This window comes from Culex quinquefasciatus, chromosome 3 (assembly GCF_015732765.1).
Source record: "Culex quinquefasciatus strain JHB chromosome 3, VPISU_Cqui_1.0_pri_paternal, whole genome shotgun sequence".
Classification (NCBI taxonomy): domain Eukaryota; kingdom Metazoa; phylum Arthropoda; class Insecta; order Diptera; family Culicidae; genus Culex; species Culex quinquefasciatus.
Genome location: NC_051863.1, coordinates 164,398,796 through 164,520,691, shown reverse-complemented (window position 1 = coordinate 164,520,691; position 121,896 = coordinate 164,398,796). Strand labels below are relative to the sequence as shown.

General features: G+C 36.0%; 11 protein-coding genes, 1 long non-coding RNA gene and 1 other non-coding gene across 15 annotated transcripts; 8 read left to right on the top strand and 5 right to left on the bottom strand.

Annotated features, from left to right (window-relative positions):
* The first annotated feature begins 2,873 nt into the window (after positions 1–2,873).
* LOC6048140 (chymotrypsin inhibitor) lies at positions 2,874–3,395 on the top strand. The gene is made up of 2 exons (XM_001865068.2): positions 2,874–2,962; positions 3,046–3,395. Exons 1-2 carry the CDS (start codon positions 2,893–2,895, stop codon positions 3,234–3,236), a joined length of 261 nt encoding a protein of 86 aa, XP_001865103.1. The 5' UTR covers positions 2,874–2,892; the 3' UTR covers positions 3,237–3,395.
* Positions 3,396–13,090: 9,695 nt separating this feature from the next.
* On the bottom strand, positions 13,091–14,589 carry LOC6048141. The gene is made up of 3 exons (XM_001865069.2): positions 14,310–14,589; positions 13,680–14,242; positions 13,091–13,614 (listed from the first exon to the last, which is right to left on the bottom strand). Exons 1-3 carry the CDS (start codon positions 14,467–14,469, stop codon positions 13,474–13,476), a joined length of 864 nt encoding a protein of 287 aa, XP_001865104.2. The 5' UTR covers positions 14,470–14,589; the 3' UTR covers positions 13,091–13,473.
* A 2,727-nt stretch (positions 14,590–17,316) lies between these two features.
* LOC6048142 (isovaleryl-CoA dehydrogenase, mitochondrial) lies at positions 17,317–19,194 on the top strand. Its single transcript, XM_001865070.2, has 3 exons — positions 17,317–17,738; positions 17,810–17,889; positions 17,952–19,194. The coding sequence occupies exons 1-3, from the start codon at positions 17,592–17,594 to the stop codon at positions 18,994–18,996; spliced, it is 1,272 nt and encodes a 423-aa protein (XP_001865105.1). The 5' UTR covers positions 17,317–17,591; the 3' UTR covers positions 18,997–19,194.
* A 4,137-nt stretch (positions 19,195–23,331) lies between these two features.
* LOC6048143 (exocyst complex component 7) lies at positions 23,332–26,458 on the bottom strand. The gene is made up of 6 exons (XM_001865071.2): positions 26,215–26,458; positions 25,990–26,155; positions 25,565–25,933; positions 25,282–25,504; positions 23,598–24,821; positions 23,332–23,537 (listed from the first exon to the last, which is right to left on the bottom strand). Exons 1-6 carry the CDS (start codon positions 26,260–26,262, stop codon positions 23,435–23,437), a joined length of 2,133 nt encoding a protein of 710 aa, XP_001865106.1. The 5' UTR covers positions 26,263–26,458; the 3' UTR covers positions 23,332–23,434.
* Trnam-cau lies at positions 24,881–24,953 on the bottom strand. The gene has a single exon. It is a non-coding gene; the product is annotated as a tRNA-Met (tRNA).
* A 7-nt stretch (positions 26,459–26,465) lies between the features above and the next one.
* LOC6048144 (39S ribosomal protein L46, mitochondrial) lies at positions 26,466–35,917 on the top strand. The gene is made up of 2 exons (XM_001865072.2): positions 26,466–26,766; positions 35,246–35,917. The coding sequence occupies exons 1-2, from the start codon at positions 26,569–26,571 to the stop codon at positions 35,864–35,866; spliced, it is 819 nt and encodes a 272-aa protein (XP_001865107.2). The 5' UTR covers positions 26,466–26,568; the 3' UTR covers positions 35,867–35,917.
* On the bottom strand, positions 35,906–36,746 carry LOC6048146 (ragulator complex protein LAMTOR4 homolog). Its single transcript, XM_001865073.2, has 2 exons — positions 36,188–36,746; positions 35,906–36,130 (listed from the first exon to the last, which is right to left on the bottom strand). The coding sequence occupies exons 1-2, from the start codon at positions 36,334–36,336 to the stop codon at positions 35,965–35,967; spliced, it is 315 nt and encodes a 104-aa protein (XP_001865108.1). The 5' UTR covers positions 36,337–36,746; the 3' UTR covers positions 35,906–35,964.
* A 6,864-nt stretch (positions 36,747–43,610) lies between these two features.
* On the top strand, positions 43,611–52,917 carry LOC6048148 (protein sarah). The gene is made up of 2 exons (XM_038263751.1): positions 43,611–43,736; positions 51,721–52,917. The coding sequence occupies exon 2, from the start codon at positions 51,741–51,743 to the stop codon at positions 52,557–52,559; it is 819 nt and encodes a 272-aa protein (XP_038119679.1). The 5' UTR covers positions 43,611–43,736; positions 51,721–51,740; the 3' UTR covers positions 52,560–52,917.
* On the top strand, positions 43,614–68,703 carry LOC6048150 (spectrin alpha chain). Of its 2 annotated transcripts, XM_038263750.1 has the most exons (9): positions 43,614–43,736; positions 56,726–56,846; positions 56,914–60,939; positions 61,183–61,224; positions 64,386–66,309; positions 66,370–66,973; positions 67,088–67,117; positions 67,315–67,915; positions 67,984–68,703. In XM_038263750.1, the coding sequence occupies exons 3-9, from the start codon at positions 56,953–56,955 to the stop codon at positions 68,110–68,112; spliced, it is 7,317 nt and encodes a 2,438-aa protein (XP_038119678.1). In that variant the 5' UTR covers positions 43,614–43,736; positions 56,726–56,846; positions 56,914–56,952; the 3' UTR covers positions 68,113–68,703. The 2 variants fall into 2 exon arrangements, with proteins under 2 accessions (XP_038119678.1, XP_038119677.1); XM_038263749.1 differs by lacking the exons at positions 61,183–61,224; positions 67,088–67,117.
* A 5,209-nt stretch (positions 68,704–73,912) lies between these two features.
* LOC6048151 (protein argonaute-2) lies at positions 73,913–77,787 on the bottom strand. 2 transcript variants are annotated; one of them, XM_038263063.1, is made up of 8 exons: positions 77,533–77,786; positions 77,415–77,472; positions 76,920–77,353; positions 76,216–76,303; positions 75,984–76,156; positions 74,981–75,776; positions 74,162–74,925; positions 73,913–74,103 (listed from the first exon to the last, which is right to left on the bottom strand). In XM_038263063.1, the coding sequence occupies exons 1-8, from the start codon at positions 77,691–77,693 to the stop codon at positions 74,010–74,012; spliced, it is 2,568 nt and encodes an 855-aa protein (XP_038118991.1). In that variant the 5' UTR covers positions 77,694–77,786; the 3' UTR covers positions 73,913–74,009. The 2 variants fall into 2 exon arrangements, with proteins under 2 accessions (XP_038118991.1, XP_038118990.1); XM_038263062.1 differs by having other exon boundaries at positions 74,981–76,156; positions 77,533–77,787.
* A 3,540-nt stretch (positions 77,788–81,327) lies between these two features.
* Positions 81,328–83,049, top strand: LOC6048152 (vacuolar fusion protein CCZ1 homolog). The gene is made up of 3 exons (XM_001865079.2): positions 81,328–81,527; positions 81,593–81,690; positions 81,751–83,049. Exons 1-3 carry the CDS (start codon positions 81,444–81,446, stop codon positions 82,889–82,891), a joined length of 1,323 nt encoding a protein of 440 aa, XP_001865114.2. The 5' UTR covers positions 81,328–81,443; the 3' UTR covers positions 82,892–83,049.
* A 3,282-nt stretch (positions 83,050–86,331) lies between these two features.
* Positions 86,332–87,816, top strand: LOC6048153 (signal recognition particle receptor subunit beta). Its single transcript, XM_038265541.1, has 4 exons — positions 86,332–86,639; positions 86,751–87,057; positions 87,116–87,241; positions 87,310–87,816. Exons 1-4 carry the CDS (start codon positions 86,516–86,518, stop codon positions 87,497–87,499), a joined length of 747 nt encoding a protein of 248 aa, XP_038121469.1. The 5' UTR covers positions 86,332–86,515; the 3' UTR covers positions 87,500–87,816.
* Positions 87,817–92,406: 4,590 nt separating this feature from the next.
* On the top strand, positions 92,407–93,470 carry LOC119769894. Its single transcript, XR_005278564.1, has 3 exons — positions 92,407–92,571; positions 92,625–93,328; positions 93,382–93,470. It is a non-coding gene; the product is annotated as an uncharacterized LOC119769894 (long non-coding RNA).
* The last annotated feature ends 28,426 nt before the right edge of the window (positions 93,471–121,896 follow it).

Sequence of the window (121,896 nt, the reverse complement as noted above, 5' to 3'; positions counted from 1 at the left end):
TCTAAAAATATATATTTTCGCACTACAACTACATTATTTTATTTTTTGAAAAAATAAACCAACACGTTTCACTTCAACTCGTTCAACCGACGACCCCCAGCCCGAGCAGTCCTTCCTCAGTTTTGCAATCGGCCAACAGAACACACTTTCCGGTGCGCGCCTTCAGAAATCCACCCTTGCAAACGCAGACAGGAGTCCGCAGGCAAATGGTCGGACAACGACCGCTCAACAGTCCTGACCCCACCAACCCACGACCCTGGTCGGGAGTTTCCGGCTTCGGGCAGCGTGCGATACAAACGGAATGGCACTGGGACTCTTCTTCGTTCTCGCCGCAAGTAACTAGAGTGAGGAAATTAGAGACATTTAGTTGAAAAAAAAAACTAATAAAATGTTAAGCTTTGACTTACTGCCAAGGATGGCCTCGACATTGAATAAAACTACAAAAACGGCCACAACAAGTGCAAACTTCATGGTGGTAGCGGTAATCTGATGAAGAAGCGGAGTAATTGCAAGCTTTAAATACTAGCTTGCAACAAAAGACTAGCCACGATGAGACTCTCTGCATGGCTTGATGTAGATCACGCACATTTCAGGGCGTACAAGAATGTAATACCTGCGTTTTAATGAAGATGTTGATAACGAGATCGTTGAGAAAGAAACGCTTTGTATTATACATAGAATCCATTTTTTTTATTTTCTTATGTTAAACAGCAAAATTAAATTCAACATTAAAATTATATTATGATTCCAATATTAGTCAAATTTAAGTAATTGAGCAATTCTCTGATATTTCGGTCATGCGATTTGTTTTATTTTTTTATCCGCCTGAAACTATGTTGGTGCCTTCGGTATGCCCAAAGAAGCTATTTTGCATCATTAGTTTGTCCATATAATTTTCCATACAAATTTGGCAGCTGTCCATACAAAAATGATATGTGAAAATTCTAAAATATGTATATTTTGAAGGAATTTTTTGATCGATTTGGTGTCCTCGGCAAAGTTGTAGGTATGGATATGGACAACACTGAAAAAAAATGATACACGGTAAAAAAATGTGGTGATTTTTTATTTAACTTTTTGTCACTAAAATTTGATTTGCAAAAAAACACTATTTTTAATTTTTTAGTGAAATTTTCCGATCTTTTCGAAAAAAATATTTTCAAAACATTTAAATCAAGACTAACATATCAAAAGGGCGTAATATTGAATGTTTGGTCTTTTTAGAATGTTAGTATTGATTAAACATTTTTGAAAATATTTTTTTCGAAAAGATCGAAAAATTTCACGAATGTTTCATATTTTAAGATTGTAAATCGGACCATTTGTTGCTGAGATATCGACATTAGAAAATGTTGGGTTGTTTGGGTGAGACTTAGAAAACATCAATTTTCTTATTTTTTAACCTTTGCCGAAAAAGCAAAATATAGAGAATTTTCTCAGCTTTTCAAAAATATTTTTTTCAAAAGTGGGCAAACATGGGCACTATTTTAAAAAAATCAATAACTACGATTATTTTGAAAAAAGTCACATCAAAATGGCTATAACTTGAAAACGGTGCCTTTTATCAAAATTTCACAAAAGTACTTTTTGATTGCAAACTCAATTTTACATCAAAAAATGAAATTGAAAAATTTTTGCGACCATTATTTCGATTTTTTGAAAAAAGTTGCATTGATTAAAAAAATCATAACTCGGTCAAAGATTTTTTGCCCATTCTGGAAATTTCTGAAAAGTTTGCATTTGATGTCCTCTAAAACATATCAAAAAATAAAAAAAATAAAAATAGTGTTTTTTTGAAAATCAAGTTTTAGTGACAAAAGTTAAATAAAAAATCACCAAACATTTTTTTACCGTGTATCATTTTTTTCAGTGTAGTCCATATCCATACCTACAACTTTGCCGAAGACATCAAATCGATCAAAAAATTCCTTCAAAAGATACAGATTTTTGAATTTTCACATATTATTTTTGTATGGACAGCTGCCAAATTTATATGGAAAATTATATGGACAAACTAATGATGCAAAATGGCTTCTTTGGGCATACCGAAGGCACCAAAAAAGTTTCGGCCGGATTAAATTTACAAAAATTAAAATTAAAGAAAAAAGACCGATTCCGTAGAGAACTGCTCATGTAAAAATTTAAAAATCTGTATCTTTTGAAGGAATTTTTTGATCGATTTGGTGTCTTCGGCAAAGTTGTAGATATAAATAAGGACTACACTGAAAAAAAAAAACGATACAAGGTAAAATTTCTTGATGACTAAAACTTGACTTTTTGTCACTAAAACATAATTTGCAAAAAAAAAACTCTATTTTTCTGATATGATTTAGGCGACATCAAATACCAGCTTTTCAGAAATTTCCAGAATAGGCAAAAATCTTTGACTGAGTTATAAATATTTGTATCAATACTGATTTAAAAAAATCGAAATATTGGTAGCAAAAATTTTTCAACTTCATTTTTCGATGTTAAATTGAATTTTCAATCAAAAAGTTCTTTAGTTAAATTTTGATAAAATGCACCGTTTTCAAGTTAAAACAATTTTAGGTAACTTTTTAAAAAATAGTCGCAGTTATTAATTTCTTTTAAATTAGTTCCCATATTTGAAAAAAAATATTGAAATTCTGGGAAATTACAATTTGTCATTCCAGAAAGTAAACACTATTACGAGAGCTATTTTGTCAGAAAATTGTCCTGCTTGAATTAAACATTATTTGCCATTAGTTTGTCTGACAGCTGCTAATAATTAATGAGACTTACCTACTTACCTAAGATCTGAAAACTATTTCAACAGTTGTATAACAAAATTTAATCCACTAATAGTGTGCAGCGACTATATATATAAGACTTACAGTTCCAAAGAAGATTCGGAGACGGTTTGCTCAAAAAATGAAGAAGCTCATCATATTGTTCGTGGCAGCCTCGATCATCTGCATCGAATCAATCCCGTATGAGCACTGTGAGTTTTGCTTTAGAATAAAACGATTTTTTTCAATGAAAAACTTTTACTAAAGATAGCTCCTAAATCATATGTTTTTAAAGCTTGCGGAGAAAACGCGAATTATCACGGATGCGCCAGTGCATGCTCGATAGCAACCTGTACCAACCCAAATCCGGCACGTTCTCTGCACAGTCCGTGCATTATGGTCTGCGTCCCCTGCGTCTGTAAATCGGGATTCCTAAGGAACCACCAAGGAAAGTGTGTACAACCAACGGACTGCGAGAAAGTTTAATGTTTATTTAAGCAAAAACAATTGAAATTCAATGGACAAACAAAAATGTCGTCTGAATATCTGAAACATGTTTAAAATTGTTAATAGTTGCTAGTCAGTTCTAAGTAATCAATAAAGCGCAACACACAAGAAGATGCCGTGGAGAATTTCCCTTACTCTGTTGAAAAAGTCGAACATCATGGTGTGCGGTGGAAATGGGAGCGGCCGGCTATGAACGGTTGTCATGGTGTATGAATTTAATTCAGGTGGAGTAATCTAATCAACTGATTCAGTGGAGTTAGTTCTACTCCCAACCTATAATTTCTAGGCAACTTCAACCTGGATGATCATCGCATAAACATGACGAAGTCTAGCATAAAATTTGCTAATTTCACCGTCTCTTAACGTAGCGTAGTTTTAAGTTTTTCATTTTAGAAAAATATTTATTTTTTACAATTCCATTTAAACCATATAAAACAGAGTGGAAGACAGAGTTAGAAGTTTATCAGTGTTGAGAACAAATGATAAAGAATGCATAAATGTCGAACAATGATCCTCATCACATTCAAGACATTATCGTGACAAAATGATATATTGTTACTTTCAGTCTAGTTTGTGCCCGTTGCTTCTACTGCCAAGACCATTTACGATGAATTGCTTTGGTTGGATTCTTTGTCTAGTTTTGCTCGTGAGTTCAACTCTCTGCGAGGATACCAGCTCAGGTTTGCGTTCCACGTTAGATTAAGGGTTTGAATTTAACTAAAAAACAAAACTTTCAATAGTTTTCTGTCACCGCCCAAACGAACAGTGGAAAAACTGCGCCTCGTCGTGTCAACCAACGTGCAGCACCAATCCCAAAACGGACCAGCTTTTTCGACAGTGCTTCCGGCTTTGTATTCCCCGGTGTGTCTGCAGGGAGGGCTATGTACGCAACCTGGCCTACAACTGTGTCCTTCCGAAGGATTGTATCGTCCGTCAACTGTCCGTAGATAAAAGTTTGAAATGATTCCAAAATCTTAAAGGGTGATTATGACATAACCAGCAATAAATAACTTGTAAAATAGAAGTCGAAAATCCTCGTTAACACTGGAACGCCCAACGCATGTCAAACTTACACGGACGCCCAAGCCCCCCAAAAAAGGTGGAACGGTAACTTCAACTCGCTGGTTCTCGGGCATTACTCAACCAATCGGAACGATTCTTGTTTCCAGTGATTTGTAAGAATGTCTAGATCAGGGGTGCCCAAAGTGTTTGAATGGCGGGCCAAATTTGAAGCTCACATGAGCCTTCGGGCCAAACATGAAAATTTATTTATTTGAATAAAATAAACGATCTTTAGGGAACATTCATCTGACAATTGAAGTTTTTAAAATTTCATGTATTTTTTTACGTTTTCTTCATTTCAATATCATAGAACAAAAATTGTAATTTTTTCTACAGTTTTGTTCAAAAAAGCTTTCAATCATGGTTCAAATTTATTGAAATCAATAAATTATTATTTAATTGCTTTTCCTTGCTTTTTTAGTAAAGTGTAACTTTAATTATATCGTTTCAAATGGATTTCTAAACAATTATTCATCATATTTCAATATACTTCAGCATAAATAAACTTGAATGAATTCTGGTCTGTCTGAATCAGATGTTAGTCACCTAAATTCGTAATTCACAGTTACAGTTTCCTACTTCAATCAAGTTCCAGAAATTTAGAAGAAATTACAATTGCTACAGATCGACGTCGTCGTGCTATCTTGTCGCACCCGCCATTTTGACGTTCCGAGAAAAACGCGTTTTAATGTTTGACCTTGAATATTCAAAAACGAAAGCACGCAATGTAAACAATAACAAACACGTTTTGTTTGGCTCACCATTCTGTGCATTGTCCCAAAGTTTGGTTGAAGTTGGTTGCTGGAGTCCCGAGTTATAATTACAAATGTTTACGGTAGTCTAGCTTGTACGTGCGACAAACGCATCCTGACTTTTCTGGCCTGAAATCCCTTTGGCCTTTTGTCGCACTTACATCAATTTTCATGGAATGACAAGATAGCACGACAAGATTGAAACTACTTTCATATGTAAAGTGACAAAAATGCACGGAGTTTTTTCGGTTTTTGTTGAATATCTCAGGATTGAAATCGAATTTTGGGGATCTGTGAAGGTCAAAAGGTGAGGCGTTGTGAGCTGCACAAAATGGCGTCCTTAACTCAATTTGGCCCAAAATGCACGTACGACAAGTTAGCACGATGGCGACGAGATTCAAACTCTTATTAAGATAGATTTTTCTACAAGATATTAATTTCGTATCATTGGGACTTAAGAATATATACCGTCATCTGGGGCGAATCGGGACTACAGTCTGAATAGGGGCAGCATTTTTCAGAGCATTTAACGCTTTTACAGATGTACACATTTTGTTGGTCTGAGTCTGTTCTAGAGGTGGGCAAAAAAGAGCGAACCGCTCAAAGAGCCGGTTCACTGAAAAGAGCGAACGAACCGTGGCTCACAAAAAAAGAACCGCGGTTCTTTTTTAAACTCCGGTCTTTTGAAAGAACCGTTTCAATATGGCATGATTTTTGTTATGAATTTAATTTATTGAATTTCCAAAAAATGTAGTATTAAATTTGTTTTTGGGAATTGAAAATTCAATACCGGAATACAAATTATAGCATTTCAAATAGCATAATTTGTCAAATATTACCAAAAATCTACTGAATATTTGTGAGATTTTGGAAAAAAAAATTATTCATTTTGTCCGATTAAACTTTAGCGTTTATAAAATTTATCTATTAAATTAGAATGTAGAGAAGAGTTCACAGAATATTTTCTCCAAATAAAATCGCACGATTCTTGAAAAAATCTTTTTCATCCAAATTTTGAAAATGAACGAAAGAGCCGTTCAAAAGAGCGGCTCTTTTTAATGAGCGAACGAAAAAGAGCGGCTCCTAAAAAAGAGCGGTTTTGCCCACCTCTAGTCTGTTCTAATCGAAACCAATCAGAAAAATCCAAATATTGTGCTCCAACATGGTTAAAACTGCTGTCTCAATTCGCCCCATGTGTTCCGATGGTAAATAATTAGTTTTGTTACCAAAAAATAAAATTTTCACAAAAAAGCTTAAACTAAACCCTGATTGTAGGAATTATAAAATCACTTATCAAATTGGTCAAAGGACCATTTTCTATGATCACTCAAAATGGGTCCGCGGGCCACAAAAAATCACCTCGCGGGCCACATTTGGCCCGCGGGCCATACTTTGAAGTGGCTTCGTGGGCGTCCAGAACCATTTCCAGGAACGAAGTATCCGCATTCGGGCAGTAAAATCTGCTCGATGGAACGCCCTGATCTGGGGGACCCGGATGCTCCGGGCGGGGATGACTTCATGGGCGTCCAGGACCGAGGTGTCCGCATCCGGATGGATGGGAGCGGCATTTCTTCTTCTGCTGGTCGGAATCGCTTCTTCAGCGAAAGTGGGTTCCGAGGAGGTGCTTTCCTTGGTCGTGGCTGGTCGCAGGTGCTAAAGTGCCTAATAGAAAGTGGGGACACGAGAAACTGAGAAACCAGCGATTTTCTGTCAAAAAATTGAGCACCTCCAAGATCTTACACACGAGGTGTTTACAATCTCCTCTTTGTCCATAGGATTTGTCAAAAAATGAACACCTTCCATTTAAACGCTTGGTAGAATTTGAGTGACCAACTGTGAGTGGCATTGCATTTTGAGTGCCTTGTCCCCACTTTCTATTAGGCACTTCAAAAATCGCTGGGTTCTCAGTATCTCGTGTCCCCACTTCTATTAGGCACTTCAGGCGAGACTATTGATCTTTCTTTCGGCGGCATTTATCCGTTCGTTGATGCCTTTTAAACTCAGAATCCCGAACAAATGTTTGATTGCAAGTTTCACATTTAAAATTATGTGGCTCGTGAGTTTTGACGTGCTTCGTGTATTCATCTCTGTCTTTGAAATTCATGCCACATTTTTCGCACTTGTTAATAGTAACAATCCCCATGTGTTTCACTTTGCAGTGAGACAACACACAAAGTTTTGTCGTGTACTTCGCTGAACATAGTTTGCAGTGAAACATTCTTTTATCGTTTTCATATTTTACTTCAAACATCGCTGCTGACTCCGCATTGGCGAGTCGTCGAACCTTTGAGACGAGAGCCAGCGGTTCTTCTTCGAAGGGTTTTTCTTCCAGCAGTTCTTCTTCCAGCGCTGCCGTTCCATCTCCCAGATCTTCTTCCTTGGTTCCATCTTCTTGCGGTTGGGCCGGAACTTTAACCAGAGTCCTGCGAGAGACGGTGCTGCCACCGCCGACTGGTCGACGAACTCCTTGACGAGCGGCGCGACGGTTTACTTCTTCTTGTCGTTGAAGTCGAGCGCTGCCGTTCCATCTCCCAGATCTTCTTCCTCCGTTCCACCGGCGGCTGGTCGACGAACTCCTTGACGAGCGGCGCGGTGAGCAGTAACTATAAAGAGCGGTTCCTCCGGTTGGTCCGGATCTCCTCCCGATGGCTTCACAAACGGTTCTTCTTCCAGCGCTGCCGTTCCATCTCCCAGATCTTGTCCCTCCGTTCCACCGGCGGCTGGTCGACGAACTCCTTGACGAGCGGCGCGGTGAGCAGTAACCATAACGAGCGGTTCCTCCGGTTGGTCCGGATCTCCTCCCGATGGCTTCACAACCGGTTCTTCTTCCAGCGCTGCCGTTCCATCTCCCAGATCTTCTTCCTCCGTTCCACCGGCGGCTGGTCGACGAACTCCTTGACGAGCGGCGCGATGAGCAGTTACCATAAAGAGCGGTTCCTCCGGTTGGTCCGGATCTCCTCCCGATGGCTTCACAACCGGTTCTTCTTCCAGCGCTGCCGTTCCATCTCCCAGATCTTCTTCCTCCGTTCCATCTTCTTGCGGATCTATAATCGGTTCCAGTGGTTCCTCCGGTTGGGCCGAATCTCCTTCCAAGAAAATGATTTCGTCGGAACCCATCTCTTCAGATTTTGGTGTAAGTGTATTCTCGACAATTCTCATGTCCGTGAAGATTCTTTTAATTTGCGATTCCATCGGTACTGTGAACGTTGATATCACCTTCGTGGCTGTAACATCCTCATCTTTTATGTTTAGTTGTATGCTTTGCAATTTTCCTTCAACGTAGGTTAGCTCGCAATCTACAAGCTCTCGTTCCTGACGTCCCTTTCTGTGGTTTGACACGTGCTTTGCCATAGCTCTGTAGTTATTTATTAAGCCGGTTTTACCACAACACGTACATTGAAGGCAGTTGGCAGCTTTGTTCAGGATAACCCTGGTGCAATCTCTGTTCTTTTTATTATGAATTTTCAAGGCTGTTGAATTCCCAAACGGAATCCCGCAAATCTTGCAGATGTACATCTCACACTCTTCGATGTTGTGCTTGCTCATATCCTCGATATCACCCGTAAACATGCATTTCCTGCATTGAATGAATTCATTTCCAACCGTAATGAAAGCGTTCAGGTTCAATTTTCTTCTGTCAACCCGGCCAACATCACCTTTCTTGTTCTTAACGACCTGCCATGACGAGTTGTTGTCGGTATGATTGCTCAACAGCTCTACCACTTCCCCGCAATTTACAGACAACTCTTTTGGATATTTTGCGCAGTTTGGTGCATTCATGATGCCAAATTCCTGTGAATTTGTAGTATAAATTAGTTTACTGTTTTATAATGAGCAATTCTCTACGGAATCGGTCTTTTTTCTTCAATTTTAATTTTTGTATTTTTAATCCGACTGAAACTTTTTTGGTGCCTTCGGTACGCCCAAAGAAGCCATTTTGCATCATTAGTTTGTCCATATAATTTTCCATACAATTTTGGCGGCTGTCCATACAAAAATGATGTATGAAAATTCAAAAATCTGTATCTTTTGAAGGAATTTTTGGATCGATTTGGTGTCTTCGGCAAAGTTGTAGGTATGGATACGGTACGAACTACCCTGGAAAAAATTAATACACGGTAAAAAAAATTTGGTGAGCCTTGGTTGTTAGGCCGTTAAGTCATTCTAGGTGTAGGAGTCGTCTCCATTCCATAAATACAAATATGTAACACACCAAACCAAGCCTACTCCGGTGGAATCGCTGGCGGCGGTTGGACTCGAAATATGAAGGTCGTCAGTTCAAACACTGGGGTGGAAGGTTCCTTGGAGTAGAGGTTTGGGTGCTCTCCTCATTCAAGCCTTCGGACTCGTAGGTTCGAGCAGAAACTTGCAATAGAGACCACAAAAGACCCGGGGTCGTTAATGTGGATGGTTTGATTTTTTTTTTTGACGTCATGAAAAGAGGCATTCAAAATATTTTTGCGATAAGTAAAATACTTTCACAGTTAAAAACATGGTAGTAGAGCAATTCTCTACGAAATCGTTCTTATTTTTAGAATTTTGTATTTTTTGAATTTTTGATTTTTTTAATTCGTCTGAAACTTTTTTGGTGCCTTCAGTATGCCCAAACAAGCCATTTTGCATCATTAGTTTGTCCATTTAGTTTTTGGCAGCAAATGAAATATGGAAATTCAAAAATCTTTATCATTTGAAGACATTTTTTGATCGATTTTGCGTCTTCGGCAAAGTTGTAGGTATAGGGACGTGGCGTTACATCGTGCTGCCACCTGGTTTTTTAAGCGCAAGAGTGGAAAAGTGCTGAGTCATCGTCTAAAAATAGACGGCGTCCTATCTCGCCCAGCAAAATGAAGTCGATAAAGTAGTCGGTTTCGAAGAGAAAAAGTGGAAAATGTGGTCTAAAAATAGCGACGCCATCCCCCTATGGATAAGTAACACACTGAAAAAAAATGATAAATGGTTTTTTTTTTTTGCTGATTCTTAATTTCACTTTTTGTCACTGAAACATGATTTTCTTTTTTTTTATTTTTTGATGTTTTAGGGGACATCAAATGAAAACTTTTCAGAAATTTCCAGAAAAAAAATCTTTGTTTGAGTTATGAATTTTTGAATCAATACTAATTTCAAAAAATATCAAAATATTGATCGCAAAAATTATTTAACTTCATTTTTCGATGTTAAATTGAGTTTGCAATCAAAAAGTACATTAGTGAAATTTTCATAAAGTGCACCGTTTTTAAGTTAAAGAAATTTTTAGGGTAACTTTTTAAAAATATTTGCAGTTATTAATTTTTCAAAATTAGTTTGCCCACCATTGAAAATTTTTTTTTGAAAAGCTGAGAAAATTCTCTATATTTTGCTTTATTGAACTTTGTTAATGCGACCCATAGTTGCTGAGATATTGCTATGCAAAGGCTAAAAAGCAGGAAAATTGATGTTTTCTAAGTCTCACCCAAACAACCCACCATTTTCTAATGTCGATATCTCAGCAACTATAGGTCCGATTAACAATGTTAAAACATGAAACATTCGTGAAATTTTCCGATCTTTTCGAAAACAATACCTTATTTTAAATCAAGACTAACATTTCAAAAGGGCGTAATATTGAATGTTTGTCCCTGTCTCTGATTCTTGTATGGAGAAATAAATCACACAACTCGATTTTGTTTGGACACACTGAATCATTGGAATCAATCATGCTTAATTAAAAAGAAAAGTTGCTTTAGAATAAAATTAATATTAACTAGGAGCTTTCATAACTCGATATTTTCCTTAAAATAAAATAAAGATATTTTTTCCCTGAAACAAAACTTTTTACTTTTTTATTAAATAATTTTGATTTTATTTATATTTAAAGGCGCTTCAATCCTTCAAGCATATTTATTCTGGATGCAATTAATTGCACTGCAATTCCATAATGTAGAATACATATGTTTTACTAAGTTTCATTTTTTTTGAGAGTTTTTTTTTTACTTTCTGTACCATTTCAATAAATTGTTATACTCTTAGACATTAAACATTTTTCCGTGTATTTATTTTTTCTCAATAGTCTTCAAGAATACCTACAGCTTTGCCGAAGACACTAAATTGATCAGAAAATTCACTCAAAAGTTACAACTGTTTGAATATTTACGTACCATTTTGTATGGGTGAACCAATGACACAAAATAGCTTCATTGGTCAGAGGGAAGGCCCCCACAAAGTTTGAGCCAAATCAAAAAATACAAATAAAATCCATTTCCGGTTTGGGTAGAGAATTTCTCACTTAAAAAAAATAAATGGCCTTTTTATGTTTATTTATTTTTTATCTCAATCTTTCTAAATTATTTGAATTTAAATATGGAATTTTAGAATTTTCGATTTTCTTACTTTCACCAATCCTTAAATTTATTTTATTTTTTTATTGCAAGCATTTGAAAATTAGAAAAAAAATATATTCTTGAATTTTAATTTCAAATTCTTCGAATATTTTATTATTGAATTTTGTAACAGTTTTTTTCATTACATTTTTTTCATTCCTGAAGATTTAAATTAGTTATGACTAACTACTTGAAAATTTATTTTAAAATTTTATTTTAAAATTTTAGATACATAAAAATTAAATACAGTGCCATCCAATTTTTAGCAACACGACTTTTTTTTTATTTTTGAATTTGTAGATTCAAATTGAGATTGAATACTTAAATTTTTGAGCCTAAAAAATTTAGTATTTTCAATATTTTTTTCAGAAATTAAGGTCGTACAGGGAGTCTTACACCTTTGGGACAATGACGTCAATGATGGTTCTAAATTCAAAGTACAGAAATAATAAATTGTGATGAAAAAATTGTCACTACAAGTAATACGCTCCTACAAACAACACAAAGAAACCCGTTTTTTGATTGATACATTCTGAATCAAGATTTGAATATTTTCTAAAACAAAGATGGCCGCCAAATGGCCGATCGAGAATGATGCCTTTCAGAGCTTTAAGAAATTTAAAAATGCATTTTTTTATTTCTATATTTATAATAGGATTTATTCTAGGACGATTCCCAACCCGTGCACGACTTTTAAAAAGATTTCTGAGTACAGTCCAGACTCGATTATCCGATGTTTCAATTATCCGATGTTTCGATTATCCGAAGTTCGATTATCCTAAACCTGATACTTCGGATAATCGAATCATGAGCAAAACTAAATTCTATCGCATTACTATTTAACTTTTACACGCAGAAAAATAAGGCATTTTTGAATCAACAAAACGTTTTGTTGATTTGAAAATCATTATTTTTGTTGAATCAACGCTAAACGTCAAAGCAGCTTTTTCGAAACAACAAAAGACTTTTGTGGAATTGAGAAAATCAAGGTTTGTTTCAACGCAAAATCTGCGTTGATTATATTCGACAAACATTTTGTTGATTCAAACCTCGTACAGGCTGATTCTAGAAAACATTTTTCTGCGTGTGTTTGATTTCGGCGACCCCATTTTAGTCAAATTTGAATGGTTGAATGCCTATTTAATTACAACATGCACCTTTTCAATATTTCATCACCGCCATATTGGCCGCCATCTTGGATTTAAAATTTCTTAATCACCTTAGAGTAGTTTAGGGGTCATACTTAAGCTCAACAATCAAACATAAGACAGCGAAAAAAATTTTTTTTTCTTGATTCGATTATCCGAAGTGAATTTTTTGGGAGGCCTTCGGATAATCGAGTCTGGACTGTATCCAGGTTTTTAAGCGAAGATGGCGTTCGAATGTTGAACGTCCGATATGTCAAAATCGCGCAGTAGCACCAACATTAGACAAAAAATGTGGCTGTCATGCCATGGCACACTTTTTCGCAATGTTGGTACCACTGCGCGATTTTGACATTTCGGGCGTTCAACATTCGAACGCCATCTTCACTTAAAAAGCTGGATAGCGTTTTTCGTTCTTTTGTAAGAAAGGCAAAATAAAAATAATGCACTGAATTGCAAAATATCAGATCATTTGCAAATCAGAGATCATTTGCAACAGTGATTTTTCTCAGATTTTTGAAAAGAAATTTATTTACTCTTATGTCCATCAACCAGTGAAACAGAATCCATTTCAAATGCACGTTAAAACAATATATTTTCTTTAATAAAACTCACACTGCTGCGCTGCGCCGGGTTGAAACATAAAACCTGATAAATCTATTTCTCTACCTAATACAAATGGTTTTAAAAACTGAGCACACAAACACACATTGCACAAAAAAAACTCGAGCCTCTCTTGCCAGTAAACGTAATGCACGCCCCTGACTAACCTTACACAGTAAGTAACAAAATATGCTTTCGTGAACAACGGCGACAACGATTACGACGACGACAACCACTGACTGACTATTACGACGACTATATTACATTACACCTTTTGCGAGGAGGTTGGACACCGTTCCTACGTTAGAAAGGGCGACGACGATGCCATGCCACTGCCGATGGCGAGTGCCTTCTTGCTAATCTTCTGGTTGATGAACCGCGAGTACAGTGATCCACCCGGGTTGCGGCGCGTCGGTCCGCGTGGAATGTGGTAGGTTGTCTAAAAATGACGAAGGTTTGAATGATTTTCTTTTGGGTGGGTTTTTTTTTTTTTTTTTGGTTTACCTTGTTCTCGTGCGGAAACAGCATCGTGATGCACCGCGAATAGTTCTCCAGCTGCATCGCGGTGATCTTGGCGTCGTGAGCCATGTGGTAATCTATGATGATGGCCGTCAGCTGACTCTGGAAGGACTTTTCCAGGGTGGCCAACTCGGCGGAATGTAGAATCATGCGACCAACGCTACAGCTGGCTAGAATGTCCCGCAGAACTTCGGTAGTCATTGGCCAGCTGAACTGCTTGTAGTCGATGTTTGGTGGCACTTTGTTTGGTTTGACGACCAGCTCGGGCGTCGTGGCCGGTGTCACAACTCCCAGCTGGTCCACCGGACCGTGGAACTGACCCCGGGAACACTTGGGACCGGTTCCATTGCACCCGTTGCCATCGTGTTCACCGGAACGCTTCCTGAACGCCATCACTCGGAGACTCCTCATCGGCAGACCCAGCTCGATTCGCCACAGCATCAACGCTTCCCGGAAGTGAACCTTTGGCCCCAGTGGGCGATTCTCGAACAGCACGTCCACGTCCTCGAAGCGCATCTTCTTCAGACATTCAACGTCGATCTGTTGAGCTAAAAAATCCAAAAATCAAAACTTAAAGTCCACCCCAAAAAAGCAAAATCCTTCCAAAAAAAATACCTTCCAGCAGTGTCACCGTGTCCTCGGACAACCCCAGCCGGTTCAAGCACAGTCCCCTCAAGTCACCATCCTGGCCGGTGATTCCGTTCAGCAGCTCGGCGTCCTCGACGGCGTAGAACGGTTCGCTTTTGATGATCAAATGGTCCAGCTTTTCGACCATGATATCAAAAACAAAGATTTCACCCTCCACAAGAATTGGGCGACCGAATGACTACAACAGTTACGCGCCTATGTATCTGCTACTGAATGAAACACTGTTGTGGCACTGACACATAAAGGCTGGGCTGACCTCTGAGCTGGGAGTATAAACCAGAGAGAGAGGGAGAGAGCGCGCGCAATCGCCAGAGAGAGAGCGTGTAAAACTGCCGTAGCAACCACCTGGTCAGCATTAGAAGGCTGGAGAGGGTCGCGCGAATGAACAGTTATTGGTGGAGGGTTAAAGAGGAAACGAATATAAACAAGACTTGCCTATCAATGTGATGGTGGCAAGCTTGAATGAGCATTGAGAACAGCGAGGTAGGATCGATTTCGTCAATGGTTACGGTGTATTGGAGTTTTAATGATAGAAGTTTTAAATTTCATTTTAAATTTGAAATCTAAGCACCAAGTTTGAATGAATGAAAAAAATCATTTGAAAAGTTTCAATTGTTACATTATTTATCTCGTGTTTAGAAGTCATTGAACAACTTTTGTTCTACTAAAACCTATACTTCTATTGTTTCATGGTTTTCGTCAATCTTTTATAGTATCCTTAAAGTATGCCGATTTTACAACCCCCATCCACCTTTTCTTTTTTTTTTTTTGCATTTGTCATATAAACTTTAGTCAAAACAAAATGTGTCAAAACTCAATCTTGAACACTTACGGTAAATTGTTTTACCAGACGTACTCTTTTAAGAGTACTCTTCTTTTTTCAAAAACTAGCCTTGTGAAGTCGTTTTTTAGTCAACTTCTTTTTTTTTATTCGATCTACTATTCTTATCCCAATCCCAAAAAAAAAGTAAAACAATATGATTTATGTTTATTTATTTTTTTATCAAAAAGAAAAAAAAGAATCAATTCCCAAAATCCTTAATTAATTTCATGAATTCGAGAACGAAGAAAATTATTATTGCTTTTTAACTATAAACTAAAATAAACATTTGAGCAACTCTCTACGAAATCGGCCGATTTCGACCATTTTTTTGTATTTTTTTATTTGGCTCAAACTTTGTGGGGGCCTTCCCTATGACCAAATAAGCTATTTTGTGTCATTGGTTCACCCATACAAGTCTCCATACAATTTTGGCTGCTGTCCGTACAAAAATGGTATGTAAATATTCAAACAACTGTAACTTTTGAGTGAATTTTTTGATCAATTTGGTGTCTTCGGCAAAGTTGTAGATATTGTTGAGGATTTTTGAGAAAAAATTGGTACACGGAAAAAAAAATTTGCAAATTTTTAATCAACTTTTTTTTCACTAAAACTCAATTTTCCAAAATAAGTATTTTTTGATTTTCGAGATTTTTTAATATGTTTTAGGGGACAAAAATCTGCAACTTTTGAGCAATAGAGAAAAATGGTCAAAAAATCTGCCGCCGAGTTATGAATTTTTAAAAAAATAGTGATTTTTGGAAAAAAAATCGAAGTTTTTAATGTTTTAATGCAAAATTGAATTTGCAATCGAAAAGGACTTTACAGATTTTTTGATAAAGGGCTCCGTTTTCAAGATATAGCCACCGAAAGTTTAATTTTAGCGAAATTTTTGCAGTTTTTCAATTTTTAAAAATAGTGACCATGAGTGACCATTTCTAAAAATATTTTTTAGGAAGTTCAGAAAATTTGCTATAAAATTGTCAAAGAGACATTGAAGATTGGACCTCGGGTTGTTGAGATAGAGCCGCTTTTAGAAAAAAAAAAAAAACACGAAAATTGAAGTTTCCTAAGTCTCACCAAAACAACCCACCATTTTCTAATAACGATATATCAGCAACCAATGGTTCGATTTTCAATGTTAATACATGAAACATTCGTGAAATTTTTCGATCTTTTCGAAAAAAATGTTTTGAAAATTTTAAAATCAAGACTAACATTTTAAAAGGGCCAAACATTGAATATTACGCCAATTTAAAATGCTAGTCTTGATTTTTTTTTGAATTTAGGTTTTTCTAAAGAAATTATAAATTTCAGAAATTGAATGAAAGATTTCATTCATATTTTGATTTAAAATTGAGGAAATATTCATGAAATAAAATTAAAATCATAAGCAATCTCAATTTTGAACAAATCTAACTACCAAACCCCTAAATTTTTATAATTTTCTTATTATTTCTGTTCCATGCATTCTTCTATTTAAAAAAATGATTTAAGGTCGTTTTCCTAAATTGACCGAGCCACGTAGCCCAGTGCTAACGCTTCCGCCTCGTAAGCGGTAGATCGGGGTTCAAATCCCGGCTCGGACCAACACAACTGGTGATCTTTTCTCTTCTGGAATCGATTGCTTAGTAAAGGGAAGGTAGTGTATCGTCACAAACTGGACCTTATCACGACACCTTAGGGAGGCGACCTATGGAATATTAGCATTAACCTTAACATGTTAACATTTTGTTGAGAATGCAACTGCCACTGAATCCGCTTTGTAAATGCCGGCCCCGATACTCTTCAAGGGTGTTCCCCTCAGGAACTGGGAAAGATTTACTTTTACTTTTACTTTCCTAAATAATAAAACTACTTTGAAAAAATATAAAATATTGCAAAATACGGCATATCAGTTACATTACACATTTTGACATAATCAAAGATCTCAGATCTAGAATTACATATCTAATCAAGCACATTGAGATTTGACCAAATTGTCAACAACTTTGCCCAACCAATCATCGCCAAGCCTCCAAAATTCCACTACATCCACACGTGGTGCTAAAATTAAGTCCGTTATCATCGTCATATAGACAACGCTGAACCGAAGCGAAACCACTACATCAGAACCCGATGTCCGCAAACACAAACCGGCTGAGCCAACTCAACGACCGAGTGGTCGTCGTCGTGGGACGTTCTACGCACACTGCGCTGTCTTGTAGCCACATGCGAAATATATTCATAACTTGTTATTCAAGCGTAGACCGACCTCCGAGGGACTTTGCCTTCAAGCTCTATAGTTATCACCAACTCGCGGACTTATTTTTCAGTTCAGCACTTTATCGGTGTGCTTATCAATCAAACCCTCCCTCGGGGATCGCCGATTGACGACCGCCAGAGTGTGCGTAAACCAGAGCTCCACAGTCCAGAACAGCACAGCAGAGATGTCGATTCGCAACCTGACGACCGCGGCCCGCTTCCTGGCCAAGGGACTGCTGCGGCCAAAGCTGATCGGTGGAGTCGGCGCGCGATCGCTGTCCCACTACCCGATCGATGAGACGATTTTCGGGCTGACCGAGGAACAGCAGCAGGTAAGAAGTTCTGGGTAGCGAATTGCAAGCAACAAGAGTTTCACTTTCGTTTCCAACCTCCGCTAAACCAGTTACGTCAGACGGTGTTCAATTTTGCGCAGAAGGAGCTGGCGCCGTTCGCTCAGGAGATCGACAAGCAGAATGAGTTCAAGTGAGTTCGGGTGGCCTTGAATTGAGGGGGTTCTTGAACTTGATGTATGTATGACTTTGTAGGGACCTGCGTAACTTCTGGAAGAAGATGGGTGACCTGGGGCTGTTGGGACCGACCGTCAAGCCGGAGTACGGTGGCCTCGGGGGATCGTACCTGGACCACTGCATCATCAACGAGGAACTGTCCCGTGCCAGCGGTTCGATCGCGTTGTCCTACGGTGCCCACTCGAATCTGTGCGTGAATCAGATCCACCGTAACGGAACCGAAGAGCAAAAAACCACGTACCTGCCGAAGCTGATCAGCGGTGAGCACATCGGTGCGCTGGCCATGTCCGAGCCTGGTTCCGGCAGCGATGTCGTTTCCATGAAGACCCGTGCCGACAAGAAGGGCGATTACTACGTTCTGAACGGCAGCAAGTTCTGGATCACCAACGGCCCAGACGCCGACACGTACATCATCTACGCCAAGACCGACCTGAGTGCCAAGCCCCAGCACGGCATCACGGCCTTCATCGTTGAACGGGACACACCCGGCTTCTCGCAAGGTCCCAAACTGGACAAGCTGGGCATCCGTGGCAGCGGAACCTGCGAACTGATCTTCGAGGACGCCAAAGTCCCCGCCAAAAACATCCTCGGCCAACTCAACAAGGGCGTGTACGTGCTCATGTCCGGTCTCGACTACGAGCGTCTCGTCCTGGCCGCCGGCCCCGTCGGTCTCATGCAAGCCGCTTGCGACGTTGCCTTCGAGTACGCCCACAGCCGCAAACAGTTCAACACCCGCATCGGCGAGTTCCAGCTGCTGCAAGGCAAAATGGCCGACATGTACACCACGATGAACGCCTGCCGGGCGTATCTCTACTCGGTGGCCCGGTCCTGTGACCTCGGCAAGGCCAACCCCAAAGATTGTGCCGGTGTGATCCTATACTGCGCGGAGAAGGCGACCCAGGTTGCGCTGGAAGCGATCCAGATTCTCGGTGGAAACGGGTACATCAACGACTATCCAACCGGAAGGATCATGCGCGATGCCAAGCTGTATGAAATTGGTGCTGGAACGTCCGAGATTAGACGGATGATCATCGGGCGGGCGCTGAACGCCGAGTACAAGTAGGGAGATCGTCGTGGCAGAGGACCAGTGAATCGTGATTACTCAGAAATCCGCGCAACGCGGAATCGGAACTAATGTGCATTTATTAATTGTGCCTTTCTAACGTAACTATTAAGCATGTGAATGGTAAAAGAAGCAACTTCTTTGGATTATTTTGTTTTGTAGGAATAAAGGTAACCTTTTGGTATTACAGCAAAGTAATTAAAGTGTGTGTTTTGAGTTTCATAAACCATACTAGAGGTGGGCAAAAAAAGAGCGAGTCGCTCAAAGAGCCGATTCATTAAAAAGAGCGAACGAACCATGACTCACAAATAAGAACCGCGGTTCTTTTTTAAACTCCGGTCTCGGCTCACTATGGAATATTTTTTTAACTTGTTATAAATAAAATTTATTGAATTTTCAACAAGTTGTAGTGTTAAATTTGAACTTATGAAATACTACCAAAACTCTACTAAATAGCTTAGAGATTTTGGAAAAAAAATTAAATCCTCTTGCCCTAATAAACTTCAGCGTTTATAGAACTTATCGATCAAATCAGAATAAAGAATAGAGTTAACAGAATATTTTCACTAAATAAAATATCAGCACTAGTTCAATTTTGGCGGAAATTAACACAATTTTAAAGTTAGCAGAAATTTCTCCAAAATCCTAGATTTAAGTTTGGATACCATTCAATTATTCGAACGTTTAGGTTCGAGTACAAATGTTGACATAGAGACCGCCAAGACCTATGGTTTTCAAAGGCATCTTCTCGCTTTTAGTTTTTTTTTCTAGCTAATTCCAATGTGAAATAGCTTTAAAAATCATACCATTCTTAAAAAATATCCTTTTCATCCATATTCTGAAAAAGAGCGAAAGAACCGTTCAAAAGAGCGGCTCTTTTTAATGAGCGAACGAAAATGAGCGGCTCCTAAAAAAGAGCGGTTTTGCCCACCTCTAAACCATACCATATGGATATCCATAAAATTTCATTATTCATTGAGCTCAAATAATCCATTTGGAAACATGTAATCAAAAATGGCGACCACAATGGCGGTGGAATTGGAAAACATTTTAAATACTACTGTACTGTACTTGTTCGGTAACTGGGCGTTGTTTACTGGGCTGTTTTTTGACTGGGCGCTCCATAACTGGGCTATAAGGCTTTCTAGTCAGAAATTTACCAACACATTCAAAGTATGTTTACATGACAGCTGGACGTTTGTTTGCATCAGGTTTCCTATCTCTTTCTAGCAAAAGTTTTTTGTCAGGCGACTTCTAGCTGGTTTTTTTGACTGACTGCCCGATATGTCAGCCAACATACTTCGCAGGGCTGTGACAGCTACAGCTCGATCATTGTTTGCATCAGGACACTGTGACGAGGAGTTCGTCATTTTTGAGTTAAATTATATTTTTTTCACTGGGCCTAGAAAGCCTTATAGCCCTGCAGGTAAAAAGTAGACAAATGTCAAAAAACCAAAACAAACCGAAATGACCGAGGGGTTAATGCAAAAATCATGTTCAATAAATAAAAAAAAACTTTTTTGCAATTCCGTCGTGAAACTACTTACTTTTCCTGTCATTCTTGAACGACGAAATAGCCTACTTTTCTGTACCAAAAATAACAGAATCGAATAGCAACACTTTTCAAAATAAATGCTGAAAAGTTCTACTTTTCAGCACTGAAATAGGTGAATTAATCGATTTATTGACAAAAAACATGAAAATTTGACTTAAAATTTCACTCAAAGGGTGTTTATCGGAATTGCCAAAAATGTTGTATGGAACTCGTCGCAAAACTTGATTTTTTCAGCACTCTTCGTATTTATCCAACTCGGTGAACCTCGTTGGATAAATGTACGACTCATGCTGAAAAAATCCTCTTTTTGCAACTTGTTGCATAAACTACTATTATTTAACTTCATGTAACAATTACAGAAATATGAAAAGTAATCATTGTAAATAAATTTGAGTAACTTTTATTTTTAAATTTAACCAGGAAAATATTATGCATCGGTGGTCCCCTCGTTATTTTTCGTTCAGCCCAGTTGGCGAGCAGCATTCGGTGACTGTGCTACGTTCTCAGCCCAGTTACCCAACCAGCACTGTAGATACAATAAAAGGCACGAATTTTACAGATAAAGGACCGCTTGACTCGAATTTAATATGATGATAATATTAAAAAACAAAAAAAGGCTTGAAAAACTTTAAAAACATAAAACAACGGACAATTTAAAAAACTTGAAAACCTTAAAGGCATAAAAGTATAAAATGTTGAAAGACCTGAAAAAAAATTAAAAAATCGAAAAATTTAAAAAAAACTTGAAAATCTTGAAAAACCTGAAAACCTTTAACAACTTACAAAATTAAAAACAAAACTTGAAAAAATTTAAAAACCTTAACATAAATGTAAAATATTAAAAATCCTGAAAATTTGAAAAACTTAAAACACTTGAATAACTTGAAAATCTAAACAAACTCAAAAAATAAAAAATAAACTTTCGACAACCTGAAAACTTGAAATTTAGAAAAAAAATTTGAAAACATGTTTTTTGAAGGAAATTAAAATTTAGAAAACTTCTAAACATCAAAACAAAATAAAAACTAAAAAAACAAGAAAAAAATAAAAAGCTTGAACGACTTTAAAAACTTAAAACACTTGGTTAACATGAAAATCTGAAAAAATCCTAAACTTAGAACAAAAAATAAAAAACTTCAAAAACCTGAAAACCCTGAAAACATTTAAAAACATTTAAAACCTCAAACACTTGAACAAAAAACCTTGAAAACATGAAAACTTACATAACTTTAAATTACCTGCAAAACTTGATTAAAAAAAAAACACTTGAAAACCTGAAAAACCTAAAAAAAATAAAATTCGAAAAACTTCTAAACTAAAAAAAACTAGAATTACTTGAATAACTTTAAAATAAAATAAACATAAAAACATAAAAATCTTTGAGTAACCAGAAAAAAACTTGAAAAAAATAAAAGCCTGAAATTAAAAAAAAACGTGGAAAACTTTTAAACATGATTTTTTTTAAAGTGAAAAACTTAAAAAAAAAAACCAGTTTTTTTTAAAGCTTGAAAAACTCTAAAAACTTAAAACAATCGGACAAAACCCCTTGAAAGCTTGAAAATACAAAACTTTAAATAATTTAAAAACTTGATTTTTTTTTTAAACTTGATAAACTTAAGAAAAAAATAAACTTCGAAAACTTTTAAACTAAAGAACTTGAACAAAAATTAAAACACTTAATAAACTTGAAAATTAAAAAAAACTAGAAAACTTGGAAAAGATAAAAAAAAAACTTTAAATAACCTTAAAAACTTAAAAAATAAAACATGAGAACCCGAAATTTGAAAAAAATAAAATTAAAAAACTTGATAAACTTAAGAAAAAAATAAACTTCGAAAACTTTTAAACTAAAGAACTTTAACAAAACTTAAAAAACTTAATTAACTTGAAAATTAAAAAAAAAACTAAAAACTTGGAAAAGATAAAAAACTTTAAATAATCTTAAAAACTTGAAAACAACATGAAAACCCGAAATTTGAGAAAAAAATAAAATTAAAAAACTTTTAAACTTGAAAAAATAAAAAAAAACTTGGAAAACTTGAAACACTTGAATAACTTAGGAATCCATAAAACAAATTAGAAAAAAAAACTTAGAGCAAAAAAAAAATAAAAACTTTAAGAACTTGAAAAACCTGAAAATTTTTGGAAAGCTTGAACAACTTTTGAAACTTAAAACACTTTTTTAACTTGAAAACTTCATAAAATTTAGAAAAAAATATAACTTGAAAAACTAAATTAACTTTAAAATCTAAAATAACTAGAAAACTTGGCAAACTTGAAATAGGTTACCTAAAAAACTTGAAAAAAAAACTGGAAACCCGAAATTTAAAAAAAAAACTGAAGCTTGAAAAACTCCTAAACTTGAACAAATTTAAAAAAAAAACTTGAAAAATCTGAAAATTAATTAAAAAGCTTAAACTAGTGTAAACCTGAAAAAAACTTGAAAATATAACTTGGAAAACATCAGAACCTTGAACAAAAAAAAATACTTTAAAAACTTGATTTAAAAAAAAACCTGAAAAATTTTAAAAGCTTGAAAAACGAAAAAACTTTAACCATTAAAAAATAACAAAACTATTTATAACCGGAAAAACTTAAGAAAACATGAAACCTGGAAAATTTCTTAACTTGAAAAACTTAAAAAAGATATGATTATGAAATCGTCCAATTTCGGATATAACTAATCGCTCTAGTTTCAAACCCATTTTTATCTGGTCATTTATGGAAACTGTTAAATCTGAAGTTAACCAAAGCTTTAGAAGAGAAAAAAAACGACTCGTTTTATGCTTTTAATGTTTATTATGTGCTTGATACAGATAACTTAGCTAGGCGTACAACTTAATATCTTTAAATATTTTGGAATATAGTGAAGCAGTAAACATCTTAAATAGTATCGTCAAAGAAGCTGTTCAGCATTGCCGTCACATCCGTTGGCCGATATTTGACGTACTTTTCCGGATTCTTGCTAAACTGCACCTCGGAATATCTGCAAATGAGTTAATTTGTTTTAATTATAAAGTCATTTCCATCATTCAATCACACTCACATCTCAAAGAACGCATTGTACTGCGGCACGATATGCTCCGTATTGTCCCGCTTGATCCCCTCCCTCAGCAGCACATCCGGCACGGAGACGGCCCTCTGCGTTCGCACCACCTCGTCCAGCTCCTTGTTGAACGACGAAAAGCGCTCCTTGATGATTGCGCGCTCCTTATCCTTGACGCGTCCACTCACCGGCCGTGGGAGATCCTCCAGCGGACCAATGTTCGCGAGCAGTTTGGACCAGGAGCTGAGGTAGGCTTTCTTGAGGTCCTGGATCATTCGCTGGTAGCGTTTCTCGCAGTCGTGCTCTGTGAGGGCAACGATGTCGATCTGGTTGGAGCGTTGGAGGGATTTGAGGATGTAGTGCGTGTTGTTCAGCTTGAAGAGCTGCTTGGTGGCGACGTCGTTGTACTGTTCGGATTTGGTGGCGATGGTGTAGTTGAGTTCGCCGAGCACCTTGCGCACGTAGATTCCGAGCAGGGCTTTGTTCTTCTGCTCGACGGAGACCGTTTTGTGGGACGCGATGCGGTCCAGATCGTTGGTGTAGGTTTGCTCGAGCTGGAGAATGCTGCCGATCGTGTCGCAGTGTTCTTGGAGTTGTTCGAGGAACCAGATGGTGTTGGAGGTGAGTTCGTAGACGGTGGCGTCTTTCGGGACGTTGGAGCCTCCGCCGTAGCTGATGGTGCTCGAGCTCATGCTGACCATGCCGCCACCGCCGGCGTCGTTCTTGACACCGTCGATGAACTGTTCGAGCGCTTTTGATCCGGTTTGCTGGAGTTTGCTCAGCACTCCGCTCAGTTGTTGACGCTGGGCTGAGTCGCAGATTTTGTCGATATCCGGCTGAAGGATCTGCACGTGTTTGAGCGCGGAGAAGATGCCCAACGCCGCGGACCATTCCTTGCGGCTGATGCTTCTCAGCACCCGGCCGGTGATCGCTTCCGCGTCTTTGACCACCATCTCTATCGAAGCTTGCGAGAGTCGCGAGAACACTTCGTTGTGACGCGTACTCGGAATGATATCGTTCAACAGTTGGCGCTCCCAAACGAGCAACTTCTGAAGTCCCAACAGCAGCACCAGGTACTTTTCCAACTCCTGATCGTTGTCGCTGCCGTACTCTTCCGCCGCCAGGATGTCCCCGAAGGAGGAGTTTTTGCGCATGGCCAGGCCGGCCGATTGTCCGAGCGTCTGGGACGCCTTCATGAACATTTTGTTGGCTTTGCGCTCGAAGCTGCGAAAGAAAGTGCAAAATTAGACTCGGGAGGTGGTAAATAGCGACAAAAAAACTTTTGCCCCGAGTGAGGCTCGAACTCACGACCTTAAGATTATGAGACTTACGCGCTGCCAACTGCGCCATCGAGGCTTGTGAAAGAAGTTCACGCTAAATGCGGTCGGGTGAACTTTGGCGACCAACATTTGAAAAGGTCTGATTTAATTTTACTTCAGCTAATTGGATCTTTTAGCTGCCAATTAATTTATATTTTCCGTGTTCATGACGAAATTTTGACCCGATTTTGTTAATGCAAATCTGGACTATTTTTAGATTGTGGTTTTCTTCGCTAATTTTCAGATTTTCAATTTAATTTTCCATATTTTTTTACAAAATCACATGAAACTTGTCAAAATATAACTTTTAAGATTTTTAAAATTTCTCGCGTACAAGCTTAAAAAAATCTCAAAAAACTACTCACATTTGCTGCAACCGCGCAGAGGTGCTCTTCTTCACGCCCGCATCCGACGCCCTCCCGTAATACCGCGCCGACTTCAACGGTTCGTTGCCCCAGCTGCCACTCTTCTGGTGGTCCTTCAGGTTTTGCAGCGATCGCATAATCACCTCCGACCGTTCGTCCCCGTAGATCTGCACGTACTCCCGCCTCAGATTGTTGTCCAACCACTGCGCAATCACGTTCAACTCTGCGAAACAAACTCCACAGTTGAAACAAGAAGGCGTTAAACACAACGGTCAATACGAACCGTCCCGGGTGCTCGTCGGCAGCTGCTTGATCGAGGGGCAGTCCTCGTTCGACGAGTCCTCCTCGATGTAAATCAAATCCAGCAGATCTACCGGACGCATCGGAACGCTGTGCTTCTTCAGCAGCGACTTCAGATGGTTGTTAAGTGTTTCGCACCCGTTGTTGAACAGGCTGGTCACGTTCTCCAGCTCCACGCTCTGCGGATTGTTGTTCAGGAAGTAATCCTTTGCCTTCTTCAGCTTGTTCAGTCCGTCCAGGAAACCGGAAATGTTTCCCTCGGACGGTCCTTGATGGATCAGATTGCAAACATCCTGCGATGCGTCATAGTGCGATAGAACCTGCTCCATGCAGTTTAGGGTGGAGTCCAGGTCTGGAAGTAGAAAGTACCGTTAATTATTCCGAACGCAGAAATTAAACCGAACTTACTTTGCTGCTGCTTTTGCAAATTCTTGGTGACATTGTACACGGGCAGAATGGTCTGCTCCAGCTTTCCCAGACGTTGCTCGAAGGAATTTAGAATTTTAGACATGGACTGCGTCAGCTCGGAATACTTTTCCATCCGGTCCTTCAAAAGGGCTTGGTTTGTTTTCTCCTAAAAAATCATTCAAATGTCGTAAATTTGAAAAATTGATTGCGTAAACAAAGCCTTACCTTTTCTAATTTTGTCTCAATTTGTAAAGTATTTTCCAAAGTCCCCATTTTGACCGTCTTTTCACGTAAAAATTAGTGTTTTGAAAAATCAATCAGAAATTTTGATGACGAATTCCAAGCTGTCAGAAGCCGCGATCACAACAAAACGTAAACCACCCACTTTCTCCACCTTCGGAATCAAAATCATGAATGAAGTGGGCGCGAAACCTTACAACAGTCGGCTTCTTACAAAACATCTGTCAATCGTCGGAATCAAAACAAACGTGACGCAAAAGTCAAACCCGACAAGAAATCCATCGCGTAACTTTTATTTCTCGCATTTTCACGCAAATTTTACTCAAATTACAGAAAATTATGAGTTTTCTCGCGTCCAGGGTGTTGTTCCGGTCGGGGAGTGTCCTGCTGAGCCGGCAAGCTTCGAGCAAGGGTGCAGCGGGAGCGGGAGCAGTGACAGGAAAGACGAAAGAAAAATGGGACCTCCTTGCCGGTGTGCTCGTGGAACGGCTTCCCGTGGTCACCAAAACGATGGAACCGATCGAGGCGAAGTTTAAGGTAAAGCTGCGTAAATGATTTTTAAGTTTTAATAAAGCCCTAAACGGTTTATTTTTGCATAAAATTTTGCCAAAGCTTTATGGTAATTTTTATGTAAACCGGTGAAAACGCGCTTGAAACCATTTTAAATCACTTTTTTAAATGCAAAAAAACTCAATTCACAAAATAACTTTTTTACGATGGATCAACGAGCTGTGAAGAAAGGCTACAAAGTATTTTTTTAATTGATCAAAAATCAAAGTTGAACCTTTCCTAGTCGTACATCGTGCTGTTGAAACTGACCTTTATAATTGTATCACCAAATTAAGCTTAATTTCAGAATCTTTAAATGCCGAAAATTGAAGAAAATATTTTGTTTTTTTGCTCAGAATGAAGTAAAAATTAGGGAAAACCCATAACAATGTAAAGAATCATAAATATTGGGAATTATAATTGAAAAAAATAAAAAAGGACAAACAAATACTGAAACTTGAAAATACAAAAATTCAAATATTCCAAAAATTCATCTAAAAAAATATTCAAAAATTCTGTAATTAAAAAATTGAAATGTTCCAAGGCTAGTACAAATTTTATTTAAAGTTTTTGTCTCCCCTTCCCCCTACAAAGTTGGTTCGAAAAATCAGGGGCAAAAAAAAATATTTTTTTTTGCAATTCCATCGTGAAACTACTTAGTTTTCCTGTCATTCTTGAACGACAAAATAGCCTACTTTTCTGTACCAAAAATAACAGAATCGAATAGCATCACTTTTCAAAATAAATGCTGAAAAGTTCTACTTTTCAGCACTGAAATGGGTGCTGAAAAGTTGAACTTTTCAGCACTTGTTTCGAAAAGCAACACTATTCAACATTTTTTTTTATTTAAACGATTTATTGACAAAATACATGAAAATTCGACATAAAATTTCACTCAATGGGTGTTTTTCGAAATTGCAAAAAATGTTGTATGGAACTCGTTGCAAAACTTGATTTTTTCAGCACTCGTCGTATTTATCCAACTCGGTGAACCTCGTTGGATAAATGTTCGACTCGTGCTGAAAAAATCCTCTTTTTGCAACTTGTTGCATAAACTACTATTTCAAAAAACTTCAAAATTTAAATGGAATTTGAACAGCGATCAGCCGAAATAAATTTAAAATGCATTCCCCTGCGTTTAGAATCATTATTAGCATGTTTGGTTTGATTTAAAAAATTTATTAATTTTTGAAAATTGTCTCAAATCTTACTTTTTTCTTTGAAAACTAATTATTGCAAAACAACTGAACTAGAGTAAAATACATTTAAAAACACTTTTTCCATGCAAATGTTGAAACTATGACTGGTTATTTCAATATTTATATTTTTTTAGTTTTTTTGACTCCGGTCAGAGCTGAGGGACAAAAACTTTGAAAAATATTTGCATCGGCCTAAAATTTCAAAATACCCAAAATTCTGTTTTTAATTTAAAAAAAAAAAAGTTCTAAAATTTCAAAATATAGAAATAAAAAAAAATCAAGTTCAGAAACTCAAATACCTTAAAACAATAAAATCAAAATATTCTAAAAAAACTCAAAGTATAAAAAATCTAATAAGAAAATTTCAAAACTTTAAAATTCGGAATCTAGTTCGTAATTGATTGACCATAATTTTCCAAAAAAATTGGGTCGTCAACCGAAAATATTTCTAAAAAAATGCCCCAAAATTACTGGATTTTCTGTATTTTAAAATGGAATTTAAGAATATTAGATTAGGCTGGTACAAATATTTTTAAAAGTTTTTGTCACCCCCTTCCGAAAATCAGGGGCAAAAAAATTTTACAATAAACTTCAAAATTTCAATGAAAATTCAAGTGCAACCAGCTGAAATCAAATTAAAATACATTCTTCGTTTAAAATCATTTTAAGCATGTTTGGCTTTATTAAAAAATCTTAAGATTTTTTGAAAATTTTCGATGCAAAATCTTTTTTTTCGATACAATTTTTGTTTTTGTCAGATCTTAGATTTTTTGAAAACTAATGATTGCAAAACAACTGAACTAGTGTAGAATGCATTTTAAAACACTTTTTTCATTTCAATGTGAAGACTATGGCTTGTTATTTAAATTTTTATATTTTTTTATTTTTTAAGAATTCGAGTACTTAAGGATTTAAGAATTTAATGATTTAAGAATTTAAGAATTTAAGAATTTAAGAATTTAAGAATTTAAGAATTTAAGAATTTAAGAATTTAAGAATTTAAGAATTTAAGAATTTAAAAATTTAAGAATTTAAGAATTTAAGAATTTAAGAATTTAAGAATTTAAGAATTTAAGAATTTAAGAATTTAAGAATTTAAGAATTTAAGAATTTAAGAATTTAAGAATTTAAGAATTTAAGAATTTAAGAATTTAAGAATTTAAGAATTTAAGAATTTAAGAATTTAAGAATTTAAGAATTTAAGAATTTAAGAATTTAAGAATTTAAGAATTTAAGAATTTAAGAATTTAAGAATTTAAGAATTTAAGAATTTAAGAATTTAAGAATTTAAGAATTTAAGAATTTAAGAATTTAAGAATTAAAGAATTTAAGAATTAAAGAATTTAGGAATTTAGGAATTTAAGAATTTAAGAATTCAAGAATTCAAGAATTTAAGAATTTAAGAGTTTAAGAATTTTAGAATTTAAGAACTTAAGAATTTAAGAATTTAAGAATTTAAGAATTTAAGAATTTAAGAATTTAAGAATTTAAGAATTTAAGAATTTAAGAATTTAAGAATTTAAGAATTTAAGAATTTAAGAATTTAAGAATTTAAGAATTTAAGAATTTAAGAATTTAAGAATTTAAGAATTTAAGAATTTAAGAATTTAAGAATTTAAGAATTTAAGAATTTAAGAATTTAAGAATTTAATTTAAGAATTTAAGAATTTAAGAATTTAAGAATTTAAGAATTTAAGAATTTAAGAATTTAAGAATTTAAGAATTTAAGAATTTAAGAATTTAAGAATTTAAGAATTTAAGAATTTAAGAATTTAAGAATTTAAGAATTTAAGAATTTAAGAATTTAAGAATTTAAGAATTTAAGAATTTAAGAATTTAAGAATTTAAGAATTTAAGAATTTAAGAATTTAAGAATTTAAGAATTTAAGAATTTAAGAATTTAAGAATTTAAGAATTTAAGAATTTAAGAATTTAAGAATTTAAGAATTTAAGAATTTAAGAATTTAAGAATTTAAGAATTTAAGAATTTAAGAATTTAAGAATTTAAGAATTTAAGAATTTAAGAATTTAAGAATTTAAGAATTTAAGAATTTAAGAATTTAAGAATTTAAGAATTTAAGAATTTAAGAATTTAAGAATTTAAGAATTTAAGAATTTAAGAATTTAAGAATTTAAGAATTTAAGAATTTAAGAATTTAAGAATTTAAGAATTTAAGAATTTAAGAATTTAAGAATTTAAGAATTTAAGAATTTAAGAATTTAAGAATTTAAGAATTTAAGAATTTAAGAATTTAAGAATTTAAGAATTTAAGAATTTAAGAATTTAAGAATTTAAGAATTTAAGAATTTAAGAATTTAAGAATTTAAGAATTTAAGAATTTAAGAATTTAAGAATTTAAGAATTTAAGAATTTAAGAATTTAAGAATTTAAGAATTTAAGAATTTAAGAATTTAAGAATTTAAGAATTTAAGAATTTAAGAATTTAAGAATTTAAGAATTTAAGAATTTAAGAATTTAAGAATTTAAGAATTTAAGAATTTAAGAATTTAAGAATTTAAGAATTTAAGAATTTAAGAATTTAAGAATTTAAGAATTTAAGAATTTAAGAATTTAAGAATTTAAGAATTTAAGAATTTAAGAATTTAAGAATTTAAGAATTTAAATTTAAGAATTTAAGAATTTAAGAATTTAAGAATTTAAGAATTTAAGAATTTAAGAATTTAAGAATTTAAGAATTTAAGAATTTAAGAATTTAAGAATTTAAGAATTTAAGAATTTAAGAATTTAAGAATTTAAGAATTTAAGAATTTAAGAATTTAAGAATTTAAGAATTTAAGAATTTAAGAATTTAAGAATTTAAATTTAAGAATTTAAGAATTTAAGAATTTAAGAATTTAAGAATTTAAGAATTTAAGAATTTAAGAATTTAAGAATTTAAGAATTTAAGAATTTAAAATTTAAGAATTTAAGAATTTAAGAATTTAAGAATTTAAGAATTTAAGAATTTAAGATTTAAGAATTTAAGAATTTAAGAATTTAAGAATTTAAGAATTTAAGAATTTAAGAATTTAAGAATTTAAGAATTTAAGAATTTAAGAATTTAAGAATTTAAGAATTTAAGAATTTAAGAATTTAAGAATTTAAGAATTTAAGAATTTAAGAATTTAAGAATTTAAGAATTTAAGAATTTAAGAATTTAAGAATTTAAGAATTTAAGAATTTAAGAATTTAAGAATTTAAGAATTTAAGAATTTAAGAATTTAAGAATTTAAGAATTTAAGAATTTAAGAATTTAAGAATTTAAGAATTTAAGAATTTAAGAATTTAAGAATTTAAGAATTTAAGAATTTAAGAATTTAAGAATTTAAGAATTTAAGAATTTAAGAATTTAAGAATTTAAGAATTTAAGAATTTAAGAATTTAAGAATTTAAGAATTTAAGAATTTAAGAATTTAAGAATTTCAGAATTTCAGAATTTCAGAATTTCAGAATTTCAGAATTTCAGAATTTCAGAATTTCAGAATTTCAGAATTTCAGAATTTCAGAATTTCAGAATTTCAGAATTTCAGAATTTCAGAATTTCAGAATTTCAGAATTTCAGAATTTCAGAATTTCAGAATTTCAGAATTTCAGAATTTCAGAATTTCAGAATTTCAGAATTTCAGAATTTCAGAATTTCAGAATTTCAGAATTTCAGAATTTCAGAATTTCAGAATTTCAGAATTTCAGAATTTCAGAATTTAAGAATTTAAGAATTTAAGAATTTAAGAATTTAAGAATTTAAGAATTTAAGAATTTAAGAATTTAAGAATTTAAGAATTTAAGAATTTAAGAATTTAAGAATTTAAGAATTTAAGAATTTAAGAATTTAAGAATTTAAGAATTTAAGAATTTAAGAATTTAAGAATTTAAGAATTTAAGAATTTAAGAATTTAAGAATTTAAGAATTTAAGAATTTAAGAATTTAAGAATTTAAGAATTTAAGAATTTAAGAATTTAAGAATTTAAGAATTTAAGAATTTAAGAATTTAAGAAAAGAATTTAAGAATTTAAGAATTTAAGAATTTAAGAATTTAAGAATTTAAGAATTTAAGAATTTAAGAATTTAAGAATTTAAGAATTTAAGAATTTAAGAATTTAAGAATTTAAGAATTTAAGAATTTAAATTTAAGAATTTAGAATTTAAGAATTTAAGAATTTAAGAATTTAAGAATTTAAGAATTTAAGAATTTAAGAATTTAAGAATTTAAGAATTTAAGAATTTAAGAATTTAAGAATTTAAGAATTTAAGAATTTAAGAATTTAAGAATTTAAGAATTTAAGAATTTAAGAATTTTAGAATTTAAGAATTTAAGAATTTAAGAATTTAAGAATTTAAGAATTTAAGAATTTAAGAATTCAAGAATTTAAGAATTTAAGAATTTAAGAATTTAAGAATTTAAGAATTTAAGAATTTAAGAATTTAAGAATTTAAGAATTTAAGAATTTAAGAATTTAAGAATTTAAGAATTTAAGAATTTAAGAATTTAAGAATTTAAGAATTTAAGAATTTAAGAATTTAAGAATTTAAGAATTTAAGAATTTAAGAATTTAAATTTAAGAATTTAAGAATTTAAGAATTTAAGAATTTAAGAATTTAAGAATTTAAGAATTTAAGAATTTAAGAATTTAAGAATTTAAGAATTTAAGAATTTAAGAATTTAAGAATTTAAGAATTTAAGAATTTAAGAATTTAAGAAAATTTAAGAATTTAAGAATTTAAGAATTTAAGAATTTAAGAATTTAAGAATTTAAGAATTTAAGAATTTAAGAATTTAAGAATTTAAGAATTTAAGAATTTAAGAATTTAAATTTAAGAATTTAAGAATTTAAGAATTTAAGAATTTAAGAATTTAAGAATTTAAGAATTTAAGAATTTAAGAATTTAAGAATTTAAGAATTTAAGAATTTAAGAATTTAAGAATTTAAGAATTTAAGAATTTAGAATTTAAGAATTTAAGAGTTTAAGAGTTTAAGAATTTAAGAATTTAAGAATTTAAGAATTTAAGAATTTAAGAATTTAAGAATTTAAGAATTTAAGAATTTAAGAATTTAAGAATTTAAGAATTTAAGAGTTTAAGAATTTAAGAATTTAAGAATTTAAGAATTTAAGATTTTAAGAATTTAAGAATTTAAGAATTTAAGAATTTAAGAATTTAAGATTTTAAGAATTTAAGAATTTAAGAATTTAAGAATTTAAGAATTTAAGAATTTAAGAATTTAAGAATTTAAGAATTTAAGAATTTAAGAATTTAAGAATTTAAGAATTTAAGAATTTAAGAATTTAAGAATTTAAGAATTTAAGAATTTAAGAATTTAAGAATTTAAGAATTTAAGAATTTAAGAATTTAAGAATTTAAGAATTTAAGAATTTAAGAATTTAAGAATTTAAGAATTTAAGAATTTAAGAATTTAAGAATTTAAGAATTTAAGAATTTAAGAATTTAAGAATTTAAGAATTTAAGAATTTAAGAATTTAAGAATTTAAGAATTTAAGAATTTAAGAATTTAAGAGTTTAAGAATTTAAGAATTTAAGAATTTAAGAATTTAAGAATTTAAGAATTTAAGAATTTAAGAATTTTAGAATTTAAGAATTTAAGAATTCAAGAATTTAAGAATTTTAAAATTTAAGAATTTAAGAATTTAAGAATTTTAGAATTTAGAATTTCAGAATTTTAGAATTTTAGAATTTTAGAATTTTAGAATTTAAGAATTTAAGAATTTAAGAATTTAAGAATTTAAGAATTTAAGAATTTAAGAATTTAAGAATTTAAGAATTTAAGAATTTAAGAATTTAAGAATTTAAGAATTTAAGAATTTAAGAATTTAAGAATTTAAGAATTTAAGAATTTAAGAATTTAAGAATTTAAGAATTTAAGAATTTAAGAATTTAAGAATTTAAGAATTTTAGAATTTAAGAATTTAAGAATTCAAGAATTTAAGAATTTTAAAATTTAAGAATTTAAGAATTTAAGAATTTTAGAATTTAGAATTTCAGAATTTTAGAATTTTAGAATTTTAGAATTTTAGAATTTTAGAATTTTAGAATTTAAGAATTTAAGAATTTAAGAATTTAAGAATTTAAGAATTTAAGAATTTAAGAATTTAAGAATTTAAGAATTTAAGAATTTAAGAATTTAAGAATTTAAGAATTTAAGAATTTAAGAATTTAAGAATTTAAGAATTTAAGAATTTAAGAATTTTAGAATTTTAGAATTTTAGAATTTTAGAATTTAAGAATTTAAGAAATTAAGAATTTAAGAATTCAAGAATTTAAGAATTAAGAATTTAAGAATTTAAGAATTTCTGAATTTCTGATTTCTGCATTTCAGAATTTCAGAATTTTAGAATTTAAGAATTTAAGAGTTTTAAAATTTTATGATTTTAGAATTTCAGAATTTTTAGATTTTTGAAATTTTATGATTTTAGAATTTTAAAATTTTAGAAATCTAGACTTTTCGTCATGGAATTTAAAAATTTAGAAAATCAAAATTCAGGAATTTTGGAATTAAAACTTTAATAGGTTTTGAAGTTTAGAATTTAGGAACCATTTGATAAAGCCCGCAGTGGTGTTGAAAGGTAGCTAAGGACGCAAGCTATTGTTAACCACTTCGAGTTTTGTGAAAAAATAAAAATTGGCACAAATAGAACAATCTTTTAAAATGCTTATTAGTCTTTTTATTTTCTTTTGTTGCTTTAGACTTTTTGATTTTTCGAAATTGAATTTCTGAGATTTAAAATTTTACATTTTTAATATTTTCTATAATTTAATGATATACAAAAATTTCAAAAAAATAACAAAATTTTAAAAAAAGATTGTACATTGTGTCAAAATCTTGGTTATTTATTGGTAATCCCCATCAACGGATTTGTGATCATGATATTTTAAAAGAAAAGGAAATAATCAGCCTTGAAGAAAAATTAAAATTTAGTTTATAATTCTTTTAAAAACGTATAAAAGTTAGAAAAAATATTATTTTATTTTATTAATATTACTTAATAAAATTTAAAAAAAACATAAAAAGTTTCCAAACTGTTAAAAAATGTGAGCTGGGGCAAATTGGGACAGCAGTTTTAACCAAGATTAGGATCAATATTATAAATTTTTTTTGGATTGAATAGAACATTTTCAGAGCTTCTAAATTATTTCTTCCATTTCTAGTTTAAATTCTTTGAAATGTTTTAAAAGACACATTATAACGGTTGTCCCTATTCACCCTTTTGAATCTGAAACCTAAACCTACTTACCTCCCTCCCATTTTCCAGTCCATCCTGGACCAGATCGAGTTCGAAAACAGCCTCAAATCGAACCACGAGCTGCGCAAGGAAACGGAAAAGCGCCAAGCCGAGCTGCTCAAGGCGGGCAAAATCGACCTGGACTCGGAAGCGCTCAAGCAAACCGCCCAAGATCTGGAGGACGCGTACAACGATGAGCTGAGCAAGTTCAAGCCGGCGCCCCGCCTGACCGAAGCGGACCGGAAGGGCGATCTGTGCTCGCTGGAGCGAAAGTTGGAGGAAACGCTGGTGCTGCTGGCGGAACAGAAGCTCGGCGGGAAGAGTTACTTCTTGCTTCCGCAGGGTCAGCTCGGTGCCGGGGAGACTTCGTTGCGGCAAACCGCGGAACGGGTGCTCCGCGAGACGGTTGGAGATTCGCTGCAGGTCACGTTCTACGGAAACGCTCCGGTTGGATTTTACAAGTACAAGTACCCGGCGGCGGCCAAGCGGGATGCCGTTGGGGCGAAAGTGTTTTTCTTCCGGTGCGTGCTCAAGGAAGGCAGTCCGAACGTGGGCGAGAAGAGTGTGAAGGTTCAGTGGCTTGACCAGGGAGAGCTGGCGAAGACGCTGCAGGAACCGTACTATCGCAGCGTTTCGCAGTTTTTGTTGTAAAGTTCGTTCTTTCGCTTAGTTGAAAATAAACCAAAACCATTTAAACTAACTTACACGCGAAGACGCCGATTTATTCCGAAATTCTCATGATTTTTAGTTTAGGCCAGAACCGCTCGACCTCCGTCGACATCGATTCCGTTCGGGGTGTTGCGCCGTTTAACGACGTAGATTCGCTTGTTGGACATGCAGATCGTGTAGCTGTGCTCTTCGTACGCGATTGAAATCTTCTGGCAAGAGCGCTTCTTGAACACTTCCGGGTCGACGCTGAAACGAAGCAAAATCTAAATTTCGTCATCAAACTCAAAAAGTTCCAAAACTCACCTCTCCGTCAACGACAGCAACCCGCTGATAATGTTCGCACTCCGCTCGTCGTTTTCCAGCTCCCCTCCAGAAGCCAACACAGCCCCATCCTCCGACATGACCAGATATCCGATCTGGTCCGGAACGGGTCTTCCATCCAGATCCAGCATGATTTCAACCCGCTTCCCGTGAACAACGCGTTCACTCTCACCAACAACCACGCAAACCGGAACCGCACCCGACGTAACTTCACCGACCGCGATGCTTCGATTGCTACCGGAAGTCGACGTGGAAGAGGAGGACGAGGCACTTTGCAGGCTGAGCTGACCGATCCGGTTAAATTGTCAAATGAAAAAGTGCGTAAAAAGGCGAACCGCAAGCAGGAGCCAGTATTTTAGTGAACTCATCAAACGAATCGCGACCGGTGCTGCTTGGGAAAGCCACTACGAAGATGTGAATGTGGAGGCGACGTGCCGGAAGTGTCTAGACAGAATCGATCCGCAACAGAGATTGGAAAATGATATCACTTTTTCTGGGCTGATTTGATTTGTTTTGGTTTTGATAGCCGAGGACAGGGATTACAGAACCGCAACGGCGCATCGCGTTTGAGCGTGGAGCACTACAACAGTTTGACAGCGGGATAGAGATGCTAGCCGCTATGATGCACTTAAACCCCGATGGTTTGACAACAATCGAGAAATTGGGCGAAGGAAAATTTTATTTCATTTTTTTGCTGATTTTTTTTTCGAAGTATTTCCTCGTGAACCTCAGCAACTTTATACGATATTAAAGATTCTTTTTTTCAGAAAAATCCTAGAAAATCTATGGATTCACTTACAAGTCAATACAATTTCTTATGAGTGCCTTGAGCCTTGAGAGGCTCTAAATAACTTAATAAACATCCAATTTAATGTTTCAGAATCAAATTTACCAGATTTCCAACTTTTTTTTTTGAAATTTACCCAAAATCGAAGCTGGAAGAACCAAGACGACAGAATAAAAATCGAGATAAAAATATTGTAACTGTAAAATTTATCATGAAAAAACCGCAACATATTGCCTGATGGTGGCATTGGCTGTGTCTATCATTCAAACAGGAATGATATCCATAAATTTTGGAGAAAGTCACTTTTTATTTTACGGAATTGGGCATATATCTGATTATATTGAATGCTTTTTTAGGGAACCCAGCAGAGTTCTCTGCCTGCAATGTGATTGATTCGAAAATGTTTCATGATGTAAAGTAACCAGATGGAAGACGACCGAAAAAATATTTTTTGAAGCTTTTTGAGTATTAAACAGCTTTTAAAATAAAATACTCTATGTTTAACGTTTATAAATGTTGCTTAAGTTCCATGACAAATTGAACGCAAACAAACAAAATATTCGGTCGTCTTGTTTCTTCAAGCTATGAGCGGCATTATTTCAAAGAAAGCTACAAAATCTTGTTAATTTGGCTCAGAAACTTTCTATAGATGGTTAAATATTGGCCGCAAACATGTATTCTGGAAACTTAAGGGGTTACATAAATGTAAATCGTCAAAAATGTCAAAGGTTGGTATGCGCACACATTATAACTTTTTTTGAATCTGTTTTCAGTGCATTGAAATATACATTTTCATCTACTATCAAAACAAATTTGAAGACATTTCGTTGTATCATTGCCGAGATAGAGCTATTTGAAGTTAGCCGTTTCAAAAAACGGGTGCCACGATATCTCAACACTGCTTTGACAAAATCGGCTCAAAATTTTGGTGAAGACTCGTTAAACCGGTCCCGTGTGCATGACGAAGGCTGATTTTCAAAAAGTTTATTTAAAAAAAAGATAAAAATATTTTTTTGTTTTTCATATAAAAATCGTAAATTTTTGATTTTTGTATTATTTCAAAAAGGGATATGTCTTGAGATTCTTCACCTCAAATTTCAGCCAATTTGGTCCATCCCATCTCGAGATATCGTAGCACCCGTAAATCAACTCGGTGTTTATAGATAAACGCTCAGAAATTTGACATTCCGCTTTGCGTATGGCAAAATGTTGAACATAAATCGTCTCTTACTCAGTTTAGTCACGAAATCAAGAGTGATTGAAAATCATCTTATTAGTAGATTTAATTAATTTCCTGCAATATGAAATTTTGGGATTTTGTACATGTATGTTACCCCTTAATTCATATTCTTAGGAATTTTGATGGGTTTGTACATGAATTCATCCATATCCTGAACTGTTCTAAAAAAAAACTAAATAAAATCGATAAAATCTTCGAAAATATTTCGATTCATCCCGTAAAATGTCGGAAAAGAGCCTTTCTTTCATGGTGATGGGGAACAACTAAACTACACTCTCTAGATAGAGTAATGAGAACGCAGCGGAATTAGAAATCACGTTTTACACGGCTCTCACACACACTATCAAAACAAACGCTTGGTAGTGTGAGTGAACTCCGTGTAAAAGGGGTGTCAAACTAAAAGTGACTCCGTTCGTTTGACAACAATTGGTGTCAAACCATCGGGGTTTGAGCACAGACAAACAGACGGGACACTCGAGTGCCGAACCATCGTCCTTTTAAAACGGTTATTTCCAAGGGGTTGGAAACTCTTAGAGCTATAATTATTATGTTAACCAGTATATCAAAATATATGTTAGTATACTTATTATTTTCTTTACATATCGCCAGTATACTAACCAATATACTGAGAGTATCTTAATATACTAACAGATTATTTCCTTCGGTTAGTATACTAACAAGTATACTGGAATATCGTTACACTGAGCAAAACTTACACAGCTCAACGAAGTGTTCTACACATGATCTGGCCCTGCTGTACAGAGCACTCAAATATCAATTGCAAAACACTTGAAATTTCGGTGATTGGCCACGAAATAATGTCAATAGCCAAACACTTGAATTTTAAATGGCGTTGAAAAAAAAAAGTACGTACAAGCGATTTACAGGTTCTCGCTTGCTAGTCGTGCACGCTACCACTGCGCCGGCCGGCCAGTTGAAGACGGGAGTGTTTTTGTGCTATTGGTTTTGCCTCGCTTCTAGCCTTCGATGAAAGTCGCGCAAAAATCAATCAGTGAAATACATTAAATTCATTTGGATAATCACGTTGACTTTGAATAGTGCCTGTTTTGGGTAGATCTTAAGATCATTTTCAAGTGTTTTGCTCATCACTTTGAATAGTTCAAGAAGGTGGGACAAATTCATGAGCAAAACAATTGAAAAGCTTGAGCCACCCGAATGAAAATAACATGTTAAAAATACCAAAAAGTCAACCGCCCAAACACTTGCATTTGATAGTGGTTTGGATTGATGTTGAAACACAAACCAATTAGATCTACGATGTGACTTTATTCAATCATTCAAGTGTTTGGGCACTTGAATAAAAAGTGTGGCATATTTTCAGTGTAGTATACTCAATATTCTTAAGTAATATTAGAGTTTCCAGCCCCTTGGTTATTTCAAATGCAATTTTGTTTCGGCATCCACTCACCCGGCGCTGATGTCGCTGCTGTCGTGACAGCTCGCCCGTCTTTTCTTAGTGTGTGTGATGTGTGTTTTCAAGTTGAGCTTGAGCACGTGTAAGGCAGCAAATGAAAACAAAACAATTATGATGGAATTCAAGAATTCTAACGATGATCCACAGTCCAGGCTTTGCTGGACATGATTGGGGCAGTCTTGGTCAGGGTCATTTGAGCGGCTGACTAACGGGGACATACCTTTTGCCCCACTATTAACCCGGGAGGCCTCCTCAACAGCTCGCCGATGTTGAGGCTGCTGCTGAGGCGCCCGATACTGCAGAGGAAGCCGGATTCTATGGTGGAGTCATCTCCTTCGGAGCAACCTGATGCTTATCCTTCGTGGACTGCTCATCAGATTGCTGCTGCTGGTCGTCGTTTTGGCGATGTTGCGTCGATCGTGGGTGCCACTCAATCTTCTTCTACAGTTGAGTTTCTTTGATTCTGTTTTGATGTATGATTTTGTGGTTTGTTTGGTGCAACTTAACTGCTCCGTGGACACGTTCCCCGCGGTTTTTCCAAACGCCCATCATGGGGACCAATTCTGGTAGATTTGAATTGGATTTTTCCTATTTCAGCGGTCACTACTGGTGTTTTCGTGACCAGGGGTATCGAGATTTCGGTGGAGGAGGAATCTTAGACAGAACTTGGAAGACCAGTTTTTTAGTCTATGTCGTTGCGGTTGTGTTGCGTCGTTGCTGATGCTGCCGCATGATTTGGCACTTGAAGTTCTGCCATTGGAAACGGAACCAACCGTGGAACCGACCCACCGTCATCTTCGGCCATCGGTGTTGATTTTTATGTTTTTCATCGGGTACTGACGATCAGCAACAACACAATTATTTCGATCAGCTGATTATGTTTACAATCGTTATAGAGCTATCTACGTGAGCATGTATTGCGTGTACGTACACGATGGATTTTTAGGTTAAAATTTGTGGTCGCCAGCAAAAACAAATGGTAAGCTAGTGTGCGTGAGATCGGGCTTAGATAACTCTATGGCTTGATTGTCTCACGCATACATTGACATGACACATGACAGCGAAGGGTTTGTATTGGTATGTTTGCGCTGCGCTTAGGCATCAGCTCACCAGGCAGCGCTGGCGTCGCCGTGATTTAGTGGTTTGATGAAGGACGATGAATTTCAATAATAATGTGTATGGAGAGTCACGTCTGTTTGTCTGTGATGAAACTTTCAAGAGTGATTGAAAATCATCTTATTAGTAGATTTAATTAATTTCCTGCAATATGAAATTTTGGGATTTTCTACATGTATGTAACCCCTTAATTCATATTCTTAAGAATTTTGATGGGTTTGTACATGAATTCATCCATATCCTGAACTGTTCTGAAAAAAAAAAACTAAATAAAATCGATAAAATCTTCGAAAATATTTCGATTCATCCCGTAAAATGTCGGAAAAGAGCCTTTCTTTCATGGTGATGGGGAACAACTAAACTACACTCTCTAGATAGAGTAATGAGAACGCAGTGGAATTAGATATCACGTCCAATCGGTAGAAGTTTATTCAACTAGTAACGAAACCAAGCTGCCGGCACACAGTGCCAACTTGATTACGCGCAGTCTTAACTCAACACACTCAACTGGTCACTTTTTCGTTTGACACTTTTTTAGTTTGTACCCCGTTGGTTTGTCAAAGTCAAACTAAAAAGTGACGAACTGTCAATTTTTACACGGCTCTCACACACACTATCAAAACAAACGCTTGGTAGTGTGTGTGAACTCCGTGTAAAAGGGGTGTCAAACTAAAAGTGACTCCGTTCGTTTGACAACAATTGGTGTCAAACCATCGGGGTTTGAGTGTAGTGTAAAATGATTTTTAAAACACTTTTCCATGAAAATGTTGAAACTATGACCTCAAAGGATTTAAAATAGATGTATAATTCATTTTTTTTTTCAAATTAACCTCACGACCCTTCTTGACAGAAAAGGTTCTACTTGACAGCTCGTTCCAAGGGGACCATTGTTGATCCATCGAAAAAATGTTGTCTTGCACGCACAAAAATCGTGTAAGTTTGAATGAACAAAACAGTTTATTATAAACAACTATCACGGTTTATAGGCACCACAAACACATTTTAATATTTTAATAATCACCGTTTCTCGGTTCTACTAACATTTTGCCGGTTTGACAAACAAGTTTGTTGTTTAAAACTAAACTCTTTTAAACGTGTAAGGAAAATTAACAGTGTGTGCTTTTAATTCAACCTCAACATCAAGATGGCCGAAATGGAAAAAGTGGAATTCTGGAGATTTGTATTGAAGAGGGGAGTATCTGGGTAATTAGTTATCAGTTTGTTTATAAATAAAACCTTATATTTTCCTTTTCCAGTCATTGTTCGTTCGATTTTTGAGCAAGTATAATCAGGTAAAAGCTATGTTGTTTTATTATCTTGAGGAGTTTGATTCTTCAGATGTTTCATTTTCAGATAACTTTCTCCATGTCTCCAGCAGCTGAAGTTTCTATTTGGTGTTCAGCGAAAATGATTGTCAAATAAGTGTAGCCGGAACTCTCCATAGCGTGTTGCATTTATATGAGTAGAAAATGTGGAAATAAATGTTATGAAAAGAACCTAGCTTTTGCTTATATAAAAAAACGAAGGAAAAGAAGAAGAGCCTACCCCGGTTTTTTTTATTTTCATAAAAATGATCTTTGAATCAACAATCACGTTTGTTAAATCATCCCAAATGTTTATTGTATTTACAAACATGTCAGGCCGTAGCGATGACAAACATGTTTGTTGAAACCACAAACATGTTAGGTTGAATTTGGCAAACATGTTTGCTGGCTTTGAGACGACAATCGTGTTTAGCAGCTGTACCCAACATTTTGCCAAGCTCACAATCAGATTTTTCTGCGTGTGTCATTTTTTTTTTTGCATTAAAATGAAAAATGTTTTTAATCGTGTTTTCTACCCTGCTCTCCATTGAAAAAACGGCTAATATCCACTTTTGGCAAAAACGAGATATTAGCACCAGGTGAAAGAGGATGTTCCAACGCATCTTCTGAAACTTGAATTTTACTAAAATAGTGTTTAGATTTGGCTGCCGATGCGAAAAACTAAACGGCTAATATGCCACTCTTATGGGAAATTGCCTTGACGAAGATTTGGTGACAAACACTAAAACGCGTTTTTCTCGGAATACTTGATTTGGCATAATAGCCGAATTTTCAATTATGGGCAGTACCGTTGTACATAAAAATGGACATGGGGCTTTAGTACCCAATTCTGGAATTTTTAATGATTAAGCTTAATTTTAGGACCCAAAAAAAATCAAACCATCTAAATTAGCGACTTCCCAGGACTTTTGTGGTCAGCTCGAACCAATTTGGTCCTTAAATTGAGTTTTTAATCTAAACTTGAATTCGTGTTTAAAATACCTCGGCCAAATCCAAGGCCGAATCAGTAAAACATGGAAACCCCTAATTGGGTCCTAAAATGAAGCTTAGATTGCTGATATTATTGTTTACAGCGATAAAGCTTATTTTTCTGAGTACAATGACTCTTTGTACGACCAAAAAGAGTGTAAAATAGATTTTTAAATCAATTTTGAAAAATTAACCTCGCGGTCCTTCTTGACAGAAAAGCTCCTACTTGACAGCTCGTTCCAAGGGGACCATAGTTGATCCATCGAAAAAATGTTGTCCAGTCAAAAAAAAAATGCATTAAAATGAAAAAAAAAAGTGATCAAAAATGGTTTTTAATCGTGATTTTTACCGTTGTACATAAAAATTTACTTAGGGCTTTAGTACCCAATTTTGTAAAAAGGAGTTGAAGAATCGAACTACTTTGACGTCTCACATCTCACTTTGCAAATCTTGATTTCTGCGAGGGACGGTACAGATGTTTAAGAAGGCTTGCTACAGATGTCACAATCCGCATGGTGGCAGCACTACTCCCGGCAGCCATTACAGTTTGTCGACAGCCTTCGTGGAGAAAAGTTCGTGCTCCGTGTGAAAAAGTGAAATTACCCCGGAAAAACTAGTGAAAAACTGTTCAAAAACAGCGAAAAAGTGATCCCCAAGCCGTAAGTAGCCCGCTCAATGTGCCACTTGTCCCGAGTTCGCTAGTTCAGTGCCCGAAAAGATGGAATTTAGGTGGAAGAAAATTTTCTTCCGCTGGTGACACACCCAACCTTTTTTTCTGGGTCACTTCCGACCGGATTCCACGCAATCGAAACGAAAGTGGGCTTAAATGCTTTTCCGCCGATGATACCGTCGTCGTCGTCGTCGTTGCCAAATGCACGCTGCTGCTGCTGAAAATTCCTTAATTATGGGTGAAAAAGTGCTTTTTCAATTTGGTGAGAAAAATCGATAATATCACCTTCATCGGCACCCCCGAGTCGGCAGAGGAAAGAAGGAGAGAGTGCTGGCAAATTTCGTCCGCCCGAGGAAAAGTCACGAAATTGCGCAAAATGTTGCTTTGAAAATTGAGATTATTCCAGTTGGAATCGATCCTCACTTTTAATTGGGGCGCATCTGCATTCTGTCAGCACACGATTACGTCATCAATTACGGTTTGTGTCGTCTATTTTTAGTTCCATTTTTGTGATGATGCCGCATCGCGCTCGGGAAGGGAGTTGTGGGAGAGCGAAAGAGACCGCAAACAACACACATGACTTTAAAGGTCCACGAGAGAGAAAGAGAGAGAAGATATGAGCAGTTTAGTCGAGAGGGGAATAACGAAGAGTAACAGTAAATAAAGGTTGGAGAAATGTAACGAATGGAAGGAGGAAAAAGAAGAGTCCAATGAGTCAAGTGAAGTGGTGAATGATTTTTTCGTCGGATTGGAATGAAGGCAATGAGTTGAATGTGTGCATGGAATGCACGGTGGAGGTTTTGGACTTTCTAATTGGAGTGAAGATAGAGTTGTGCTGAGTTGCGCTAGAGGACAATACTTAAAAATTGGGCTTTATGTTCTTTTTGGAATAACATGTATTTTTGCCTTTTTAAGCTTACAGACGAAAGGCTACAAAATCACTAAAAATATTTTGAGTTTTTTTTTTTTTTAAGTTGAATAAACCAAATTTACAGATTTTTGGGAGTTTTTTAATAGCCCTGACTCAAGGCGGTTTCACCCAAAAAGCAAAAACTGGAAATTTGTTTTATTGGAACTTCTAAAAAAAAAAAGACTCACCTTCACGTATACATACCGACTCAGAATCAAGTTCTGAGCAAATGTGTTTGTGGATGTGTGTAGGTATGTGGGTACAAAATTGTCACTCGATTATCTCCGAATTGGCTTTATGGATTTTGACCATTCGATCCGTCTTGGGGTCCCATAAGTCTTTATTGAATCAAGTTGTTATCCGGGTCCATCATGCGACCCATCGTTAGATAATTGAAATACCCTTCATATGAGCCTAAAATATCGAAGATCTGATAACCCGCCTTAGTTAGATAGTTGAAAGTTTTTTTCAAATGAGCCTAAAACTTTAAAGATCTGTCAACCCTATCAAAAGTTATGAGCAGCAAACCAAACACCAAAATTTAGACCTAGGTAGCTGGGAAGGCCAGCTATCGTTTAACACATCGAATTCTGTGAAAAAGTTACCTGTTTAGGATTTCATCAAAATAGTTCCAGCTGTCAAAATGCTTATGCGCCGTTTTCAAATGTTGCTCCAGAAATGTGAACAAAAAATGGGCAATGATTTTGGCAACGTATTATTCTGACGAAAACAGCTGTTTTTGTATGAATTAATGCCCACAAATGCAGTTTTCAACCATTTCCGCAAAAAAAAAATCAATAGATTTATGCTATGGAACAACATTTCAAAAAGGCGCATAGGAATTTTGTTAGCAGACACTGTTTTGCAGATTCCGAGACAACAGGAAACTATTCCAAAAAAAATCTGGATTTTTTGACGTCAAATAAATCCGGAGTAACAATTCAATAGGGAGAATCTGCGTTTGTAAACAAGTAGTCTATCCTCTCTCTTACTTGACGTGAACTGTCCCTTGATCAAATTATTGATAGTGAAAATTGACAAATTGGATGGGATTAGCAAGACTTTTAGAGAAAAATAATCTGAATTCTAGTCTAATATTCCACGCATCCTTCCTTCCCTCTGTAAATTCTAAGAAATGTGATCCGTTCTCAGAATCCTCTTGGCGGTAAACAGAACACAGTAGGGCTGGCCTCTTTAATTTTTATATGGGGCTATACATTGGGTCTTGGGGTGAGATTGGGTGTTACAAAAATGCCGAAATTGGTATGACCCTAACTCACTTCCAGACCCAATGTCACCCCTGAAGACGGTACCAAGTGCGTCCTTCAATTAGGAAATTTTGCACCAATTTACTCCCTGACCAACAAAATTTCTGCGCATTCGCTATTCGAAAGGAACAATGATTTTTTCAGAAATATTTAGTGCAGAGCCGAATGGAATGTGAGTTTATAAAAACACAGCCAAAGTTAACCCCTTAAAAATTGGTTGAAAACTGATTTTTGGCAAATGTTTAGATCGAAGCCCACCTAGAGGCGGGACTGGGTTGTAGATGCAGGGATGTTACGGACGGTGCGGATCCTAGCTAATTTTGTTCAGGCGCGGATTTCGCGCGGATAGCAATTTTGATAAACAAAATAATTGAGAACGATAGAATTTCTTTCAAATTACTAAGGAAAATATTATTAGGAGTTCAATAAATTCAATCTTTTTCGTTGAGTACAAAACATCAATTTCTAAGAAGTTGTTTATGAAGAAAATTCTCTTCTAAAAATTATTGATTCCTGGACACTTGCCTGGACACTTTGGAGGACCCAGACCATCCCAAAAGTGATCCACATAGCTCATAGTGTTGCCAAAAGGTTCCAGGGACATCACTGAATATGAACCATAATCGGAAACTTGGTAGAATCGTGTTGTTACGGCGGTAGACACCAAGATCTGTATTCCAGGACACTTTGGAGGACCTAGATCATCCCAAAAGAGATCCAAAGGGATCAAAGTGGTCCCAAATGGTCGTGGGGATGTGACTGGTAATAACTAAACTTCATTTGCCTTGAAAAATCGCTGTAAGCCTGAATTATCATCAACATTTTCTGAAGTTTCCAAATTTCAGGTTTTCAGGATGTTCTAGGTCGTCAAAAAGGCCATTAACAACCACTCAAACATTTTTTCCTAGGTAGAGAAACTCATAAATTACAACTTTGCTGAACAATGTTATAAGTTTTGTGCACTGTGTGATTTTATACAACCGAATTTCGGAATGGGTCATATAATAACAGGGTGGCCACTCAAGTCGGGAAATCGGGAAAGTCGGGAAAAAGTCGGGAATTCGTCAAAATTCGCCAAAAATCGGGAAAAAGTCGGAGATTTATGATTTTATGTCAAAAAGTCGGGAATTCTGAGCTTTTTTAACTCTTGACTAAATTTTGTAATATTTTGTACAATTTTCAAATTGAATTCACTCATTTCTGCTTTAGTAACTTACTTTAAATTTAAGGTTATTTTCACTATTTCAATATATTTGAGTATGGAAAAGCTGTTTAAGACCTTTAAAATCTTTGTGAATATTGGAACTTGACAAAAACATTTTCTTTTATGAATTCCTTGACATTTTTCTGCAGGCCAAGTGCGAATGATGCTGATGATACCTCTTCAGTTGACGCTCAGGCGAGGAACATCCTGGAAGGAGCGTCACTGACTACGTCCGTAGTCCTGTTAGATCATACTTGATCAAGACAGTATAGCTCTGGTTCCTTGCAAGTGTCCTATTTTCTTACCTCCACGTTGGCTTGGTTTTCATGATGACCTAGCTGGTGGCCTGTGGAAACGGCTCGTAAACCTTTGACCACCGCGGGTCAGAATCGAGACGGCTAAAAGAAAGGGGCGCGACAATGTGGGAAAGGGAAGTAATTTGTGATTGTAGACGGTATTGTTTTGATTCGCAGTATGTTGAGTCAACTGCTGTGGATGTACCTGAAACATCACACAGCGGGGTTTCTCTTCTCTTCATTCTCAGCTACCACCTATCTTCTGTTTATTTTGTTTCACTGATTTTCTAACGCGGCTTCTGTTTACTATCCTCCATTTGAATTCGATTTTACTCATTTGATTCTCTTATTTCTCAACGCTTTTTCACTCTATTTTACCAATTGATGCTGCTGTAACATACTTTCTGCTTTCCCTTAATTTGGCAGCGATGTCAATTTTGTTTATCATGTGCCTTTTCTTTATTTATCTATTTGAATAATTTTTCATCTGCCCTATAAATTGCCCTCAATACAATCTAAGCTTGTTTGTTACTTCTATTTATTTATTATTGTAAATTTCTTTATCTACTTCATTAATTACTATCTTTCTTTTACTATTGATTCTTCAAATAGTATATTTGTTTCACTGTCCATTGTTTTCAATCTTCACCCTTTTCTTCAAACAAATGAGGTTCGAGCCCTTACTCAATTTTTGGAGTGATCAAAGAATTAACACAAATATTACTATTGTACTTTTGAAAAACTTTTATAAAATGCTTAGGACCAAAAATTGTAACAAAACACCGCGACAAAAAAAAATAGCAACATAAAAACACGACTCAACACTAGGAAAGATTTCAGGAGAAAACAAAACACAGTAAAATAACAACTAGTTTTTGAATTCAAACTAAAAATATAACAGTTTTTGCTTTAATGAAAGTTGTTCGGCACACTTTAAATGGTTAGGCGCTTATACTTACATCAAACCCTACGTAATGTACCACCCCCGGCCGAGTTAAAATGCGTAACCGGAAAAGAAGGTGTGCATGCCTGGCACGAACACTCAAAGCGTGTTCTAGCGTGCTGCTCGTACTGACTCAGAGCAAGGGTGAGATGTAGGTGTAAGGGCAGTGCGTGTTCGTCGGGAACCTGGTGCATAAGATCGGTCAAGGCCCGTTCTTACACTGAAAATTGCGAATTGCGAATTGCGAATGAATTCCTTGACATTTTTCTAAATACTTAGAAAGAATAATAACAGCAATTACGTTTTAATCATTCTTTGATTTAAAATGATGATGAAGTTTAAAAAAAATATCAAAAACTATCCAGCTTTTTAAGCGAAAATGGCGTTCGAATGGTGAACGCCCAAAATGTCAAAATCACGCAGTGGTACCAACATTACGAAAAAAAGTGTGCCATGGCATGACAGCCGCATTTTTTGTAATGTTGGTGCTACTGCGCGATTTTGACATTTCGGACGTTCAACATTCGAACGCCATCTTCGCTTAAAAACCTGGATACGTTTGCCAATTTAAAAAATACCATGGAAGTTATAAGTATTGTTGAACTTTCGATTATTTTTTCAAATACTAATTGTTTGTGTTTCTACTCTGAATCATAATAATGAAATTACATTTTTGAAGTTGAATTGAAATTTTGTTGTTTAGTTTCTGTGTTTTCAAAAAAAAAATGCCTATATTTGGATTTTTTTTAATTCATTGAGATTTTTTTTCGGTGGTTAATATTGACTTTTCTTATAGAAAGTTTTTTGTTTGAAATCATTCTTTAGATAAGAAATGTCTATTATTTGAGCATTCTGGAAAAGTCTGGAAAAAAGTCGGGAAAAAGTCGGGAATTTGAAAATGGAATTTGAGTGGTCACCCTGAGTCTTTTAAGCAACGATATTTAAAGTGTTACAAAAAATGCCAATATTGTTTCAGAAATGGCAAAAAAGGTTCCACTTGGTGCAGATGGGATATGAATCCACAACTGATCAACGGTACTAATCCAAATGCTTTCTGTATCAGTCTTTTTTTTCGTTTAAAATTTTATTCATTATGTTACTCTCTTCTATGTTTGTAGCGATTTTTTTATATGGTGCGGATTTCGCGTGGATTGTGTTTAGGGGTCGGCGCGGATCTGGCGCGGATTTTTTTTTTCGACTTTTCCGTAACAACCCTGTAGACAGTAAGAAATGTTGATTCTGAAAAAGCAAAATATTTTCACATTCGCAACTGAGCCGACAAGATATAAAAGTCGTTACAGTGAGTTCCTCACCTCGGTATTCAGCTCGCTAACGGAACAAATAACTTCACATATTTTACGTAGACGTACAGTCATCCCACATATTCGGAACGGTTTCCAGATCGGCCAATGTTCAAAAAATCATAGCAAATCGATAATTGAACTTAATGATTCGCTTTTACCTTCATTTGAAAGCTTTTCTTGCGATCTTTCGAATGCTGTATCGAACATCTGCAAATTTTAACTTTTATATGAAGTTTTTGAAGAATTACTTTGACCCTTGAAATCCACAAATTCGGAACACTTTTTTCTTACGAATGTAAACAAAGTTTGGATCTCTCCAGGAGTAAACATTTTTTTACAAAATAATGATTTCGCGCACTGAAACCAATGAAACTCAAGCTTAGTGATGTTTTCTCCATGGTATGATAACTTTTTTTGTGAAAATATCAGTTAAATTCAGGTGTTTCACAATTGTGGGAGGCACAATAACATCCCACAATTATGGAACAAGCAATTTAGAGGCAGTGTTTTGCTGCTCTCAATAAAATAGTCTCGAAGTGCAGTTTTTTGTTCAAAAAGAACTACTTTTACTAGTGAAATAGCAAAAGAATGTCCAAATAAAGGTCCTTAAAATAGAAGGGTCGCCAGAAAAGATGCATTTGGCATGCTATTGACAAATTATCATAAAAGTGTTCCGAATTTGTGGGTGTTCCGAATATGTGGGATGACTGTATGACGAAGGTATCTTGTGTCCACCGCAACCTGATATGTTCAGCGTACGTTGGACTGTTGTGCTCAGCCGTCTATTTACTTTCGTGGTGCGACACTCTGAATAATAAACCTTGAGGGGTAGCGATGAGTTTGATGCGATTACGAGGTCTACTTCTCCACCATGGAAGTGAAAGAGTTACACCGGGGAAAAATGAGTTTGAATTATCGCCGAATTGGATACCAGACCTGATAAGATATCGTTCGTCCACAGTTCACACTAGTCGAATTCGAAGGTTGCGTAAGCGCGAACCTGCCCAGTTGACCCCTCCCTGTTTTTTTTTCGAATCAACGAATATTTCGATTGAAGCATCGTTCTGAATGCTGCCTTTTTTCTGTGACTCACCCCACTCAACTCGACGCGAACAAGTAAATGGTCAACAACGACAACACCACCACAGCCGGGGCGTCGTGATTATGTCATCACGAACCGCAGCAGCAGCATCCAAGCTGAACACTGAGAGTAGAATTTCGAGCTTGTTTCCTGCCGCTTCATTGTCAATTGAAGATGATAACGTCATCGCGAGATGTTCTTTTTTTTCGGGGGGTGACCTCGACTTAACGGCTTTTGGATTCGTTCCAGAATATGCTCAACTATAGGTAAATGGGACCACTAACAAGCACAGACGATGGCGATGATGACGATTGTAACAACGACACCCACCCCCGTGAAGGTTCGCCGCGAAAAAGAACGTTACACATTGAAAGGTCGCAGAAGTGGAGAGAAAAGAGAGATAGAGAGAGAATTCAGCTGGAAAATTGTATAATTGGACCAACTTGTAACCTCTGGTGGAGGGCCATTTGTGAAGATTCTGCTCCGCTGCTGCTGCTGGGTTTGAAAATTATTGATTTTTTTCCACTCGCGTCGGTATCATCGGCGTTGAAAGCACAACCTTGTTGAAGTTGTTGAAATCTCGCCGTTTAGAGTGATTGTTTGAGTGCACTAACTGGATTGTCAGCAAAACGTATCGAGTTACGTGCATAGTTTAGAAGGGCTAGCGCTGGTTCTGTGTTGATTTGTAGTGTTACACGCCTGTACACCAACTTTCCTGAACAATAGTGCCCTCACCCTCCACCAACCCCCAATCACCACCACAACCTCCACCAATGTATTGCAGACCGTGATTAGTTTGTAAATCTGACTGGATCCTTTCTCTCTCTCTCTCTTTCTCTCTTCTCTCTCTCTCTCTATCTCTGTGAACCTAACACACACGAACCCTTGAACCGTGGCCAATCGCAAAAAAAAAAAAAACAAACAAACCCCCCATTCAAACACACTCACCCACCCACCGCTATAACAGAGAAAGTGTCCCGCCGTGAAATGGCCACCCATCAGCAGCAGCCCCTCGATGCGAGCACGCCCGAAGATGAAAACCTGTTCATAAACGCTAGCGACGGCCTGTCGAACGAACACCCGGCCCTGCCGTCCGCGTACGCCGACTCGGACAACGAGGACCACAATCTGGGCGGCGGCGCCGGCGACGAGAACGACCTGCTCGAAGATCTGCCCACCTCGATCATCGTCACCCAAATCCACTCGGAGGTGTTCACCAGCGAGGAGCTCAAATCCCGCATGGAGGACCTGTTCCGCACCATCTCCGACAAGGCCACCTTCCAGTGGCTCAAGAGCTTCCGCCGGTTGCGCGTCAACTACGACTCGGCCCTGGCCGCCGCCAACGCGCGCATCCAACTCCACCAGTACCCCTTTGGCAAGTCCGTCATCACGTGCTACCTGGCCCAACCCGTCACCCCGGTCTCGAACACGAACCTCAAACCGCCCGCCCTCACCAAACAGTTCCTCATCTCGCCGCCGGCGTCCCCCCCGGCCGGCTGGGAACCCGCCGAAGAGAACGAACCCCTCGTCAACCACGACCTGCTGGCGGCCCTCGCGAACCTCACCCCCGGCGAAATCCACGAAATTCACGCCCAGTCCGACGAACATCCGGGCATTGTGCTGCACACGGCCAACACCGCAGGAGGAGGAGCGGGGGAAGTGACGGTGGCCGCGGCGGACGACGAGCCGAGCAACAAATCGTCCGCCGGCAGCAGCTTCGAGGAGGAGGACGACGACGGAAACTTTGTCCCGCGGCGGGGACGGATCGTGCAGACGCGGTGCCCCGAGCGGAAGAACTCGACTTAAGCTGGGACGTCTTATGAGAGGAGGGCGGTGATTTTATGTTGTGTCTTTTTTTTAGATGAATTGGAGGAAAAGTTTTGTGATTCGTTGCGGGTTTGTCGAGGAGAAAGGCTCAGTTTTGTGTGGATTACCGAATTTGAATTGTACATAAGTGAATGCTTTAAATTTTGTAAATATCGATAGTTGCGTTCTTGCGTCAGAGTCATCAAACAGTCGTGTTTCCTTTTATTTAGGGTGCTTCGTCCTTCGTTTGAGGTCATTTGGTAAAATCTAAGTTAGTCATATTCAGAAGGTAATTCTGCGTCAACATGGCAAATTTTATCAAAATAAAAATAAAATCTTTTGTCAGTTCAACAGAAAATCCAAAACTGTTAATTATCTGTAAAATTATTTTCTTTTTTCAAAACTTAAAAAAAAAATCAAATTATTGATTTACTCGAAATTGGGCGTTCCAAGGCTTGAAACGGTGAGGGCAATCCGAACCCGATTTTACGTAGTTGTTCGGTAACTGGGCTGAGAACGTAGCCCAGTCACCGAATGTTGCTCGTTAACTGGGCTGAACCAAAAATAAAGAGGGGACCACCGATGCATAATATTTTCCAGATGAAATATAAAAATAAAAGTTACTCAAATTTATTTACAATGCTTACTTTTCATATTTCTTGAATTGTAACTTGAAATTAAACAAAAGTAAAAAAAAGTTTTTTTATTTATTGAATATGATTTTTGCAGCCATTAACCCCTCGGTCATTTTGGTTTGTTTTGGTTTTTTGACGTTTGTCTGCTTTTTAACTGGGCTACGGCCCAGTTATCGAACGCCCAGTTAAAAAGCAGCCCAGTTAAACAACGTCCAGTTACCGAACAACTACTGTATATACTTCCCCATCTGATAAAAATCAAAAATGTCTCAAGGAGCTATTACACTACGGCAAACAAACAAACTCGCACTTTTTGACAGTTTGCCAGTTTGACTGCTTTATTTGTTTGTACCAACGTCAGCCTGCATACATTTTGCCTTGTTTGCGAGTTTGGCAAACTTTCAAACGCGAAAAAGTGCGAGTTTTTTTTTTGTTTGCGGTAATGTAATGGCTCCTTCATTCAACATTTGTCCTTTTTTATAAAGTCCTTTAAACTATTGTCTTTCATGTGTTCATAGAACCTATTCAAAAAATGCTCTAGATTTTTGAAATTCAATGTTTTTAAAATTTTATAAATCTCGAATTTTAACATTCTGAGAATCTAAACCATCAACTTGCCAAAAATTGTAAATTTCTAAAATTTTAAACTCACAAAATTCCCAAAAATTTTAAAGTTTTAAAAGATTTGAATTTTTGAATACCATAAATTTTAAAGTCTGAAATTCTAAAAGTTCAAAATTTATAAAAATACTTTTGTTTTTTTAAGAGTTCTAAATATATTTTTTTAATTCGATAATTCTTTAAAACAATTATTTATAGAGTATTACGATTCTCAACCTCTAAATAACAAAAATAAACTTGCAAAATTCCCAAAATTAAAAAAAAAAATTTAAAAATAAAAATTTAATTCTAAAATTTGAAAACCACATAAAAAGGAGTTTTAAAATTTTGTTCTAGAATTTAAAGAAATTCATAAATATTTAAAACTATAAAATAAATAAAATACAGGTTTAGAACGTCAACATGCTAGAATTCTAAATTTCCAAAGTTTAAAAAATCTCTAATTTGAAAATTTTCGGAAAAATCTTAAATTTAAAAATTTTACATTTCTAAAACTCCAAACCTTTTCTTTTTAATTTTCATAATTTTAAAGTAAAGGTTTAGTACATTTAAAATAAAAAATCATAAATTTAAAAAATCAATAACTCCATACAGTCCAGACTCGATTATCCGAAGTTCGATTATCCGAAGGTTTGTATGAGACTTCGGATAATCGAATCACGAACAACAAAAAACTTTTTTTAAACATCAAATTTGAGTTCTGTAACACCATTTTAGACAAATTTGACTGGTTGATTCAATAAAAAAGCATTTTTTTCAATATTTCAACCTCGTTATTTTGGCCGTCTTCGATTTAAAATTTTTAAATCACTTTAGAGTAGTTGAAGGGTCACACTAAAGCTCAACATTAAAAAATTAGACAGCGAGAAATTTTGCCAAAGCCTTCGGATAATCGAGTCTGGACTGTATTTCAAAAATCTAAACTATCGCTTGTTTAAATTCTATTTTAAATTTGAAAATTTAAAAGAAAATTTAGGTTTATAAATTCTAGAAATTCATAATTGTAGAATTCTGACATTCAAACAATTTTTTTTGAGAAATCTAGAGCTGTATTTTTAAAGGGTTCTATAAATATATGAAACACAATAGCTTATAGAATCTAAAAAAACTCCAGAAATATTCCTTCAATTCTGTCTCAAAATGCGATACAAACACAAAAAAAAATATTTTTTTGTATTATTGTTTTTTTTTTTTTGCATCCACTGACCCCTCGATCACTACGGTTTGTTTATTGTTGTTCGACGATTGTCTTCTTTTGCTAATTTATTGAGCTCCCAGTTGAGAGGGAGCCCATTTACTGCGCAAGTACTGTATTCACATACAAAAAAAGTAAATTGAAAAAATAGTCCGAATGAATTTTCACTAATTTTAAAATATTAAAGCTATAAAGTTTTTTTTAAGTTGTCAACATTTTTCATTTTTTTTAAATATTCAAATCACCAAAAACAAATCTTGAAACAAATAGTTGCGGCTCATATGGCGGCAATGGACTATTGAGAACATTTTTTGGTAGAACCATGTGTATTTGACTAAATTAGAGTCTTCGAAGGGACCATCCATAAACCACGTGGACATTTTAGGGGGGGGGGGGGTATGGCGATTGTCCACGAGCCATAAAAAAAGATTTTTTTTATATGGACAATTGTCCACGAAGGGGGGGGGGGGGATAACAGATTCCCAAAAAAGTGTCCACGTGGTTTATGGATGGTCCCGAATCAGATTTTTTTAGGAATAAGAAAATCCAAAATAAAACTCTTGTGAGTAAATTATTGAATCAGGACTGTATAGCATAATCCTGATATTGGACTTTGAAAAGTTTTTATTAATGCTTTATTTTTAAAAGTTTCTACATAATAATTTTAACGTTTATCTTGGTGACAAACACGCCCAACATTATTTTAAGATAATTTGTTGCCAAATGACCTCAAACATTACCTTAAACTTTCATCAACTAAAGAAGCTATTAGACAATGGCAGCAAACAAACTAAACTCGCAAACAAACTTTTTGACAGTTTGGCAGTTTTCCTGCTTTGTTTGCAGAAACGTCAGCCTGCAAATGTAAGGTTTCGTTTGCGAGTTTGACAAATTGTCAAGCAAAAAAGTGAGGGTTTGTTTGTTTGCCATAGTCTAATAGCTCCTTAATAATTATCAGTCAACAAGTTGTAGCAATTCGGTAGTATTCGTAGAACTCGTTTAAAAAGTGCAAACGGCAGAGTCAAAAATGGAAAAAAAAATCTGATTTTAGAGCAAACACGACCTATAAACATAAAAGCAGAAAATTTCACATTCATGCAAAATATATATGAGAAAAAAAAAAGAAACTTGCAACCTAAACTGATGAATTATCCTTAGCCGCAAAACTCGGTAGTTGTGACACTAAAACACCCACCCCCACAAAACAATTGGAGGAGGAGGTGAATCTCGTTTGTAGAGGGTAGACGGAAGTTGACTAGGGTGCGTAACCGATTACTAACGTTAAATTTACGTAGAATGGTTAAAGGGAGACAACAAACACACACACACACACGGAACAAGTCGAATCGTAATATGAGGAAAATAAAGTGAGAATTAAGTGTATAAATCCTAGTGAAAACAAACAAGATTACTTAAAATTAGGGAGAATGTGACCGAATATAGATTTGTGCAGAATAACGAGAATGAGGCCGGATTAGGGCAAAGAAGCATTAAATTATTGAATGATATATACCGTACTTGTCAATAAAGTTTGATATAGATTTAAAGCAGGTTCAGTTTTTGTTAGTCCGAAAACTCTCTCCTCGTTTTTGCGCGTTATCGATTTTTCCTCTCACTGAAGCAACGGCGACGACGACAAATTGGTGAAAAGTAGAAAGCGCACTTTTGGGGTGATTTGCCATTTTCATTTCTGACCACATTGAATTTCATTACAGGCAAGTTGCGTTACTTTGTAGCGAAAGAATTCGAAAAACGACACCACACGTGATAAAGGCGGAGTTTGCTGATAGCACACAACCACGACGAAAGATAACAAAAGTACACACACAGCACAAGGTAAGGTTGCTGCTGCTAATTGGACGATGAGATCACCAAACGTAACATCGTGTTTCATTTTTTTCAGGTTTGATTAACTGTCGAGAGGGCAAGAAGACGAGAAATCATGGAGCAGTTTACCCCCAAGGAGGTAAAGATCCTCGAGAGTGCCGAGGACATCCAGGAGCGCCGTGAGCAGGTGCTCAGCCGGTACAATGAGTTCAAGGTGGAGACGCGCCACAAGCGCGAGAAGCTGGAGGACTCGCGTCGCTTCCAGTACTTTAAGCGCGACTCGGACGAGCTGGAGAGCTGGATCCACGAGAAGCTGCAGGCCGCGTCGGAGGAGAGCTACCGCGATCCGACCAATCTGCAGGCCAAGATCCAGAAGCATCAGGCGTTCGAGGCGGAAGTTTCGGCCCACAGCAATGCGATCGTCGTGCTGGACAACACCGGCCAGGAGATGATTAACCAGCAGCACTTTGCGTCGGAGACAATCCAGCGTCGGCTGGACGAGTTGCACCGCCTGTGGGAGATGCTGCTGTCGCGGCTGGCCGAAAAGGGCATGAAGCTGCAGCAGGCTCTGGTGTTGGTGCAGTTCTTGCGCCACTGCGAGGAGGTCATGTTCTGGATCAAGGACAAGGAGGCGTTCGTTACGGCTGACGAGTTTGGCCAAGATCTCGAGCATGTCGAGGTGTTGCAGCGCAAGTTTGACGAGTTCCAGAAGGACATGGCCTCGCAGGAGTACCGTGTGACGGAGGTCAACGAGCTCGCTGACAAGCTGCTGTCCAACGGACATCCGGAACGCGACACCATTACGCGCAAGAAGGAGGAGCTGAACGAAGCCTGGCAGCGTCTGAAGCAGCTGGCCATTTTGCGCCAGGAGAAGCTGTTTGGAGCGCACGAGATCCAACGTTTCAACCGTGATGCGGACGAAACCGTTGCGTGGATCGCCGAAAAGGACGTCGTTCTGTCGTCGGACGATTACGGTCGTGACTTGGCCAGCGTGCAGGCTCTGCAGCGCAAGCACGAGGGCGTCGAGCGTGATTTGGCCGCGCTGGAAGACAAGGTCGCCACGCTGGGAGCGGAAGCCGGTCGTTTGTGCAGCATCCACGCTGACCACAGCGATCAGATCCGTGAGAAGCAGGCGGAAATCGCTGCCTACTGGCAGTCCCTGACGGCCAAGGCCAAGGAGCGCAAGCAAAAGTTGGACGAATCGTACTTCCTGCACCGTTTCCTGGCTGACTTCCGCGATCTGGTGTCCTGGATCAACGGAATGAAGGCCATCATTTCGGCGGACGAACTCGCAAAGGACGTTGCCGGAGCCGAAGCCCTGCTGGAGCGCCACCAGGAGCACAAGGGCGAAATTGACGCCCGTGGAGACAGCTTCAAGGTGACCACCGAAGCCGGTCGTCAACTGCTGGAGCGTGAGCATTACGCCGCTGCTGAAGTTCAGGAAAAGCTGGCCGCCCTCGAGAGTGACAAGAGTTCGCTGCTGTCGCTGTGGGAGGATCGTCGCATTCTGTACGAGCAGTGCATGGATCTGCAGCTGTTCTACCGCGATACCGAGCAGGCCGACACCTGGATGGCCAAGCAGGAGGCGTTCCTCGCCAACGAAGATCTGGGCGATTCTCTGGATTCGGTTGAGGCACTCATCAAGAAGCACGAAGACTTTGAGAAGAGTCTGGCCGCGCAGGAGGAGAAGATCAAGGCGTTGGACGTGTTCGCCACTAAGCTCATCGATGGCCAGCACTACGCCGCCGATGATGTGGCCCAGCGTCGTTCGATGCTGTTGGCTCGCCGTTCGGCTTTGATGGAGAAATCCTCGATCCGTCGCCAGCTGTTGGAAGACTCGAGCGGTCTGCAGCAGTTTGAACGTGACTGCGACGAGACCAAGGGCTGGATCAGCGAGAAGCTCAAGTTCGCCACGGACGACAGCTATCTGGATCCGACCAACTTGAACGGAAAGGTGCAGAAGCACACCAACTTTGAGCATGAGCTGACCGCGAACAAGAGTCGCATCGAAGACATCACCACCAACGGGCAGAACCTGATCGAGAAGAACCATTACGCAGCCGATCAGATCAACTCGCGCATGCAGGAAATCGTGACGCTGTGGGAATCGCTGGTCCAAGCTTCCGACAAGAAGGGCTGCAAGCTGCAGGAAGCTTCCCAGCAGCAGCAGTTCAACCGTACCGTCGAGGACATTGAGCTTTGGCTGAGCGAAGTTGAGGGCCAGCTGATGTCGGAAGATTACGGCAAGGATTTGACGAGCGTGCAGAACCTGCAGAAGAAGCACGCTCTGCTGGAGGCTGACGTGATGGCCCATCAGGATCGTATCGAGGGAATCAAGGTCGCCGCGAACAAGTTCGTCGAGAGTGGCCACTTTGATGCGGATAACATCCGCAACAAGGAGAGCGCTCTGTCCAAACGTTACGGAGCGTTGGCCACGCCGATGGCGGAGCGCAAGCAGCGTATGCTGGACTCACTGCAGGTTCAACAACTGTTCCGGGATCTGGAGGATGAGGCAGCTTGGATTCGCGAGAAGGAACCGGTGGCGGCTTCGACCAACCGTGGTCGCGACCTGATTGGTGTGCAGAACTTGATCAAGAAGCATCAGGCCGTCCTGGCTGAGATCAACAATCACGAGAACCGTGCGATGGGAGTGATTTCCAACGGAGAGCAGATGCTTGCGGAACAGTCCTTCGCCACGGAGGACATCAAGCAGCGGTTGGACACACTCAAGGACCAGTGGAACTCGCTGAAGGAGAAGTCTACCCAGCGTAAGCAAGATCTGGAGGACTCTCTGCAGGCGCACCAATACTTTGCCGATGCCAACGAGGCGGAATCGTGGATGCGCGAGAAGGAACCGCTCGTGTCCAACCAGGACTACGGCAAGGACGAAGACTCGTCGGAGGCTCTGCTGAAGAAGCACGAAGCTCTGGTGTCCGATTTGGAAGCGTTCGGAAATACCATTCAAGCGCTGCAGGAGCAAGCCAAGAACTGCCGTCAGCAGGAGACTCCGGTCGTGGACATTACCGGTAAGGAGTGCGTGATGGCGCTGTACGACTACACGGAAAAGTCACCGCGTGAGGTTTCCATGAAGAAGGGTGACGTGCTGACTTTGTTGAACTCGAACAACAAGGACTGGTGGAAGGTTGAGGTGAACGATCGCCAAGGATTCGTCCCGGCGGCTTACATCAAGAAGATTGACCCTGGTCTAAGTGCCAGCCAGCAAAATCTCGTCGATGGACACTCGATTGCGAAGCGTCAGTCGCAGATCAACAGCCAGTACGATAACTTGCTGGCGCTGGCTCGCGAACGTCAGAACAAGCTGAACGAAACCGTCAAGGCGTACGTTCTGGTGCGTGAGGCCGCCGATCTGTCCGCTTGGATCAAGGACAAGGAGAGCCACGCCCAGATCAAGGATGTCGGTGAAGACTTGGAGGAGGTCGAAGTGATGCAGAAGAAGTTTGACGACTTTAACGATGATCTGAAGGCCAACGAGGTTCGTCTGGCCAAGTTAAACGAGATCGCCGTGCAGCTGACATCGCTCGGTCAAACCGAAGCTGCGCTGAAGATCAAGACCCAAATCCAAACTCTGAACGAGGAGTGGGCCACGCTGCAGAACATTACCCAGGAGCGTGCCAGCCAGCTCGGATCGGCGCACGAGGTTCAGCGGTTCCACCGTGACGTTGACGAAACCAAGGACTGGATCGCCGAGAAGGACAACGCTCTGACGAACGACGACCTCGGCAAGGACCTGCGTGGCGTGCAGACGCTTCAACGCAAGCACGAAGGGCTGGAGCGTGACTTGGCCGCCCTGCGCGACAAGATCCGTCAGCTGGACGAAACCGCCAACCGGCTGATGCAGTCCCACCCGGACACGGCCGAACAGACGTACGCCAAGCAGAAGGAGATCAACGAGGAGTGGCAACAGGTCGTCGGAAAGGCGCAGCAGCGCAAGGAGAAGCTGCTCGACTCGTACGATCTTCAGCGTTTCCTGAGCGATTACCGCGACCTGATGGCGTGGATCAGCTCGATGATGGGACTGGTCACGTCGGAGGAGCTCGCAAACGATGTTACCGGTGCGGAAGCGCTGATCGAGAGACATCAGGTGAGTTGTTTCGTTGCTTCGTGGAAATGTTCCACAATCTTCCATTTGTGATACGTCTTCTTGAAGTTTTTCTTACTTTGTCAATGTTCCCATTGTTACTCAAGTGTGTGTGTTCTCCATGAGTTTCTGTTCTGTTTCCGTTCAGTATCACACACACACACCCCCCTCCCTTCTACTATAAGACAAAACCAATTATTCGGAGCCAACATCAACTCTAAATTCTAAATTTCAATCTTCCTTCAGAATCATCGTGCTGAAATTGATTTTCGTTACGGTATCCCGCAGGTATACGACCGAGTAAAGATTAAGCTCACAACCAATAAAAAAAACGCTCTCTCTTTCTCTATTTATATCTATTGTACTACCCACAATCTAATCTGTTGTTTTAACTCTTGGTTGTAATTAACTTTCGAGCAAGAAAGGCAAAAAAATACGCTGTTTTTGTTCTAATCCGATTCGTTTTATGTTTTGTGGTTCACTTTTCGTAACTTGTTCAATTGATTGGCACCTCGTCGAACGATACTCTTCCGTTGCAAAATTACATTTTGTTACGTTTATTTTTTGTTAGAAATCTTAAACTTAATTGGCTGGCTAAATTTAATCAAACCTAGCGCGTTTTAGTGACTTAACCAAAGGCAAACCAGGGCTACGGCGAAACTTTACTCGTTCACTTACAAGGCAATACACACAAAAAAAACACATCCAAAAAATTACACTCAAAAAATCATCCTCAAATATTTTGGGTTAACATCACAAACCCTTCCATCCAAATAATCTTCGCCAAATCGCTTCTTCTTACCTTTTCTCTCTCTAATAAAATCATATGATTTGTTCATTCGCTTACTACACGCTTCATTGTGTTCAAACGTGTGCGTGGTGTTGTTCTTGTTGTTTTCGTTTGTCGTCCATGAAACCCGTTGAGAAATCATGTTTTCACCACACCAACCAAAAAACCAACCCACCATTCAGTTATGTGTTTTGTTTTTTACTGTCTCGTCGCTGTCGTGATCTCCTGACGCAAGTCAAACAGCCGTATTTTTTTAAATCCATCAATCTGCAATTTAACGGTCAATTTGAAAAATAAAAAACTCACCACAACGGTTTTCGTAGTGATTATTGCATTCGATCGTAATTTCTGAGATCGAGATTTTTCGATAGTAAGATGACGACTTACCATCGACAAATTATCGTAATTTTACTGTTGAGAAGTCACGATCGTGGATCGAGAAATTATGATCGTTATTTCTAATACCAATTCTTTGGATTATTTATTATTTAAACAGATTTTTTAAAAAATCTGAGTTCAATATTTTTAATGTGAAAAAATAACAAAATTTAGAAAATATAAATTAATTTCTTTTAAATTTCAAAAATTTAACAAAGATAAAAATATATCTAAAGTTTCAAAAAATCTAAAATTTTAAAAATTTCATTTTTTTTAAATCTTAAAGAATTTTCAAAAAAAATTAAATTCTGAAAATAAAAAAAAAACAATTTATTTTTATTTTGAAAAAATACGAATTATTTTTTTAGGAATGGAGTAAAAAAAACCTCAGAAAAATACTTTTTTTTTAAACTCTTAGAAATTGAAAAAAACTTGATTTTTTTTATTTAAAAATTTTAAAGAAAAAGTAAGTAACTTTAAATAGTTAAGAACAAATTAACAACAATATTTAATTTTAAAAATACAGAAAAAATAAATATTAAACTTAAAAATAAATATGAAAATTGGTTAAAATGGTTATAGGACCAATAATTCCACTCTCTACCCCTTTTATGGTTATGTTACAGCTACCTATCTTTATTTTTTGTTGTCTGTTTCTTCTGCTAAATGTTTTTTTTTTAATTTTTTATAATGTTAAAAAAAATTAAATGTTTGAATTTTTTTGAAATGTTTAAATTCTTTGTAATAAAAAACTGAAATTTTTAAATATTTTAACATCTTTTGAAATGGGTTTCCTATGCAGATAGGACTTTTTGAAAATTTAATCTATAATTTTCTTAAATTTTTTAAAAATTTAATTTTTTTAAAATCATGAATTTTTAATAGTTTTGAAAACGAGCTTCGAACCCATATCGAGATATTCTCTATCGTCGGTCGTAATTTGTCGATGGTAGATCGAGAAATTACGATCTAGAGGTGGGCAAAAAAAGAGCGAGCCGCTCAAAGAGCCGGTTCACTAAAAAGAGCGAACGAACCATGGCTCACAAAAAAAAAGAACCGCGGTTCTTTTTTAAACTCCGGTCTTTTGAAAGAAGATAGAATGATTTTTAAACTGTTACAAATATAATTTATCGAATTTCGAACAAATTGCATCACAAAATTTGTTTTTAGAATTGAAAATACAATTATTAATTGAAAAATAATTGTTATAAAAATTAATCCCAAAATAACATTGCTGCCAAACACCATTTTAAAGTTTTAAACTTATTTTCAGTTTCCTACTTTTCTTTGAAATTCCAAAAGTAAATGATTTTCTAAACAAAATCGAAAAAATAATTAATAATAATAAATAATTAATAATAATAAATAATTAATAATAATAATAGTAATAATAATAATAATAATTAATAATTTTTGAAATTTTTCAAATCTTTAAAAATTATGAATTTTTTATTTTTTTTTTAATTTTGAAATTTCTGAAAATTATGTATTTTTAAAAGTTTTGAAAACGAGCTTCGAACCCATAACAAGATTTTCTTGATCGTCGGTCGTAATTGGGTACTAAAGCCCTATGTAAATTTTTATGTACAACGGGAAAAAACACGATTAAAAACCATTTCTGAATTTCATTTGAATGCAAAAAAAATATTGACAAGACAACAATTTTTCGATGGATCAACTATGGTGCCCTTGGAACGAGCTGTCAAGTAGGAACTTTTCTGTCAAGAAGGGCCGTGAAGTTTTTTTTTTAAATTGAATTCAAAATCCATTTTAAATTCTTTGCGGCCGTCCAAAGTGTCATTGTGCTCAGAAAAATAAGCTTCATCGTTGTGAACAATAATATCACAAATTTAGGCTTAATTTTAGGACCCAATTTGATCGAGAAATTACGACTTACCATCGACAAATTACGATTGAGAAATTTCGATCGTGAGTCGAGAAATTACGATCGAATGCAATAATCACCACGTTTAAATACAACTCAGCGCGTTGACACGCGTTTGACAGTTGCTTGAATACATTTTCTGCGTTGTGCGTATTCACAACTAGATGGCTCTGGTGATGGATTTTTGATAAAAATGTTCAATGATTTTCGTCTGTTTGTCTATGCGCTATGAGTTCAAGACACCGTCGAATCGCTTTTTAATGAAGAGGCAAATCTTCGTTGCAATCATAGAGCTTAGAGGTGTACTTTCTAGAGAAGTCGCAGTTCTTCAACGCGCCCCCACTAATCTTCGTTTCCGTTTCGCTTCGTGTGTGACCACGATCAACTCAAATATAGGAACACCGCACCGAGGTCGATGCCCGCGCCGGAACGTTTGCCGCGTTCGAGCAGTTTGGCGCCGAGCTGCTGCAGGCGAACCACTACGCGTCACCTGAAATCCAGGAGAAGATCGAGAATCTGTCCAAATCGCGGGAGGAGCTCGAGCAGGCATGGACGGCCCGTCGGCTGCAGCTGGACCAGAACCTGGACCTGCAGCTGTACCTGCGCGATTGCGAGCAGGCCGAAAACTGGATGAGCGCCCGCGAGGCGTTCCTGAACGCCGAGGAGGTTGACTCGAAGGGAGATAACGTGGAGGCGTTGATCAAGAAGCACGAGGACTTTGACAAGGCGATCAACGGACACGAGGAGAAGATCGGAGCGCTGCAGGTGTTGGCGGATCAGTTGATTGCGCAGGAGCACTACGCCGGAAAACTGATCGATGACAAGCGTTCGGAGGTGTTGGACCGCTGGCGTCACCTGAAGGAAGATCTGATCGAGAAGCGATCGCGGCTGGGCGATGAGCAGACGCTGCAGCAGTTCTCGCGCGATGCCGATGAGATTGAGAACTGGATCGCGGAGAAGTTGCAGCTGGCGACGGAGGAGAGCTACAAGGATCCGGCCAACATTCAATCCAAGCACCAGAAGCACCAGGCGTTCGAGGCGGAACTCGCTGCGAATGCCGATAGGATCCAGAGCGTGCTGGCTATGGGAAGCAACTTGATTGACAAGAACCAGTGCAGTGGATCTGAGGACGCTGTGCAGAAGCGACTGACTCAAATCGCCGACCAGTGGGAATATCTGACTCAGAAGACGACGGAGAAGTCGCTGAAGCTGAAGGAGGCCAACAAGCAGCGTACGTACATTGCTGCGGTTAAGGATCTGGACTTTTGGCTGGGTGAAGTTGAGAGTCTGCTGACGTCGGAAGATGCCGGCAAGGATCTGGCTTCGGTGCAGAATCTGATGAAGAAGCACCAGCTGGTGGAGGCTGACATTCACGCGCACGAAGATCGCATCAAGGACATGAATGCGCAAGCGGATTCGCTGGTCGAGAGTGGCCAGTTTGATAGCGCCGGGATTCAGGAGAAGCGTCAGTCGATCAACGAGCGGTACGAACGCATCTGCAACTTGGCCGCCCATCGTCAGGCTCGTCTGAACGAAGCCAACACGCTGCACCAGTTCTTCCGCGATATTGCCGATGAAGAGTCGTGGATCAAGGAGAAGAAACTGCTGGTCGGTTCGGATGACTATGGTCGCGACTTGACCGGCGTGCAGAACTTGAAGAAGAAGCACAAGCGGCTGGAGGCTGAACTGGCTTCGCACGAACCGGCCATCCAGGCTGTCCAGGAGGCCGGCGAGAAGTTGATGGATGTGTCGAACCTCGGCGTTCCGGAGATTGAGCAGCGCCTGAAGGCCCTGAACCAAGCCTGGGCTGAACTGAAGGGTCTTGCCGCAACGCGAGGTCAAAAGTTGGACGAATCCCTGATCTACCAGCAGTTCCTGGCCAAGGTCGAGGAAGAGGAAGCCTGGATCACCGAGAAGCAGCAGCTGCTGTCGGTTGAGGACTACGGCGACTCGATGGCCGCCGTCCAAGGTCTGCTGAAGAAGCACGACGCCTTCGAGACGGACTTTGCCGCCCACCGGGACCGCTGCTCGGACATCCGCGACAACGGCCAAACGCTGATCACGAACAACAACCACCACGGCGAGAGTATCTCGCAGCGGTGCGCCCAGCTGGACAAGAAGCTGGAGAACCTGCAGGCGCTGGCCACCCGCCGCAAGAACGCCCTGCTCGACAACTTTGCCTACCTGCAGTTCATGTGGAAGGCCGACGTCGTCGAGAGCTGGATCGCCGACAAGGAGAACCACGTCAAGTCGGAGGAGTTCGGCCGTGATCTGTCCACGGTTCAGACGCTGCTCACCAAGCAGGAGACATTCGATGCCGGTGAGTCTTGATTGATGAGCTTAGGTGAGTAAACTGTTACTCATTTTGTCTTTGTTCCAGGTCTCTCCGCGTTTGAGCAGGAAGGAATCCACAACATTACGGCCCTGAAGGATCAGCTGATTAGCGCCAGCCACGCCCAGTCGGCGGCCATCCTGAAGCGCCACGAGGACGTGCTGACCCGCTGGCAGAAGCTGCGTGCCGATTCGGAGGCCCGCAAGTACCGTCTGCTCGGCATGCAGGAGCAGTTCCGTCAGATCGAGGACCTCTACCTGACCTTTGCCAAGAAGGCGTCCGCTTTCAACTCGTGGTTCGAGAACGCCGAGGAGGACCTCACCGACCCGGTGCGCTGCAACTCGATCGAGGAAATTACCGCCCTGCGTGCGGCTCACGCCCAGTTCCAGGCGTCGCTGTCGAGCGCCCAGTACGACTTCCAGGCGCTGGCCGATCTGGACCGCAAGATTAAGAGCTTCAACGTGGGACCCAATCCGTACACGTGGTTCACGATGGAGGCGCTGGAGGACACCTGGCGCAACCTGCAGAAGATCATCGAGGAGCGCGACGCCGAACTGGCCAAGGAGGTGCACCGCCAGGAGGAGAACGACAAGCTGCGCAAGGAGTTTGCCAAGCACGCGAACCTGTTCCACCAGTGGTTGACCGAGACGAGGTAAGATTGAACGCTAGTTTAGTGTGAAACGTTTTAAATTTCAGCAATTAACGTGACTACGTTTGTATTTCTCCTCGGGGTTCACCATCTTCATCATCGTCGTCAAACGTAAAGATATGCCATTCTGGGATGGGACATCAACGGGTAAACGAGTTGTGGGAGTTGTCTTTTGAACTTGATTGTAGCTGCAGCCGCACTAAACGTTGTAATTATTCGCTGAGAGCGCGCCGCAAAACCCTTTAATCTCGCATAATGGCTGCCAAATGCAAACTCGGGCTAACCAAACTGTGTTGATCGCTGGTTGTTGCCTCAACGCGTCTAATCGTGTCCATTTTTCGCAGAACTTCCCTCATGGATGGTTCCGGCACGCTGGAGGAGCAGTTCGAGGCCCTCTGCCACAAGGCCAACGAAATCCGCGCCCGCCGGGGTGACCTCAAGAAGATTGAAGAGCTCGGCGCAACGCTCGAGGAGCATCTCATCCTGGACAATCGCTACACGGAACACTCCACGGTGGGCCTTGCCCAACAGTGGGACCAGCTGGATCAACTGGCGATGCGCATGCAGCACAACCTCAAGCAGCAAATCCAGGCCCGCAACCAGTCCGGCGTTTCGGAAGACTCGCTCAAGGAGTTCTCGATGATGTTCAAGCACTTTGACAAGGACAAGAGCGGCAAACTCAACCACCAGGAGTTCAAGTCCTGCCTGCGCGCCCTCGGCTACGATCTGCCCATGGTGGAGGAGGGCCAGCCCGACCCCGAGTTCGAGGAGATCCTGAACGTGGTCGACCCGAACCGCGACGGCCAGGTGTCCCTGCAGGAGTACATCGCCTTCATGATTTCCAAGGAAACGGAGAACGTCCAAAGCTACGAGGAAATCGAGAACGCGTTCCGCGCCATCACCGCCTCCGACCGCCCCTACGTCACCAAGGATGAACTCTACTCTGTAAGACAGAACCTGCCCGCACTCGAAGCACTTACAATTCTAACCACCTTCTCTTCCCTTTTCGGCAGAACCTCACCAAGGACATGGCGGACTACTGCGTCCAGCGGATGAAACCGTTCAACGACCCCAAGACGGGACACCCCGTCACGGGCGCCCTGGACTACGTGGAGTTTACGCGAACCCTGTTCCAGAACTAAAAAACTGTGTGTGTTTTATTTCTTGACATTTGCATTAATAATAAAACCTACATTTAACTGCTTAACTCCAACAATCGAAACCGCGATTTCTACGAATGCCGTTATTTATCTTCCTATTATAGCTATGCAAGTATTTATCGTCGCTGCGCATCAATTTAAAATGCTTTTTTGACCGCACCTTGAAAAAAAAAAAAAAACAAGCAAATGTTCTGATCAATTTCTGCACGGCAAGGAAATTGGCCTTGAATATTAGAGAAGCTGAAGTTTTCGCACTTTTTGATAGATTTATTTTGAAGCAAAATATCGAACGACTCGACGTTTCAACACCGAAGTATTTACCTATTTAGAATAAAATGTTTAAACAAAATGATATAAAAAATATCCGTTCTTGGAACGATTTGAAATTCTATTTAGAAAGTAATCAAACAAAATCAAAGCTTTTAGATTGATGAGCATGAGCAAACTAAGTGTAATCGCGTCACCGCCAGTAGTTGCAGCTGAATATGCAAGAACACACAAATATTTAAACATCCTTATAATGCATTTCCCCTATTTATTCGGAAATAAAGTAACAATGCTTAATCAACACTACTGTTTGTTCTTTTTATTTTCCTTCAAACTAAAGAAACCAGAGAAAAATTATGCCATAATCTTCAAATGTGGTTTAAGTCATTGAGCTCAAATATGACCCCAACATTGCTCTAAAACAACGGTTCTCAACCTTTTCTTGGCCACGTACACTGAGCAAAACTTACACAGCTCAACGAAGTGTTCTACACATGATCTGGCCCTGCTGTACAGAGCACTCAAATATCAATCGCAAAACACTTGAAATTTCGGTGATTGGCCATGAAATAATGTCAATAGCCAAACACTTGAATTTTAAATGGTGTTGAAAAATAAAAGTACGTACAAGCGATATAGGCGTCATCCATAAAGTACGTCACGCTCTAGGGGGGGAGGGGGGGTTGTCGTAAGTGTGACAAAGTGTGACAAGGGGGAGAGGGGGGGTACGTGAGACTGTGACGTCACGCTAGACTATTTATTTAATATTGAACTTTTTTTTTTAAATATAGCTTTAAAAATTTAATGTTTGATAACTTTTACTCATAAATCAAACACGATTCAAGGCTTTATGAAACAGAGTTTTTGATGATAGATTTAATATGCTTCAAAAAACTGTAATGGTGATTTTTATCACTAAACATTGAACAAAATTTAAAAAATCCAAACGCAACCTGTAAAAATTAAAAACACTCTCGAATGAATTCCAAATTTCAAAATCATCCTTTTTATGAATCATGCCACACAGTAAAACAATGTTTACCTCAATTTAGACTCAAAAAGTGTCATTACACCAGAAAAGTGGTAAAATTACTCATTTTCAGAGGTAAAATTACACATTTTTTCTGACATAAAAGATGTACCCCTTCCCAGATGTAATATTACCATGATTTTTTACTGTGTAAAATTGTACAAAAACAAGATAGTGCGGAGGGGGTCCGACAAAACGTGACGTACTTTGTGAGGGGGGGTCAGAGCCAGCGTGACAAAGTGTGACATAGGGGGGAGGGGGGGTTAATTTTGGCCGATTTTAGCGTGACATACTTTATGGATGACGCCATACAGGTTCTCGCTTGCTAGTCGTGCACGCTACCACTGCGCCGGCCGGCCAGTTGAAGACGGGAGAGTTTTTTGTGCTATTGGTTCTAGCCTAGCTTCTAGCCTTCGATGAAAGTCGCTCTAAAATCAATCAGTGAAACACATTAAATTCATGTGGATAATCACGTTGACTTTGAATAGTGCCTGTTTTGGGTAGATCTTAAGATCAATTTCAAGTGTTTTGCTCTTCACTTTTAATAGTTAAAGGCAGTGGGACAAATTCATGAGCAAAACACTTGAAAAGCTGGAGCCACCCGAATGACAATAACATGTCAAAAAATACCAAAAATTCAATCGTCCAAACACTTGCATTTGATAATGATTTGGATTGATGTTGAAACACAAACCAATTAAATCTATGATGTGGCTTTATTCAATCATTCAAGTGTTTGGGCACTTGAATAAAACGTGTGGCGTATTTTCAGTGTATTCCTTTCTGTTTTACTAAAGGCTGATATGCAGATCGGAAGGAACTCCATATAAAAAAAACGCCCAAGAACCGGGTCGGAAAGGATCGCGAAAAAAAATTTCTTGAGCGGTACGCAGCTCAAAAGGAGCAGAAACGGAAAGTAGCGTTTGACGATTCTTCGCGCGGTGCTTATTTGTAATATGTTTTGATTGTAATTGTAATTTTATTGAAACGATATCCTGTTAGTTTACACTATATATCATTGTATATATTGATGAAAAAATCAAAGAATTAGAATTTTAGTTTTTGAATGCGACTGAAAGTTACAAACGTTTTAATAATTTTATATTCGTTAGAATAATAGAAAATCCCGGCGAATCTCAAAATGCAGAATCTTGAAATTAAAAGGGCAGATCGAGGGGCAGATTTAGTTTTTTGGTCGAAATGGAGTAAAAAATAGAAGTTGTCTTTATTCTGAAAAATTCAATAATAATCTGATATTCGACAATACAAATGATTCAAAAACTAAAATTCGAAAATATGGTAAAACAAACATTTCAGAAATATCAAAGAAGGAAATTCCAACCATTTTTTAAATCTTTATTTTGAAGATTCAAAATAAAAATTATGCAGAATTGAAAAACATTATTAAAGTCGAGATTGAAGAATTTATAAATCAATAGCTCAAAAAATTAAAAAAATCGAAACCTGAAAATTTTTAGAAATTACAAGTCAAAATTACAAAAGTTTAAAAAATCTGAAATATAGAAATTTGAAAACACATATTTACGAAAAACCCGTAATTCTAACATTAAAAACTGTAATATTTAAAAAATTCAAAAAACTCAAAATTCCACAATAAAAAATGTGGAGTTTTGTAATTTCAAAATTTAAGACTTTGAAAATAACAAAAAAACAATAAAATTTCAATTTAAGAAAAAAAATTATCATTTGTACCAGCCTTATTTTATAATTTCTAAATTTCCAAATATCCTTACATGCAAAAAGCAAAGCAATCCACTTTAACGACCCCCGGGTCTTTTGTGGGCTCTGTTGCAAGTTTCTGCTCATTTCTAGGCGTCCGAAGGTTATGTGTGGTGAGTCACCCATAGCCTCTTTTACGCAAATGGACCGACGTTTTACTTCCCCATCCGATAGGCAAATCTCGTCTCGAAAAATGCCACCCAAATTTCCTAATTTGTCAATTTCCTAATTTCCTTATTTCCTAATTTCTTAAATTCCTAATTGTTAAATTTCCTAATTTCCTGATTTCTCAATTCCCTAATTTCCTAACATCCAAGTTTCCTTATTTCTTAATTTTCTAACTTCCTTACTTCATAATTTCTTAATTTCCTTATTTTTTAATTTCCAAATTGCCTAATTACCAAATTTACTTATTTCCTAACATCCTAATTTCTTAATTTCCTTATTTCCTAATAAAATTATCTTATTACCAAATTTCCTAATTTTCTAAATTTCTTAATTTTCTGATTCCCTGATTTCCTAATTTTCTAATTTCCAAAAATTCTCAATTTCTTAACGTTCAAATTTCCTAATTTCCTTATATCCTAATTTCCTTAATTCTTTATTTCATTATTACATAATTTCCTAATTTTTTAATTACCAAATTTCCTAGCTTCCTATTTTTTTAATTTCCTAAATTCCTAATTTCCTTATTTCCTTACATCCTGATTTCCAAATTTTCTAATTTCCCCTCAAACCCCGATGGTTTGACACCAACTGTTGTCAAACGAACGGGGTCACTTTTTAGTTTGACACCCTTTTTACACGGAGTTCACACACACTACCAAACGTTTGTTTTGATAGTGAGCGTGAGCGCCGTGTAAAAAGTGACAGTTCGTCACTTTTTAGTTTGACTTTGACCAACCAACGGGGTACAAACTAAAAAAGTGTCAAACGAAAAAGTGACCAACCACCGGGGGTTGAGTGTACCAAATTGCCTAATTTCTTTACATTCATGTTTCCTAATTTCCTCATTTCTTAATTTCTCAATTTCCTAATTACCAAATTTCCTAACTTTCTAATTTCCTAAATTTCTGATTTCCTTATTTCCTAATATCCTAATTTTCTTATTTCCTAGATTTCTCAATTTCCTAACATTCGAATTTCCTAATTTCTTTATTTCATTATTTATTACATTATTTATTAATTTCCTTATTACATAATTTCCTAATTTCTTATTTTCCTAATTTCATTATTTCAATATTACATAATTTCTTAATTTCCTGATTTTCTAATTTCCTAAATTTCTCAATATCCTAACATCCAAATTTCCTAATTTCCTTATGTTCTTATTTCATCATTTCATTATTACATAATTCATAATTTCATAATTTTATAATTTTAGTTTGTCTAGTTTTAGAACTTATAAATTTCTAATTTTCAGATTTTTTTAAAGAAATTTTAAATTTTGATTTTTCAATTCTGTTTATTATTAATAATTGTTGTTTAATTGTTAATTGTTGTTTTTGAATAAACATTTTTAATCTATTTAATTTTGTCCATGTTTTTTGAACCAGTTTTTGCCTTCCTCACCTTAGGGACCACCCATAAACCACGTGGACATTTTAGGGGGTCGATTGTCCACGATCCATAAAAAAAAGATTTTTTTTTATATGGACAATTGTCCACGAAGGGGGGGGGGGGGTAACAGATTCCCAAAAAAGTGTCCACGTGGTTTATGGATGGTCCCTTACCTAATTTGACCTCCTAGACCCACCTTCATGTATACATATCGACTCAGAATCGAATTCTGAGCAAATGTCTGTGTGTGTTGATCAAAAAAAATTGCACTGGATTATCTCGGCACTGGCTGAACCGATTTGGACCGATTTGGTCTCATTTGATCCGTCTTGGGGTCCCATAAGTCGCTATTGAAAATTATAAAGTTTAGTTCAGTACTTCAAAAGTAATGCTAAAAAAAAACGATTTTACCAAAAGTCCGGAAGATTGTAAAAAGGGTGGTTTTTGTAAGAATGTTAAACATTGTTAGAAAGGACCTTTTCAACGAGATCAAAAGATTGAAGATCTGGCAACCCTATCAAAAGTTATAAGCACATAAGTGCCTTGAATTACCCAATCAGATGGTATGAATAATAAATCAAATTGATAGAACACTGAAAGGTCCACCCTTTTGTATCTATTTTGGATAGCATTACCCTCTAAATGGGAGGAAGGCATCAACCACCTAAGGGTGGATTAAGTAATGTTTTTTTTTCTTAAAATATATCTTTATAAAAATATGCAATAAAATTTGCTACTGAAAAAAAATATGGCTGACAATGTGATTCTTACAAAATTTCTAATTGAAAATGAATTTAATTTTATAACGTCAAGTGGATCTCAGCAAAAATGCGCAATTACTTTGTTTGAAGTTTACAAGATAAAATTTTGGTAAAAATGGTAAAAATGTATAAGAAAAAGATTTTTCATAAAAACTCCAGTTTTAATTTCCTTGAAACATTAAATATTTCATCTATTGAAAATTGCAATAAATTCGAAGGTTTCTTTTTGAAGTATATATATTTTTTGAAACTGTCAGAAATACATACTTTACTTACTTACATACAGGCCACGACTTATATCAAAAAAGCATGAATTGTATTCTTTGAGATTTTTTTAGTAAACAATAATATCACAAATTGAAGCTTAATTTTAGGACTCAATTAGAAGGATTGTGATACTCTTGAAAATAAAAACACGAGAACATATGCCTTAACTGTAAGAATATTATATAGTGATTTTATAAAACATTTATCATTGTAGTTACATTCAAGAAGTCTGTGTTATTTTGTGAATAAAATATCTAAATAAAGAACATTGACCGCTCTTCGATGATTTCCGGTCTTATACGCAGCAAACTATTCTCCCGGTCAAGTTCTGCCATATTGAGGGTGCGACTGAAAGTTGATCGTTTTTAAAAACCAATGCAAACTAAAATAAAAACATCAAACTCACCCCTGAATGTAGACCTTTCCTCGGGCTGCCACCCAGTGTGCGTAGTAGGTCGGCGCCGGGTACGACACGGATCGATTGCACCGAGCGTACGTGTGGCACAGCGCGTAGGTAATCGCTTGAAGCCGATCTGGATCCCACTGTTCATCGTCGTGCAGAACGGTGTACTTGCTGGGCTTCGCCACACCCTCGACCGCCCGGTGCGAGGTCAGGAAAAACTGGAAATGTTTAGGCGTGGTAATGTACCTGTCCACGATGGTGCCCGGCGGGACATTCTGGTTCCGGCCCTCTTTCGGACATTTGGGTCCGGGGAAGAAGCGCGTGTGGTGGCGCTTTTGAACAACGACAAATGTTACGTTGATTTTGCTTGGTGGGTTCATTGCGGCGACCGCCCTGTTGATCGCGTTGAGCTCAATGTCGAGAACCTGCGAAAATTGTCCGTCAGAGACACCGTCCCGGTAGTAGAGGATCATTTCGGGCAGTTGTTGGTTGTTTTTGTTCTTGTAGTTGTTCAACATCGCCTGCATGATGGCTTCGAGGCCGTGGATCATTTCTTTTTTGGGGTCCTGCAGTTGGAAGTGAGGTTTGTAGCGGAATCCGTTCCGGTCGAACGAGGCGACAACACCAACTACGCTGGGAATTGTGGATTGTTCTGGGGATGGGTGGGTCACGTCCGCTCCGACGAACATGATGCGCTTCTTGATAAGTGGGATTTTTGGGTCTGGTGATTGTACCACGTGGTTCGTTCCGTTGGTTTTACCGTTGATCTGGGAATACAACTGAATTAGTTGAAGTGGAGTGTAGAACGTAAAGTGAACTTACCTTCAGCAGTATATTGTTAACCACGGTCAAGGGAGAACGCGTGTTTTTCACTGTATTCCCTTTGACGCATGATGTTAGTACACCTACGACTAATTCTGCCTTTTGCTTGAGCCTGGAGTAATGGTCACCAATGCCGGGAATCACCACGATGACGAAATCCAATTGTCGCTCTTTAAAATAACGCAAACTATTTTCCAATTCGGTTTCCAGCTGCTTCATGTTCATACGCGTATTGCGTGGTTCGTAATAGTTGTTTTGCATGGAGAAAGGCTCCAGCTGCATGCCCTTCTTGCGAGACTCGTTGAACACGTTATTTCCAAATGTATCCACATCACTCTGACAAGTGTCATAACTGTCCAGGTTCAAGATGATCCAGCGTAGTTCTCGTTGGTTGGAGGTAATAAAACCTTCGTTGTCTGCACTCCATTGACCATGCTCGGGCAGAACCGTTCTACGATTCTTGTATTCGATCAACGGTGGTGCAATGATTCTTCCGTCGATGACTTCGAAATCTTTCCCAACGCCAATACCAAACTCTTTGATGATTGGGCAGTTGCTGTAACTGATTTGATCTCTGAGTTCCATGATTTTTCGCTTCCTGGTCGGGGCGTCCGTTGCAGCACGTTTGATGATCTGCGCCGTGCACTCGTCAGGATGTTTTTTGTTCAGAGCTTGACCCGGCAAAATCTGGCATAGCTCCATCGGCAGCATAATGTTCCGCACGGTGCTACCCACGTGCATGACCGGTAGTTCGGGGTGTCGCAGTCGGTAACCCTGCTGGGTAAAATAAGCCGCGACAGTCATTTTTGTGCCGTCTTCTCGCTTGAACAGCTGCGAACTGGCCGGTCCCCTAAGACTGTTGTACTTGAAGACCTTTTTGACCGAGCTTGGCCCGGTGTACGAGACCTCCAATCCCTTAAGGAAATTGTGCAATTTAAAGGCCAACGTATCATCAATCCGTTCCGGAACATTCGGAGAATCATTCCATCTACGCCGCGCCAAGTCTCCGACAACATCTAGTACAGGAACCCCAGAGGGGAAGGCCTTATGGGCAACGTCAATGTTCAGAAACAGTTTGGAGCCTAGGATTAAGGATTGGTGCAGTCCGTACCACAGTTCGTGGTTTCGACCGACATCAATGCGCTTAGGTGGCGCAAAGTAGCAGGATCTCTTGAACTATAACAAATAGTGAATGTTAAACAAAAACGACCCATCTCAAAATACAATTGTTTTACCCTAATCAATCTCGGATCACGGTCGGAAGCTGTACCAAAGACCACTTCCAAGCATTGCTTCGCTGGCGCTTGATTGTGCTCGTTGCCACTGTAAAAAATCGAATAAAATTAAAAACCTTCGACCTTTTGAACACATTCAAAAAAATCTGAAGTTTAATAAATTTTATATTTAAAAAAAATCGAGGTGAAAAATAAAGTTTAAAAAAAACCTTTTTTTTATTTGAAATTTCGGAATTATTTGTATTTTTTTAGGTTTTTAAAATTAATGAAAATTTTAAGCTTCTTGAATTTTATCGATTTTTTTTATATTTTGATTTTAGAATTTTTTGATTTTTTTTTTTTTGAAAACACATATCGAGAATTTACGATTGAATGATCTCAATCTACTACCCACTGAGAATTTTGGCTCGAGTCGATCTGGCTCGAGATCGAGCCGGAATCGAGTCGAGGCTCGAGCCAAAATTCTCAGTGGGTATCGATGAATTACGACTTAGGTTCCATCGACAAATTACGATCGTAATATTTCGACCGAAAAACTTCGAGAAATTACTAGCGAGTGCAATAATCACCACGGTAGAAAACCATGACTAAGTCTTGTGCTTTCTGAACCAAGATTTTAATGTTTTTCTAAAACAAACAAGGCCGACCATCGGCCATTCTAGAGTGATACCTTTCAGAGCCCTAATGTGACCAATAAAACTTACCCCTTGAGACTCCGCAGATCGACCACATTCGCAAGCTTCACGCTCACCGTGAACCGACGTTCGCGGTTATCCAGCGACACCGCAACCCCAACCTTGTCCATCTGGTCCATCGGCTGCATCGTGTACGCATTTTTGTGGCCATCGTACGCAATCAACCGGTTCGGCAGGGCCTCGGCCCGGAACCCGCTGAAGCAAGCCCGTTGCCATTTTCGGGACGCTGCCGGCTGAATATCCACGTCGTAGTGATAAGCCTTCGCGGGTAGCTTGTCCAAGTTCAGCGCGAGATAGTTGACCTCGAGCTTGACAGGGGTGCCGGCCACGCCGTAGTTCTTCGGACGAACAAAGTCGAGCTTCACTTTGGCCAGAGACTTTTCGATGGGCTGGGACGGTGGGGTCGGGGCGTTGCTGGTTGTAGGTAACAATATTTGTGTGCCCTGTGATCGTAGAATGGGATTGATCGTCTTTTTCTAGCCAATACGACAAGTTATATCTTACCTCGCCAGTTTGCTGTTGAAGATCTTGCTGCTGTTGTTGCTTCAGAAGCTGTTTTTGCCTGCGAATAGTATTAATTTAATAAATCTAACAATTACAACACGTTGCTTAACCAACTCACTTGTACTTGCCGACCCCACCTTGGCCGGACTTTTGCTGCTTCTGCTGTTGACCTTGGGGCGGTCCAGCAGTTTGGCCGGATGTGCCCTCGGGGACATCCTGATCCCCGCTTTGGGGCTTCTTCTTGCCACGATAGTTTCCTTTCGGTTTAGCGGACTCCATTTCTAAGATTTTTTTTCAGCCAACTAAATTTTAGATTGCAAGAAGTTACGACTATTCACGCTGCTGGTTGCTATAAGACTATCAATACAATCTGTGAAAACTGAAGTGAAACGGGTGAAACTCGTTCGTACTTGTTTTTGAGACGCAATAATTCGCGGGCAATGCATGAGTCACCCCGTGTTGCAATCTGATTGCAGCAAACGATGGAAAAATTGCATCATGCAAAGGGATTTGAACAATTACTAATCAGCAGTAATGTAGCTTTTCACATCAACAATATACCTTTTTTGTATTTTTTTTTTTAAATGTTTTTTTATATACTGTTCTCAATTGTCCATCATTAAAAACCGGATATTCTATTTTTTGTCGAAATCTCTCGAATATTTGCTCCACATGTTTGAGGATGTTCCAATGCATCTTTTTAACCTGAATTTGAAAAACAATTGAGGTACACTCAAACCCCGATGGATTGACACCAATTGTTGTCAAACGAACGAGGTCACTTTTTAATTTGACACCCTCTTTACACGCAGCTCACACACACACTACCAAATGATTGGTTGGATAGTAAGTGTGTGTCCCGTGTAAAAAGTGTCAGTTCGTCACTTTTTAGTTTGACATTGATCAACCAACGGGGTACAAACTAAAAAAGTGTCAAACGAAAAAGTGACCAACCATCGGGGGTTGAGTGTAGTAGGCAGGGTGGCCACTCAAGTCGGGAAAGTCGGGAAAAAGTCGGGAATTGGGCTTGGGAGTTGGAATGTTAAAGAGCAAACTGCTCACTGGAAACTTGACCAGAGCTTTCGACTATGTATTGGTGTACTTGACTTCCAATCCAGAGGTCGTAAGTTCGATGCCCGTACCGGGATGATAAAGATTTTGAATTAAAAATGAACAAATCACGTTATGAGGCCATCCATAAACCACGTGGACACTTTTTGGATTTGACGGCGCGCATTTGCTGAAAGTGGGGCGCGCCGTTCGATGCTGGTTTGGGTCCTAAAATGAAGCTTAGATTGCTGATATTATTGTTTACAGCGATAAAGCTTATTTTTCTGAGTACAATGACCCATTGCACGACCACAAAGAGTTAAAAATGGATTTTTAAATCAATTTTGAAAAATTTATCTCGCAGTCCTTCTTGACAGAAAAGGTCCTACTTGACAGAAAAGGTCCTACTTGACAGTTCGTTTCAAGGGGACCATAGTTGATCCATCGAAAAAATGTTGTCTTGTCAAAAAAAAAAATTGGCATTAAAATGAAAAAAAGTTATCAGCAATAGGTTTTAATCGGTTTTAAGTGTGTTTTTTACCGTTGTACATAAAAATTTACATAGGGCTTTAGTACCCAATTGACGAACAGTCTCTTTTTACACTGAGCAAAACTCCCTCAGCGCATCGAAGTGTTTTGCACATGATCTGGCCCTGCTGTACAGAGCACTCAAATATCAATCGCAAAACACATGAAATTACGGAGCAATTCTCTACAAAATCGGTCTTTTTTCTTCAATTTTAATTTTTGTATTTTTTAATCCGACTGAAACTTTTTTGGTGCCTTCGGTATGCCCAAAGAAGCCATTTTGCATCATTAGTTTGTCCATATAATTTTCCATACAAATTTGGCAGCAAAAATCAAAAAAAAATCAAAAAGGCCAAACATTCAATATTACGCCCTTTTAAAATGTTAGTCTTGATTTGAAAATTTTGAAAATATTGTTTTCGAAAAGATCGGAAAATTTCACAAATGTTTCATATTTTAACATTGAAAATCGGACGATTAGTTGCTGAGATATCGACATTGAAAAATGGTGGGCTGTTTGGGTGAGACTTAGAAAACATCAATTTTCCTGTTTTTAAACCTTTGCATTGCAATATCTCAGCAACTAAAGGTCGTATCAACAAAGTCCGAAGAAGCAAAATATAGAGAATTTTCTCAGCTTTTCAAAAAAATTTTTTTCAAAAGTGTGCAAACTTGTGCACTAATTTTAAAAAATGAAAAACTGCGACTATTTTGAAAAAAGTTACATAAAAATGACTATAACTTGAAAACGGTGCACTTTATCAAAATTTCACTGAAGTACTTTTTGATTGCAAATTCAATTGTACATCGAAAAATAAAGTTGAAAAATTTTTGCGACCAAAATTTCGATTTTTTGAAAAAAATAGTATTGATTAAAAAATTCATAACTCGGTCAAAGATTTTTTGCACAACCTGGAAATTTCTGAAAAGTTGGCATTTTATGTCCTCTAAAACATATCAAAAAAAAATATGAAAATAGTGTTTTTTTGCAAATCAAGTTTTAGTGATTAAAAGTTAAATAAAAAAATCACCAATTTTTTTTACCGTGTATTATTTTTTTCCAGTGTAGTCCGTATCCATACCTACAACTTTGCCGAAGACACCAAATCGATCAAAAAATTCCTTCAAAAGATACAGATTTTTGAATTTTCATATATCATTTTTGTATGGACAGCTGCCAAAATTGTATGGAAAATTATATGGACAAACTAATGATGCAAAATGGCTTCTTTGGGCATACCGAAGGCACCAAAAAAGTTTCAGTTGGATTAAAAAATACAAAAAAAAATCGAATGACCGAAATCCTAGAGAACTGCTCTACGGTGATTTTCCATGAAATTATGTCAATAGCAAAACACTTGAATTTTAAATGATGTTGAAAAATAATAGCACGTACAAGCTGTATACATATTCTCGCTTGCTAGTCGTGCACGCTACCACTGCGCCGGCTGGCCAGTTGAAAACGAGAGAGTTTTTTGTGTTACTGGTTCTAGCCTCGCTTCTAGCCTTCGATAAAAGTCACGCTAAAATCAATCAGTGAAACATATTAAATTCAAGTAGAAAATCACGTTGACTTTGAATTGTGCCTGTTTTGGGTAGATCTTAAGATCAATTTCAAGTGTTTTCTTCATAACTTTGAATAGTTCAAGGTAGTGAGACAAATTCATGAGCAAAACACTTGAAAAGCTTGAGCCACTCGAATGACAATAACATGTCAAAAAATACCGAAAAGTCAATCGCTCAAACACTTGCATTTAATAGAGTTATCTACGTGCGCACGTATTGCGTGTACGTACACGAAAAAGATTGAGGTTAAATTTTGTACCAGCCAGCAAAACAAATGGCGTGCTAGTGTGCGTTAGAGCGGGTTTAGATAACTCTATAGTGGTTTGGATTGATGTGGAAACACAAACCAATTAAATCTATGATGTGGCTTTATTCAATCGTTCATGTGTTTGGGCACTTCAATAAAACGTGTGGCGTATTTTCAGTGTACAACAAAAGCTAAAAAAAAATTAAACTAACGGTAGCGTTATCTAGGCCCGCACTCACGTACAGAAGCACACCTTTTGTTTTGCTGGTTAGTACAAAATTTAACCTCATTCTTTTTTGTGTAGAATCAAGAATCGAGTGAGAGTGTTTGTTTGCAACATGGCGTTAAATTTTTCGAAGTGCCATGGTAAACTTCACAGAAAATTTAGCTCCATGTTGCAGATTTGTCAGCTTGGACCCCGATGGTTTGACAACAATCCACGTCGAACCATCAAATTTACATAGGGCTTTAGGACCCTATTGAAGCTGTTTGGTAGCTGTCATTTGACGGATACGTTCGAGCTCCGCTTGAGATCGATAAAAACAAAACAGCTGATTTGTGTTTTGCAGGCAGAGATTATACAAAATTTTATATTTATTTTCATAGTAATTTGTAGTTTCAAACTAGAAAACAAAGTAATGTCCATTCCGGTGATAAAGGCGGGCCTTTCGCTGCGCAGCTTCTACATCTTCAACTCGAGCTTCGGCCCGAAGGAGGGCGAGGTTTGTCTTCCGAAAATAATTTAGTGATGATTTGAAAATGATAATTTTGGCGATTGTTTTTTTAGGAGGAAAAGAAGATTCTGTTTTACCACCCCCAGGAAACGGATATTGACTCCAAGATCAAGGATGTTGGCCTCAGCGAGGCGATCGTCAAGTTTAGCAAGTTTGTTTTTGGATATCCTATAATTTGATTATAGGATGATGGGGAAATTTCTTTTTGCAGCACATTCACCAACGACGAGAGCGTCCAGGCGATGCATACTCAGAAGACGTGCCAGCTGTACTACCAGCCGGAACCGGGCTATTGGATGATTATGGTGCTGAATGTGCCCTTTGAGCGGAAAACGCGCGAAACGGGCGATTACAACGAGTACCATGGGGATGATATCCACGATACGATCTACCAGGCGGTTCTTCGGCAGTCCTACAAGATGTTCCGGCTGTTTCTGGGGACGTTTGAGAGCAACTTGAAGCCGGGCGAGGATCTGGATGCCGTGGCAAACCTCATCGGGAAGCTGGAGGAGTTTTACGGAAAGTACATTTTGCTCTTGAAGTTGAAGGATTGCGATGTTTTGGACGCGTTTGGGAGTGTCCAGTACCTTCCACTGAACCAGCTGGTATTTTTGAGGGTTCAAAACTTTATCAACATGATTGAGGCCACCTTTGAACCGATAAAGCAGTGCATTTTCCTTTACGACGACCAGGTCATTTGGAGTGGAATCAACCCGACGGATTTGTACACAATCATTGAATACCTCAACGGTCCAATGTTTCAGACGTCCTCCCCAGGCCAGGAACAATCCCGAAAAGTCTACATTCAAGAACAGGCCACCGGCCAGGACAAAGTGTACAACTTCATGGTCTGTCGAAAGGTCCAAAACGTCACCCTCTGCCTCTTCCTGGACCAAGTTGAAAACGAACAAGCCCTGTACGACGAACTCAACGCCGTAATAAACCCCCAACTGAGCAGCATTAGCGTCAGCCTCGGTCAACTACCGGAAGCAACGCCCACCGCCAAAGAGGATCCCACCGCGCCGAAATTCATCTACTTCAACGAACTAAACCTGCACTACCGGGGTTCGATCCGGCTCGGGGTGCAAAAGCGAAACAGTCCGCCGGCGACGACCATCCCGAACGACGTGATGAACCTGATCGTGGACCTGCTGGACGACGGTCGTCGGCCCGAACGGAGGGGCGCCGCGGAGGAAACGATTCTCAAAACGCACGACGATTTCTGGATCGTGAAGCGGAGCTGCAACGCGCGGCACGTGTTTGTGGTGCTGAACAAAAGCTCCACGCTGATTGACGTGAGCGAGGAAACGAAGAGGATTTTGGACCAGAACATGAAGGGGGTGTTTTTCTGAGGGATGCGAGTTTGCTGAAAGAACTGTGTTTAATATTTTAGATTTATTATTTTTTGGTCTGAATGCGCTTCAGAGACTATATTGTGACTATTTCTGTTTCCAAATGTTAGCATTGATCTATACTAATAAAATATTTATATTCGATATCAACGTCAGTAGATTAGGGTTGTGTTATTTTCGAAGATTTATTGTCAAAAGGTTTTCTGATTGATGTTACTTTTACGAAATTTTGCACAGAAAACTAAAAAATGCGTCAGAGTCCATGGATTTCAAATTTCTATTGTTTTTTCCTGTTTATGAGACCACCAAAAGCGAAAATATTGTACTTTGACTTTTGTTTACCGAAATTACCATAACTCTAAATTAAACACAATTAGAGCCTGAAATTTTGAATTTGGTCCTGTTGAAACGTTTCACTAAGCTGAAAAGACCTACAGTGATCTGGCTGATCAAAAAGTTTCTTCAAAAAAGTAAAAAAACAATCGATGTTCTAAGCAAAATTTCTATTTGTATGGGAGTTCGGTTTCTTTTTTCCTTCAGAGCACCGTATCTCCGAAATTACCGTATGAAACTCGTATTTTTTTTTTAATTTTCTTATTTTTAACATCAAGTTTGAGTTCTGCGACTTTGTTTTAGTCAAATTAGAATAGTTGAATGGCTTAAAAATTACCAATTGCATTTTTTTTAGTATTTTGTAACAGCCATTTTGGCCGCCATCTTGGATTTAAAAATTCTAAATCACTTAAGAGTAGTTTAAGGAGCAACAAACCCGACAATCAAAAATAGGACAATTTTTTTTTTTGTGATTCGATTATCCCAAGGGAAATTTTTCGGAGACCTTCGGAAAAACGAGTCTGGACTGTATCGCAAAAAGTTTTTTTTTGGCTAAAATGTTTGTTTTCGTTAAATCTTACATTTTTCGAAATCTAATTTAAATGCAAAATAACTGAACTATAGTGTAAAATGCATTTCAAAACACTTTTTCCATTCAAATGTTGAGACTATGGCTTGTTATTTCAATTGTATTTTAAGAAATTCAAGCAATTTAAGAAATTGAAGACATTCAAGAAATTTTAAACAATCAAGAAATTTGAGAAATTCAATAAATTTAAGAAATTCAAGAAATTTAAGAAATTCAAGAAATTTCAGAAATTAAAGAAATTCAAGGAATTCAAGAAATTTAAGAAATTTAAGAAATTTTAAAAATAGGAAATTTAAGAAATTAAAGAAATAAAAAAATAATCAAGAAATTCAAACAGTTCAATAAATTAAAAAAAATCAAGAAATTCAACAAAATTCAAGCATTTCAAGAAATTCAACAAAAATTCAAGTGATTCGAGAAATTCAAAAAAATTACGAAAATTAAAAAAAAATCAAGAAAATTTAGAAAATTTTGAAAACTAAACATATTTAGGAAATTCAAGAAATTTAAGAAATTTAACAGATACAAGAAATTCAAGAAATTTAAGAAATTCAAGAAATTTAAAAAATTTAAGAACTTTAAAAAATTCAAGAAATTTAAGAAGTTTAAAAAATTCAAGAAATTCAAGAAATCTAAAAATTCAAGAAATTCAAGCAATTTAAGAAATTTAAGACATTCAAGAAATTTGAAACAATCAAAAAATTTAAGAAATTCAAAAAATTTAAGAAATTCAAGAAATTCAAGAAATTTAAGAAATTCAAGAAATTTAAGAAATTCAAGAAATTCAAAAAATTTAAGAAAATGAAGACATTCGAGAAATTTTAAATAATCAAGAAATTTAAGAAATTCAAGTAATTCCAGAAAATTCAAGTGATTCAAGAAATTCAAAAAGATTACGAAAATTAAAAAAAGTTCAAGAAAATTTAGGAAATTTAGAAAACTAAAGAAATTTAGGAAATTCAAGAAATTTAAGAAATTTAACATTTACAAGAAATTTAAAAATTTCAAGAAATTCAAGAAATTCTAAAATTATTAAAAATGGGAAATTTAAGTAATTAAAGAAATTAAAAAAAAATCAAGAAATTCAAATAATTTATGAAACTAAAGAAATTCAATAAATTCAAGTAATTCAAGAAATTGAATAAATTCAAGAAAATTCAGGTACTTCAAGAAATTCAAGAAAATTTAAAAAAATCAAGAAATTTAAGAAATTCATGAAATTCAAGAAATTCAAGTAGTTCGAGTTATTCAAGGAATTCAAGAAAATTTAGAAAATATTAAAAATTCAAGAAAATTTACAACATTTAGGAAAATTTTGGAAATTCAACAAATAAAAATAATCAAGAAATTTAAGAAATTTAGTAAATTAAACAAAAATAAGAAATTCTTGTACTTAAGAAATTTTAGAATTTCAAGAATTTCAAGAAATTATAGAAGAAATAATTAATTCATGAAATTTAAAGAATAATTCAAGAAATTCTAAGGTATTTCAAAAAAATAAGAAATTAGGAGATTCATGAAAATCGAGAATTTATTTTTTAATTCATGGAATTTAAGAACACCCACCAATTCGGAACACTTTTGTGGTAATTTGTCAATAGGATGCAAAATGAAACTTTACTGTCGACCCTACTTTTTTTAGGACCTTTATTCGGACATTCTCTTGCTATTTCACTAGTAAAAGTAGTACTTTTTAAACAAAAAACTGCCTTTCAAGACTATTCCATCCAGAGCAGCAAAATACTGCCTCCAAATTGCCTGTTCCATGATTGTGAAATGTTATTGTGCCTTCCCCAATTGTGGAACACCTGAATTTAACTGATATTTTCACAAAAAAAGTTATCAGACTATTCATAAAACATTACTAAGCATGAGTTTTATTGGTTTCAGAGTGTGAAGTCATTTTTTTTTTGTAAAAAATATGTACTGGAGAGAAAAAAAAGTTTGTTTACATCGTAAGAAAAAATTGTTCCGAATTTGTGGATTTCAAGGGTCAATGTTTTTCTTTAAAAACTTGATATAAAACGTAAAATTATACAGCCAGCCGATTTTTCACCAATGTGGTCGATCCAAGGGTCGATCTGTAAACTGTTCCGAATTTGAGGGATGACTGTACCCAAGAAATTTTAGAATTTCAAGAAATTACAGAAATTTAAAAAAAAAATCATGAAATTTAAGAAAATCAAATTCAAGAAATTATAAAAAAATTAACAAATTAAAAATCTTTAAAAAATCTAAAATATGTAAAATTTCAAAATTTTTGAATTCTAGAAATTTTGCCAACGTTACATTGTATAGCGTTGTTTTGGAAAAGGTGTCATTAAAACTAAAAAACTTCGAGTTTTCGCATAAAGCGGTCCTTTGAGCTTTTAAGTGATTCAAAAATATGTTTGTTCTCGGTTAACAAAATTATTTTTTGGCTTTAAGGACCCCGTTTCGTTTGTCCACACCCTCCGTCAATTGACAGCTGGCCTTCAATCTCTCCCGGGCATCGTCGCGCCCCTCGACGCAAAACACGACGAGCCGAACGTCAGCCGCGCTGTCACCGTGTGGACGTGTAAACTTTTTCCCCTCACAAAAACTGGTTCGCCGACTTTGCAGCATCTTCTCCGAACATCTTCCTCGCGGGTTACGTGTGTGTGGACCACCTGCCGTTGGAGCCAAACATTTACGGTACTGAAATTCCCCACAAGTCACACGGAATGGAAAAGATCAACCGAAACCCGGGCGGCAAGCCGTCGGTTCCTCCGGTGGCCTCAGGCCCAGCGGGCGAGCTGGACATGACCCCCATCTGGCTGGCCGTGATCGTCGTGTTCGTAACAATCAGTAAGTACCAACATCGTAACTTTCGCGCAATTACCTACCACGGGTGCGATATTATAATTTCACTTTCGATTTTCATCTTCTCACCTCACCTCTCGTTTTTTTTTCTTCAAGTGCTGCTCTGGGTTTGGAAGAGAAAACGGTCCGCCCGGACGGACGTGCTGCTAACGGGACTGTGCGACTCGGGCAAGACGCTGCTCTTCTCGCAGCTGGTTCTGGGCGAGGAGAAGGAAAGCTTCACCTCGATCAAGGAGAACCTGGGCGTGCTGCAGACTACGAGCGGCGAGCTACGGCTGGTGGACATTCCCGGCCACGAGCGGCTGCGTGGAAAGTTCTTCGACCAGTACAAGAACCTGACCAAGGCGGTGATCTTCGTCGTGGACAGCGTCACCGTGCAGAAGGAGATCCGCGATGTGGCCGAGTAGGGATTGTCGTTTGAAGGAAATTATGCTTACTAACTTTGTCTCTTTTTCTTGTAGCTTCCTGTACACCATCCTGGCGGATAAGGCCATCGCCAACCTGCCCGTGGTGATCCTCTGTAACAAACAGGACGAAACGCTGGCCAAGGGAGACGGCGTGATCAAGAGTCTGCTGGAGAAGGAAATGTAAGTGACCGCTGTGTTTAGGTGGCCATTCTACCAAACACTAATCGCGCCCCTCCTCTAATTTCCAGCAACCTGGTCCGCCAGACGCGAACGAGCCAGCTGGAGTCGGTCGACCCGCAGAGCACCGATGCCGTCTATCTTGGCCGGCCCGACAAGGACTTTGAGTTTGGTCAGCTCTCGCAGAAGGTCCAGCTGGTGGCGTGCTCCGCCAAGGAGCCCCAAATCGACGATGTGGTGGCATTTTTGGATAGCTTGTAGGGCGGTGGCTCGGGGAGAAAGGAAACACAAGACTCGATTTCTCTCATTTTCTTTGGTTTTGTCAAGTTGAAGTACTTTAAACATTTTTCGAGGTTTTTCTTTCCTTATTTTTCCACGTGTGACGGTAGTGATTAGGTTAAGGAATTCTTTACTTTATCGTTTCTTATTTACTGCGAGAGGTTCTAGAGTTTAAGGATATTCAACATCGACAACCTTTTTTTCTCAGTGCAATGGTTTTTTATTCCGAATTCAGTGTGTTCTACTATCAACAGTATCTATAGTTGAGAATAAATCATGCATTTCGATTTCATTTTAAACCTGTTGTGTTTCAATCAATATCTTCATTGTCCTCGATTCTCTTATTGTTCCTGCTAAAATGTTTGATTTCGATCACGTAAACGAACTAAAACGCCGAAATGTAGACTGCAAAACAGGAAAAGTTTGGAATTTGGTGGAGGCGCAAGTAGATTACTTGTAATTATTAAAAGGACTCGTTGAGGGATTGATCCAAATGAGGTTTTTTAACATTTTAACATCTTAACATTTTAACATTTTAACATTTTAACATTTTAACATTTTAACATTTTAACATTTTAACATTTTAACATGTTAACATTTTAACATTTTAACATTTTAACATTTTAACATTTTAACATTTTAACATGTTAACATTTTAACATGTTAACATTTTAACATTTTAACATTTTAACATTTTAACATTTTAACATTTTAACATTTTAACATTTTAACATTTTAACATTTTAACATTTTAACATTTTAACATTTTAACATTATAACATTATAACATTTTAACATTTTAACATTTTAACATTTTAACATTTTAACATTTTAACATTTTAACATTTTAACATTTTAACATTTTAACATTTTAACATCTTAACATTTTAACATTTTAACATTTTAACATTTTAACATTTTAACATTTTAACATTTTAACATTTTAACATTTTAACATTTTAACATTTTAACATTTTAACATTTTAACATTTTAACATTTTAACATTTTAACATTTTAACATTTTAACATTTTAACATTTTAACATTATAACATTATAACATTTTAACATTTTAACATTTTAACATTTTAACATTTTAACATTTTAACATTTTAACATTTTAACATTTTAACATTTTAACATTTTAACATTTTAACATTATAACATTATAACATTTTAACATTTTAACATTTTAACATTTTAACATTTTAACATTTTAACATTTTAACATTTTAACATTTTAACATTTTAACATTTTAACATTTTAACATTTTAACATTTTAACATTTTAACATTTTAACATTTTAACATTTTAACATGTTAACATTTTAACATTTTAACATTTTAACATTTTAACATTTTAACATGTTAACATTTTAACATGTTAACATTTTAACATTTTAACATTTTAACATTTTAACATTTTAACATTTTAACATTTTAACATTTTAACATTTTAACATTTTAACATTTTAACATTTTAACATTATAACATTTTAACATTTTAACATTTTAACATTTTAACATTTTAACATTTTAACATTTTAACATTTTAACATTTTAACATTTTAACATTTTAACATTTTAACATTTTAACATTTTAACATCTTAACATTTTAACATTTTAACATTTTAACATTTTAACATTTTAACATTTTAACATTTTAACATTTTAACATTTTAACATTTTAACATTTTAACATTTTAACATTTTAACATTTTAACATTTTAACATTTTAACATTTTAACATTTTAACATTTTAACATTTTAACATTTTAACATTTTAACATTTTAACATTTTAACATTTTAACATTTTAACATTTTAACATTTTAACATTATAACATTATAACATTTTAACATTTTAACATTATAACATTATAACATTTTAACATTTTAACATTTTAACATTTTAACATTTTAACATTTTAACATTTTAACATTTTAACATTTTAACATTTTAACATTTTAACATCTTAACATTTTAACATTTTAACATTTTAACATTTTAACATTTTAACATTTTAACATTTTAACATTTTAACATTTTAACATTTTAACATTTTAACATTTTAACATTTTAACATTTTAACATATTAACATTTTAACATTTTAACATTTTAACATTTTAACATTTTAACATTTTAACATTTTAACATTTTAACATTTTAACATTTTAACATTTTAACATTTTAACATTTTAACATTTTAACATTTTAACATTTTAACATTTTAACATTTTAACATTTTAACATTTTAACATTTTAACATTTTAACATTTTAACATTTTAACATTTTAACATTATAACATTATAACATTATAACATTTTAACATTTTAACATTTTAACATTTTAACATTTTAACATTTTAACATTTTAACATTTTAACATTTTAACATCTTAACATTTTAACATTTTAACATTTTAACATTTTAACATTTTAACATTTTAACATTTTAACATTTTAACATTTTAACATTTTAACATTTTAACATTTTAACATTTTAACATTTTAACATTTTAACATTTTAACATTTTAACATCTTAACATTTTAACATTTTAACATTTTAACATTTTAACATTTTAACATTTTAACATTTTAACATTTTAACATTTTAACATTTTAACATTTTAACATTTTAACATTTTAACATTTTAACATTTTAACATTTTAACATTTTAACATTTTAACATTTTAACATTTTAATATTTTAACATTTTAACATTTTAACATTTTAACATTTTAACATTTTAACATTTTAACATTTTAACATTTTAACATTTTAACATTTTAACATTTTAACATTTTAACATTTTAACATTTTAACATTTTAACATTTTAACATTTTAACATTTTAACATTTTAATATTCGTAATAGATTTCAATTGAATAATTCTTATTGAATTGACTTTGTTTCAAAATTCCGTTGAATATGACATGATATTTCATAAAAAAAAAACTTAACAATTCTGGAGTTTTTTTTGAAAAGGTCCAATAAACCAAATTTTCAGTTTTTGCTTTTTGGGTGTTTTTCAATACCCCTGACTCAAGGCGGTTTCAAAAACACCCAAAAAATTAAAAATGGAAATTTATAAAAAATGGAAATTTGGTTTATTGGACCTTTTAAAAAAAAACTCCAGAATTACGTTTTAATCAACGATAAATATTTATATTTGCATCCACCGACCCCTCGTTTGCATAATTATTATTGTGGAGAATAAATATCAAAATATAAATAAATTAACCGAAATACTTTTTATTTCTTATAGTTTCACGTCATTTCCCGATCAGTGATCACAATATTCAAAATTTGTAAAAAGATTAAAAATGTCCTGTTTAATTTAAAATACAAAAATAAACGTCGCACAGCAAAGTACACATGAAACCTAATCCAGATTTTTAAGCAAAGATGGCGTTATGCAGTGGTAACAACACAACACAAAAGAAAGTGTGACATGACATGACAGCCACACTTTTTTTTCTAATATTTGTACCACTGCATGATTTTGACAATTCGAGCGTGCACCATTCGTATCGCCATCTTCGCTTAAAAATCTGGATAAAGTTCGGATAAAAAAGTTGCCTAAAATTCCCTAAATTAATTTGGAAAATTTAAATTGTGGTGATGATGTAATATTGAGAAAATTTATTTGGTTTCAATTTTGATTCCAAAATAACATTTTTTCAGCACTGTCGGAAAATGTAAATTTTCCTGGTTGTTTTCTTTTATCCGCTATATCTCAGCAACTAGAGGTTTAATCTGCAATGTTTTTATTTTTCAATTTTAGAAATGGTCAAGGAGTTATTAGACTACGACAAACAAACAAACAATCTCGCACTTTTTGGATTTGACAGTTTGACGAATTCGCAAACTTGTTTGCGGCAAACTTGCAAACAAAGCCAAATGTATGCAGGCTGACGTTTCTGCAAACAAATGCAGGTAAACAAACAGAGCAGGCAAACTACCAAACTGTCAAAAAAATTATTTGTTTGCTATACACTCAACCCCCGGTGGTTGGTCACTTTTTCGTTTGACACTTTTTTAGTTTGTACCCCGTTGGTTGGTCAAAGTCAAACTAAAAAGTGACGAACTGTCACTTTTTACACGGCGCTCACGCACACTATCAAAACAAACGTTTGGTAGTGTGTGTGAACTCCGTGTAAAAGGGGTGTCAAACTAAAAAGTGACCCCGTTCGTTTGACAACAGTTGGTGTCAAACCATCGGGGTTTGAGTGTAGTCCAGGGATACCCAACCTTTTGGCCCTACGGGCCAGGTCTGATTTTTCTAAAGCAGTGGCGGGCTGGAACTAATATTTGATAAAAGTTGAAAAAGTAAACACATTTTTTTTCAATTTTCTTATGATTGGGTTCTTCTAAAGTAAATACATAAAAGAACTAGTGTTGTAAATATGATTCATATATCTTGATTTTAAGAATGAAGAGCAAAGATAACATCAAGCAAACAATGCCAAAGGGCCGTTGTGGGTTTTTAAACAAAGAGTGTGTCCTGTTCACGCTAAAGGATGTTTACATCTGGCATGAAAAGGATACACTCTTTGTTTACAAACCCACAACGGCCCTTTGGCATTGTTTTGCTAGACATTCAAAAATGTGTTTATTTGACTTATTTTATTTTTTTTTGTTTAAAATTGTATCGATATTGTGTTTTTGACGATTGAAATGAATTACCTTGATATATTTTCTTTTATAAAAAAAATATTCAAATTTCAATGAATTGAGCATGAGCATGAGCATGAGAGACCACCCATGGTTGTCCTTCTCCGTTGCTGAACAGGACCGTAATATCCTATCAATACAACTGACCATACGCTTAAACGATCTAATGGTGTTTCCCTTATCAACAGTGTTGCGACGGAGCGCGTCCGAAGCAGCCCCCTGTTCAACGTCATTGGTCTTTGTTTGTGTTGCTTTGACAGGTGCCCGTGCTGTCGCTTGGCAAGAATCAGAAGTTGAAAACAAACTGAAGCAAGCGGGAGCACGGGCGCAGCTGGGAACGAGAATCCGTTCCAGCTGTGAAAAGACACCGAAGTTGTGAGTAAATTGTATCTTGTGAACTTTATTTGTTATTACTTAAGAAAATATAGCTTTTTAGCGTACGGAAAATGGAAGGAAGTTTCATTTCGTTCAGCTCAGAAAACTGGTGCCCGTCACTCTTTATCCGCTCGTTTCAACACTAAAAAGAACTTCGACAAGACTGGCCGAAGTTCGGGGGCCTACGACCACGATCGGAAGCGGGAAAGGCGCGGCGACAGTGGCACGAGGACGTCTTTTCAACCGGAGCGGTTGCTGAAGAGCTGCATCACTGAAGGCTGGTGCAATGGCTGTCGAAACGAGGTGACAAAATGGAGTCGGTGAGGCAAGGACTTGCAAAGGGGGTTGTGACAAAGTGATCACCCGTGGCCCATAAATAGAGCCAAAAGTGGTCGGGCACGGGTGTGAGACGGAGGTCAACAAGCGACCCCGCAACGAAGAGTGCTCATCGGCTCCAAGTTGCAGATGACGTCAGCAGTACCAAAGGTCAGCACAGCATCTTCAGGACGCGCAGCAGTGACTAGGCGTAAAACTCCAGCTTTGGCAAGGAAGAAGTTTTACGGGGGGGAGTGTTGCGACGGAGCGCGTCCGAAGCAGCCCCCTGTTCAACGTCATTGGTCTTTGTTTGTGTTGCTTTGACAGGTGCCCGTGCTGTCGCTTGGCAAGAATCAGAAGTTGAAAACAAACTGAAGCAAGCGGGAGCACGGGCGCAGCTGGGAACGAGAATCCGTTCCAGCTGTGAAAAGACACCGAAGTTGTGAGTAAATTGTATCTTGTGAACTTTATTTGTTATTACTTAAGAAAATATAGCTTTTTAGCGTACGGAAAATGGAAGGAAGTTTCATTTCGTTCAGCTCAGAAAACTGGTGCCCGTCACTCTTTATCCGCTCGTTTCAACAAACAGCATGTATGAATTCGTTGAAAAGATAAAACATCAAGATCATTAAAACTAGATCTGAAGCAAATAGGTTACAATCATTGGCCACCAACGGCGCCCGCCATGTCAGTTTGTAGATCTCGGGGGGATTGGGACGGGAATGTTAGTTAGCACAGGTTGCTACAAAGGGTGGGTTCTATACGATATCCACACCCCACGTGTGCCGGAAAACTACTTCTACTTGGGATTTTGTTAGTGGGAAAGGGTAATGGCCAGGATTCATCATAAAGGATGATGATGCGACCCAATAATCAATAAATTTTGTTTAATGATGTGATGTATTATGCATTCTCAAGGCAAACAGTCGAAGGATGCGGATGAGATTATTCCCGGTTATTTGGTGTTGAGTTTAGCATAAATGATTCAATCTTAGACAGCCGGCTGTGGAAAGATAAAACCAAATAAAATGCGAAAACGCGAAACCGCTCGGACCGAAAAATACACACAATCGGGGGGAAAAAAGACGGAAACGGCAACGAAAATCCGGCTTGCTGACCGCGACGCGAACCGTTCAAATTCTCCAAAGCAACTGTCAAACATCCCGAAATCACCCGGGTCGAAATACACACACAATCGGGGGGGAAACAAAGACGGAAACGGCAACGAAAATCCTGCGTGTTGACCGCGACGCGAACCGTTCAATTATTCAAATTTCAATGATTTTAGCATTTTTTAAAGTTTTTGATACATTTTTTAACATTTTTAAAATATTTGCAGGAATCTATTTTCAGTATGAATAGTTTGATTTTTTAAGCTTTTTTTTAAAAAAAAACTTTATCACTAAAAAGTTGTTCTGTAAAAATACATTAGTTTTGCTTACATATTTATTAAAAAAAAGGAAAATAGAAAAAAAACTTCAATTTGAAGTAAACACAGTTAAAACTGAAAGAAATAACATTCAGTCTCTATTTGTAAATTTTAAGACAACAATCCAGTTTTTTCATTAATTTCACAATTTTACAAAATGAATAATTTTGTTTTCCTGCACAATTTTTCACTTAAAAAATATCAATATAAGAATTACAAGAATTAAATTCAAACATGAAGAATGTCCTTCTAATATGTGAAAATTTGATCTCAAGATTATTTTTTAAATTCAAACAATAATTTTATTTATTTAATACTTCATGAACAGCTTTAAGGGCCGGTCATAGAACTATTTTGAAAAGCCGTCGCGGCCCGGATAAAATGGCTTCACGGGCCGGACGTTGGGCAGGCCTGCTATAGTCTAAAAGCTCCTTCATTTATGAGCACTGTTTAAAAAATCGTTATACTGTATCTTTTTAGATAAAATTAAACTTTAGGTGGCCATATCTCAAGACGGTGGTTTTAAAAATTTCTTTAACTTACTTTTTCGGTTGCAAATTTGATTTTACCTACTTTTACAATTGTAGTTATTATGTTTGAAATTTTTACTTAATTTTTTCCAATGTATTTTCAACGAATTAAAAAAAATCAAACGTAAAAATATAATTTTTGGAAATTGGTTTCTTGTAAAAATATGATAATTTAAAAAACTTTTTTTCTGAATAGTCCTCATCAATACCTACAACTTTGCGAAGACACCGAATCGATCAGAAAAATCATTAAATTCAAATATAGCCTGTTGAAGTTGCATTTCCAAATTTAAATTTGGTTTTAAATTTCAGTTATATAAAAGTTTATGATTTAAAACTTCAACATTAATTATAAAAATGCATTTTTTTTAATAAATTAAGTTTAGACAATTGAAAACAAATATACTCGCTTTGATTTTATTTTCAATTCAGCTGCAATCAATCCAGCGCTCTTAAAGTTTAATTTTCCTCATCCGGCTACCTGTCCCTTAATAAAAGGACGGCAGCGCCCATCCAAAACCGGTCTTATTTGTCGCCTGTTTATATCAAGGTTTAAATACTGGTCGTAAAAAATACGACGGCATCTAAACGTGGATTTATATGTAAACAAACACAAATCTTACGAATGATTCCCTAGTGAGAGGCGCTTCCGGTCCGCACGTTTGCTATGGAATGCAGATTAAATGCTATAAAAGCTTTTTTTTTGTATTAGGGAAGGTGAAAATTTGGTGTAGAAATTTGGCTGTAGATTAGTTGATTAGTAAGCTTTTGTTAATCTTAGTTGTGATTTAGGCATTCGATTATTAATGATAAAAATGAAATGCTTTTATTAAGCTATTGCCAACAATCAGGTTATGAACCCATTCATTGCCTACATTAAGGCTCATTATGGCTTTCTATCACAGATGTCGCTGTCCTCTACAGTAAGGCAGCATGGAGAAAAATATTTAAATAACGTTATTTTGGGGATGAAAATAACAAAGAGAAAATTTATATATGCATTCCACCCGGCAAAATAATAACACAAAACAGAACGAATCGATATTCCATCGAATCGTCGTCGTCGTCTTGGTCGGTTCTCCAAAAAGGCGCAGGGACAAATCTGAAATTTATTAGCTCCGCGGCTGGCTTCTGACGACGGGCGCGCAACTTTATGACGAATTTTCTCACGGTGCGCTTCGTTTCGTTTTAAGATTTTTTTTTGTGATTGAATTTCAAATTTCCTGCAAAGTTGGGAGCAAGACTTTGCTGGAGGCGATGGTCAGCTGCATTTAGAGGAAGGATTTTGTAGGGGATTGAAGAAGGTAGCATTTCTTTTATTTTGACAAAGTTTGAGGGGAAAATCACGGTTTTTAGAAGGGTAAGAACTCCCTTTTCTGGATTAGGGTCATACATTTCTAAATTTATCTAAAATCTTGGTCAAAATGATTCGATTTTTAATTTTTTTTAGATGTCATACAAGTTAGACCAATAATAACCTCAAGTTACCCTAAATAATATGAAATGCAGAAGATTCGCTTGGCATCGGTGTTGAGATATGGAGCAAAAAGTGTCATAAACTTGTGTGCCTTGTGGGCCAATTTACGACTTTTGCAAACCAATAGATTTCGAACGGTTGATTAAGAAATTTTTCATCCACCCGAGCCGTGCACTTTTGGCGAGATTTGAAACCTTCGAAAAGTTGTCGAGAATCAATTTCTTTTTTTTTCAAGATTAACGACATCCTGTAGAAGTTGCAGCACTGGGGTTGCGTCATCGCCAACATGCATCAAGAATGAGTTTTACGAAAATTTAAGCAAGGTCATCGAAAAAAGATCCAATATGCCTCAAGCAAAAATTTTAAAGAACACGAAATCAGCCATCTAGTCACTCATTAGTTAGTCATTAGCCGGTAGATTTTATGCTCCAAAAAATCCTAAAACACGTTGTGGAATTTTGGCAGCAGATGATGACCTACACGACAACACTAAGCGCCACCATCGTCCCCTCGAGGGGGGAATTAAATGTAGTTCCGAAACCACCAAGCTTCTATTTTGAATTTCAATCAAACGAGCGTTTTTGGCGGAAATCTTCCAGGAAGGGCACCAAACAGGCGCCAGCTTTCGCTTTTCGGTCCTCCCAGGAATGGTGGAGCCTCGAGGGGACGATTTAGGGCTCTCCTGGTTTTGGGAACGAATAGGTTATCTTTTCTGGTTAATGTTTTCCCCGGAATCGTTTTGTGTGATGAATAAATTTGATTATTTTTTTCTAAAACAATAATTTTCATTTTTTTAATTATTTAAAATGACAAACAGTTTTGGCACGTCACACAAGCGAATTTATGAATTATTTCAATTTGCTGCAATTAAAGTTGTACAGTGTGTATAAAATCGGGATTTTAAACTCGATTTTAGGATCCAATTGGGTCCTTAAATTAAGCTTAAATTTGTAATATTATTGTTCACAACGATTAGGGTAGAGTAGTCATCAATGAGACACGGGGAACAATGATTAAATGGCTCTCACAAGTCGTAGTTTTAACCAATCAGGCTCATATTTGGGGAAAAGGTGTGTCTACTGGATACACGTCTGCCATTATAGTGGCTTTGGTTATGGACGCTTCCTTGAAAAGTTATTCATAAATGTTTGATTCTAGGATGTAAAAGTAAATTATGGACAAAAATTACTTTTTTGCTCGTAGGCTGCCATTAACACCAAAACTAATATTTCTTCAAATTTCTTTCGACGTTCCATAGGGATTGAGTTGGGCTACAATGTCCTTTCATTAGGTTTGGCCAAAATTTAAAATATACCCAGTATCCAGGACTGTCTCATTGTTCCCCACTCATTTCAGCTCATGGGTAACAATGAGACACTTTGATTTTTCTTCATTAAACTTTTCAAAATCTATGGAAATCTTTCAAAACATGAATTAAAAGTGATTTTTGGCATATTTATTGAGTTTTAACTTCATTTAACCAAAAATGCAAAGTTATTTGGTATAAATATACGAATTTCACAAAATTTAAATACTTTTTAGTATAACTTTTGTTAATTAAAGTTTCATGTTGGCAAAATTGCTCTAAAATGTTCAAGGCAAGTTACCTGCAATGGAACAATACAAAAACATGATGTTTTACTAGAAAATCTTGATTTTCGTAGTGTGTCTCATTGTTCCCCAGCTGTCTCATTGTTCCTGCCAAGTGCGTCTACAATGAGACAGTTGAATAACTCTGGCTGTAGATGTCGGATCGATCTCATATTTTGGTCAATGTTTGAACACATTAAAAGAAAGAAAATGCAACAAAAAGCTCATTAAAACATGCTGATGAAAAAATGAGAAAAATCTTTGAAAGTTGAAAACTAAAAGTGTCTCATTGATGACTACCCTACCCTAAGCTTGTTTTTCTGAGTACAACGACCCTTTGTACAACTGCGAAGCATTTAAAATTGATGTTTAATCAATTATAAAAAATAACTTCGCGGCCCTTCTTGGTAAAAAAGGTCCTACTTGACAGCTTGTTCCAAGGGGACCAAAGTTGATCCATCGTAAAAATGTTGTCTAGTCAATTTATTTGTTTGCATTAAAATGAAAAAAAAACTAACTTAATCCACCTATGTGGTTGGAGCCTTCCTCACTTATTACCAACAATGGCTGATATGATGGAATTGTACAAAAATTTCATCTATTTTTAAGATCCGGAATAAAAAAGTACATAAATATCACTTTAGTGGCCATATCTCGAGACAGGGTTGCCAGATCTTTAATGTTTTAGACTCGTTGGAAAGGTCTTTTGATAACCCAACCAACGATGAGTCGGATGATGGACCTGGACATAGTTTACATACATTTAAGTGAGATCCGGCTTCCAAAAAATACATCATTGTCACTTAAGTGGGCATATCTCGAGACAGGGTTGCCAGATCTTCAATGTTTTAGGCTCGTTGAAAAGATCTTCTGATAACCTAACCAACGATGGGTTGGATGGTGGATCCGGACGTAGTTTACATACATTTAAGTGAGATCCGGCTTCCAAAAAGTACATCAATATCACTTAAGTCGGGATATCTCGAGACAGGGTTGCCAGATCTTCATTGTTTTGAACTCGTTGGAAAGGTTTTTTGATAACCTAACCAACGATGGGTCAGATGGTGGATCCGGACATAGTTTACATACATTTAAGTGAGATCAGGCTTCCGAAAAGTACATCAATATCACTTAAGTGAGGATATCTCGAGACAGGGTTGCCAGATCTTCAATGTTTTAGGCTCGTTGGAAAGGTCTTCTGATAACCTAACCAACGATGGGTCGGATGATGGACCCGGACATAATTTACATACATTTAAGTGAGATCCGGATATATGTGAAAACACATTTTTATACATAACTTTTGAACTACTTATCGAGACTTCAATCTGTATAAAACTCGATCTATGGGACCCTAAACCAAGTCGAATGCAACAGGTTCGGGTCAAATCGGTTCAGCCAGTGCCGAGAAACATGAGCTAGTTTGTTGGTCACATACATACATACACACACACATACACACAGACATTTGTTCAGTTTTCGATTCTGAGTCGATATGTATACATGAAGGTGGGTCTACGACGTTTTTATGCAAAGTTCATTTATAGAGCAGGATTATAGCCTTACCTCAGTGAGGAAGGCAAAAGAATCAGAAATGGTTTTTAATCGTGTTTTTACCGTTGTACATATAAATTGACATATGACACGTTTTTTCGATGGATCAACTATGGTTTTCTTGGAACGAGTTGTCAATTAAGATACTTTCTGTCATGAAACAACAACAACGTTGTGAACAACAATATCAGGAATTTAAGAACTTAATTATTTTTTATTTATTTTATTACTAAAACTTACCAAGGGGCTTATCTATAGCCATATTGCATAACCTTTCTGATCGATTTGGAGTCTTCGGCAAAGTTGTAAGTATTAGATTTGGTATTGGTTATAGGACTATTCAAAAAAAAAACAAAACAACTACACTGTATCTTATCTGTTTTAGAGAATCGAAACAGCATTATACGGGCCTTAGAGAAATATGGTCACTCAAGTACAGTTCAGACTTGATTATGCGAAGGCTTCCGAAAAAAAACACTTTGAGTAATCGAATCTTTGGATACTCGATTCATGAAAAAATATCCTGTAATCTTATTTTTAAATGCCTAGTCTAAGTATGACCCCTAACTATTCGTATTAACTTTTCAAAAGGGCACATTTGTAGATGTAAACAAACAGTCTATCCCACTTGCTCTAGTGACAGATCACGTTGAGTAATAAAGGGATAGGCTACTTGTTTACATCTACGGATTCGCCCTATTGAAAAGTTAATACGGAATTGGTAGAAGATGGCGGCCAAAATGGCGGTAATGAAGTATTGAGAAAATTTATCCGAAGTATACAAACCTTGGGATAGTCAAAATTAGGATAATGAAAACTTCTGATAATCGTGTTCGGGATGTTAAAAAAAAACAGTAAAACGGAATATAAAATAATAAGTGTCACTAAATCAGCATTTCCAATGCCAATATCTCCGATATCTCAGAAAAGTAAAAAGCGAATAATTTGTAAAATTATCAGATCTTAAAAAAAACATGCCTCTGTGCTTTCTTGAACTAAGCTTGCTGGAATTTCTATCCAGTTAGCATAAGAGAGCAAATATGCATAAAAATCATGAAGATCATAGTTTCAGTCTTGTGAGAAGATTTTCAAAACTATATTTTTTAATAAATTATACACGAGTTAAAAAAAGATTGCTATTTAATTTTTATTACCTTGGTATGTATGAGTTTTGATTTTATCTCAAAAACACAAACCACCTGGCAAACCAAACAATTTTTAAAAATTTTACTTTGATTGCTTGGTGGCAAACCGACAGCCGCTCAGCTCCGCCCAGTTGCATGTTCATGAACACCTGAGCCACATCTGTCCTTTCGTCCATCCATCCATCATCCGCCGCCGTAATAGCCAATTAGTAAAAACATCGAACTAATTTTAAAACAATTTCCCTCGTCGTCGTCGTCGTCGTTGTTGGATGCTGGCTGCTCCTTTCTGGTCCTTGTGTCCATGTCCTCGGCGGAAGATTAACGCGTTTCGGCCCTCCGACCGCAACACTTTTCGGGCTCCAGGAACGTCATTTTGCAGTGAGTGGTTTTATTGAGTTACGACTCGCTGCATGCTCTGCCAAGAAGTAGGTCTCCGTCGTGGTATAGAATTTGCCCTGCGAGCTTAATATTCCTGAGCTTCTTCATTACCCGCCGCTTCGACCTGGAGGGCATCTCGTCAGCGCGGCCCACGAAGGACTCAGCTGCTGTTGGTACTGTTGGCCGTGACTTCACCACACGGGTTAAGGCGTTCTTTTTTTTAATTCGATTGTCACTCTTCCTTGAAGTCGGGGATGGAACGGAGTTACGTGCAGTTGGGAATTTTGAAGTTCTAGGATCTGGGTAGAGTTCAGAGTTTTTTTTATTAGGTCCTATAAATATATGAAAGACAATAGTTTCTTGGTCCTTTTCAAAAAAACTCTGGAATTTTTTTCATAAATTTTCTTATTTATAAGAAGGCTTTTAAGCTATCTACGTAGTCTTTGTCCACTCCCCCCAAATAAACCCAATAATTGCCACTCCCGTATGTAATTGCCCGGTCGAAGTGTACTTACAGCGGTGGCCCTCCCCGTTTTACCGCGGCGTGTGACAATTTTTGCCATCTTGTCCCAAAGGTACAAATTAGTAAATTACGCGTCAGGCAATTTCGATGGTGACGGTGGCAAATAATTATAATTATCCCGTTCAGATTGGGCGTTGCACCGGCACCACGCCAAATTGGGCTGATGTAGGAGTAAGGGGAGGACAATTTCCAGCCCTGAAGGATCAGGATTTGTCACCACCACCAGAATCGAGAGTGTGACTAACCAGCCTGGGCAAGCTGGCAGCTCTGGACCAGCTGGAATGCTTGGGGCTGTTAATTTTTTGTTCGAAAAGAACTCGCAATTTCATTTTTGATTGAGAGGACATTCCATTGTGGATGCTGGTTAAAAGGAGCTTTCCGAAGTTAATTAGGAGCATTCCTGGATATTTACCATGGACTGGACAAATTGGTGGAAAGAAATGCACAGTTTATGGCGCCAACCAGGTTGGTGGAAATTGTGTATTGCAAGGAATTTGCAGAAATTAAAGTCATAAGTTCAACCTAATTCAATTGTCTAGAACTAAAAACTAAAAACTAAAAACTAAAAACTAAAAACTAAAAACTAAAAACTAAAAACTAAAAACTAAAAACTAAAAACTAAAAACTAAAAACTAAAAACTAAAAACTAAAAACTAAAAACTAAAAACTAAAAACTAAAAACTAAAAACTAAAAACTAAAAACTAAAAACTAAAAACTAAAAACTAAAAACTAAAAACTAAAAACTAAAAACTAAAAACTAAAAACTAAAAACTAAAAACTAAAAACTAAAAACTAAAAACTAAAAACTAAAAACTAAAACTAAAAACTAAAAACTAAAAACTAAAAACTAAAAACTAAAAACTAAAAACTAAAAACTAAAAACTAAAAACTAAAAACTAAAAACTAAAAACTAAAAACTAAAAACTAAAAACTAAAAACTAAAAACTAAAAACTAAAAACTAAAAACTAAAAACTAAAAACTAAAAACTAAAAACTAAAAACTAAAAACTAAAAACTAAAAACTAAAAACTAAAAACTAAAAACTAAAAACTAAAAACTAAAAACTAAAAACTAAAAACTAAAAACTAAAAACTAAAAACTAAAAACTAAAAACTAAAAACTAAAAACTAAAAACTAAAAACTAAAAACTAAAAACTAAAAACTAAAAACTAAAAACTAAAAACTAAAAACTAAAAACTAAAAACTAAAAACTAAAAACTAAAAACTAAAAACTAAAAACTAAAAACTAAAAACTAAAAACTAAAAACTAAAAACTAAAAACTAAAAACTAAAAACTAAAAACTAAAAACTAAAACTAAAAACTAAAAACTAAAAACTAAAAACTAAAAACTAAAAACTAAAAACTAAAAACTAAAAACTAAAAACTAAAAACTAAAAACTAAAAACTAAAAACTAAAAACTAAAAACTAAAAACTAAAAACTAAAAACTAAAAACTAAAAACTAAAACTAAAAACTAAAAACTAAAAACTAAAAACTAAAAACTAAAACTAAAAACTAAAAACTAAAAACTAAAAACTAAAAACTAAAAACTAAAAACTAAAAACTAAAAACTAAAAACTAAAACTAAAAACTAAAAACTAAAAACTAAAAACTAAAAACTAAAAACTAAAAACTAAAAACTAAAAACTAAAAACTAAAAACTAAAAACTAAAAACTAAAAACTAAAAACTAAAAACTAAAAACTAAAAACTAAAAACTAAAAACTAAAAACTAAAAACTAAAAACTAAAAACTAAAAACTAAAAACTAAAAACTAAAAACTAAAAACTAAAAACTAAAAACTAAAAACTAAAAACTAAAAACTAAAAACTAAAAACTAAAAACTAAAAACTAAAAACTAAAAACTAAAAACTAAAAACTAAAAACTAAAAACTAAAAACTAAAAACTAAAAACTAAAAACTAAAAACTAAAAACTAAAAACTAAAAACTAAAAACTAAAAACTAAAAACTAAAAACTAAAAACTAAAAACTAAAAACTAAAAACTAAAAACTAAAAACTAAAAACTAAAAACTAAAAACTAAAAACTAAAAACTAAAAACTAAAAACTAAAAACTAAAAACTAAAAACTAAAAACTAAAAACTAAAAACTAAAAACTAAAAACTAAAAACTAAAAACTAAAAACTAAAAACTAAAAACTAAAAACTAAAAACTAAAAACTAAAAACTAAAACTAAAAACTAAAAACTAAAAACTAAAAACTAAAAACTAAAAACTAAAAACTAAAAACTAAAAACTAAAAACTAAAAACTAAAAACTAAAAACTAAAAACTAAAAACTAAAAACTAAAAACTAAAAACTAAAAACTAAAAACTGAAAATCAGTTGGTCTCTAAGTTACAGGCTCATTTAAACCTAGATTTATTATCCTAAGCTGCAAATTATTTTAAAACCTGCAATCAAACCGCAACAATAAACACTTTAGAAGTAGGAAGGGATCTTTAATTAAATTACGACTATACGAGTGAATCAAACAAAAAGACAAAATCCTCTCAAAAAAGCATCAGAAAACGAATAAAAAACGCTTCATAATTGTCTGAGAAACGAAACATATCCCACGAGGAGCGAGCTGCCCCAAGAGCAAGAAGAAGACACCTCGTTGGATCGTCGCGCGCCGCCGCCGTGCTAAAATAGAGAAGCATGATCACGATCACGACCGATCGACAGACGAGGACCGCCAGCCAGCCAGCCACCACGCGACGACGACGCGATCTGCTCCACCCTCCTTTGCTTCGCCTTTACACGAACAAATTCATGTGTTGCGTGGCGTGGGAACGGAACATGCTTCGGTGCAGTACCATGAGTGCATGTGTGTAATGTTTTTGCAGTTGCGTTTTTTTTTCGTTATTTATTAATTGGACGGATTAAACTTGACTGGATTTGTTGTTGTTGCTTGAATGATGCTTGACTTAAATGCACTGGACAGGTCATAATGTTCAATAAAGACAAGGTCTTGTGGGGTCCAAAAATTTTCTTGAATAATTTCAAATTATTATTATATCTTTAAAACATGAAGCTTATTCGGAACAAATTAAGATTGCTCCAAAAATATAGAAACAAAGAGAAATATAACATAAATTTATGTTATTTTGCGCTAAAGCATTGATGAATAAAACAAATCCTTTTTTAAGTGTGTCCGAAATAAATATTAATGTTACGAAAAAGCACGATTCGTAAAAAATGTCTGATCTGGATCAAGTTTGGATTGGGATTCCTTGGCTGAAACAATTAGACCCATATGTTTTCGTTTGGCCATTATGGTGACCTACTCCGTTAGTGTAGTTTAAAAAATGCCTATTCTCTTCTAAGCTAAATCTTAAAACAATTTAAATACTAATTATATTTCAAAACGAGTTCTATCGATGGGACGTGTGGCAAAAGGTCGAATGGACAAAACGTTGACCATGAAAAAATGAACAAAACTATGTAATATTGATGTGAATTTTCCAACATAGACTTAAAGTATTTAAATATGTGAGGAAGAGTCAGACTTCTAAAATATTTTTGTAATATTTATTTTTGTACTGATAAAATTCTTTTTTTTCTATGTGTTTTTTTATTATTTTTGTTTGGCTAGGAAGTTCCTTCAAACAAATAACATAACATCCAAACGATTTTTTTAAGTACAGTCCAGACTCGATTATCCGAAGGCCTCGGAAAAATTTTACTTCGGATGATTGAAACTTCGGATAATCGAATCACGATTTTTTTTTCCATTGTCTTATTTTTGATTGTTGAGTTTAAGTGTGACTCCTAACCAACGCTAAAGTGATTTTAAATTTTTAAATCCAAGATAGGGACCAACATGGCGGACACGAAATATTGAAAAAAATGCATTTTTATTAGTTATTCAAATTTGACTTGAATTGGATCAAGAACTCGAATTTAATGTTCAAAATAAGAAAATAAAAAAAAATAACAAAAAAATTTTTTTTCGTGTTTCGATTATCCGAAGTCCCATGAAAACCTTCGGAAAATTGAAACTTCGGATAATCGAGACTGGACTGTTTATTTAATATATGTAAAGCTTTTTTTTCTTACTAATCTAATAAATAACATAACTTCCAAATAATATTTTTGGAAAGTTTATCACTACTACAAAAATATCTTATTTGTTGAAAATATTTTGATAGATTTTCGATAGTTTCAAACATGAGCAAAATCTTTAAAAAAGTATAACTTCTAAAGTGTGTGGTGAGTATTTCCATTCTTTAAAAAGAAACTATTCTTGACGGTTGTAGTATGTTTTTTTAAATAAAAAAAACAACTTATTCTTGACTGTTAAAATATTTAGCTTTAAATGAAATTCTGATTTCTAAACTATTTTTTTAAGAGCTCACTTCACCCTTTCAAAATTGTCTCAAAAAAAATCGGGGGAAGATTAAAAATAAGAAAAACCTCCAATTTTAAATGAAAATAGAAGTAACTGGCAGCCCAAACACCTTTTATATCTGTTTTTTTGCAATATTTATACATTTTTAAAGATATTTCTTGTAAAAAAATATTTGAAAATAAAAGTTCGACCTTTTGTACTTTCGGCGTTTTCCAAATTTTTATCAACGTTTCAGAACAATATTTTGATTTTTTTATCGGTGTTTATGCTTGTAAGTGCTCAAAACTGCTGTCCCTGTTCAGACTGAAGTCCCAACTCACTCCAGTGGACAAAGTAATATGTAACCAAATTTGATAACAAGGTTATTTCAATTTTTATTTTTATATGGCTCAAACTTTGTGGGGGCCTTCCTTATGACTAAAGAAGCCATTTTGTGTCATTGGTTCACCCATGCAAGCCTCCATACAATTTTGGCAGCTATCCATACCATGTCCATATTCGAATATCGGTAACTTTTGAATGAATTTTCTGATCAATTTGGTGTCTCCGGCAAAGTTGTAGGTTTGATGAGGAACGTAGAGCGTCCAATTTCACGTCCTTGGAAAAAAATCCCGATTTCTCGAAAAAAAAAAAATTTCCCATTTGTAAATTTCCCGGGAATTCCCGAAATTCAAGCGGAAGTATACATTTTCTTAACTGTTGGAACCAATTTTTTTAACATGCCCTGAAAAAAATCAACTTGATTTTATTCAAATAAATTTAATGTTAAGTTCTTATAGAGTTAATCAGATGATCAGAAATGTTGATATCAAGATTTATTTCTGATAATATAAATTTTTGAAGCAACTTGAAAAAGATTTTGTCTAATAAAAATCAACTATTCGATTTTGGTGTCATTCAATTAAAAAGTATAATTGAAATTTTTTTTTTCGTTTTTGTTAACCATGATCAAATGAGATGAAAATCGAATTGAAGAATTACTTCAATTCGTTTAACACCTAGTATTAAAGAAATTATCATTTGAATTGAAAGAATTATGTAGCAATGGTGCAAAAATGGGTGTTGAAGGGTTAAATAGAAAAAATGGAAAACTGATTGTAAAATGATCTTAATTTATCGTAGAATTCAAATCATGTTTATGTGCTGTGGAAAAGCTTTCAACCGAAGTCAATTATAATCCTGAAAATCATGTGACATAATAAAACCACAAGTAAAGCAAACACGAGAAGTCAGATTTAAAGGAAAAACTTTTAAGCTTTGCCATTTTGTTCAAAAGCTGAAACCAGTATGATTTGTTGCAGAAAAGTAATTGGTCATGAAAAAAAATAATTTCTGCATGTTTTTTCTTCAATTTTAACATTATGTGTTAAAGCCACGGTTACGACACGACTGTCATCCACATACAAAGCGAGTGAAGTCAAAATCGAACCAAGATCGAACCAAGTTTTTAGCGCGTGGCATTTGAAAAGGTCGTATGCACTTCGGACATAAATTACATAAATAAAAACTTTTTTCAGTTTTTTTTCTTTGGAAAGATTTATGTTTAATCTTAAATTTGAACTAGGGGAACAGCATATAATTCCATCGAGAACCTAATGATGGCATATCAGCGCTTTGGTGTTCAGTTACAGCTTGTTTAAAGCATTTTCGACAGAAATTTAGTTAGTATTCTGAAAGCGTAATTCATTTTAATACAACGGACAGGAAATATCAAACAAATTTTATTTTGTTTCAAGGAAACTGAAGCTATTCAGTTTTTAGTTCAGTTCAGTGTGTTGTGTTGTTTTTTCTTGAATGGCCAAGTAGAACTTTGTTTTATTGATCTAATAAATGTTAAATGTAAAAAAAACGTGATGCTTGTAATTATCTCGCATATATATGCAAAAAAGTAAAAACCGAGGTAGAAACTGACAACAAATATAATTTGAGAAAAAAAATGTATTTATTTCATACGACCTTTTCAAAAACTATACGCAAACAATATTGACAGCACCTCCGGTGGGGACTTCAGGAAAATGCATGCGTGTCAGATCCCTGGTTAAAGCACACTCTCTCAAACTGATCACGGAGACAAGTTTAAAATAAATTTTATGGTTGTGGAGTATGGATTCATTTTACTCACTGTAAAAAAAACTGTCATAAAAAATATTGCTCATCAAAAAATACCCTAGATTTTTTTTTTATTTATCGTACAATCTGAACTTATAAAATTAGAAGAAAAATCTTTCTTGCAGTTGTTTGATTTGTATAGGTAGTTGTCAATTGATCTTCGCACTTATATTAACCATTAAAATCGCTGTCGTATACAATTTTTCAAGCAAAATATTAATCAGAATCAAGATCAGATCAACTTTCAATAAATTTTAACTTTCCCGGGATTTCCCAGGAAACTGGTTGAAAATTTCCCGTTTCCCGGGAAATTTGTAACCCCGGGAAATTGGACTCTCTAGGAACGATAAAAAAACTCTGAAAAAAATCTTGCCGATTTTTTAATTAACTTCACAAGAACTCAATTTCCTAAAACACGTGCTTTTCAGATTTTTGTTTACATTGTTTACTGTATCTTTTAACTGGTGTAACCGAATTAGTTGAAACTTGGAGCAATTGTTAAGCGATAGTATACGAACCGATTGCTTCAAAAAGTTTGGCTCTACCATTCATAGTTTTGAAAATATTTATCATCAAACTTTAAAAATCGATTTTCTCGAATAGTACTAAATGGTCGTTGTCACAAGATAGCACACAGCTGACGAAGTGTAATGTAAATCGAAGATCTGTGACCTAAAATTCAAAGTTTGTAAAAAGACCAAACGTGCCCAATTTAATTTGAAACACAAAGAAAAGAGTTAATATTTTTTTTCTTAAAAGTTCAAAATCGATTGCGTAATTTGTTCAGTTAAAATTTCGAATTAAAAAATTGCTATAAAAATCCAAAATATAGTTTAATTTTTATTGTAGTTATGAAGCATCCCTCGTTTCAATCCATCAGTCTTGATTATTGCACTTGGTTAAACATCTTTCTTACTTAAATTTCCGTCGAAACCAATTTTCAAAACCAGCACAACCTGAAATAATGCACACGTAAACCCAAAATCAACACCAATCGTTGAGCTGAGCTGAGCGATGAGCTTCGGTAATAACTTACGTTTGCCAACAACGACGACGACCAACGCGAAAAGCTCGAACTCGCGCGCGTGGGTTCCCCGTTGGAACAGGTCCATCCGTCCAGATATTCAATTACGTCCCGCAAACTCCAAAGCCAATGTACCAACCAGCCATCGTTTGACAGGAAACATCGTGCGCGCAGAAAATTGCACGCAGCCAATAAAGAAAAGAGCGCACGCTGACAGCGAGCCCCAGCTAATTGCATTTTGCCACACAGATTGATAATTTATTACAAGACGGGGTCGGTGGTTTCGGGAAGAGTTGAAATGAAGTCATCTTCGATTAATGTCTCCGTACGCAAGAAGGGGGGGGAGGAAACTTTCCTTTCCGGACTAATGAGTCAGCGAGTCGTCACCATTAGTGCGTTACGCAAAAGCTTGAACGTTAAGCCCGAAATGAGCTGAGGTTCTTTTTAATGTGTTCCGTGAGGCCCCCGGGGAAGATTCGAGCGGCCTTCCGAAAGGGTCTGCGTCTGGGCCATCAAAACGTGGTTAGCCAGTTTTAATTGATGCATTTCTTGACAACGCCAATTTGTCTCATAAAAAGCGCACGACTTGGCCCGACTTGACTGGGAACATGAGGTCTTGTTGGGTATGGTTGCACTTTCAAATTAAAAACGAATTTGACTTTACAGTCACCGCCAAGGCTGACATTTGTTGGCTTAGTTAACCCTTAGGTTTCCAAAAAGACTACTCAGCAACAGAACAAACAGAACAAACAGAACAAACAGAACAAACAGAACAAACAGAACAAACAGAACAAACAGAACAAACAGAACAAACAGAACAAACAGAACAAACAGAACAAACAGAACAAACAGAACAAACAGAACAAACAGAACAAACAGAACAAACAGAACAAACAGAACAAACAGAACAAACAGAACAAACAGAACAAACAGAACAAACAGAACAAACAGAACAAACAGAACAAACAGAACAAACAGAACAAACAGAACAAACAGAACAAACAGAACAAACAGAACAAACAGAACAAACAAAACAAACAGAACAAACAAAACAAACAGAACAATCAGAACAAACAGAACAAACAGAACAAACAGAACAAACAGAACAAACAGAACAAACAGAACAAACAGAACAAACAGAACAAACAGAACAAACAGAACAAACAGAACAAACAGAACAAACAGAACAAACAGAACAAACAGAACAAACAAAACAAACAGAACAATCAGAACAAACAGAACAAACAGAACAAACAGAACAATCAGAACAAACAGAACAAACAGAACAAACAGAACAAACAGAACAAACAGAACAAACAGAACAAACAGAACAAACAGAACAAACAGAACAAACAGAACAAACAGAACAAACAGAACAAACAGAACAAACAGAACAAACAGAACAAACAGAACAAACAGAACAAACAGAACAAACAGAACAAACAGAACAAACAGAACAAACAGAACAAACAGAACAAACAGAACAAACAGAACAAACAGAACAAACAGAACAAACAGAACAAACAGAACAAACAGAACAAACAGAACAAACAGAACAAACAGAACAAACAAAACAAACAGAACAAACAGAACAAACAGAACAAACAGAACAAACAGAACAAACAGAACAAACAGAACAAACAGAACAATCAGAACAAACAGAACAAACAGAACAAACAGAACAAACAGAACAAACAGAACAAACAGAACAAACAGAACAAACAGAACAAACAGAACAAACAGAACAAACAGAACAAACAGAACAAACAGAACAAACAGAACAAACAGAACAAACAGAACAAACAAAACAAACAGAACAAACAAAACAAACAGAACAATCAGAACAAACAGAACAAACAGAACAAACAGAACAAACAGAACAAACAGAACAAACAGAACAAACAGAACAAACAGAACAAACAGAACAAACAGAACAAACAGAACAAACAAAACAAACAGAACAATCAGAACAAACATAACAAACAGAACAAACAGAACAAACAGAACAAACAAAACAAACAGAACAAACAAAACAAACAGAACAAACAAAACAAACAGAACAAACAGAACAAACAGAACAAACAGAACAAACAGAACAAACAGAACAAACAGAACAAACAGAACAAACAGAACAAACAGAACAAACAGAACAAACAAAACAAACAGAACAAACAAAACAAACAGAACAAACAGAACAAACAGAACAAACAGAACAAACAGAACAAACAGAACAAACAGAACAAACAGAACAAACAGAACAAACAGAACAAACAAAACAAACAGAACAAACAGAACAAACAGAACAAACAGAACAAACAGAACAAACAGAACAAACAGAACAAACAGAACAAACAGAACAAACAGAACAAACAGAACAAACAAAACAAACAGAACAAACAAAACAAACAGAAAAAACAAAACAAACAGAACAAACAGAACAAACAGAACAAACAGAACAAACAGAACAAACAGAACAAATAGAACAAACAGAACAAACAGAACAAACAGAACAAACAGAACAAACAGAACAAACAGAACAAACAGAACAAACAGAACAAACAGAACGAACAGAACAAACAAAACAAACAGAACAAACAAAACAAACAGAACAATCAGAACAAACAGAACAAACAGAACAAACAGAACAAACAAAACAAACAGAACAAACAAAACAAACAGAACAATCAGAACAAACAGAACAAACAGAACAAACAGAACAAACAGAACAAACAGAACAAACAGAACAAACAGAACAAACAGAACAAACAGAACAAACAGAACAAACAGAACAAACAGAACAAACAGAACAAACAGAACAAACAGAACAAACAGAACAAACAGAACAAACAAAACAAACAGAACAAACAGAACAAACAGAACAAACAGAACAAACAGAACAAACAGAACAAACAGAACAAACAGAACAAACAGAACAAACAGAACAAACAGAACAAACAGAACAAACAGAACAAACAGAACAAACAGAACAAACAGAACAAACAGAACAAACAGAACAAACAGAACAAACAGAACAAACAGAACAAACAGAACAAACAGAACAAACAGAACAAACAGAACAAACAGAACAAACAGAACAAACAGAACAAACAGAACAAACAGAACAAACAGAACAAACAGAACAAACAGAACAAACAGAACAAACAGAACAAACAGAACAAACAGAACAAACAGAACAAACAGAACAAACAGAACAAACAGAACAAACAGAACAAACAGAACAAACAGAACAAACAAAACAAACAGAACAAACAAAACAAACAAAACAAACAGAACAAACAGAACAAACAGAACAAACAGAACAAACAGAACAAACAGAACAAACAGAACAAACAGAACAAACAGAACAAACAGAACAAACAGAACAAACAGAACAAACAGAACAAACAAAACAAACAGAACAAACAAAACAAACAGAACAAACAGAACAAACAGAACAAACAGAACAAACAGAACAAACAGAACAAACAGAACAAACAGAACAAACAGAACAAACAGAACAAACAGAACAAACAGAACAAACAGAACAAACAGAACAAACAGAATAAACAGAACAAACAGAGCAAATAGAACAAACAGAACAAACAGAACAAACAGAACAAACAGAACAAACAGAATAAACAGAACAAACAGAACAAACAGAGCAAACAGAACAAACAGAACGAACTAAAGTCCTGACAGGGTTAAAACGAATTCAAAACATGCCAAACATGAAGCTCAGCCATCATGGCAAAGATGACTGCTTGGTCCTTTCCCGCAGCAGCAGCAGTGACTGATGACCGAATAACGACTATTGCCTCCAGGGGTGGACAATTATTTAGGGGAGCCCTCGTGCGGCTTTCTGTGGCAATAAATCGGCGTCGGTGAGCAAATTACGAGCCGTTGCATGGCGGAGTCACTTTGCTGTCCCAAGCTCATTTCAAGTTTTGCTACTAATAAGTGCGAATTTTGCTTTGCCAAACCGTACGCGGGCAGCTCAATTAAATTAATGGCGGCTGTAAAATTTTGGGTAAAGTTATTTCGAGCATAATTTGATGGAATGCTTAAATTGTTTGCAGTTTGTTTTAGAAAATTATGAACTCTATTTTAGGAGTAACTTACGATCACTTTTATTTCAAAAAACCTTAAATTGAAAGACAATTTCAACCCCCCAAAAACTCAAGCCCATTACCGCCACCTTCCGCGCGGGATAAAAGTTCAAGGTCACGTCAAACGCTGACAGTTACGACCACTTACGCACGTGTGTGCCGCACCCTGAACCCATTATTCCTCCCCCCCCCCCGAAAGCAATAGATCCGATCAAAAACCGCCGCGACGACGTGCGATTTTGCGCGTGCCCAGCCACGATTTGATCGTGTTAAGTGCTTAAAAGCTTTAATTAGTTCTGCGACTGGTCACGACTTTTTGTCCCACTGTTTTTGTGCGGGGCTCTCGATGATTTCGGAGCTTAAATCGCTAATGAGCTTTGGCTGATGGAAACGGAAAATGTTTCGGTCTGATCAAGTGGGACAAGGATTACGATAGGCTGGAGGTTTTTGGTCTAATGTGCATTCGATATCTGAGAATTATTTTAATCTGGATTGAAGTTTTTCAAATATTAGGTAGAATTTTGATATAAATTATGTAAAAGATCTTTTTGCATCGTCAAAATATGAGTGCTGTTGTTTTTTTGATTTGCTAACTCCTAAAAAATCAGAATGTTTTCGGCGCTAACGAGAAGTTAATATAAATGAATTTTAAAAAATGATCAATTTCACTCACTCATGTTTTAAAATAATATTCATTCTTTAAAAAATGAATAATAAAAAAATTAATAAATTTTCTGTTTAAGATCAGAAATCACTCGTGAACTACCGCGGTTCACTAGCAGCGGGTAACACAGTCCAACAAGATTTTGTCTCTGAGACGAGTATATGTGTTCCTAGTAGAATTTCACCTGCTGAATCCGAATCCGGGTCCAGAATTGCTCCAAATGGTCCCAATTTTGAGATACACCCGTTTGAAATGTTAGTTTAGGCCAAAATTAGCTACTTTGTCGACTGTTTTACAAAGAACTATTGAATAAACAACTGAACCAATACATGTATCTTATAGTTCACGTTTTCCCTTTCTGAAACACCCCTGGTTTTAAAATTTGATTGTTTCTACGCATATTTATAGCCATTTTAAAATTATATTTTCAGTTGGTTCTCATTCAAGTTTTTCCAACTTGCATGCAAGTCATATTATGCTGGGATATCAATAATAAAAATCAAAAATGCTTTGCAGAACGTTAAATAAGTATGTCTCGATAATCTAATTGATCATTTTTAATGTAATTTTGTCTGCTGAATCCATTCCTATCATTAGATTTTTGCAAAAAGGTCAGCTTTTTGAGTAAAAATTGAATTTTCGATGATTTTTTCAAAATAAAATCTATTTTATGCTAAAGTATGACTTAGAGATAACTAAATGTCGATGTCTCGTCAGTCTAATTGATCATTTATGATGTATTTTTGTCTGCTGAATCCATTCCCATCATTAGATTTTTTCGAAAAGGTCAAGTTTTTGAGTAAAAATAGATTTTTTCAAAATAAAATTTATTTTATGAGCAGTTCATTTCGAAATCGGTCGATATCGACCATTTTTATTTGTTGTATTTTTTTATTTGGCTCAAACTTTGTGGGGCCTACCCTATGACCAAAGAAGCTATTTTGTGCCATTGGTTCACCCATACAAGTCTCCATACAATTTGGGCAGCTGTCCATACAAAAATGGTACGTAAAAATTTAAACAGCTGGAACTTTTGAGTGAATTTTCTGATCAATTTGGCGTCTTCGGCAAAGTTGTAGGTATTTGTAAGGACTATTAAGAAAAATAGGTACACGGGAAAATTGCCAAATTTTTTATTAACTTTTTTTCACAAAAACTCAAATTCCCAAAATACGTATTTTTTGATTTTCGATATTTTTTATATGTTTTAGAGGACAAAAAACCCCATTTTTTGAGCCATAGATAAATATGGTCAAAAAATCTGCCGCCAAGTTATGATTTTTTGAAAAAAATGTGATTTTGGAAAAATCGAAATTTCATACAACACGAAATAAGACCTAATCATTTTATGTTAAATTTGATTTGCAATCGAAAAGTACTTTACAGATTTTTTGATAAAGGACTCCGTATTCAAGATATAGTCACCCAAAGTTTGATTTAAGTGAAATATTTGCAGTTTTTTGATTTTTAAAAATATTGACCATGAGTGACTTTTTCTAAAAATATCAATTTTTAAAAGATTCTGATCTTTGATTTTCTATGAAATTGTCAAAGAGACATAGAACAGTGGTTTAAACAAAAGAGAGAAAAATTGAGGTTGTCTAAATCTTACCCAAAAACCCCATAATTTTATAATGTCGATATTTATCTCAGCAACTTATGTTCCGATTTTCAATGTTAAAACATAAAACATTCGTAGAAAAATCCGATCTTTTCAAAATCTTCAAAAAAAATCAAGAAAAACATTTTTAAAGGGCGCAATATTGAATGTTTGGGTGGCTATATCTTGAAAACGGAGCCGTTTAACAAAAATCTGTACTTTTCGATTGCAAATTTAACATAAAAATTAAGTCAAATTTTGTTTTGTATGAAATTTCAATTTTTTCCAAAAATAACTGCCTTTTCAAAATTCATAACAAGGCAGATTTTTTGACCATACTTCTCTATGGCTCAAAAATGGGGTTTTATTGTCCTCTAAAACTTTTCAACATTTGGGAATTTGAGTAATTGTAAAAAATGTTAATAAAGAATTCGGCATTTTTTTCCGTGTACCTTTTTTTCTCAATAGTCCTCAACAATACCTACAACTTTGCGGAAGACGCCATATTGATCAGAAAATTCACTCAAAAGTTCCAGCTGTTTAAATTTTTACGTACCATTTTTGTATGGACAGCTGCCAAAATTGTATGGAGACTTGTATGGGTGAACCAATGGCACAAAATAGCTTCTTTAGTCATAGGCCCCCACAAAGTTTGAGCCAAATCAAAAAATATAACAAAAAAAAATGGTCGATATCGGCCGATTTCAAAGAGAATTGCTCATAAAATAGATTTTATTTTGAAAAAATCATCGATAATTCAATTTTTACTCAAAAACTTGACCTTTTCGAAAAAATCTAATGATGGGAATGGATTCAGCAGACAAAAATACATTATAAATGATCAATTAGACTGACGAGACATCCACGAGTCATACTTTAGCATTAAATAATCTTTATTTTGAAAAAAATCATGGAAAATTCAATTTTTACTCAAAAACCTGACCTTTTTGAAAAAATCTAATGATGGGAATGGATTCAGCAGACAGAAATACATTAAAAGTGATCAATAAGACTGACGAGACATCAACATTTAGTCATCTCTGAGTCATACTTTAGCATAAAATAGACTTTATTTTGAAAAAATCATCGAAAATTCAATTTTTACTCAAAAAGCTGACCTTTTTGCAAAAATCTAATGATAGGAATGGATTCAGCAGACAAAATTACATTAAAAATGATCAATTAGATTATCGAGACATACTTATTTAACGTTCTGCAAAGCATTTTTAATTTTTATTATTGATATCCAAGCATAATATGACTTGCATGCAAGTTGGAAAACTTGAATGAGAACCAACTGAAAATATAATTTTTAAATGGCTATAAATATGCGTAGACACAATGAAATTTTAAAACCAGGGGTGTTTCAGAAAGGGAAAACGTGAACTATAAGATACACGTATTGGTTTAGTTGTTTATTCAATAGTTCTTTTGTAAAATATTCGACAAAGTAGCTAATTTTGACCTAAACTAACATTTCAAACGGGTGTATCTCAAAATTGGGACCATTTGGAGCAATTCTGGACCCGGATTCGGATTCAGCAGGCAAAATTCTACTAGGAACACATATACTCGTCTCAGAGACAAGAAACATTTGATTTTTTGTTGAACTGTTCGATCGTTTGTCATGTTCTACACAGCAACATAGAGTTTTATTTTGGGAGGTTGAATAATTTTCTGAGTCAAAATTCTTCCACATTCCCAGATGCAAAATTACCATCTCTTTTTTAACACTGGAACGCCCAACGCATGTCCAACTTACACGGACGCCCAAACCTCCCAAAAAAGGTGGAACGGTAACTTCAACTCGCTGGTTCTCGGGCCTAACTGAACCAATCAAGATGATTCTTCTTTCCAGTGATTTGTTAAGATGTCTAGATCATTCTAGAACTTTGCAGAACTTAATTTGAACAAATCTTTAATTTCTGCGACCGAAAACATCGTTCCACTTTTTTTAAAACGACTGCCTCCGCGGAATTTTCGGTGATTTTTTTTTATACGCGAAAAAAAAGTTGGAACGATGTTTTCGATCGCAAAAATTACAGATTTGATCAAATTAAGTTCTGCAAAGTTCTAGAATGATCTAGACATCTTAAATAATCACTGGAAAGAAGAATCATCTTGATTGGTTGAGTTAGGCCCGAGAACCAGCGAGTTGAAGTTACCGTTCCAACTTTTTTGGAGCCTTGGGCGTTGGAATGTTAAATGATTGCAGCAAATTTGGGTTTGACAAAATGTTTCTGTTGACCTAAAGCAGTGGACAGGTAAACCTCGTTTGCCATTTCGGGAATTTGCCCGAAAACCGCTAGCCGCATGTAAAATATGAACATTGTAGATTAAATTTGATTTTGAGTAAATATAAAGTATATTATACACACTTTATCAACTTTATCAAATAATTTCTAAAAGTTGTTCATTGTCTTCATATTTCAAAATATTAAAAATAAGAAACAAAATCCTCAATTTAAAAACTGTTCATTCCATTTGAATTTTGTACAATTAGCTTCAAATTCAAAGAATTTTTCATAGTTTGCGTAAACACTTTATCAAGATAAAGAGCAAACATATTTGGATCGAGCCTGTTGTTTATTTTGATTGTTTTCAAAAATTTTAAGAGTTTTGAAACTAATATTTAAGAAAATTCCTTTGCGTTTAACATTTCAAAAATAAACACATTTCCATTTAAAATAAAACTTATTAATGATAATTTCAGCTCGTTGATTTTTTTTTCAAATAGAATACAAAACACACCTTGAAATTGATTTAAAGAAAATTTTAATTGCAGATCGAAAGTTATTTTTTTTGTAGCACTTTTAAAATGGAACTAAAAAATGGTCCGAATTCAAGTCGTTTTTTTTCTTCTAAATTTTAAAATTGTTCTTGATTTATTACTTGTTTGCAGATTGATTAAAAAATTTGCAATAACATTTAAGTGAATGAATATGTATATTTTTAAGTTGGCTTTAAAACGAATTTTTTAAGCATTGTGATTATTTCAGAAATTATTATTCATTACAGTCAAGACAGTCGAGCTTAAGAAACTACGCTAAAGTGAAAAGAAAGATAGTCAGCCGAGCCTCACAATTACCCCTAAAATACGCCATAGTGAAAAGAAAGATTATTTAAAATTGCGATGACGAAATATTGAAAAAGAAAAATGCGATTTTTGAAAAAACAATATTTTTTTTTGTTCACGATTCGATTACCCGAAATCCTGTACAAACCTAAACTTCGGATAATCGAGTCTGGGCTGCTGTATCAAGTTTGTTGAGCAATTGTTATAAAAAACCATTATTTCACTGCATCTCTGAGAGTAATTTAGTATTAATTTACCATGAGAAAATAAAACTTATTATAAATTTTCTTTCATTATTCTGAACGGCAAATTTATGCAGCTTTTACTGATTCTATTAATCAATCCAGATGATATTTAGTTCCTCATTTTTTAATGAAATGAATTTTCTAAAAAATGAAGTACGCTCGTGATTTCATTTAATCATCTATTTGTAATATCCGTTTTTATCAATGTTTTTTTTTTACTTTTGAGCTCAAATTTGATCATGATGGACAATTTTAATTTTTATTCCGAAATTCCCATAATTTTGCAGTAGGGTTAAGGAATCCAAATGAATGGACTTTTTTAAGGGTGTTCAAAGCATGGTGTTTGATTAATGAATTAAATTTATGTTTTGAATAACAATCTTGCAAGACATTATGTCTAAGTTTTAAAACATTAAATGATAGTATCAAAAAATCACTCATGTACTTCAATTAATTTCGAGACAATATAAAGTTCTATTATTAATTTGAAAGATTAAAATGTAGTTTATGCAACAAGATGCAAAAAGAAGATTTTTATAACATTTTTCTAGAGAATTTGATTCAGGTGAGATGGACCGGATTACATAGTAATTTCAGAAAAAGCTCACAGGCTGCAGTTTGATTACCACTGGTTCTTTGATTTTTTTTAAAAGTTTGAATTTTTGGATCACAGATCAGTAAATGACGTGATACTTTAAGAAAAATATTCTTGAGTTTTTTTGAAAAGGTCCTATAAACATATAAAAGACAAAAGTTTATAGGACCTTTAAAAAAACAACTCTAGATATGTTTATTGATACAGTGGACTGTCTCGTTGTCGATATTGAAGGGACCGTCGAGAACGGGGGTTATCTAATTATAGAACGAAAAATTATAGCAATCTATCAGAAGGGACTGAAATTTTGTTTGACAGCTGGAGCAATATTGATATCGAGAAGATCGACAGTCAAATATTCCACTGTATTATGCAAATTTGTGACAGTACCATAACAGTAATGAAGCATTAAGCATTTTGTGCTCTGCTTATGTTTTATTTTGATAATTTTGAATAATATTTGAATTTTAGTTTTTACCTCCTTCTCTGCGTTCCTCCTTTCCCTCCCACTCGACCTCGACCATATCTAAATAACAAAAACGTTCAAAAATGTACTAAACTAATTGAATCATTAAAAAAGTTTATGAATGTCTTATTTTGAATTTGATCTAGAAATGGAAATTTAATGTGACCAAAATTGTGGTATGAAATGAAATAGTTATTTGAGATTATGAAATAGAATCAACTATGGGTAATTTCGCCTCAACTGTGCACAAAAAAGTAGAAATTCGCTATCCACTTTTTCTGGTCAAGCTCAAATTTGGTGGAGCTATTGATACTATCTAAAACATGTAAGAATCTCGATTTTGAACCAAATTGGGCCACCCCTTCTTTTTTGGCACCGCCCCAAAGTTTTGCGATTTTTGACATTTAAAAAAAAACTTTTTTTTTTAGAGAAAACTCTACAGATATTTTTAAAGGAAATTGAATGCTGAATCGAATGGCTTCATCAGATTTTTTTTATTGGAATCAAACTTTGACGCATTTTGCGCAATTGAAAACTTTACACGCAATTTTCTAATTGTACATGCGATTTAATTTTGAATTAATCGTCACCATCGTGTTTCTCAGACGATTTTACATAAGAATCTATTTTTTGAATATTGGGCGAATTTAAATCTCTTGAGATAACGATTTTTGCAGAATTTACCTACCACAGATTTCGAGTGGTGTGCCAGTTGGCGCGAAATGACCCTTATTGTACCAAAATAAGACCCTCAAGAAAAATACAAAACATGCATTAATTTTTTTTCATAGATTATACGACTTTTGATTTTTTTTGGATAGAATCAAATTTTATACGATTGAATTGAATTGAAATAAAAAAGAGCCATATAATTAATTAAAAATTCAGATTTTATTAAAATTAATTCAAATCCCATCGTAGTCATAAGGTGTATGGTCTCTCATGAGATGAATCTGAATCATCTTGTTGTATCCTCGGTAGGTCAAAAAAGCACACCAAATCTCGCCCTTTCGTGAGGTTCCCTTTGAACCCAAAACTACCGCGCCACAATCGTACATCATTTATCGCAGTGGTACAGATCTCTCTTCTTCTCTCCTACAGAGAACTGCGCTAAAATGTGGGTGGATTTATTGTATCCCCTTCATCACACCATAAATTCCAAAATCATAAAACTATCTTCTGCTTTGAATCTTTTTTCATCTCTAAGCTTCGGGTCGTCGCGGCTTTTGATTGAATTTCCACGACTTTTCAAACCGCGCGCATCAATAATAAAAAAAAGTATACAAAAGCTCTAAGCTCGTCCCGAAAAAAGGGCGCTTCGGCATAATTATAGTACTGTTTTGGAGGGAAATCTTCGGGTCTGGAAGCGGGGTCTTAAAGGGTAGAAAATCGGCTTGTTCGCGTCCCGCGTCGGGGCGAAGTAATTCAACGCCTATAAATCATTTGTTGATAATCATCTACTTGATTATTATTATCGCTTCTTTTTTTTCATCATCCTTATACGCGCGCGCACGCCAGACCAGCATAAAACCTGTCCCTAAAGGGGGAACGGTCGGGGTGGGAGGAGGTGGAATCTCGCGGCTGCTTAGGTAGTATGTATTCAATAAAGCGAAACACCATCCCGATTAGAGCTGATTGAATTTATCAGTCACGATTTTTCGGTTGGTTCGCGCGTGGCGTGGCATCCACGTGTAAAGTGGGTGGGGTGGGGTTGGGAGGAAGCTCAGGCTTTGGACGAGCGTGTCTGCTGTCTAGCTGACGGGGGGAGCAGAGGCCATGTCGTGGAGTGTTCCCCTAATAAATCTGATGGTGGTAGAGGGCTGCGATAGTAGCGCTGCGCAACAGGTCAGAATAAGGTAGGAGAGCTAGCAGGGTTGAACCTTAACTGTTTGAAATTGCTTCAAAATCGCATTGATAAAAATTGTATAAAAAGAGTTTTTTTTTTCTAAACAGCAGCACCTTCAAAATACAACCCTTTCCTGACCATCAGCAATCCCATAAGAATCCTGACCGTTGAAGATCGATCGCCCCTAGTCGACGGCGTCTATTTCTCCGGACTTACACTTCACATTCTAGCCAAGCCAAATCTTAAACCCGAGAAGAGTCGCGTGATCTTACCCCGATTGTTATCTCTGTGCTGCTCAAC

What these genes read in the sequence shown, in the direction of transcription:
- LOC6048140 (XM_001865068.2), top strand. Translation starts at nt 2,893, where the DNA reads ATGAAGAAGCTCATCATATTGTTCGTGGCAGCCTCGATCATCTGCATC. An exon ending in ATCAATCCCGTATGAGCACT is followed by an intron (nt 2,963 to 3,045) that starts GTGAGTTTTGCT and finishes ATGTTTTTAAAG; the next exon opens with CTTGCGGAGAAAACGCGAAT.
- LOC6048141 (XM_001865069.2), bottom strand. Translation starts at nt 14,469, where the DNA reads ATGGTCGAAAAGCTGGACCATTTGATCATCAAAAGCGAACCGTTCTAC. An exon ending in CACGGTGACACTGCTGGAAG is followed by an intron (nt 14,243 to 14,309) that starts GTATTTTTTTTG and finishes TGGATTTTTTAG; the next exon opens with CTCAACAGATCGACGTTGAA. An exon ending in TGTTTCCGCACGAGAACAAG is followed by an intron (nt 13,615 to 13,679) that starts GTAAACCAAAAA and finishes CGTCATTTTTAG; the next exon opens with ACAACCTACCACATTCCACG.
- LOC6048142 (XM_001865070.2), top strand. Translation starts at nt 17,592, where the DNA reads ATGTCGATTCGCAACCTGACGACCGCGGCCCGCTTCCTGGCCAAGGGA. An exon ending in TGACCGAGGAACAGCAGCAG is followed by an intron (nt 17,739 to 17,809) that starts GTAAGAAGTTCT and finishes CCGCTAAACCAG; the next exon opens with TTACGTCAGACGGTGTTCAA. An exon ending in GACAAGCAGAATGAGTTCAA is followed by an intron (nt 17,890 to 17,951) that starts GTGAGTTCGGGT and finishes ATGACTTTGTAG; the next exon opens with GGACCTGCGTAACTTCTGGA.
- LOC6048143 (XM_001865071.2), bottom strand. Translation starts at nt 26,262, where the DNA reads ATGGGGACTTTGGAAAATACTTTACAAATTGAGACAAAATTAGAAAAG. An exon ending in TCTGCGCGGTTGCAGCAAAT is followed by an intron (nt 24,822 to 25,281) that starts GTGAGTAGTTTT and finishes TTTCTTTCGCAG; the next exon opens with CTTCGAGCGCAAAGCCAACA. An exon ending in TACAATGCGTTCTTTGAGAT is followed by an intron (nt 23,538 to 23,597) that starts GTGAGTGTGATT and finishes ACTCATTTGCAG; the next exon opens with ATATTCCGAGGTGCAGTTTA.
- LOC6048144 (XM_001865072.2), top strand. Translation starts at nt 26,569, where the DNA reads ATGAGTTTTCTCGCGTCCAGGGTGTTGTTCCGGTCGGGGAGTGTCCTG. An exon ending in CGATCGAGGCGAAGTTTAAG is followed by an intron (nt 26,767 to 35,245) that starts GTAAAGCTGCGT and finishes CCCATTTTCCAG; the next exon opens with TCCATCCTGGACCAGATCGA.
- LOC6048146 (XM_001865073.2), bottom strand. Translation starts at nt 36,336, where the DNA reads ATGCTGGATCTGGATGGAAGACCCGTTCCGGACCAGATCGGATATCTG. An exon ending in TTGCTGTCGTTGACGGAGAG is followed by an intron (nt 36,131 to 36,187) that starts GTGAGTTTTGGA and finishes GCTTCGTTTCAG; the next exon opens with CGTCGACCCGGAAGTGTTCA.
- LOC6048148 (XM_038263751.1), top strand. Translation starts at nt 51,741, where the DNA reads ATGGCCACCCATCAGCAGCAGCCCCTCGATGCGAGCACGCCCGAAGAT.
- LOC6048150 (XM_038263750.1), top strand. Translation starts at nt 56,953, where the DNA reads ATGGAGCAGTTTACCCCCAAGGAGGTAAAGATCCTCGAGAGTGCCGAG. An exon ending in CGCTGATCGAGAGACATCAG is followed by an intron (nt 60,940 to 61,182) that starts GTGAGTTGTTTC and finishes ATCTTCCTTCAG; the next exon opens with AATCATCGTGCTGAAATTGA. An exon ending in CTGGGATGGGACATCAACGG is followed by an intron (nt 67,118 to 67,314) that starts GTAAACGAGTTG and finishes CATTTTTCGCAG; the next exon opens with AACTTCCCTCATGGATGGTT.
- LOC6048151 (XM_038263062.1), bottom strand. Translation starts at nt 77,693, where the DNA reads ATGGAGTCCGCTAAACCGAAAGGAAACTATCGTGGCAAGAAGAAGCCC. An exon ending in GATCTGCGGAGTCTCAAGGG is followed by an intron (nt 76,304 to 76,919) that starts GTAAGTTTTATT and finishes GATTTTTTACAG; the next exon opens with TGGCAACGAGCACAATCAAG. An exon ending in TTAACAATATACTGCTGAAG is followed by an intron (nt 74,926 to 74,980) that starts GTAAGTTCACTT and finishes TTGTATTCCCAG; the next exon opens with ATCAACGGTAAAACCAACGG.
- LOC6048152 (XM_001865079.2), top strand. Translation starts at nt 81,444, where the DNA reads ATGTCCATTCCGGTGATAAAGGCGGGCCTTTCGCTGCGCAGCTTCTAC. An exon ending in TCGGCCCGAAGGAGGGCGAG is followed by an intron (nt 81,528 to 81,592) that starts GTTTGTCTTCCG and finishes TTGTTTTTTTAG; the next exon opens with GAGGAAAAGAAGATTCTGTT. An exon ending in GCGATCGTCAAGTTTAGCAA is followed by an intron (nt 81,691 to 81,750) that starts GTTTGTTTTTGG and finishes TTCTTTTTGCAG; the next exon opens with CACATTCACCAACGACGAGA.
- LOC6048153 (XM_038265541.1), top strand. Translation starts at nt 86,516, where the DNA reads ATGGAAAAGATCAACCGAAACCCGGGCGGCAAGCCGTCGGTTCCTCCG. An exon ending in CGTCGTGTTCGTAACAATCA is followed by an intron (nt 86,640 to 86,750) that starts GTAAGTACCAAC and finishes TTTTTCTTCAAG; the next exon opens with TGCTGCTCTGGGTTTGGAAG. An exon ending in AGTCTGCTGGAGAAGGAAAT is followed by an intron (nt 87,242 to 87,309) that starts GTAAGTGACCGC and finishes TCTAATTTCCAG; the next exon opens with CAACCTGGTCCGCCAGACGC.